General features: G+C 44.6%; 37 non-coding genes and 1 pseudogene across 37 annotated transcripts; all 38 read right to left on the bottom strand.

Annotated features, from left to right (window-relative positions):
• Nucleotides 1-33,748: 33,748 nt before the first annotated feature.
• Nucleotides 33,749-33,911, bottom strand: LOC135031839 (U1 spliceosomal RNA). The gene has a single exon (XR_010227461.1). It is a non-coding gene; the product is annotated as a U1 spliceosomal RNA (small nuclear RNA).
• Nucleotides 33,912-34,063: 152 nt separating this feature from the next.
• Nucleotides 34,064-34,227, bottom strand: LOC135031870 (U1 spliceosomal RNA). The gene has a single exon (XR_010227486.1). It is a non-coding gene; the product is annotated as a U1 spliceosomal RNA (small nuclear RNA).
• A 671-nt stretch (nucleotides 34,228-34,898) lies between these two features.
• Nucleotides 34,899-35,061, bottom strand: LOC135031858 (U1 spliceosomal RNA). The gene has a single exon (XR_010227475.1). It is a non-coding gene; the product is annotated as a U1 spliceosomal RNA (small nuclear RNA).
• Nucleotides 35,062-35,213: 152 nt separating this feature from the next.
• Nucleotides 35,214-35,377, bottom strand: LOC135031889 (U1 spliceosomal RNA). The gene has a single exon (XR_010227505.1). It is a non-coding gene; the product is annotated as a U1 spliceosomal RNA (small nuclear RNA).
• A 671-nt stretch (nucleotides 35,378-36,048) lies between these two features.
• On the bottom strand, nucleotides 36,049-36,211 carry LOC135031834 (U1 spliceosomal RNA). Its single transcript, XR_010227456.1, has one exon. It is a non-coding gene; the product is annotated as a U1 spliceosomal RNA (small nuclear RNA).
• A 152-nt stretch (nucleotides 36,212-36,363) lies between these two features.
• On the bottom strand, nucleotides 36,364-36,527 carry LOC135031893 (U1 spliceosomal RNA). The gene has a single exon (XR_010227509.1). It is a non-coding gene; the product is annotated as a U1 spliceosomal RNA (small nuclear RNA).
• A 671-nt stretch (nucleotides 36,528-37,198) lies between these two features.
• On the bottom strand, nucleotides 37,199-37,361 carry LOC135031846 (U1 spliceosomal RNA). Its single transcript, XR_010227467.1, has one exon. It is a non-coding gene; the product is annotated as a U1 spliceosomal RNA (small nuclear RNA).
• A 152-nt stretch (nucleotides 37,362-37,513) lies between these two features.
• Nucleotides 37,514-37,677, bottom strand: LOC135031878 (U1 spliceosomal RNA). The gene has a single exon (XR_010227494.1). It is a non-coding gene; the product is annotated as a U1 spliceosomal RNA (small nuclear RNA).
• Nucleotides 37,678-38,348: 671 nt separating this feature from the next.
• Nucleotides 38,349-38,511, bottom strand: LOC135031861 (U1 spliceosomal RNA). Its single transcript, XR_010227478.1, has one exon. It is a non-coding gene; the product is annotated as a U1 spliceosomal RNA (small nuclear RNA).
• A 152-nt stretch (nucleotides 38,512-38,663) lies between these two features.
• LOC135031866 (U1 spliceosomal RNA) lies at nucleotides 38,664-38,827 on the bottom strand. Its single transcript, XR_010227482.1, has one exon. It is a non-coding gene; the product is annotated as a U1 spliceosomal RNA (small nuclear RNA).
• A 673-nt stretch (nucleotides 38,828-39,500) lies between these two features.
• Nucleotides 39,501-39,663, bottom strand: LOC135031855 (U1 spliceosomal RNA). The gene has a single exon (XR_010227474.1). It is a non-coding gene; the product is annotated as a U1 spliceosomal RNA (small nuclear RNA).
• A 152-nt stretch (nucleotides 39,664-39,815) lies between these two features.
• LOC135031888 (U1 spliceosomal RNA) lies at nucleotides 39,816-39,979 on the bottom strand. Its single transcript, XR_010227504.1, has one exon. It is a non-coding gene; the product is annotated as a U1 spliceosomal RNA (small nuclear RNA).
• A 671-nt stretch (nucleotides 39,980-40,650) lies between these two features.
• LOC135031822 (U1 spliceosomal RNA) lies at nucleotides 40,651-40,813 on the bottom strand. The gene has a single exon (XR_010227445.1). It is a non-coding gene; the product is annotated as a U1 spliceosomal RNA (small nuclear RNA).
• Nucleotides 40,814-40,965: 152 nt separating this feature from the next.
• LOC135031869 (U1 spliceosomal RNA) lies at nucleotides 40,966-41,129 on the bottom strand. The gene has a single exon (XR_010227485.1). It is a non-coding gene; the product is annotated as a U1 spliceosomal RNA (small nuclear RNA).
• A 671-nt stretch (nucleotides 41,130-41,800) lies between these two features.
• LOC135031845 (U1 spliceosomal RNA) lies at nucleotides 41,801-41,963 on the bottom strand. The gene has a single exon (XR_010227466.1). It is a non-coding gene; the product is annotated as a U1 spliceosomal RNA (small nuclear RNA).
• A 152-nt stretch (nucleotides 41,964-42,115) lies between these two features.
• On the bottom strand, nucleotides 42,116-42,279 carry LOC135031877 (U1 spliceosomal RNA). Its single transcript, XR_010227493.1, has one exon. It is a non-coding gene; the product is annotated as a U1 spliceosomal RNA (small nuclear RNA).
• A 671-nt stretch (nucleotides 42,280-42,950) lies between these two features.
• On the bottom strand, nucleotides 42,951-43,113 carry LOC135031860 (U1 spliceosomal RNA). The gene has a single exon (XR_010227477.1). It is a non-coding gene; the product is annotated as a U1 spliceosomal RNA (small nuclear RNA).
• A 152-nt stretch (nucleotides 43,114-43,265) lies between these two features.
• Nucleotides 43,266-43,429, bottom strand: LOC135031865 (U1 spliceosomal RNA). Its single transcript, XR_010227481.1, has one exon. It is a non-coding gene; the product is annotated as a U1 spliceosomal RNA (small nuclear RNA).
• Nucleotides 43,430-44,102: 673 nt separating this feature from the next.
• Nucleotides 44,103-44,265, bottom strand: LOC135031854 (U1 spliceosomal RNA). The gene has a single exon (XR_010227473.1). It is a non-coding gene; the product is annotated as a U1 spliceosomal RNA (small nuclear RNA).
• Nucleotides 44,266-44,417: 152 nt separating this feature from the next.
• LOC135031887 (U1 spliceosomal RNA) lies at nucleotides 44,418-44,581 on the bottom strand. Its single transcript, XR_010227503.1, has one exon. It is a non-coding gene; the product is annotated as a U1 spliceosomal RNA (small nuclear RNA).
• Nucleotides 44,582-45,252: 671 nt separating this feature from the next.
• Nucleotides 45,253-45,415, bottom strand: LOC135031821 (U1 spliceosomal RNA). Its single transcript, XR_010227444.1, has one exon. It is a non-coding gene; the product is annotated as a U1 spliceosomal RNA (small nuclear RNA).
• A 152-nt stretch (nucleotides 45,416-45,567) lies between these two features.
• Nucleotides 45,568-45,731, bottom strand: LOC135031868 (U1 spliceosomal RNA). The gene has a single exon (XR_010227484.1). It is a non-coding gene; the product is annotated as a U1 spliceosomal RNA (small nuclear RNA).
• Nucleotides 45,732-46,402: 671 nt separating this feature from the next.
• On the bottom strand, nucleotides 46,403-46,565 carry LOC135031844 (U1 spliceosomal RNA). Its single transcript, XR_010227465.1, has one exon. It is a non-coding gene; the product is annotated as a U1 spliceosomal RNA (small nuclear RNA).
• A 152-nt stretch (nucleotides 46,566-46,717) lies between these two features.
• Nucleotides 46,718-46,881, bottom strand: LOC135031876 (U1 spliceosomal RNA). Its single transcript, XR_010227492.1, has one exon. It is a non-coding gene; the product is annotated as a U1 spliceosomal RNA (small nuclear RNA).
• A 671-nt stretch (nucleotides 46,882-47,552) lies between these two features.
• Nucleotides 47,553-47,715, bottom strand: LOC135031859 (U1 spliceosomal RNA). Its single transcript, XR_010227476.1, has one exon. It is a non-coding gene; the product is annotated as a U1 spliceosomal RNA (small nuclear RNA).
• Nucleotides 47,716-47,867: 152 nt separating this feature from the next.
• Nucleotides 47,868-48,031, bottom strand: LOC135031864 (U1 spliceosomal RNA). Its single transcript, XR_010227480.1, has one exon. It is a non-coding gene; the product is annotated as a U1 spliceosomal RNA (small nuclear RNA).
• A 673-nt stretch (nucleotides 48,032-48,704) lies between these two features.
• Nucleotides 48,705-48,867, bottom strand: LOC135031837 (U1 spliceosomal RNA). Its single transcript, XR_010227459.1, has one exon. It is a non-coding gene; the product is annotated as a U1 spliceosomal RNA (small nuclear RNA).
• A 152-nt stretch (nucleotides 48,868-49,019) lies between these two features.
• LOC135031891 (U1 spliceosomal RNA) lies at nucleotides 49,020-49,183 on the bottom strand. Its single transcript, XR_010227507.1, has one exon. It is a non-coding gene; the product is annotated as a U1 spliceosomal RNA (small nuclear RNA).
• A 692-nt stretch (nucleotides 49,184-49,875) lies between these two features.
• LOC135031856 (U1 spliceosomal RNA) lies at nucleotides 49,876-50,017 on the bottom strand (annotated as a pseudogene).
• Nucleotides 50,018-50,169: 152 nt separating this feature from the next.
• Nucleotides 50,170-50,333, bottom strand: LOC135031820 (U1 spliceosomal RNA). The gene has a single exon (XR_010227443.1). It is a non-coding gene; the product is annotated as a U1 spliceosomal RNA (small nuclear RNA).
• A 671-nt stretch (nucleotides 50,334-51,004) lies between these two features.
• LOC135031841 (U1 spliceosomal RNA) lies at nucleotides 51,005-51,167 on the bottom strand. Its single transcript, XR_010227462.1, has one exon. It is a non-coding gene; the product is annotated as a U1 spliceosomal RNA (small nuclear RNA).
• A 152-nt stretch (nucleotides 51,168-51,319) lies between these two features.
• Nucleotides 51,320-51,483, bottom strand: LOC135031897 (U1 spliceosomal RNA). The gene has a single exon (XR_010227513.1). It is a non-coding gene; the product is annotated as a U1 spliceosomal RNA (small nuclear RNA).
• A 671-nt stretch (nucleotides 51,484-52,154) lies between these two features.
• On the bottom strand, nucleotides 52,155-52,317 carry LOC135031823 (U1 spliceosomal RNA). Its single transcript, XR_010227446.1, has one exon. It is a non-coding gene; the product is annotated as a U1 spliceosomal RNA (small nuclear RNA).
• A 152-nt stretch (nucleotides 52,318-52,469) lies between these two features.
• LOC135031867 (U1 spliceosomal RNA) lies at nucleotides 52,470-52,633 on the bottom strand. Its single transcript, XR_010227483.1, has one exon. It is a non-coding gene; the product is annotated as a U1 spliceosomal RNA (small nuclear RNA).
• Nucleotides 52,634-53,304: 671 nt separating this feature from the next.
• On the bottom strand, nucleotides 53,305-53,467 carry LOC135031848 (U1 spliceosomal RNA). Its single transcript, XR_010227468.1, has one exon. It is a non-coding gene; the product is annotated as a U1 spliceosomal RNA (small nuclear RNA).
• A 152-nt stretch (nucleotides 53,468-53,619) lies between these two features.
• Nucleotides 53,620-53,783, bottom strand: LOC135031881 (U1 spliceosomal RNA). Its single transcript, XR_010227497.1, has one exon. It is a non-coding gene; the product is annotated as a U1 spliceosomal RNA (small nuclear RNA).
• A 646-nt stretch (nucleotides 53,784-54,429) lies between these two features.
• On the bottom strand, nucleotides 54,430-54,592 carry LOC135031842 (U1 spliceosomal RNA). The gene has a single exon (XR_010227463.1). It is a non-coding gene; the product is annotated as a U1 spliceosomal RNA (small nuclear RNA).
• A 152-nt stretch (nucleotides 54,593-54,744) lies between these two features.
• Nucleotides 54,745-54,908, bottom strand: LOC135031879 (U1 spliceosomal RNA). The gene has a single exon (XR_010227495.1). It is a non-coding gene; the product is annotated as a U1 spliceosomal RNA (small nuclear RNA).
• Nucleotides 54,909-112,500: the final 57,592 nt, after the last annotated feature.

Here is a 112,500-nt window from a genome sequence, read left to right as displayed (position 1 = left end):
CACAGCAGGTGAGGGGGGGGGCTGGACACACAGCAGGTGAGGGGGGGGGGGCTGGACACACAGCAGGTGAGGGGGGGGGGTAGGCCGGACACACAGCAGGTGAGGGGGGGGTGGCTGGACACACAGCAGGGAGGGAAGGGGGTAGGGGGTGGCCTTATTATAATAACCGTGTGGGGGAGGAGTCTGCGGCGGTGGGTGAATGAGATGTGGGGGCAGGCTGCTAAGGGTGCAGGGGAGGAGGGGAAGGGAGCCGGATGGATCTGAATGTGAGCCGCACGTAAGGGACCATACTGATCCTCCCCACCTCAGCCCGCTGGTGCTGCTGCTGCTGCCTGACTTCTTCCGTGCAGCACAGCTGTCTTCTCCGGCTGCCGCTCCCGCACCCGCTTCAGGTGTGGGGGTACCACACCGCTCAGTAGGCAAGCGCTGCCAGTCAGGAGTCAGCGCTGCACCGGATGTCTCTTCTGGATGTCCTCTGACTTTCTCCTGCGGCGCAACTCCAGCTATTCCTCCCGCTGCGGCTCCCACTTCGGGTAAGGGGACCATATTGCTCAGTAGTGAGCACTTTCGGTAAGCCTGCGGCTGCTATGCCGCTACCCCTCTCCTCCACAGTCCTAATGGGTCGCTGCAGTCTGTAAGGGAACGCAGGTGCACACACCCAGGAACCGCTGGCTCTCCTCCTGCCGCCAGCAGCTACTTTTATAACCTCAGCCTGCACGAGACCCCTTCCCTCACTCACTCTCGCTCTCCTGGCGGCCACTGCGCAGCCGCAACAAATTGAAAAGCCCTATCTCTATAATGGGGCATATTTCTCTTAATTAAAAAAACCCTATAACTTTCTGAAAAACCACAACCCCAAAAGGCACTACACTGGGGCATACTCTATCTAGTAAAACAAACCCCAAGTCTTAATTCGTCCTCTATCCGGAGTTATGCCTTCCCAAAAAATATCTAATTCACTCTATAGGAAAACGGTGTCAAAAAGCCACAAAGGAAGTCACAGAAAAAACTGACAGTTGGAACTTTAGGTTACTCCCAATTCCTCATTTTTTATTATTTTGCCCTGAAATTTGGCATGCAGCACCGGGTGACGATTCTACACGCCCAGGCCAAATTTCAGCTCAGTACGTCCAATCAGTTTTGAGGTGTAGCCCCTCAAACACCATGCCCCCATCTCAGAAGTTCCCTATGGGAGAATTCCGTTTGTTCGATTCAGCCTTAATATAAGGGCACGACCGTGCCCTTATAATATGTATCTATCTATCTATCTATCTATGTGTCAGCACATGTATGTATAGATTCACATGTGGGTAAGCCGGTGTACGTCCACGTGTCAGCATGTGTAGGTATAGATGCAGGTGTGGGTACGTTGGTGTACGTTTAGGGGTCAGCGTGTTAATGTATAGATGTTGGTGTGTGTATGTCAGTGTACGTACAGATATAGGTGTGTGTGTGTGTGTGTGTGTGTGTGTGTGTGTGTATGTATGTATATGTATAGAGGAAGGTGTGATACATACATATAACACATACATGATAGATACATACATATATCACACACACGATAGATAGGATAGATAGATAGAACACATACATACAAGATAGATACATACATACATTATAGATACATATATATACACACACACACATACGATAGATAGATAGATAGATAGATAGATAGATAGATAGATAGATAGATAGATAGATAGATAGATAGATAGATATATATCACAAACATATATGATTCATACATATATCACACACACATACATGATACATACATGAGAAAGACCTGGGATGGTGATGAGGCCAGGGCCCCCTGCTGATGTTGCGTTGAGGAAGGCAGTGTTCCAGGGCGGATGCCAGTCGGGGAGAGCGCCGCGCAGCCCGGGAAAAATACTGCTGAGGAGCTACATCTGGAAGAGCCCCTGGGAGGGAGAGTGCCACATGCCACATGCCCCATCCTGCGCGGCAGACTCTGCAGGCCTGCACATGGGAAGGGAGGTCTCTGGCCACACGTACTCACCCTTCTGCTGAAGCCCCGCTGCTGTCCCCATCAGCGCTCTCCAGCGGGGAGCGGGGCCAGGATGAACCTCAACCTGTGAGAACTATCTTCATGATCAAGAGATCTCATATGCAAGATAAGTATGTGTTGGGATAGGGCTGGGGAGGGTGGCTGCTCGGGCACACCCCCGTCAAGTTAAGGAGATTTAACTGAGGAAGCACAAGGGAACTCTCGTCTGGGGACAACAACTGCAGGGAGACCACATCTTTTCAGATGAACATGGGAGGGCGGAAGGCTGCCTAATACTGAAGCATCCTCAGACATTAAACCATATGCAACAACTATTGCAAGCATTCCTGGGGGAAGGTCTGCAGCAGACGGATTTGCATACGGTGATGTCATCCAAGCAATGGGCCAAAGTTGGCTGGAACCCTCATCTGTATATGAAAAGAGAAAAGGGGCATGCAGGGCATGGCGGCCTTTTGCGGCGCTTGGATAACCCCAAGTTTGCATTAAACACCCCCACCCTCCTTCGGTGTGGGGCTCATGTTGGCCATGCCCAAGCCCCTGAAGCATTCAAGCTGATTTCTTGCAGCAGCTGGGCACTGTAACAGCTTCAGAGCTGCTCTACAAGACAAGTAAAAGGGTGTGGGCCCTGCAGCACCACCTGTAGTTTGCATACACACATATATAGGACAGCATCTCTTATATGCCCCCCCTCTTTTCAACCCTCTTGTCTAACGTGGTATAAGCAGGGTAGAGTCCGGGGAGCTTCCTCTCAGCGGTGCTGTGGAGAAAAAATGGCGCTGGTGAGTGCTGAGGGAGAAGCCCCGCCCCCTCGGAGGCGGGCTTCTGTCCCGCTTAAACTGTAAAATTGGTGGGGGCTTATACATATATAAAGTGCCCAGCTGTATATATGTTATATTTTTGCGAAAGAGGTTTATATTGCTGCCCAGGGCGCCCCCCCTGCGCCCTGCACCCTTACAGTGACCGGAGTATGTGAGGTGTATGGGAGCAAAGGCGCACAGCTGCAGTGCTGTGCGTTACCTCAGTGAAGATCATGAAGTCTTCTGCCGCCTCTGAAGTCTTCTTTTCTTCTCATACTCACCCGGCTTCTATCTTCCGGCTCTGCGAGGGGGACGGCGGCGCGGCTCTGGGACGGACGGCGAGGGTGAGATCCTGCGTACCAATCCCACTGGAGCTAATGGTGTCCAGTAGCCTAAGAAGCAGGACCTTGCAACTCAGAGAGTAGGGCTGCTTCTCTCCCCTCAGTCCCTCGATGAGGGAGTCTGTTGCCAGCAGTGCTCCCTGAAAATTAAAAACCTAACAAAATACTTTCTGTCAGAAAGCTCAGGAGAGCTCCTGAAAAGCACCCAGTCTCCACTGGGTACAGTATTGTTTTCTTTCAAAAATCCACTTCATTTTCTTTACCCTATTATTAAAATGGTAATTGACAAAAACAAACTACATTGTCACCAGAAGAGCAATACAAAATGTACAAGTGATATATTAAAATCATCTTTCCAGCTTGAATTTCAATGATGCATTGGGTCAACAATTTTGTGAGAAACATCTTCACCCTTAAATAAAGATTTTCTTAATTCCTTACCTGTGTGCTAATTAGATATCACCTTGTTTTCACATTAAACAGACTTCCACATGAGAAAGCAGCAAGGATGCAGTGGCGTTAATGTTTCCTGGTGTCAACCTGTATTATTTCAGTAGACATTGAAATGAGGATACATCTTGCTGCCTTTCCAATGAAGCAAGTTTAATTTAGTAATAGGTGAAAAACCATCCCTACAAAGGTGTTAATCAGAGACTTGGCTTTGTGGACACTTTTCAGAGAACAAATTTGTTAGCATAAAAATAAAGCCAGAAAATGAAGAGCTGTTTAATCACGCAATTTGATTTTTTTGCCAGCATATTTCTTTTTCTCTGCAACCCACTGCTAAATTGTGCTTCCTAGATGTTTTTATAAAATCACTGAATCAAATCTAACTCTGATTACATCAGAGAAGGCCAGGTACCCTACACCATAACAGGGGGTATGAAATTTGACTTGTCTACTTAAAGATCACCAAAATCTGATAACAAGGTCAATTACGTCCCTGGGTGGGATTGAACCACCAACCTTTTGGTTAATAGCCGTACACACTAACTGATTGCGCCACAGAGACACTTTGCAGAACAACATACTGACAAATGCTAATAAGCATTCATCTAAAACGTTTCCTAGAAAAACTTAAAAAAGTCAATAATCTGGAGAGTTTTTGCAAGATGTTTCTTCTATCAACCAACGAAGAAACACATTGGTACTTTCCCATGATGAGTGAGTGCTTCAGGATCTCTTGCACTTACATGTGCAGCAGAGTACAGCAATGGAAGCATGCTGGGCCCATAACCCAGAGGTAGGCAGCTTGAAACTATCCTCTGCTATATGCATTTTTTTGTTTGTTAATTCAAGTAATCCAAAACTGGGATTGATATTTTGGCTCTTTTATTTTTACTTAAAGTACAATAACTTTTACCATTTTAATTTGTTTTAATAGTATATTGACAGTATTGTTTTCTTTCAAAAATCCACTTCATTTTCTTTACCCTATTATTAAAATGGTAATTGACAAAAACAAACTACATTGTCACCAGAAGAGCAATACAAAATGTACGAGTGATATATTAAAATCATCTTTCCAGCTTGAATTTCAATGATGCATTGGGGCAACGATTTTGTGAGAAACATCTTCACCCTTAACTAAAGATTTTCTTAATTCCTTACCTGTGTGCTAATTAGATATCACCTTGTTTTCATATTAAACAGACTTCCACATGAGAAAGCAGCAAGGATGCAGTGGCGTTAATGTTTCCTGGTGTCAACTTGTATTATTTCAGTAGACATTGAAATGAGGATGCATCTTGCTGCCTTTCCAATGAAGCAAGTTTAATTTAGTAATAGGTGAAAAACCATCCTTACAAAGGTGTTAATCAGAGACTTGGCTTTGTGGACACTTTTCAGAGAACAAATTTGTTAGCATAAAAATAAAGCCAGAAAATGAAGAGCTGTTTAATCACTCAATTGGATTTTTCTGCCAGCATATTTTTTTTCTCTGCAACCCACTGCTAAATTGTGCTTCCTAGCTGTTTTTATAAAATCACTGAATCAAATCTAACTCTGATTACATCAGAGAAGGCCAGGTACCCTACACCGTAACAGGGGGTTTGAAATTTTGACTTGTCTACTTAAAGATCACCAAAATCTGATAACAAGGGAAATTAGGTCCCTGGGTGGGATTGAACCACCAACCTTATGGTTAATAGCCGTACATACTAACTGATTGCGCCACAGAGACACTTTGCAAAAGTCTGTACTGACAAAGGCTAATAAGCATTCATCTAAAACGTTTCCTAGAAAAACTTTAAAAAGTCAATAATCTGGAGAGTTTTTGTAAGATGTTTCTTCCATCAACCAACGAAGAAACACATTGGTACTTTCCCATGATGAGTGAGTGCTTCAGGATCTCTTGCACTTACATGTGCAGCAGAGTACTGCAATGGAAGCATGCTGGGCTCATAACCCAGAGGTAGGCAGATTGAAACTATCCTCTGCTATATGCATTTTTTTTTGTTAATTAAAGTAATCCAAAACTGGGATTGATATTTTGTCTCTTTTATTTTTACTTAAAGTACAATAACTTTTACCATTTTAATTTGTTTTAATAGTATATTGACAGTATTGTTTTCTTTCAAAAATCCACTTCATTTTCTTTACCCTATTATTAAAATGGTAATTGACAAAAACAAACTACATTGTCACCAGAAGAGCAATACAAAATGTACAAGTGATATATTAAAATCATCTTTCCAGCTTGAATTTCAATGATGCATTGGGTCAACAATTTTGTGAGAAACATCTTCACCCTTAAATAAAGATTTTCTTAATTCCTTACCTGTGTGCTAATTAGATATCACCTTGTTTTCACATTAAACAGACTTCCACATGAGAAAGCAGCAAGGATGCAGTGGCGTTAATGTTTCCTGGTGTCAACCTGTATTATTTCAGTAGACATTGAAATGAGGATACATCTTGCTGCCTTTCCAATGAAGCAAGTTTAATTTAGTAATAGGTGAAAAACCATCCCTACAAAGGTGTTAATCAGAGACTTGGCTTTGTGGACACTTTTCAGAGAACAAATTTTTTAGCATAAAAATAAAGCCAGAAAATGAAGAGCTGTTTAATCACGCAATTTGTTTTTTTTGCCAGCATATTTCTTTTTCTCTGCAACCCACTGCTAAATTGTGCTTCCTAGATGTTTTTATAAAATCACTGAATCAAATCTAACTCTGATTGCATCAGAGAAGGCCAGGTACCCTACACCATAACAGGGGGTATGAAATTTGACTTGTCTACTTAAAGATCACCAAAATCTGATAACAAAGTCAATTACGTCCCTGGGTGGGATTGAACCACCAACCTTTTGGTTAATAGCTGTACACACTAACTGATTGCGCCACAGAGACACTTTGCAAAAGTACATACTGACAAATGCTAATAAGCATTCATCTAAAACGTTTCCTAGAAAAACTTAAAAAAGTCAATAATCTGGAGTGTTTTTGTAAGATGTTTCTTCTATCAACCAACGAAGAAACACATTGGTACTTTCCCATGATGAGTGAGTGCTTCAGGATCTCTTGCACTTACATGTGCAGCAGAGTACAGCAATGGAAGCATGCTGGGCCCATAACCCAGAGGTAGGCAGATTGAAACTATCCTCTGCTATATGCATTTTTTTGTTTGTTGAAGTAATCCAAAACTGGGATTGATATTTTGGCTCTTTTATTTTTACTTAAAGTACAATAACTTTTACCATTTTAATTTGTTTTAATAGTATATTGACAGTATTGTTTTCTTTCAAAAATCCACTTAATTTTCTTTACCCTATTATTAAAATGGTAATTGACAAAAACAAACTACATTGTCACCAGAAGAGCAATACAAAATGTACAAGTGATATATTAAAATCATCTTTCCAGCTTGAATTTCAATGATGCATTGGGGCAACGATTTTGTGAGAAACATCTTCACCCTTAAATAAAGATTTTCTTAATTCCTTACCTGTGTGCTAATTAGATATCACCTTGTTTTCACATTAAACAGACTTCCACATGAGAAAGCAGCAAGGATGCAGTGGCGTTAATGTTTCCTGGTGTCAACTTGTATTATTTCAGTAGACATTGAAATGAGGATGCATCTTGCTGCCTTTCCAATGAAGCAAGTTTAATTTAGTAATAGGTGAAAAACCATCCCTACAAAGGTGTTAATCAGAGACTTGGCTTTGTGGACACTTTTCAGAGAACAAATTTGTTAGCATAAAAATAAAGCCAGAAAATGAAGAGCTGTTTAATCACTCAATTGGATTTTTTTGCCAGCATTTTTATTTTTCTCTGCAACCCACTGCTAAATTGTGCTTCCTAGCTGTTTTTATAAAATCACTGAATCAAATCTAACTCTGATTACATCAGAGAAGGCCAGGTACCCTACACTATAACAGGGGGTTTGAAATTTTGACTTGTCTATGTAAAGATCACCAAAATCTGATAACAAGGTCAATTAGGTCCCTGGGTGGGATTGAACCACCAACCTTTTGGTTAATAGCCGTACATACTTACTGATTGTGCCACAGAGACACTTTGCAAAAGTCTATACTGACAAAGGCTAATAAGCATTCATCTAAAACGTTTCCTAGAATAACTTTAAAAAGTCAATAATCTGGAGAGTTTTTGTAAGATTTTTCTTCCATCAACCAACGAAGAAACACATTGGTACTTTCACATGATGAGTAAGTGCTTCAGGATCTCTTGCACTTACATGTGCAGCAGAGTACTGCAATGGAAGCATGCTGGACCCATAAACCAGAAGTAGGCAGATTGAAACTATCCTTTGCTATATGCATTTTTTTTGTTAATTTAAGTAATCAAAACTGGGATTGATATTTTTGCTCTTTTATTTTTACTTAAAGTACAATAACTTTTACCATTTTAATTTGTTTTAATAGTATATTGACAGTATAGTTTTCTTTCAAAAATCCACTTAATTTTCTTTACCCTTTTATTAAAATGGTAATTGACAAAAACAAACTACATTGTCACCAGAAGAGCAATACAAAATGTACAAGTGATATATTAAAATCATCTTTCCAGCTTGAATTTCAATGATGCATTGGGGCAACGATTTTGTGAGAAACATCTTCACCCTTAAATAAAGATTTTCTTAATTCCTTACCTGTGTGCTAATTAGATATCACCTTGTTTTCACATTAAACAGACTTCCACATGAGAAAGCAGCAAGGATGCAGTGGCGTTAATGTTTCCTGGTGTCAACCTGTATTATTTCAGTAGACATTGAAATGAGGATGCATCTTGCTGCCTTTCCAATTAAGCAAGTTTAATTTAGTAATAGGTGAAAAACCATCCTTACAAAGGTGTTAATCAGAGACTTGGCTTTGTGGACACTTTTCAGAGAACAAATTTGTTAGCATAAAAATAAAGCAAGAAAATAAAGAGCTGTTTAATCACTCAATTGGATTTTTCTGCCAGCATATTTTTTTTCTCTGCAACCCACTGCTAAATTGTGCTTCCTAGCTGTTTTTATAAAATCACTGAATCAAATCTAACTCTTATTACATCAGAGAAGGCCAGGTACCCAACACAATAAGAGGGGGTTTGAAATTTTGACTTGTCTACTTAAATATCACCAAAATCTGATCACAAGGTCAATTACGTCCCTGGGTGGGATTGAACCACCAACCTTTTGGTTAATAGTCGAGCACACTAACCGATTGCGCCACAGAGACACTTTGCAAAATGTACATACTGACAAAGGCTAATAAGCATACATCTAGAACGTTTCCTAGAAAAACATTAAAAAATCAATAATCTGGAGAGTTTTTGTAAGATGTTTCTTCCATCAACCAACGAATAAACACATTGGTACTTTCCCATGATGAGTGAGTGCTTCAGGATCTCTTGCACTTACATGTGCAGCAGAGTACTGCAATGGAAGCATGCTGGACCCATAACCCAGAGGTAGGCAGATTGAAACTATCCTTTGCTATATGCATTTTTTTTTGTTAATTTAAGTAATCAAAACTGGGATTGATTTTTTTGCTCTTTTATTTTTACTTAAAGTACAATAACTTTTACCATTTTAATTTGTTTTAATAGTATATTGACAGTATAGTTTTCTTTCAAAAATCCACTTAATTTTCTTTACCCTATTATTAAAATGGTAATTGACAAAAAAAACTACATTGTCACCAGAAGAGCAATACAAAATGTACAAGTGATATATTAAAATCATCTTTCCAGCTTGAATTTCAATGATGCTTTGGGGCAACAATTTTGTGAGAAACATCTTCACCCTTAAATAAAGATTTTCGTAATTCCTTACCTGTGTGCTAATTAGATATCACCTTGTTTTCACATTAAACAGACTTCCACATGAGAAAGCAGCAAGGATGCAGTGGCGTTAATGTTTCCTGGTTTCAACCTGTATTATTTCAGTAGACATTGAAATGAGGATGCATCTTGCTGCTTTTCCAATGAAGCAAGTTTAATTTAGTAATAGGTGAAAAACCATCCCTACAAAGGTGTTAATCAGAGACTTGGCTTTGTGGACACTTTTCAGAGAACAAATTTGTTAGCATAAAAATAAAGCCAGAAAATGAAGAGCTGTTTAATCACGCAATTTGATTTTTTTGCCAGCATATTTCTTTTTCTCTGCAACCCACTGCTAAATTGTGCTTCTTAGATGTTTTTATAAAATCATTGAATCAAATCTAACTCTGATTACATCAGAGAAGGCCAGGTACCCTACACCATAACAGGGGGTATGAAATTTGACTTGTCTACTTAAAGATCACCAAAATCTGATAACAAGGTCAATTACGTCCCTGGGTGGGATTGAACCACCAACCTTTTGGTTAATAGCCGTACACACTAACTGATTGCGCCACAGAGACACTTTGCAAAAGTACATACTGACAAATGCTAATAAGCATTCATCTAAAACGTTTCCTAGAAAAACTTAAAAAAGTCAATAATCTGGAGAGTTTTTGTAAGATGTTTCTTCTATCAACCAACGAAGAAACACATTGGTACTTTCCCATGATGAGTGAGTGCTTCAGGATCTCTTGCACTAACCTGTGCAGCAGAGTACAGCAATGGAAGCATGCTGGGCCCATAACCCAGAGGTAGGCAGATTGAAACTATCCTCTGCTATATGCATTTTTTTTTGTTAATTAAAGTAATCCAAAACTGGGATTGATATTTTGGCTCTTTTATTTTTACTTAAAGTACAATAACTTTTACCATTTTAATTTGTTTTAATAGTATATTGACAGTATTGTTTTCTTTCAAAAATCCACTTCATTTTCTTTACCCTATTATTAAAATGGTAATTGACAAAAACAAACTACATTGTCACCAGAAGAGCAATACAAAATGTACAAGTGATATATTAAAATCATCTTTCCAGCTTGAATTTCAATGATGCATTGGGGCAACGATTTTGTGAGAAACATCTTCACCCTTAAATAAAGATTTTCTTAATTCCTTACCTGTGTGCTAATTAGATATCACCTTGTTTTCACATTAAACAGACTTCCACATGAGAAAGCAGCAAGGATGCAGTGGCGTTAATGTTTCCTGGTGTCAACCTGTATTATTTCAGTAGACATTGAAATGAGGATGCATCTTGCTGCCTTTCCAATGAAGCAAGTTTAATTTAGTAATAGGTGAAAAACCATCCCTACAAAGGTGTTAATCAGAGACTTGGCTTTGTGGACACTTTTCAGAGAACAAATTTGTTAGCATAAAAATAAAGCCAGAAAATGAAGAGCTGTTTAATCACTCAATTGGATTTTTTTGCCAGCATTTTTATTTTTCTCTGCAACCCACTGCTAAATTGTGCTTCCTAGCTGTTTTTATAAAATCACTGAATCAAATCTAACTCTGATTACATCAGAGAAGGCCAGGTACCCTACACTATAACAGGGGGTTTGAAATTTTGACTTGTCTATGTAAAGATCACCAAAATCTGATAACAAGGTCAATTAGGTCCCTGGGTGGGATTGAACCACCAACCTTTTGGTTAATAGCCGTACATACTTACTGATTGTGCCACAGAGACACTTTGCAAAAGTCTATACTGACAAAGGCTAATAAGCATTCATCTAAAACGTTTCCTAGAAAAACTTTAAAAAGTCAATAATCTGGAGAGTTTTTGTAAGATTTTTCTTCCATCAACCAACGAAGAAACACATTGGTACTTTCCCATGATGAGTAAGTGCTTCAGGATCTCTTGCACTTACATGTGCAGCAGAGTACTGCAATGGAAGCATGCTGGACCCATAAACCAGAAGTAGGCAGATTGAAACTATCCTTTGCTATATGCATTTTTTTTGTTAATTTAAGTAATCAAAACTGGGATTGATATTTTTGCTCTTTTATTTTTACTTAAAGTACAATAACTTTTACCATTTTAATTTGTTTTAATAGTATATTGACAGTATAGTTTTCTTTCAAAAATCCACTTAATTTTCTTTACCCTTTTATTAAAATGGTAATTGACAAAAACAAACTACATTGTCACCAGAAGAGCAATACAAAATGTACAAGTGATATATTAAAATCATCTTTCCAGCTTGAATTTCAATGATGCATTGGGGCAACGATTTTGTGAGAAACATCTTCACCCTTAAATAAAGATTTTCTTAATTCCTTACCTGTGTGCTAATTAGATATCACCTTGTTTTCACATTAAACAGACTTCCACATGAGAAAGCAGCAAGGATGCAGTGGCGTTAATGTTTCCTGGTGTCAACCTGTATTATTTCAGTAGACATTGAAATGAGGATGCATCTTGCTGCCTTTCCAATGAAGCAAGTTTAATTTAGTAATAGGTGAAAAACCATCCTTACAAAGGTGTTAATCAGAGACTTGGCTTTGTGGACACTTTTCAGAGAACAAATTTGTTAGCATAAAAATAAAGCAAGAAAATAAAGAGCTGTTTAATCACTCAATTGGATTTTTCTGCCAGCATATTTTTTTTCTCTGCAACCCACTGCTAAATTGTGCTTCCTAGCTGTTTTTATAAAATCACTGAATCAAATCTAACTCTGATTACATCAGAGAAGGCCAGGTACCCAACACCATAACAGGGGGTTTGAAATTTTGACTTGTCTACTTAAAGATCACCAAAATCTGATAACAAGGTCAATTAGGTCCCTGGGTGGGATTGACCCACCAACCTTTTGGTTAATAGCCGTACATACTAACTGATTGCGCCACAGAGACACTTTGCAAAATTCAATACTGACAAAGGCTTTTAAGCATTCATCTAAAACGTTTCCTAGCAAAACTTTAAAAAGTCAATAATCTGGAGAGTTTTTGTAAGATGTTTCTTCCATCAACCAACGAAGAAACACATTGGTACTTTCCCATGATGAGTGAGTGCTTCAGGATCTCTTGCACTTACATGTGCAGCAGAGTACTGCAATGGAAGCATGCTGGGCCCATAACCCAGAGGTAGGCAGATTGAAACTATCCTCTGCTATATGCTTTTTTTTTTTTGTTAATTAAAGTAATCCAAAACTGGGATTGATATTTTGTCTCTTTTATTTTTACTTAAAGTACAATAACTTTTACCATTTTAATTTGTTTTAATAGTATATTGACAGTATTGTTTTCTTTCAAAAATCCACTTCATTTTCTTTACCCTATTATTAAAATGGTAATTGACAAAAACAAACTACATTGTCACCAGAAGAGCAATACAAAATGTACAAGTGATATATTAAATTCATCTTTCCAGCTTGAATTTCAATGATGCATTGGGTCAACAATTTTGTGAGAAACATCTTCACCCTTAAATAAAGATTTTCTTAATTCCTTACCTGTGTGCTAATTAGATATCACCTTGTTTTCACATTAAACAGACTTCCACATGAGAAAGCAGCAAGGATGCAGTGGCGTTAATGTTTCCTGGTGTCAACTTGTATTATTTCAGTAGACATTGAAATGAGGATGCATCTTGCTGCCTTTCCAATGAAGCAAGTTTAATTTAGTAATAGGTGAAAAACCATCCTTACAAAGGTGTTAATCAGAGACTTGGCTTTGTGGACACTTTTCAGAGAACAAATTTGTTAGCATAAAAATAAAGCCAGAAAATGAAGAGCTGTTTAATCACTCAATTGGATTTTTCTGCCAGCATATTTTTTTTCTCTGCAACCCACTGCTAAATTGTGCTTCCTAGCTGTTTTTTATAAAATCACTGAATCAAATCTAACTCTGATTACATCAGAGAAGGCCAGGTACCCTACACAATAAGAGGGGGTTTGAAATTTTGACTTGTCTACTTAAATATCACCAAAATCTGATCACAAGGTCAATTACGTCCCTGGGTGGGATTGAACCACCAACCTTTTGGTTAATAGTCGAGCACACTAACCGATTGCGCCACAGAGACACTTTGCAAAATGTACATACTGACAAAGGCTAATAAGCATACATCTAGAACGTTTCCTAGAAAAACATTAAAAAATCAATAATCTGGAGAGTTTTTGTAAGATGTTTCTTCCATCAACCAACGAATAAACACATTGGTACTTTCCCATGATGAGTGAGTGCTTCAGGATCTCTTGCACTTACATGTGCAGCAGAGTACTGCAATGGAAGCATGCTGGACCCATAACCCAGAGGTAGGCAGATTGAAACTATCCTTTGCTATATGCATTTTTTTTTGTTAATTTAAGTAATCAAAACTGGGATTGATTTTTTTGCTCTTTTATTTTTACTTAAAGTACAATAACTTTTACCATTTTAATTTGTTTTAATAGTATATTGACAGTATAGTTTTCTTTCAAAAATCCACTTAATTTTCTTTACCCTATTATTAAAATGGTAATTGACAAAAAAAACTACATTGTCACCAGAAGAGCAATACAAAATGTACAAGTGATATATTAAAATCATCTTTCCAGCTTGAATTTCAATGATGCATTGGGGCAACAATTTTGTGAGAAACATCTTCACCCTTAAATAAAGATTTTCGTAATTCCTTACCTGTGTGCTAATTAGATATCACCTTGTTTTCACATTAAACAGACTTCCACATGAGAAAGCAGCAAGGATGCAGTGGCGTTAATGTTTCCTGGTTTCAACCTGTATTATTTCAGTAGACATTGAAATGAGGATGCATCTTGCTGCTTTTCCAATGAAGCAAGTTTAATTTAGTAATAGGTGAAAAACCATCCCTACAAAGGTGTTAATCAGAGACTTGGCTTTGTGGACACTTTTCAGAGAACAAATTTGTTAGCATAAAAATAAAGCCAGAAAATGAAGAGCTGTTTAATCACGCAATTTGATTTTTTTGCCAGCATATTTCTTTTTCTCTGCAACCCACTGCTAAATTGTGCTTCCTAGATGTTTTTATAAAATCATTGAATCAAATCTAACTCTGATTACATCAGAGAAGGCCAGGTACCCTACACAATAACAGGGGGTATGAAATTTGACTTGTCTACTTAAAGATCACCAAAATCTGACAACAAGGTCAATTACGTCCCTGGGTGGGATTGAACCACCAACCTTTTGGTTAATAGCCGTACACACTAACTGATTGCGCCACAGAGACACTTTGCAAAAGTACATACTGACAAATGCTAATAAGCATTCATCTAAAACGTTTCCTAGAAAAACTTAAAAAAGTCAATAATCTGGAGAGTTTTTGTAAGATGTTTCTTCTATCAACCAACGAAGAAACACATTGGTACTTTCCCATGATGAGTGAGTGCTTCAGGATCTCTTGCACTAAACTGTGCAGCAGAGTACAGCAATGGAAGCATGCTGGGCCCATAACCCAGAGGTAGGCAGATTGAAACTATCCTCTGCTATATGCATTTTTTTTTGTTAATTAAAGTAATCCAAAACTGGGATTGATATTTTGGCTCTTTTATTTTTACTTAAAGTACAATAACTTTTACCATTTTAATTTGTTTTAATAGTATATTGACAGTATTGTTTTCTTTCAAAAATCCACTTCATTTTCTTTACCCTATTATTAAAATGGTAATTGACAAAAACAAACTACATTGTCACCAGAAGAGCAATACAAAATGTACAAGTGATATATTAAAATCATCTTTCCAGCTTGAATTTCAATGATGCATTGGGGCAACGATTTTGTGAGAAACATCTTCACCCTTAAATAAAGATTTTCTTAATTCCTTACCTGTGTGCTAATTAGATATCACCTTGTATTCACATTAAACAGACTTCCACATGAGAAAGCAGCAAGGATGCAGTGGCGTTAATGTTTCCTGGTGTCAACCTGTATTATTTCAGTAGACATTGAAATGAGGATGCATCTTGCTGCCTTTCCAATGAAGCAAGTTTAATTTAGTAATAGGTGAAAAACCATCCCTACAAAGGTGTTAATCAGAGACTTTGCTTTGTGGACACTTTTCAGAGAACAAATTTGTTAGCATAAAAATAAAGCCAGAAAATGAAGAGCTGTTTAATCACTCAATTGGATTTTTCTGCCAGCATATTTCTTTTTCTCTGCAACCCACTGCTAAATTGTGCTTCCTAGCTGTTTTTATAAAATCACTGAATCAAATCTAACTCTGATTACATCAGAGAAGGCCAGGTACCCTACACCATAACAGGGGGTTTGAAATTTTGACTTGTCTACTTAAAGATCACCAAAATCTGATAACAAGGTCAATTACGTACCTTGGTGGGATTGAACCACCAACCTTTTGGTTAATAGCCGTACACACTAACTAATTGCGCCACAGAGACACATTGCAAAAGTATATACTGACAAGGGCTAATAAGCATTCATCTAAAACGTTTCCTAGAAAAACTTTAAAAAGTCAATAATCTGGAGAGTTTTTGTAAGATGTTTCTTCCATCAACCAACGAAGAAACACATTGGTACTTTCCCATGATGAGTGAGTGCTTCAGGATCTCTTGCACTTACATGTGCAGCAGAGTACAGCAATGGAAGCATGCTGGGCCCATAACCCAGAGGTAGGCAGATTGAAACTATCCTCTGCTATATGCATTTTTTTTGTTAATTAAAGTAATCCAAAACTGGGATTGATATTTTGTCTCTTTTATTTTTACTTAAAGTACAATAACTTTTACCATTTTAATTTGTTTTAATAGTATATTGACAGTATTGTTTTCTTTCAAAAATCCACTTCATTTTCTTTACCCTATTATTAAAATGGTAATTGACAAAAACAAACTACATTGTCACCAGAAGAGCAATACAAAATGTACAGTGATATATTAAATTCATCTTTCCAGCTTGAATTTCAATGATGCATTGGGTCAACAATTTTGTGAGAAACATCTTCACCCTTAAATAAAGATTTTCTTAATTCCTTACCTGTGTGATAATTAGATATCACCTTGTTTTCACATTAAACAGACTTCCACATGAGAAAGCAGCAAGGATGCAGTGGCGTTAATGTTTCCTGGTGTCAACTTGTATTATTTCAGTAGACATTGAAATGAGGATGCATCTTGCTGCCTTTCCAATGAAGCAAGTTTAATTTAGTAATAGGTGAAAAACCATCCCTACAAAGGTGTTAATCAGAGACTTTGCTTTATGGACACTTTTCAGAGAACAAATTTGTTAGCATAAAAATAAAGCCAGAAAATGAAGAGCTGTTTAATCACTCAATTGGATTTTTCTGCCAGCATATTTTTTTTCTCTGCAACCCACTGCTAAATTGTGCTTCCTAGCTGTTTTTTATAAAATCACTGAATCAAATCTAACTCTGATTACATCAGAGAAGGCCAGGTACCCTACACAATAAGAGGGGGTTTGAAATTTTGACTTGTCTACTTAAATATCACCAAAATCTGATCACAAGGTCAATTACGTCCCTGGGTGGGATTGAACCACCAACCTTTTGGTTAATAGTCGAGCACACTTACCGATTGCGCCACAGAGACACTTTGCAAAATGTATATACTGACAAAGGCTAATAAGCATACATCTAGAACGTTTCCTAGAAAAACATTAAAAAATCAATAATCTGGAGAGTTTTTGTAAGATGTTTCTTCCATCAACCAACGAATTAACACATTGGTACTTTCCCATGATGAGTGAGTGCTTCAGGATCTCTTGCACTTACATGTGCAGCAGAGTACTGCAATGGAAGCATGCTGGACCCATAACCCAGAGGTAGGCAGATTGAAACTATCCTTTGCTATATGCATTTTTTTTTGTTAATTTAAGTAATCAAAACTGGGATTGATATTTTTGCTCTTTTATTTTTACTTAAAGTACAATAACTTTTACCATTTTAATTTGTTTTAATAGTATATTGACAGTATAGTTTTCTTTCAAAAATCCACTTAATTTTCTTTACCCTATTATTAAAATGGTAATTGACAAAAAAAAACTACATTGTCACCAGAAGAGCAATACAAAATGTACAAGTGATATATTAAAATCATCTTTCCAGCTTGAATTTCAATGATGCATTGGGGCAACAATTTTGTGAGAAACATCTTCACCCTTAAATAAAGATTTTCGTAATTCCTTACCTGTGTGCTAATTAGATATCACCTTGTTTTCACATTAAACAGACTTCCACATGAGAAAGCAGCAAGGATGCAGTGGCGTTAATGTTTCCTGGTTTCAACCTGTATTATTTCAGTAGACATTGAAATGAGGATGCATCTTGCTGCTTTTCCAATGAAGCAAGTTTAATTTAGTAATAGGTGAAAAACCATCCCTACAAAGGTGTTAATCAGAGACTTGGCTTTGTGGACACTTTTCAGAGAACAAATTTGTTAGCATAAAAATAAAGCCAGAAAATGAAGAGCTGTTTAATCACGCAATTTGATTTTTTTGCCAGCATATTTCTTTTTCTCTGCAACCAACTGCTAAATTGTGCTTCCTAGATGTTTTTATAAAATCATTGAATCAAATCTAACTCTGATTACATCAGAGAAGGCCAGGTACCCTACACAATAACAGGGGGTATGAAATTTGACTTGTCTACTTAAAGATCACCAAAATCTGATAACAAGGTCAATTACGTCCCTGGGTGGGATTGAACCACCAACCTTTTGGTTAATAGCCGTACACACTAACTGATTGCGCCACAGAGACACTTTGCGAAAGTACATACTGACAAATGCTAATAAGCATTCATCTAAAACGTTTCCTAGAAAAACTTAAAAAAGTCAATAATCTGGAGAGTTTTTGTAAGATGTTTCTTCTATCAACCAACGAAGAAACACATTGGTACTTTCCCATGATGAGTGAGTGCTTCAGGATCTCTTGCACTAACATGTGCAGCAGAGTACAGCAATGGAAGCATGCTGGGCCCATAACCCAGAGGTAGGCAGATTGAAACTATCCTCTGCTATATGCATTTTTTTTGTTAATTAAAGTAATCCAAAACTGGGATTGATATTTTGGCTCTTTTATTTTTACTTAAAGTACAATAACTTTTACCATTTTAATTTGTTTTAATAGTATATTGACAGTATTGTTTTCTTTCAAAAATCCACTTCATTTTCTTTACCCTATTATTAAAATGGTAATTGACAAAAACAAACTACATTGTCACCAGAAGAGCAATACAAAATGTACAAGTGATATATTAAAATCATCTTTCCAGCTTGAATTTCAATGATGCATTGGGGCAACGATTTTGTGAGAAACATCTTCACCCTTAAATAAAGATTTTCTTAATTCCTTACCTGTGTGCTAATTAGATATCACCTTGTTTTCACATTAAACAGACTTCCACATGAGAAAGCAGCAAGGATGCAGTGGCGTTAATGTTTCCTGGTGTCAACCTGTATTATTTCAGTAGACATTGAAATGAGGATGCATCTTGCTGCCTTTCCAATGAAGCAAGTTTCATTTAGTAATAGGTGAAAAACCATCCCTACAAAGGTGTTAATCAGAGACTTTGCTTTGTGGACACTTTTCAGAGAACAAATTTGTTAGCATAAAAATAAAGCCAGAAAATGAAGAGCTGTTTAATCACTCAATTGGATTTTTCTGCCAGCATATTTCTTTTTCTCTGCAACCCACTGCTAAATTGTGCTTCCTAGCTGTTTTTATAAAATCACTGAATCAAATCTAACTCTGATTACATCAGAGAAGGCCAGGTACCCTACACCATTACAGGGGGTTTGAAATTTTGACTTGTCTACTTAAAGATCACCAAAATCTGATAACAAGGTCAATTACGTACCTGGGTGGGATTGAACCACCAACTTTTTGGTTAATAGCCGTACACACTAACTAATTGCGCCACAGAGACACATTGCAAAAGTATATACTGACAAGGGCTAATAAGCATTCATCTAAAACGTTTCCTAGAAAAACTTTAAAAAGTCAATAATCTGGAGAGTTTTTGTAAGATGTTTCTTCCATCAACCAACGAAGAAACACATTGGTACTTTCCCATGATGAGTGAGTGCTTCAGGATCTCTTGCACTTACATGTGCAGCAGAGTACAGCAATGGAAGCATGCTGGGCCCATAACCCAGAGGTAGGCAGATTGAAACTATCCTTTGCTATATGCTTTTTTTTTGTTAATTAAAGTAATCCAAAACTGGGATTGATATTTTGGCTCTTTTATTTTTACTTAAAGTACAATAACTTTTACCATTTTAATTTGTTTTAATAGTATATTGACAGTATTGTTTTCTTTCAAAAATCCACTTAATTTTCTTTACCCTATTATTAAAATGGTAATTGACAAAAACAAACTACATTGTCACCAGAAGAGCAATACAAAATGTACAAGTGATATATTAAAATCATCTTTCCAGCTTGAATTTCAATGATGCATTGGGGCAACGATTTTGTGAGAAACATCTTCACCCTTAAATAAAGATTTTCTTAATTCCTTACCTGTGTGATAATTAGATATCACCTTGTTTTCGCATTACACAGACTTCCACATGAGAAAGCAGCAAGGATGCAGTGGCGTTAATGTTTCCTGGTGTCAACTTGTATTATTTCAGTAGACATTGAAATGAGGATGCATCTTGCTGCCTTTCCAATGAAGCAAGTTTAATTTAGTAATAGGTGAAAAACCATCCTTACAAAGGTGTTAATCAGAGACTTGGCTTTGTGGACACTTTTCAGAGAACAAATTTGTTAGCATAAAAATAAAGCAAGAAAATGAAGAGCTGTTTAATCACTCAATTGGATTTTTCTGCCAGCATATTTTTTTTCTCTGCAAACCACTGCTAAATTGTGCTTCCTAGCTGTTTTTATAAAATCAATGAATCAAATCTAACTCTGATTACATCAGAGAAGGCCAGGTACCCTACACCATAAGAGGGGGTTTGAAATTTTGACTTGTCTACTTAAAGATCACCAAAATCTGATAACAAGATCAATTACATCCCTGGGTGGGATTGAACCACCAACCTTTTAGTTAATAGCCATACACACTAACTGATTGCGCCACAAAGACACTTTGCGAAAGGGCATACTGACAAAGGCTAATAAGCATTCATCTAAAACGTTTCCTAGAAAAACTTTAAAAAGTCAATAATCTGGAGAGTTTTTGTAAGATGTTTCTTCCATCAACCAACGAAGAAACACATTGGTACTTTCCCATGATGAGTGAGTGCTTCAGGATCTCTTGCACTAACATGTGCAGCAGAGTACAGCAATGGAAGCATGCTGGGCCCATAACCCAGAGGTAGGCAGATTGAAACTATCCTTTGCTATATGCTTTTTTTTTGTTAATTAAAGTAATCCAAAACTGGGATTGATATTTTGGCTCTTTTATTTTTACTTAAAGTACAATAACTTTTACCATTTTAATTTGTTTTAATAGTATATTGACAGTATTGTTTTCTTTCAAAAATCACTTAATTTTCTTTACCCTATTATTAAAATGGTAATTGACAAAAACAAACTACATTGTCACCAGAAGAGCAATACAAAATGTACAAGTGATATATTAAAATCATCTTTCCAGCTTGAATTTCAATGATGCATTGGGGCAACGATTTTGTGAGAAACATCTTCACCCTTAAATAAAGATTTTCTTAATTCCTTACCTGTGTGATAATTAGATATCACCTTGTTTTCGCATTAAACAGACTTCCACATGAGAAAGCAGCAAGGATGCAGTGGCGTTAATGTTTCCTGGTGTCAACTTGTATTATTTCAGTAGACATTGAAATGAGGATGCATCTTGCTGCCTTTCCAATGAAGCAAGTTTAATTTAGTAATAGGTGAAAAACCATCCCTACAAAGGTGTTAATCAGAGACTTGGCTTTGTGGACACTTTTCAGAGAACAAATTTGTTAGCATAAAAATAAAGCCAGAAAATGAAGAGCTGTTTAATCACTCAATTGGATTTTTTTTGCCAGCATATTTTTTTTCTCTGCAACCCACTGCTAAATTGTGCTTCCTAGCTGTTTTTTATAAAATCACTGAATCAAATCTAACTCTGATTACATCAGAGAAGGCCAGGTACCCTACACAATAAGAGGGGGTTTGAAATTTTGACTTGTCTACTTAAATATCACCAAAATCTGATCACAAGGTCAATTACGTCCCTGGGTGGGATTGAACCACCAACCTTTTGGTTAATAGTCGAACACACTAACCGATCGCGCCACAGAGACACTTTGCAAAAAGTACATACTGACAAAGGCTAATAAGCATACATCTAGAACGTTTCCTAGAAAAACATTAAAAAATAAATAATCTGGAGAGTTTTTGTAAGATGTTTCTTCCATCAACCAACGAATAAACACATTGGTACTTTCCCATGATGAGTGAGTGCTTCTGGATCTCTTGCACTTACATGTGCAGCAGAGTACTGCAATGGAAGCATGCTGGACCCATAACCCAGAGATAGGCAGATTGAAACTATTCTTTGCTATATGCATTTTTTTTGTTAATTAAAGTAATCCAAAACTGGGATTGATATTTTTGCTCTTTTATTTTTACTTAAAGTACAATAACTTTTACCATTTTAATTTGTTTTAATAGTATATTGACAGTATTGTTTTCTTTCAAAAATCCACTTCATTTTCTTTACCCTATTATTAAAATGGTAATTGACAAAAACAAACTACATTGTCACCAGAAGAGCAATACAAAATGTACAAGTGATATATTAAAATCATCTTTCCAGCTTGAATTTCAATGATGCATTGGGGCAACGATTTTGTGAGAAACATCTTCACCCTTAAATAAAGATTTTCTTAATTCCTTACCTGTGTGCTAATTAGATATCACCTTGTTTTCACATTAAACAGACTTCCACATGAGAAAGCAGCAAGGATGCAGTGGCGTTAATGTTTCCTGGTGTCAACCTGTATTATTTCAGTAGACATTGAAATGAGGATGCATCTTGCTGCCTTTCCAATGAAGCAAGTTTAATTTAGTAATAGGTGAAAAACCATCCCTACAAAGGTGTTAATCAGAGACTTGGCTTTGTGGACACTTTTCAGAGAACAAATTTGTTAGCATAAAAATAAACCAGAAAATGAAGAGCTGTTTAATCACTCAATTGGATTTTTTTGCCAGCATATTTTTTTTCTCTGCAACCCACTGCTAAATTGTGCTTCCTAGCTGTTTTTTTATAAAATCACTGAATCAAATCTAACTCTGATAACATCAGAGAAGGCCAGGTACCCTACACAATAAGAGGGGGTTTGAAATTTTGACTTGTCTACTTAAATATCACCAAAATCTGATAACAAGGTCAATTACGTCCCTGGGTGGGATTGAACCACCAACCTTTTGGTTAATAGCCTTACACACTAACCAATTGCGCCACAGAGACACTTTGCAAAAGTTCATACTGACAAAGGCTAATAAGCATTCATCTAGAACGTTTCCTAAAAAAACTTTAAAAAGTCAATAATCTGGAGAGTTTTTGTAAGATGTTTCTTCCATCAACCAACAAAGAAACACATTGGTACTTTCCCATGATGAGTGAGTGCTTCAGGATCTCTTGCACTTACATGTGCAGCAGAGTACTGCAATGGAAGCATGCTGGGCCCATAACCCAGAGGTAGGCAGATTGAAACTATCCTTTGCTATATGCATTTTTTTTTTGTTAATTAAAGTAATCCAAAACTGGGATTGATATTTTGGCTCTTTTATTTTTACTTAAAGTACAATAACTTTTACCATTTTAATTTGTTTTGATAGTATATTGACAGTATTGTTTTCTTTTAAAAATCCACTTAATTTTCTTTACCCTATTATTAAAATGGTAATTGACAAAAACAAACTACATTGTCACCAGAAGAGCAATACAAAATGTACAAGTGATATATTAAAATCATCTTTCCAGCTTGAATTTCAATGATGCATTGGGGCAACGATTTTGTGAGAAACATCTTCACCCTTAAATAAAGATTTTCTTAATTCCTTACCTGTGTGATAATTAGATATCACCTTGTTTTCACATTAAACAGACTTCCACATGAGAAAGCAGCAAGGATGCAGTGGCGTTAATGTTTCCTGGTGTCAACCTGTATTATTTCAGTAGACATTGAAATGAGGATGCATCTTGTTGCCTTTCCAATGAAGCAAGTTTAATTTAGTAATAGGTGAAAAACCATCCCTACAAAGGTGTTAATCAGAGACTTGGCTTTGTGGACACATTTCAGAGAACAAATTTGTTAGCATAAAAATAAAGCCAGAAAATGAAGAGCTGTTTAATCACTCAATTGTATTTTTTTGCCAGCATATTTTTTTATCTGCAACCCACTGCTAAATTGTGCTTCCTAGCTGTTTTTTTTATAAAATCACTGAATCAAATCTAACTCTGATTACATCAGAGAAGGCCAGGTACCCTACACAATAAGAGGGGGTTTGAAATTTTGACTTGTCTACTTAAATATCACCAAAATCTGATCACAAGGTCAATTACATTCCTGGGTGGGATTGAACCACCAACCTTTTGGTTAATAGTCTTACACACTAACCAATTGCACCACAGAGACACTTTGCAAAAGTACATACTGACAAAGGCTAATAAGCATTCATCTAGAACGTTTCCTAGAAAAACTTTAAAAAGTCAATAATCTGGAGAGTTTTTGTAAGATGTTTCTTCCATCAACCAACGAAGAAACACATTGGTACTTTCCCATTATGAGTGAGTGCTTCAGGATCTCTTGCACTTACATGTGCAGCAGAGTACTGCAATGGAAGCATGCTGGGCCCATAACCCAGAGGTAGGCAGATTGAAACTATCCTTTGCTATATGCATTTTTTTTTGTTAATTAAAGTAATCCAAAACTGGGATTGATATTTTTGCTCTTTTATTTTTACTTAAAGTACAATAACTTTTACCATTTTAATTTGTTTTAATAGTATATTGACAGTATTGTTTTCTTTCAAAAATCCACTTAATTTTCTTTACCCTATTATTAAAATGGTAATTGACAAAAACAAACTACATTGTCACCAGAAGAGCAATACAAAATGTACAAGTGATATATTAAAATCATCTTTCAAGCTTGAATTTCAATGATGCATTGGGGCAACGATTTTGTGAGAAACATCTTCACCCTTAAAGATTTTCTTAATTCCTTACCTGTGTGCTAATTAGATATCACCTTGTTTTCACATTAAACAGACTTCCACATGAGAAAGCAGCAAGGATGCAGTGGCGTTAATGTTTCCTGGTGTCAACCTGTATTATTTCAGTAGACATTGAAATGAGGATGCATCTTGCTGCCTTTCCAATGAAGCAAGTTTAATTTAGTAATAGGTGAAAAACCATCCCTACAAAGGTGTTAATCAGAGACTTGGCTTTGTGGACACTTTTCAGAGAACAAATTTGTTAGCATAAAAATAAAGCCAGAAAATGAAGAGCTGTTTAATCACTCAATTGGATTTTTTTGCCAGCATATTTCTTTTTCTCTGCAACCCACTGCTAAATTGTGCTTCCTAGCTGTTTTAATAAAATCACTGAATCAAATCTAACTCTGATTACATCAGAGAAGGCCAGGTACCCTACACCATAACAGGGGGTTTGAAATTTTGACTTGTCTACTTAAAGATCACCAAAATCTGATCACAAGGTCAATTACGTCCCTGGGTGTGATTGAACCACCAACCTTTTGGTTAATAGCTGTACACACTAACTGATTGCGCCACAGAGACACTTTGCAGAAGTAAATACTGACAAAGGCTAATAAGCATTCATCTAGAACGTTTCCTAGAAAAACTTTAAAAAGTCAATAATCTGGAGAGTTTTTGTAAGATGTTTCTTCCATCAACCAACGAAGAAACACATTGGTACTTTCCCATGATGAGTGAGTGCTTCAGGATCTCTTGCACTTACATGTGCAGCAGAGTACAGCAATGGAAGCATGCTGGGCCCATAACCCAGAGGTAGGCAGATTGAAACTATCCTTTGCTATATGCTTTTTTTTTGTTAATTAAAGTAATCCAAAACTGGGATTGATATTTTGGCTCTTTTATTTTTACTTAAAGTACAATAACTTTTACCATTTTAATTTGTTTTAATAGTATATTGACAGTATTGTTTTCTTTCAAAAATCCACTTAATTTTCTTTACCCTATTATTAAAATGGTAATTGACAAAAACAAACTACATTGTCACCAGAAGAGCAATACAAAATGTACAAGTGATATATTAAAATCATCTTTCCAGCTTGAATTTCAATGATGCATTGGGGCAACGATTTTGTGAGAAACATCTTCACCCTTAAATAAAGATTTTCTTAATTCCTTACCTGTGTGATAATTAGATATCACCTTGTTTTCGCATTAAACAGACTTCCACATGAGAAAGCAGCAAGGATGCAGTGGCGTTAATGTTTCCTGGTGTCAACTTGTATTATTTCAGTAGACATTGAAATGAGGATGCATCTTGCTGCCTTTCCAATGAAGCAAGTTTAATTTAGTAATAGGTGAAAAACCATCCTTACAAAGGTGTTAATCAGAGACTTTGCTTTGTGGACACTTTTCAGAGAACAAATTTGTTAGCATAAAAATAAAGCCAGAAAATGAAGAGCTGTTTAATCACTCAATTGGATTTTTCTGCCAGCATATTTTTTTTCTCTGCAAACCACTGCTAAATTGTGCTTCCTAGCTGTTTTTATAAAATCAATGAATCAAATCTAACTCTGATTACATCAGAGAAGGCCAGGTACCCTACACCATAAGAGGGGGTTTGAAATTTTGACTTGTCTACTTAAAGATCACCAAAATCTGATAACAAGATCAATTACATCCCTGGGTGGGATTGAACCACCAACCTTTTAGTTAATAGCCGTACACACTAACTAATTGCGCCACAGAGACACTTTGCGAAAGGGCATACTGACAAATGCTAATAAGCATTCATCTAAAACGTTTCCTAGAAAAACTTTAAAAAGTCAATAATCTGGAGAGTTTTTGTAAGATGTTTCTACCATCAACCAACGAAGAAACACATTGGTACTTTCCCATGATGAGTGAGTGCTTCAGGATCTCTTGCACTTACATGTGCAGCAGAGTACAGCAATGGAAGCATGCTGGGCTCATAACCCAGAGGTAGGCAGATTGAAACTATCCTCTGCTGTATGCTTTTTTTTTTTTTATTAAAGTAATCCAAAACTGGGATTGATATTTTGGCTCTTTTATTTTTACTTAAAGTACAATAACTTTTACCATTTTAATTTGTTTTAATAGTATATTGACAGTATTGTTTTCTTTCAAAAATCCACTTAATTTTCTTTACCCTATTATTAAAATGGTAATTGACAAAAACAAACTACATTGTCACCAGAAGAGCAATACAAAATGTACAAGTGATATATTAAAATCATCTTTCCAGCTTGAATTTCAATGATGCATTGGGGCAACGATTTTGTGAGAAACATCTTCACCCTTAAATAAAGATTTTCTTAATTCCTTACCTGTGTGCTAATTAGATATCACCTTGTTTTCGCATTAAACAGACTTCCACATGAGAAAGCAGCAAGGATGCAGTGGCGTTAATGTTTCCTGGTGTCAACTTGTATTATTTCAGTAGACATTGAAATGAGGATGCATCTTGCTGCCTTTCCAATGAAGCAAGTTTAATTTAGTAATAGGTGAAAAACCATCCCTACACAGGTGTTAATCAGAGACTTGGCTTTGTGGACACTTTTCAGAGAACAAATTTGTTAGCATAAAAATAAAGCCAGAAAATGAAGAGCTGTTTAATCACTCAATTGGATTTTTTTTTGCCAGCATATTTTTTTTCTCTGCAACCCACTGCTAAATTGTGCTTCCTAGCTATTTTTTATAAAATCACTGAATCAAATCTAACTCTGATTACATCAGAGAAGGCCAGGTACCCTACACAATAAGAGGGGGTTTGAAATTTTGACTTGTCTACTTAAATATCACCAAAATCTGATCACAAGGTCAATTACGTTCCTGGGTGGGATTGAACCACCAACCTTTTGGTTAATAGCCTTTCACACTAACCAATTGCACCACAGAGAAAAAGTACATACTGACAAAGGCTAATAAGCATTCATCAAGAACGTTTCCTAGAAAAACTTTAAAAAGTCAATAATCTGGAGAGTTTTTGTAAGATGTTTCTTCCATCAACCAATGAAGAAACACATTGGTACTTTCCCATGATGAGTGAGTGCTTCAGGATCTCTTGCATTTACATGTGCAGCAGAGTACTGCAATGGAAGCATGCTGGGCCCATAACCCAGAGGTAGGCAGATTGAAACTATCCTTTGCTATATGCTTTTTTTTTGTTAATTAAAGTAATCCAAAACTGGGATTGATATTTTGGCTCTTTTATTTTTACTTAAAGTACAATAACTTTTACCATTTTAATTTGTTTTAATAGTATATTGACAGTATTGTTTTCTTTCAAAAATCCACTTAATTTTCTTTACCCTATTATTAAAATGGTAATTGACAAAAACAAACTACATTGTCACCAGAAGAGCAATACAAAATGTACAAGTGATATATTAAAATCATCTTTCCAGCTTGAATTTCAATGATGCATTGGGGCAACGATTTTGTGAGAAACATCTTCACCCTTAAATAAAGATTTTCGATTTTCTTAATTCCTTACCTGTGTGATAATTAGATATCACCTTGTTTTCGCATTAAACAGACTTCCACATGAGAAAGCAGCAAGGATGCAGTGGCGTTAATGTTTCCTGGTGTCAACTTGTATTATTTCAGTAGACATTGAAATGAGGATGCATCTTGCTGCCTTTCCAATGAAGCAAGTTTAATTTAGTAATAGGTGAAAAACCATCCTTACAAAGGTGTTAATCAGAGACTTTGCTTTGTGGACACTTTTCAGAGAACAAATTTGTTAGCATAAAAATAAAGCCAGAAAATGAAGAGCTGTTTAATCACTCAATTGGATTTTTCTGCCAGCATATTTTTTTTCTCTGCAAACCACTGCTAAATTGTGCTTCCTAGCTGTTTTTATAAAATCAATGAATCAAATCTAACTCTGATTACATCAGAGAAGGCCAGGTACCCTACACCATAAGAGGGGGTTTGAAATTTTGACTTGTCTACTTAAATATCACCAAAATCTGATTACAAGATCAATTACATCCCTGGGTGGGATTGAACCACCAACCTTTTAGTTAATAGCCGTACACACTAACTGATTGCGCCACAGAGACACTTTGCGAAAGGGCATACTGACAAAGGCTAATAAGCATTCATCTAAAACGTTTCCTAGAAAAACTTTAAAAAGTCAATAATCTGGAGAGTTTTTGTAAGATGTTTCTACCATCAACCAACGAAGAAACACATTGGTACTTTCCCATGATGAGTGAGTGCTTCAGGATCTCTTGCACTTACATGTGCAGCAGAGTACAGCAATGGAAGCATGCTGGGCTCATAACCCAGAGGTAGGCAGATTGAAACTATCCTCTGCTGTATGCTTTTTTTTTTTTTATTAAAGTAATCCAAAACTGGGATTGATATTTTGGCTCTTTTATTTTTACTTAAAGTACAATAACTTTTACCATTTTAATTTGTTTTAATAGTATATTGACAGTATTGTTTTCTTTCAAAAATCCACTTAATTTTCTTTACCCTATTATTAAAATGGTAATTGACAAAAACAAACTACATTGTCACCAGAAGAGCAATACAAAATGTACAAGTGATATATTAAAATCATCTTTCCAGCTTGAATTTCAATGATGCATTGGGGCAACGATTTTGTGAGAAACATCTTCACCCTTAAATAAAGATTTTCTTAATTCCTTACCTGTGTGCTAATTAGATATCACCTTGTTTTCGCATTAAACAGACTTCCACATGAGAAAGCAGCAAGGATGCAGTGGCGTTAATGTTTCCTGGTGTCAACTTGTATTATTTCAGTAGACATTGAAATGAGGATGCATCTTGCTGCCTTTCCAATGAAGCAAGTTTAATTTAGTAATAGGTGAAAAACCATCCCTACAAAGGTGTTAATCAGAGACTTGGCTTTGTGGACACTTTTCAGAGAACAAATTTGTTAGCATAAAAATAAAGCCAGAAAATGAAGAGCTGTTTAATCACTCAATTGGATTTTTTTTTGCCAGCATATTTTTTTTCTCTGCAACCCACTGCTAAATTGTGCTTCCTAGCTGTTTTTTATAAAATCACTGAATCAAATCTAACTCTGATTACATCAGAGAAGGCCAGGTACCCTACACAATAAGAGGGGGTTTGAAATTTTGACTTGTCTACTTAAATATCACCAAAATCTGATCACAAGGTCAATTACGTTCCTGGGTGGGATTGAACCACCAACCTTTTGGTTAATAGCCTTACACACTAACCAATTGCACCACAGAGAAAAAGTACATACTGACAAAGGCTAATAAGCATTCATCAAGAACGTTTCCTAGAAAAACTTTAAAAAGTCAATAATCTGGAGAGTTTTTGTAAGATGTTTCTTCCATCAACCAATGAAGAAACACATTGGTACTTTCCCATGATGAGTGAGTGCTTCAGGATCTCTTGCACTTACATGTGCAGCAGAGTACTGCAATGGAAGCATGCTGGGCCCATAACCCAGAGGTAGGCAGATTGAAACTATCCTTTGCTATATGCATTTTTTTTTTGTTAATTAAAGTAATCCAAAACTGGGATTGATATTTTGGCTCTTTTATTTTTACTTAAAGTACAATAACTTTTACCATTTTAATTTGTTTTGATAGTATATTGACAGTATTGTTTTCTTTCAAAAATCCACTTAATTTTCTTTACCCTATTATTAAAATGGTAATTGACAAAAACAAACTACATTGTCACCAGAAGAGCAATACAAAATGTACAAGTGATATATTAAAATCATCTTTCCAGCTTGAATTTCAATGATGCATTGGGGCAACGATTTTGTGAGAAACATCTTCACCCTTAAATAAAGATTTTCTTAATTCCTTACCAGTGTGATAATTAGATATCACCTTGTTTTCACATTAAACAGACTTCCACATGAGAAAGCAGCAAGGATGCAGTGGCGTTAATGTTTCCTGGTGTCAACCTGTATTATTTCAGTAGACATTGAAATGAGGATGCATCTTGTTGCCTTTCCAATGAAGCAAGTTTAATTTAGTAATAGGTGAAAAACCATCCCTACAAAGGTGTTAATCAGAGACTTGGCTTTGTGGACACATTTCAGAGAACAAATTTGTTAGCATAAAAATAAAGCCAGAAAATGAAGAGCTGTTTAATCACTCAATTGTATTTTTTTGCCAGCATATTTTTTTTATCTGCAACCCACTGCTAAATTGTGCTTCCTAGCTGTTTTTTATAAAATCACTGAATCAAATCTAACTCTGATTACATCAGAGAAGGCCAGGTACCCTACACAATAAGAGAGGGTTTGAAATTTTGACTTGTCTACTTAAATATCACCAAAATCTGATCACAAGGTCAATTACATTCCTGGGTGGGATTGAACCACCAACCTTTTGGTTAACAGCCTTACACACTAACCAATTGCACCACAGAGACACTTTGCAAAAGTACATACTGACAAAGGCTAATAAGCATTCATCTAGAACGTTTCCTAGAAAAACTTTAAAAAGTCAATAATCTGGAGAGTTTTTGTAAGATGTTTCTTCCATCAACCAACGAAGAAACACATTGGTACTTTCCCATGATGAGTGAGTGCTTCAGGATCTCTTGCACTTACATGTGCAGCAGAGTACTGCAATGGAAGCATGCTGGGCCCATAACCCAGAGGTAGGCAGATTGAAACTATCCTTTGCTATATGCATTTTTTTTTGTTAATTAAAGTAATCCAAAACTGGGATTGATATTTTTGCTCTTTTATTTTTACTTAAAGTACAATAACTTTTACCATTTTAATTTGTTTTAATAGTATATTGACAGTATTGTTTTCTTTCAAAAATCCACTAAATTTTCTTTACCCTATTATTAAAATGGTAATTGACAAAAACAAACTACATTGTCACCAGAAGAGCAATACAAAATGTACAAGTGATATATTAAAATCATCTTTCCAGCTTGAATTTCAATGATGCATTGGGGCAACGATTTTGTGAGAAACATCTTCACCCTTAAATAAAGATTTTCTTAATTCCTTACCTGTGTGCTAATTAGATATCACCTTGTTTTCACATTAAACAGACTTCCACATGAGAAAGCAGCAAGGATGCAGTGGCGTTAATGTTTCCTGGTGTCAACCTGTATTATTTCAGTAGACATTGAAATGAGGATGCATCTTGCTGCCTTTCCAATGAAGCAAGTTTAATTTAGTAATAGGTGAAAAACCATCCCTACAAAGGTGTTAATCAGAGACTTGGCTTTGTGGACACTTTTCAGAGAACAAATTTGTTAGCATAAAAATAAAGCCAGAAAATGAAGAGCTGTTTAATCACTCAATTGGATTTTTTTGCCAGCATATTTCTTTTTCTCTGCAACCCACTGATAAATTGTGCTTCCTAGCTGTTTTTATAAAATCACTGAATCAAATCTAACTCTGATTACATCAGAGAAGGCTAGGTACCCTACACAATAAGAGGGGGTTTGAAATTTTGACTTGTCTACTTAAATATCACCAAAATCTGATCACAAGGTCAATTACGTCCCTGGGTAGGATTTAACCACCAACCTTTTGGTTAATAGCCGTACACACTAACCAATTGCGCCACAGAGACACTTTGCAAAAAGTTCATACTGACAAAGGCTAATAAGCATTCATCTAGAACGTTTCCTAGAAAAACTTTAAAAAGTCAATAATCTGGAGAGTTTTTGTAAGATGTTTCTTCCATCAACCAACGAAGAAACACATTGGTACTTTCCCATGATGAGTGAGTGCTTCAGGATCTCTTGCACTTACATGTGCAGCAGAGTACTGCAATGGAAGCATGCTGGGCCGATAACCCAGAGGTAGGCAGATTGAAACTACCCTCTGCTATATGCATTTTTTTTTAATTAAAGTAATCCAAAATTGGGATTGATATTTTAGCTCTTTTATTTTTACTTAAAGTACAATAACGTTTACCATTTTAATTTGTTTAATAGTATATTGACAGTATTGTTTTCTTTCAAAAATCCACTTAATTTTCTTTACCCTATTATTAAAATGGTAATTGACAAAAACAAACTACATTGTCACCAGAAGAGCAATACAAAATGTACAAGTGATATATTAAAATCATCTTTCCAGCTTGAATTTCAATGATGCATTGGGGCAACGATTTTGTGAGAAACATCTTCACCCTTAAATAAAGATTTTCTTAATTCCTTACCTGTATGCTAATTAGATATCACCTTGCTTTCACATTAAACAGACTTCCACATGAGAAAGCAGCAAGGATGCAGTGGCGTTAATGTTTCCTGGTGTCAACCTGTATTATTTCAGTAGATATTGAAATGACGATGCATCTTGCTGCCTTTCCAATGAAGCAAGTTTAATTTAGTAATAGGTGAAAAACCATCCCTACAAAGGTGTTAATCAGATACTTGGCTTTGTGGACACTTTTCAGAGAACAAATTTGTTAGCATAAAAATAAAGCCAGAAAATGAAGAGCTGTTTAATCACTCAATTGGATTTTTTTGCCAGCATATTTCTTTTTCTCTGCAACCCACTGCTAAATTGTGCTTCCTAGCTGTTTTTTTTTATAAAATCACTTAATCAAATCTAACTCTGATTACATCAGAGAAGGCCAGGTACCCTACACCACAAGAGGGGGTTTGAAATTTTGACTTGTCTACTTAAAGATCACCAAAATCTGATAACAAGGTAAATTACGTCCCTGGGTGGGATTGAACCACCAACCTTTTGGATAATAACCGAACACGCTAACTGATTGCGCCACAGTGACACTTTGCAAACGTACATTCTGACAAACGCTAATAAGCATTCATCTAGAACGTTTCCTAGAAAAACTTTAAAAAGTCAATAATCTGGAGAGTTTTTGTTAGATGTTTCTTCCATCAATCAACGAAGAACATTCAAGCTGATTTCTTGCAGCAGCTGGGCACTGTAACAGCTCCAGAGCTGCTCTGTAAGGCAACTAAAAGGGTGTGGGCCCTGCAGCACTACCTGTAGTTCGCATTGTGCGTTGGAAGGCACAAAGTAAGCAGACGGGAGAAGTCAGGATAGTGCGCAAGGGCATAGAAAGGAGCGGCTCAAGAAAAGAGAAGTGGAAACAGACAGCAAACTAGGCTGGAGAGAGACCTGAGACAAAGAGATCTGAATTATACGAGAGCCGACCAGGGGAAACACAAATTATGCAGTCGAGTTTCCCACATTTGGGGAAATCGCTGGAGCAGCACACACAGAGTGCAATGGGTGAGCCTTGCCCTGGGAGAAGCACCTTCATGATCATAGTATCTCACCTGGCAGGTAAGTAGGAGTTGGGCAAGAGCTGAGGAGGGTCGCTGCTCGGGCACCCCCCTGTCAAGTGAAGGAGATCCAACTGAGGCAGCACAAGAGAACTCTCGAAAGAAGAACAAGGCTAGAGGAAGATCTGAGACACAGAAATCTGGCTTTTACCAGAGCTGACCAGAGGAAAGCACAAACACAGTCCCCCACTACCACAAATAATGCAGTCGAGTTTCCCACATTTGGGGAAATCACAGGGGTCAGCATACCCAGAATGCAATGAATGAACCTCACCCTGGGAGAACAATCTTCATGACCATGGTATCTCCTATGCAAAATAAGTATGATTTGGGATAGGGCTGGGGAGGGCCGCTGCTCAGGCACATCTCTGTCAAGTAAAGGAGATTCAACTGAGGCAGCACAAGGGAACTCTCATCTGGGGACAACAACTGCAGGGAGAACACATATTTTCAGATGAACATGGGAGGGCAGAAGGCTGCCTAATACTGAAGCACCCCCAAACAACAAACCAAATGCAACAACTAGTACAAGCATTCCTGGGGGAAGGCCTGCAGCAGATGGATTTGCATATGGTGATGTCATCCAAGCAGTGGGTCAAAGTTGGCTTCAACCCTCGTCTGCATATGAAAAGAGAAAAGGGGCGTGCAGGGCATGGCGGCCTTTTGCGGCGCTTGGATGACCCCTAGTTCGCATTAAACACCTCCACCCTACTTCGGTGTGGGGCTCATGTTGGCTATGCCCCAGCCCATGAAGCATTCAAGCTGATTACTTGCAGCAGCTGGGCACTGTAATAGCTACAGAGCTGCTCTGTAAGGCAAGTAAAAGGGTGTGGGCCCTGCAGCACTACCTGTAGTTCGCATTGTGCATTGGAAGGCACAAAGTAAGCAGATGGGAGAAGTCAAGATAATGCGCAAGGGCATAGAAGGGAGCGGCTCAAGAAAAGAGAAGTTGAAACAGACAGCAAACTAGGCTGGAGAGAGACCTGAGACAAACAGATCTGAATTATACGAGAGCTGACCAGGGGAAACACAAATTATGCAGTCAAGTTTCCCACATTTGGGGAAATCGCAGGAGCAGTACACCCAGAGTGCAATGGGTGAGCCTTGCCCTGGGAGAAGCACCTTCATGATCATAGTATCTCACTTGGCAGGTAAGTAGGAGTTGGGCTTGAGCTGGGGAGGGTTGATGCTAGGGCACCCCCCTGTCAAGTGAAGGAGATCCAACTGAGGCAGCACAAGGGAACTCTCGAAAGAAGAACAAGGCTAGAGGAAGATCTGAGACAAAGAAATCTGACTTTTACCAGAGCTGACCAGAGGAAAGCACAAACACAGTCCCCCACTACCACAAATAATGCAGTCGAGTTTCCCACATTTGGGGAAATCATAGGAGTCAGCATACCCAGAATGCAATGAATGAACCTCACCCTGGGAGAACAATCTTCATGACCATGGTATCTCCTATGCAAAATAAGTATGATTTGGGATAGAGCTGGGGAGGGCCGCTGCTCAGGCACATCTCTGTCAAGTAAAGGAGATTCAACTGAGGCAGCACAAGGGAACTCTCATCTGGGGACAACAACTGCTGGGAGAACACATATTTTCAGATGAACATGGGAGGGCAGAAGGCTGCCTAATACTGAAGCACCCCCAAACAACAAACCAAATGCAACAACTAGTACAAGCATTCCTGGGGGAAGGCCTACAGCAGATGGATTTGCATATGGTGATGTCATCCAAGCAGTGGGTCAAAGTTGGCTTCAACCCTCGTCTGCATATGAAAAGAAAAAAGGGATGTGCAGGGCATGGCGTCCTTTTGTGGCGCTTGGATGACCCCTAATTCACATTAAACATCTCCACCCTCCTTCGGTGTGGGGCTCATGTTGGCTATGCCCCAGCCCCTGAAGCATTCAAGATGATTTCTTGCAGCAGCTGGGCACTGTAACAGCTCCAGAGCTGTTCTGTAAAGCATGTAAAAGGGTGTGGGCCCTGCAGCACTACCTGTAGTATGCATTGTGCGTTGGAAGGCACAAAGTAAGCAGACGGGAGAGGTCAGGATAGTGCGCAAGGGCATAGAAGGGAGCGGCTCAAGAAAAGAGAAGTGGAAACAGACAGCAAACTAGGCTGGAGAAAGACCTGAGACAAAGAGATCTGAATTATACGAGAGCCGACCAGGGGAAACACAAATTATGCAGTCAAGTTTCCCACATTTGGGGAAATCGCAGGAGCGGCACACCCAGAGTGCAATGGGTGAGCCTTGCCCTGGGAGAAGCACCTTCCTGATCATAGTATCTCACCTGGCAGGTAAGTAGGAGTTGGGCTAGAGCTGGGGAGGGTCGCTGCTCGGGCACCCCCCTGTCAAGTGAAGGAGATCCAACTGAGGCAGCACAAGGGAACTCTCGAAAGAAGAACAAGGCTAGAGGAAGATCTGAGACAAAGAAATCTGACTTTTACCAGAGCTGACCAGAGGAAAGCACAAACACAGTCCCCCACTACCACAAATAATGCAGTCGAGTTTCCCACATTTGGGGAAATCACAGGGGTCAGCATACCCAGAATGCAATGAATGAACCTCACCCTGGGAGAACAATCTTCATGACCATGGTATCTACTATGCAAAATAAGTATGATTTGGGATAGGGCTGGGGAGGGCCGCTGCTCAGGCACATCTCTGTCAAGTAAAGGAGATTCAACTGAGGCAGCACAAGGGAACTCTCATCTGGGGACAACAACTGCAGGGAGAACACATATTTTCAGATGAACATGGGAGGGCAGAAGGCTGCCTAATACTGAAGCACCCCCAAACAACAAACCAAATGCAACAACTAGTGCAAGCATTCCTGGGGGAAGGCCTGCAGCAGATTGATTTGCATATGGTAATGCCATCCAAGCAGTGGGTCAAAGTTGGCTTCAACCCTCGTCTGCATATGAAAAGAGAAAAGGGGCGTGCAGGGCATGGCGGCCTTTTGCGGCGCTTGGGTGACCCTTAGTTCGCATTAAACACCCCCACCCTCCTTTGGTGTGGGGCTCATGTTGGCAATGCCCCAGCCCCTGAAGCATTCAAGCTGATTTCTTGCAGCAGCTGGGCACTGTAACAGCTCCAGAGCTGCTCTGTGAGGCAAGTAAAAGGGTGTGGGCCCTGCAGCACTACCTGTAGTTTGCATTGTGTGTTGGAAGGCACAAAGTAAGCAGACGGGAGAAGTCAGGATAGTGCGCAAGGGCATAGAAGGGAGCGGCTCAAGAAAAGAGAAGTGGAAACAGACAGCAAACTAGGCTGGAGAGAGACCTGAGACAAAGAGATCTGAATTATACGAGAGCCGACCAGGGGAAACACAAATTATGCAGTCAAGTTTCCCACATTTGGGGAAATCACAGGGGCAGCACACCCAGAGTGCAATGGGTGAGCCTTGCCCTGGGAGAAGCACCTACATGATCATAGTATCTCACCTGGCAGGTAAGTAGGAGTTGGGCTAGAGCTGCGAAGGGTCGCTGCTCGGGTACCCCCCTGTCAAGTGAAGGAGATCCAACTGAGGCAGCACAAGGGAACTCTCGAAAGAGGAACAAGGCTAGAGGAAGATCTGAGACAAAGAAATCTGATTTTTACCAGAGTTGACCAGAAGAAAGCACAAACACAGTCCCCCACTACCACAAATAATGCAGTTGAGTTTCCCACATTTGGGGAAATCACAGGGGTCAGCATACCCAGAATGCAATGAATGAACCTCACCCTGGGAGAACAATCTTCATGACCATGGTATCTCCTATGCAAAATAAGTATGATTTGGGATAGGGCTGGGGAGGGCCGCTGCTCAGGCACATCTCTGTCAAGTAAAGGAGATTCAACTGAGGCAGCACAAGGGAACTCTCATCTGGGGACAACAACTGCAGGGAGAACACATATTTTCAGATGAACATGGGAGGGCAGAAGGCTGCCTAATACTGAAGCACCCCCAAACAACAAACCAAATGCAACAACTAGTGCAAGCATTCCTGGGGGAAGGCCTGCAGCAGATGGTTTTGCATATGGTGATGTCATCCAAGCAGTGGGTCAAAGTTGGCTTCAACCCTCGTCTGCATATGAAAAGAAAAAAGGGATGTGCAGGGCATGGCGTCCTTTTGTGGCGCTTGGATGACCCCTAATTCGCATTAAACATCTCCACCCTCCTTCGGTGTGGGGCTCATGTTGGCTATGCCCCAGCCCCTGAAGCATTCAAGATGATTTCTTGCAGCAGCTGGGCACTGTAACAGCTCCAGAGCTGCTCTGTAAAGCATGTAAAAGGGTGTGGGCCCTGCAGCACTACCTGTAGTATGCATTGTGCGTTGGAAGGCACAAAGTAAGCAGACGGGAGAGGTCAGGATAGTGCGCAAGGGCATAGAAGGGAGCGGCTCAAGAAAAGAGAAGTGGAAACAGACAGCAAACTAGGCTGGAGAAAGACCTGAGACAAAGAGATCTGAATTATATGAGAGCCGACCAGAGGAAACACAAATTATGCCGTCAAGTGTCCCACATTTGGGGAAATCGCAGGAGCAGCACACCCAGAGTGCAATGGGTGAGCCTTGCCCTGGGAGAAGCACCTTCCTGATCATAGTATCTCACCTGGCAGGTAAATAGGAGTTGGGCTAGAGCTGGGGAGGGTCGCTGCTCGTGCACCCCCCTGTCAAGTGAAGGAGATCCAACTGAGGCAGCACAAGGGAACTCTCGAAAGAAGAACAAGGCTAGAGGAAGATCTGAGACAAAGAAATCTGACTTTTACCAGAGCTGACCAGAGGAAAGCACAAACACAGTCCCCCACTACCACAAATAATGCAGTTGAGTTTCCCACATTTGGGGAAATCACAGGGGTCAGCATACCCAGAATGCAATGAATGAACCTCACCCTGGGAGAACAATCTTCATGACCATGGTATCTCCTATGCAAAATAAGTATGATTTGGGATAGGGCTGGGGAGGGCCGCTGCTCAGGCACATCTCTGTTAAGTAAAGGAGATTCAACTGAGGCAGCACAAGGGAACTCTCATCTGGGGACAACAACTGCAGGGAGAACACATATTTTCAGATGAACATGGGAGGGCAGAAGGCTGCCTAATACTGAAGCACCCCCAAACAACAAACCAAATGCAACAACTAGTGCAAGCATTCCTGGGGGAAGGCCTGCAGCAGATTGATTTGCATATGGTAATGCCATCCAAGCAGTGGGTCAAAGTTGGCTTCAACCCTCGTCTGCATATCAAAAAAGAGAAAAGGGGCGTGCAGGGCATGGCGGCCTTTTGCGGCGCTTGGATGACCTCTAGTTCGCATTAAACACCTCCACCCTCCTTCGGTGTGGGGCTCATGTTGGCTATGCCCCAGCCCATGAAGCATTCAAGCTGATTACTTGCAGCAGCTGGGCACTGTAATAGCTCCAGAGCTGCTCTGTAAGGCAAGTAAAAGGGTGTGGGCCCTGCAGCACTACCTGTAGTTCGCATTGTGCATTGGAAGGCACAAAGTAAGCAGATGGGAGAAGTCAAGATAATGCGCAAGGGCATAGAAGGGAGCGGCTCAAGAAAAGAGAAGTTGAAACAGACAGCAAACTAGGCTGGAGAGAGACCTGAGACAAACAGATCTGAATTATACGAGAGCTGACCAGGGGAAACACAAATTATGCAGTCAAGTTTCCCACATTTGGGGAAATCGCAGGAGCAGCACACCCAGAGTGCAATGGGTGAGCCTTGCCCTGGGAGAAGCACCTTCATGATCATTGTATCTCACTTGGCAGGTAAGTAGGAGTTGGGCTTGAGCTGGGGAGGGTTGATGCTAGGGCACCCCCCTGTCAAGTGAAGGAGATCCAACTGAGGCAGCACAAGGGAACTCTCGAAAGAAGAACAAGGCTAGAGGAAGATCTGAGACAAATAAATCTGACTTTTACCAGAGCTGACCAGAGGAAAGCACAAACACAGTCCCCCACTACCACAAATAATGCAGTCGAGTTTCCCACATTTGGGGAAATCATAGGAGTCAGCATACCCAGAATGCAATGAATGAACCTCACCCTGGGAGAACAATCTTCATGACCATGGTATCTCCTATGCAAAATAAGTATGATTTGGGATAGAGCTGGGGAGGGCCGCTGCTCAGGCACATCTCTGTCAAGTAAAGGAGATTCAACTGAGGCAGCACAAGGGAACTCTCATCTGGGGACAACAACTGCTGGGAGAACACATATTTTCAGATGAACATGGGAGGGCAGAAGGCTGCCTAATACTGAAGCACCCCCAAACAACAAACCAAATGCAACAACTAGTACAAGCATTCCTGGGGGAAGGCCTACAGCAGATGGATTTGCATATGGTGATGTCATCCAAGCAGTGGGTCAAAGTTGGCTTCAACCCTCGTCTGCATATGAAAAGAAAAAAGGGATGTGCAGGGCATGGCGTCCTTTTGTGGCGCTTGGATGACCCCTAATTCACATTAAACATCTCCACCCTCCTTCGGTGTGGGGCTCATGTTGGCTATGCCCCAGCCCCTGAAGCATTCAAGATGATTTCTTGCAGCAGCTGGGCACTGTAACAGCTCCAGAGCTGTTCTGTAAAGCATGTAAAAGGGTGTGGGCCCTGCAGCACTACCTGTAGTATGCATTGTGCGTTGGAAGGCACAAAGTAAGCAGACGGGAGAGGTCAGGATAGTGCGCAAGGGCATAGAAGGGAGCGGCTCAAGAAAAGAGAAGTGGAAACAGACAGCAAACTAGGCTGGAGAAAGACCTGAGACAAAGAGATCTGAATTATACGAGAGCCGACCAGAGGAAACACAAATTATGCAGTCAAGTTTCCCACATTTGGGGAAATCGCAGGAGCGGCACACCCAGAGTGCAATGGGTGAGCCTTGCCCTGGGAGAAGCACCTTCCTGATCATAGTATCTCACCTGGCAGGTAAGTAGGAGTTGGGCTAGAGCTGGGGAGGGTCGCTGCTCGGGCACCCCCCTGTCAATTGAAGGAGATCCAACTGAGGCAGCACAAGGGAACTCTCGAAAGAAGAACAAGGCTAGAGGAAGATCTGAGACAAAGAAATCTGACTTTTACCAGAGCTGAGCAGAGGAAAGCACAAACACAGTCCCCCACTACCACAAATAATGCAGTCGAGTTTCCCACATTTGGGGAAATCACAGGGGTCAGCATACCCAGAATGCAATGAATGAACCTCACCCTGGGAGAACAATCTTCATGACCATGGTATCTCCTATGCAAAATAAGTATGATTTGGGATAGGGCTGGGGAGGGCCGCTGCTCAGGCACATCTCTGTCAAGTAAAGGAGATTCAACTGAGGCAGCACAAGGGAACTCTCATCTGGGGACAACAACTGCAGGGAGAACACATATTTTCAGATGAACATGGGAGGGCAGAAGGCTGCCTAATACTGAAGCACCCCCAAACAACAAACCAAATGCAACAACTAGTGCAAGCATTCCTGGGGGAAGGCCTGCAGCAGATTGATTTGCATATGGTAATGCCATCCAAGCAGTGGGTCAAAGTTGGCTTCAACCCTCGTCTGCATATGAAAAGAGAAAAGGGGCGTGCAGGGCATGGCGGCCTTTTGCGGCGCTTGGGTGACCCTTAGTTCGCATTAAACACCCCCACCCTCCTTCGGTGTGGGGCTCATGTTGGCAATGCCCCAGCCCCTGAAGCATTCAAGCTGATTTCTTGCAGCAGCTGGGCACTGTAACAGCTCCAGAGCTGCTCTGTGAGGCAAGTAAAAGGGTGTGGGCCCTGCAGCACTACCTGTAGTTTGCATTGTGTGTTGGAAGGCACAAAGTAAGCAGACGGGAGAAGTCAGGATAGTGCGCAAGGGCATAGAAGGGAGCGGCTCAAGAAAAGAGAAGTGGAAACAGACAGCAAACTAGGCTGGAGAGAGACCTGAGACAAAGAGATCTGAATTATACGAGAGCCGACCAGGGGAAACACAAATTATGCAGTCAAGTTTCCCACATTTGGGGAAATCACAGGGGCAGCACACCCAGAGTGCAATGGGTGAGCCTTGCCCTGGGAGAAGCACCTACATGATCATAGTATCTCACCTGGCAGGTAAGTAGGAGTTGGGCTAGAGCTGCGAAGGGTCGCTGCTCGGGTACCCCCCTGTCAAGTGAAGGAGATCCAACTGAGGCAGCACAAGGGAACTCTCGAAAGAGGAACAAGGCTAGAGGAAGATCTGAGACAAAGAAATCTGATTTTTACCAGAGTTGACCAGAAGAAAGCACAAACACAGTCCCCCACTACCACAAATAATGCAGTTGAGTTTCCCACATTTGGGGAAATCACAGGGGTCAGCATACCCAGAATGCAATGAATGAACCTCACCCTGGGAGAACAATCTTCATGACCATGGTATCTCCTATGCAAAATAAGTATGATTTGGGATAGGGCTGGGGAGGGCCGCTGCTCAGGCACATCTCTGTCAAGTAAAGGAGATTCAACTGAGGCAGCACAAGGGAACTCTCATCTGGGGACAACAACTGCAGGGAGAACACATATTTTCAGATGAACATGGGAGGGCAGAAGGCTGCCTAATACTGAAGCACCCCCAAACAACAAACCAAATGCAACAACTAGTGCAAGCATTCCTGGGGGAAGGCCTGCAGCAGATGGTTTTGCATATGGTGATGTCATCCAAGCAGTGGGTCAAAGTTGGCTTCAACCCTCGTCTGCATATGAAAAGAAAAAAGGGATGTGCAGGGCATGGCGTCCTTTTGTGGCGCTTGGATGACCCCTAATTCGCATTAAACATCTCCACCCTCCTTCGGTGTGGGGCTCATGTTGGCTATGCCCCAGCCCCTGAAGCATTCAAGATGATTTCTTGCAGCAGCTGGGCACTGTAACAGCTCCAGAGCTGCTCTGAAAAGCATGTAAAAGGGTGTGGGCCCTGCAGCACTACCTGTAGTATGCATTGTGCGTTGGAAGGCACAAAGTAAGCAGACGGGAGAGGTCAGGATAGTGCGCAAGGGCATAGAAGGGAGCGGCTCAAGAAAAGAGAAGTGGAAACAGACAGCAAACTAGGCTGGAGAAAGACCTGAGACAAAGAGATCTGAATTATATGAGAGCCGACCAGAGGAAACACAAATTATGCCGTCAAGTGTCCCACATTTGGGGAAATCGCAGGAGCAGCACACCCAGAGTGCAATGGGTGAGCCTTGCCCTGGGAGAAGCACCTTCCTGATCATAGTATCTCACCTGGCAGGTAAATAGGAGTTGGGCTAGAGCTGGGGAGGGTCGCTGCTCGTGCACCCCCCTGTCAAGTGAAGGAGATCCAACTGAGGCAGCACAAGGGAACTCTCGAAAGAAGAACAAGGCTAGAGGAAGATCTGAGACAAAGAAATCTGACTTTTACCAGAGCTGACCAGAGGAAAGCACAAACACAGTCCCCCACTACCACAAATAATGCAGTTGAGTTTCCCACATTTGGGGAAATCACAGGGGTCAGCATACCCAGAATGCAATGAATGAACCTCACCCTGGGAGAACAATCTTCATGACCATGGTATCTCCTATGCAAAATAAGTATGATTTGGGATAGGGCTGGGGAGGGCCGCTGCTCAGGCACATCTCTGTTAAGTAAAGGAGATTCAACTGAGGCAGCACAAGGGAACTCTCATCTGGGGACAACAACTGCAGGGAGAACACATATTTTCAGATGAACATGGGAGGGCAGAAGGCTGCCTAATACTGAAGCACCCCCAAACAACAAACCAAATGCAACAACTAGTGCAAGCATTCCTGGGGGAAGGCCTGCAGCAGATTGATTTGCATATGTTAATGCCATCCAAGCAGTGGGTCAAAGTTGGCTTCAACCCTCGTCTGCATATCAAAAAAGAGAAAAGGGGCGTGCAGGGCATGGCGGCCTTTTGCGGCGCTTGGATGACCTCTAGTTCGCATTAAACACCTCCACCCTCCTTCGGTGTGGGGCTCATGTTGGCTATGCCCCAGCCCATGAAGCATTCAAGCTGATTACTTGCAGCAGCTGGGCACTGTAATAGCTCCAGAGCTGCTCTGTAAGGCAAGTAAAAGGGTGTGGGCCCTGCAGCACTACCTGTAGTTCGCATTGTGCATTGGAAGGCACAAAGTAAGCAGATGGGAGAAGTCAAGATAATGCGCAAGGGCATAGAAGGGAGCGGCTCAAGAAAAGAGAAGTTGAAACAGACAGCAAACTAGGCTGGAGAGAGACCTGAGACAAACAGATCTGAATTATACGAGAGCTGACCAGGGGAAACACAAATTATGCAGTCAAGTTTCCCACATTTGGGGAAATCGCAGGAGCAGCACACCCAGAGTGCAATGGGTGAGCCTTGCCCTGGGAGAAGCACCTTCATGATCATTGTATCTCACTTGGCAGGTAAGTAGGAGTTGGGCTTGAGCTGGGGAGGGTTGATGCTAGGGCACCCCCCTGTCAAGTGAAGGAGATCCAACTGAGGCAGCACAAGGGAACTCTCGAAAGAAGAACAAGGCTAGAGGAAGATCTGAGACAAATAAATCTGACTTTTACCAGAGCTGACCAGAGGAAAGCACAAACACAGTCCCCCACTACCACAAATAATGCAGTCGAGTTTCCCACATTTGGGGAAATCATAGGAGTCAGCATACCCAGAATGCAATGAATGAACCTCACCCTGGGAGAACAATCTTCATGACCATGGTATCTCCTATGCAAAATAAGTATGATTTGGGATAGAGCTGGGGAGGGCCGCTGCTCAGGCACATCTCTGTCAAGTAAAGGAGATTCAACTGAGGCAGCACAAGGGAACTCTCATCTGGGGACAACAACTGCTGGGAGAACACATATTTTCAGATGAACATGGGAGGGCAGAAGGCTGCCTAATACTGAAGCACCCCCAAACAACAAACCAAATGCAACAACTAGTACAAGCATTCCTGGGGGAAGGCCTACAGCAGATGGATTTGCATATGGTGATGTCATCCAAGCAGTGGGTCAAAGTTGGCTTCAACCCTCGTCTGCATATGAAAAGAAAAAAGGGATGTGCAGGGCATGGCGTCCTTTTGTGGCGCTTGGATGACCCCTAATTCACATTAAACATCTCCACCCTCCTTCGGTGTGGGGCTCATGTTGGCTATGCCCCAGCCCCTGAAGCATTCAAGATGATTTCTTGCAGCAGCTGGGCACTGTAACAGCTCCAGAGCTGTTCTGTAAAGCATGTAAAAGGGTGTGGGCCCTGCAGCACTACCTGTAGTATGCATTGTGCGTTGGAAGGCACAAAGTAAGCAGACGGGAGAGGTCAGGATAGTGCGCAAGGGCATAGAAGGGAGCGGCTCAAGAAAAGAGAAGTGGAAACAGACAGCAAACTAGGCTGGAGAAAGACCTGAGACAAAGAGATCTGAATTATACGAGAGCCGACCAGAGGAAACACAAATTATGCAGTCAAGTTTCCCACATTTGGGGAAATCGCAGGAGCGGCACACCCAGAGTGCAATGGGTGAGCCTTGCCCTGGGAGAAGCACCTTCCTGATCATAGTATCTCACCTGGCAGGTAAGTAGGAGTTGGGCTAGAGCTGGGGAGGGTCGCTGCTCGGGCACCCCCCTGTCAATTGAAGGAGATCCAACTGAGGCAGCACAAGGGAACTCTCGAAAGAAGAACAAGGCTAGAGGAAGATCTGAGACAAAGAAATCTGACTTTTACCAGAGCTGAGCAGAGGAAAGCACAAACACAGTCCCCCACTACCACAAATAATGCAGTCGAGTTTCCCACATTTGGGGAAATCACAGGGGTCAGCATACCCAGAATGCAATGAATGAACCTCACCCTGGGAGAACAATCTTCATGACCATGGTATCTCCTATGCAAAATAAGTATGATTTGGGATAGGGCTGGGGAGGGCCGCTGCTCAGGCACATCTCTGTCAAGTAAAGGAGATTCAACTGAGGCAGCACAAGGGAACTCTCATCTGGGGACAACAACTGCAGGGAGAACACATATTTTCAGATGAACATGGGAGGGCAGAAGGCTGCCTAATACTGAAGCACCCCCAAACAACAAACCAAATGCAACAACTAGTGCAAGCATTCCTGGGGGAAGGCCTGCAGCAGATTGATTTGCATATGGTAATGCCATCCAAGCAGTGGGTCAAAGTTGGCTTCAACCCTCGTCTGCATATGAAAAGAGAAAAGGGGCGTGCAGGGCATGGCGGCCTTTTGCGGCGCTTGGGTGACCCTTAGTTCGCATTAAACACCCCCACCCTCCTTCGGTGTGGGGCTCATGTTGGCAATGCCCCAGCCCCTGAAGCATTCAAGCTGATTTCTTGCAGCAGCTGGGCACTGTAACAGCTCCAGAGCTGCTCTGTGAGGCAAGTAAAAGGGTGTGGGCCCTGCAGCACTACCTGTAGTTTGCATTGTGTGTTGGAAGGCACAAAGTAAGCAGACGGGAGAAGTCAGGATAGTGCGCAAGGGCATAGAAGGGAGCGGCTCAAGAAAAGAGAAGTGGAAACAGACAGCAAACTAGGCTGGAGAGAGACCTGAGACAAAGAGATCTGAATTATACGAGAGCCGACCAGGGGAAACACAAATTATGCAGTCAAGTTTCCCACATTTGGGGAAATCACAGGGGCAGCACACCCAGAGTGCAATGGGTGAGCCTTGCCCTGGGAGAAGCACCTACATGATCATAGTATCTCACCTGGCAGGTAAGTAGGAGTTGGGCTAGAGCTGCGAAGGGTCGCTGCTCGGGTACCCCCCTGTCAAGTGAAGGAGATCCAACTGAGGCAGCACAAGGGAACTCTCGAAAGAGGAACAAGGCTAGAGGAAGATCTGAGACAAAGAAATCTGATTTTTACCAGAGTTGACCAGAAGAAAGCACAAACACAGTCCCCCACTACCACAAATAATGCAGTTGAGTTTCCCACATTTGGGGAAATCACAGGGGTCAGCATACCCAGAATGCAATGAATGAACCTCACCCTGGGAGAACAATCTTCATGACCATGGTATCTCCTATGCAAAATAAGTATGATTTGGGATAGGGCTGGGGAGGGCCGCTGCTCAGGCACATCTCTGTCAAGTAAAGGAGATTCAACTGAGGCAGCACAAGGGAACTCTCATCTGGGGACAACAACTGCAGGGAGAACACATATTTTCAGATGAACATGGGAGGGCAGAAGGCTGCCTAATACTGAAGCACCCCCAAACAACAAACCAAATGCAACAACTAGTGCAAGCATTCCTGGGGGAAGGCCTGCAGCAGATGGTTTTGCATATGGTGATGTCATCCAAGCAGTGGGTCAAAGTTGGCTTCAACCCTCGTCTGCATATGAAAAGAAAAAAGGGATGTGCAGGGCATGGCGTCCTTTTGTGGCGCTTGGATGACCCCTAATTCGCAGTAAACATCTCCACCCTCCTTCGGTGTGGGGCTCATGTTGGCTATGCCCCAGCCCCTGAAGCATTCAAGATGATTTCTTGCAGCAGCTGGGCACTGTAACAGCTCCAGAGCTGCTCTGTAAAGCATGTAAAAGGGTGTGGGCCCTGCAGCACTACCTGTAGTATGCATTGTGCGTTGGAAGGCACAGAGTAAGCAGACGGGAGAGGTCAGGATAGTGCGCAAGGGCATAGAAGGGAGCGGCTCAAGAAAAGAGAAGTGGAAACAGACAGCAAACTAGGCTGGAGAAAGACCTGAGACAAAGAGATCTGAATTATATGAGAGCCGACCAGAGGAAACACAAATTATGCCGTCAAGTGTCCCACATTTGGGGAAATCGCAGGAGCAGCACACCCAGAGTGCAATGGGTGAGCCTTGCCCTGGGAGAAGCACCTTCCTGATCATAGTATCTCACCTGGCAGGTAAATAGGAGTTGGGCTAGAGCTGGGGAGGGTCGCTGCTCGTGCACCCCCCTGTCAAGTGAAGGAGATCCAACTGAGGCAGCACAAGGGAACTCTCGAAAGAAGAACAAGGCTAGAGGAAGATCTGAGACAAAGAAATCTGACTTTTACCAGAGCTGACCAGAGGAAAGCACAAACACAGTCCCCCACTACCACAAATAATGCAGTTGAGTTTCCCACATTTGGGGAAATCACAGGGGTCAGCATACCCAGAATGCAATGAATGAACCTCACCCTGGGAGAACAATCTTCATGACCATGGTATCTCCTATGCAAAATAAGTATGATTTGGGATAGGGCTGGGGAGGGCCGCTGCTCAGGCACATCTCTGTCAAGTAAAGGAGATTCAACTGAGGCAGCACAAGGGAACTCTCATCTGGGGACAACAACTGCAGGGAGAACACATATTTTCAGATGAACATGGGAGGGCAGAAGGCTGCCTAATACTGAAGCACCCCCAAACAACAAACCAAATGCAACAACTAGTGCAAGCATTCCTGGGGGAAGGCCTGCAGCAGATTGATTTGCATATGGTAATGCCATCCAAGCAGTGGGTCAAAGTTGGCTTCAACCCTCGTCTGCATATCAAAAAAGAGAAAAGGGGCGTGCAGGGCATGGCGGCCTTTTGCGGCGCTTGGATGACCTCTAGTTCGCATTAAACACCTCCACCCTCCTTCGGTGTGGGGCTCATGTTGGCTATGCCCCAGCCCCTGAAGCATTCAAGCTGATTTCTTGCAGCAGCTGGGCACTGTAACAGCTCCAGAGCTGCTCTGTAAGGCAAGTAAAAGGGTGTGGGCCCTGCAGCACTACCTGTAGTTTGCATTGTGCATTGGAAGGCACAAAGTAAGCAGACGGGAGAAGTCAGGATAGTGCGCAAGGGCATAGAAGGGAGCGGCTCAAGAAAAGAGAAGTGGAAACAGACAGCAAACTATACTGGAGAGAGACCTGAGACAAAGAGATCTGAATTATACGAGAGCCGACCAGGGGAAACACAAATTATGCAGTCAAGTGTCCCACATTTGGGGAAATTGCAGGAGCAGCACACCCAGAGTGCAATGGGTGAGCCTTGCCCTGGGAGTAGCACCTTCATGATCATAGTATCTCACCTGGCAGGTAAGTAGGAGTTGGGCTAGAGCTGGGGAGGGTCGCTGCTCGGGCACCCCCCTGTCAAGTGAAGGAGATCCAACTGAGGCAGCACAAGGGAACTCTTGAAAGAGGAACAAGGCTAGAGGAAGATCTGAGACAAAGAAATCTGACTTTTACCAGAGCTGACCAGAGGAAAGCACAAACACAGTCCCCCACTACCACAAATAATGCAGTCGAGTTTCCCACATTTGGGGAAATCACAGGGGTCATCATACCCAGAATGCAATGAATGAACCTCACCCTGGGAGAACAATCTTCATGACCATGGTATCTCCTATGCAAAATAAGTATGATTTGGGATAGGGCTGGTGAGGGCCGCTGCTCAGGCACATCTCTGTCAAGTAAAGGAGATTCAACTGAGGCAGCACAAGGGAACTCTCATCTGGGGACAACAACTGCAGGGAGAACACATATTTTCAGATGAACATGGGAGGGCAGAAGGCTGCCTAATACTGAAGCACCCCCAAACAACAAACCAAATGCAACAACTAGTACAAGCATTCCTGGGGGAAGGCCTGCAGCAGATGGATTTGCATATGGTGATGTCATCCAAGCAGTGGGTCAAAGTTGGCTTCAACCCTCATCTGCATATGAAAAGAGAAAAGGGGCGTGCAGGGCATGGCGGCCTTTTGCGGCGCTTGGATGACCCCTAGTTCGCATTAAACACCTCCACCCTCATTCGGTGTGGGGCTCATGTTGGCTATGCCCCAGCCCCTGAAGCATTCAAGCTGATTTCTTGCAGCAGCTAGGCACTGTAACAGCTCCAGAGCTGCTCTGTAAGGCAAGTAAAAGGGTGTGGGCCCTGCAGCACTACCTGTAGTTCGCATTGTGCGTTGGAAGGCACAAAGTAAGCAGACGGGAGAAGTCAGGATAGTGCGCAAGGGCATAGAAGGGAGCGGCTCAAGAAAAGAGAAGTGGAAACAGACAGCAAACTAGGCTGGAGAGAGACCTGAGACAAAGAGATCTGAATTATATGAGAGCCGACCAGGGGAAACACAAATTATGCAGTCAAGTTTCCCACATTTGGGGAAATCAAAGGGGCAGCACACCCAGAGTGCAATGGGTGAGCCTTGCCCTGGGAGAAGCACCTACATGATCATAGTATCTCACCTGGCAGGTAAGTAGGAGTTGGGCTAGAGCTGGGGAGGGTCGCTGCTCGGGCACCCCCCTGTCAAGTGAAGGAGATCCAACTGAGGCAGCACAAGAGAACTCTCGAAAGAAGAACAAGGCTAGAGGAAGATCTGAGACAAAGAAATCTGACTTTTACCAGAGCTGACCAGAGGAAAGCACAAACACAGTCCCCCACTACCACAAATAATGCAGTCGAGTTTCCCACATTTGGGGAAATCACAGGGGTCATCATACCAAGAATGCAATGAATGAACCTCACCCTGGGAGAACAATCTTCATGACCATGATATCTCCTATGCAAAATAAGTATGATTTGGGATAGGGCTGGGGAGGGCCGCTGCTCAGGCACATCTCTGTCAAGTAAAGGCGATTCAACTGAGGCAGCACAAGGGAACTCTCATCTGGGGACAACAACTGCAGGGAGAACACATATTTTCAGATGAACATGGGAGTGCAGAAGGCTGCCTAATACTGAAGCACCCCCAAACAACAAACCAAATGCAACAACTAGTGCAAGCATTCCTGGGGGAAGGCCTGCAGCAGATGGATTTGCATATGGTGATGTCATCCAAGCAGTGGGTCAAAGTTGGCTTCAACCCTCGTCTGCATATGAAAAGAAAAAAGGGATGTGCAGGGCATGGCGGCCTTTTGCGGCGCTTGCATGACCCCTAATTCGCATTAAACACCTCCACCCTCCTTCGGTGTGGGGCTCATGTTGGCTATGCCCCAGCACCTGAAGCATTCAAGCTGATTTCTTGCAGCAGCTGGGCACTGTAACAGCTCCAGAGCTGCTCTGTAAGGCAACTAAAAGGGTGTGGGCCCTGCAGCACTACCTGTAGTTCGCATTGTGCGTTGGAAGGCACAAAGTAAGCAGACGGGAGAAGTCAGGATAGTGCGCAAGGGCATAGAAGGGAGCGGTTCAAGAAAAGAGAAGTGGAAACAGACAGCAAACTAGGCTGGAGAGAGACCTGAGACAAAGAGATCTGAATTATACGAGAGCCGACCAGAGGAAACACAAATTATGCCGTCAAGTATCCCACATTTGGGGAAATCGCAGGAGCAGCACACCCAGAGTGCAATGGGTGAGCCTTGCCCTGGGAGAAGCACCTTCCTGATCATAGTATCTCACCTGGCAGGTAAGTAGGAGTTGGGCTATAGCTGGGGAGGGTCGCTGCTCGGGCACCCCCCTGTCAAGTGAAGGAGATCCAACTGAGGCAGCACAAGGGAACTCTCGAAAGAAGAACAAGGCTAGAGGAAGATCTGAGACAAAGAAATCTGACTTTTACCAGAGCTGACCAGAGGAAAGCACAAACACAGTCCCCCTCTACCACAAATAATGCAGTCGAGTTTTCCACATTTGGGGAAATCACAGGGGTCATCATACCCAGAATGCAATGAATGAACCTCACCCTGGGAGAACAATCTTCATGACCATGATATCTCCTATGCAAAATAAGTATGATTTGGGATAGGGCTGGGGAGGGCCGCTGCTCAGGCACATCTCTGTCAAGTAAAGGCGATTCAACTGAGGCAGCACAAGGGAACTCTCATCTGGGGACAACAACTGCAGGGAGAACACATATTTTCAGATGAACATGGGAGGGCAGAAGGCTGCCTAATACTGAAGCACCCCCAAACAACAAACCAAATGCAACAACTAGTACAAGCATTCCTGGGGGAAGGCCTGCAGCAGATGGATTTGCATATGGTGATGTCATCCAAGCAGTGGGTCAAAGTTGGCTTCAACCCTCATCTGCATATGAAAAGAAAAAAGGGATGTGCAGGGCATGGCGTCCTTTTGTGGCGCTTGGATGACCCTTAATTCGCATTAAACATCTCCACCCTCCTTCGGTGTGGGGCTCATGTTGGCTATGCCCCAGCCCGTGAAGCATTCAAGATGATTTCTTGCAGCAGCTGGGCACTGTAACAGCTCCAGAGCTGTTCTGTAAAGCATGTAAAAGGGTGTGGGCCCTGCAGCACTACCTGTAGTATGCATTGTGCGTTGGAAGGCACAAAGTAAGCAGACGGGAGAGGTCAGGATAGTGCGCAAGGGCATAGAAGGGAGCGGCTCAAGAAAAGAGAAGTGGAAACAGACAGCAAACTAGGCTGGAGAAAGACCTGAGACAAAGAGATCTGAATTATACGAGAGCCGACCAGAGGAAACACAAATTATGCAGTCAAGTTTCCCACATTTGGGGAAATCGCAGGAGCAGCACACCCAGAGTGCAATGGGTGAGCCTTGCCCTGGGAGAAGCACCTTCCTGATCATAGTATCTCACCTGGCAGGTAAGTAGGAGTTGGGCTAGAGCTGGGGAGGGTCGCTGCTCGGGCACCCCCCTGTCAAGTGAAGGAGATCCAACTGAGGCAGCACAAGGGAACTCTCGAAAGAAGAACAAGGCTAGAGGAAGATCTGAGACAAAGAAATCTGACTTTTACCAGAGCTGACCAGAGGAAAGCACAAACACAGTCCCCCACTACCACAAATAATGCAGTCGAGTTTCCCACATTTGGGGAAATCACAGGGGTCAGCATACCCAGAATGCAATGAATGAACCTCACCCTGGGAGAACAATCTTCATGACCATGGTATCTCCTATGCAAAATAAGTATGATTTGGGATAGGGCTGGGGAGGGCCGCTGCTCAGGCACATCTCTGTCAAGTAAAGGAGATTCAACTGAGGCAGCACAAGGGAACTCTCATCTGGGGACAACAACTGCAGGGAGAACACATATTTTCAGATGAACATGGGAGGGCAGAAGGCTGCCTAATACTGAAGCACCCCCAAACAACAAACCAAATGCAACAACTAGTGCAAGCATTCCTGGGGGAAGGCCTGCAGCAGATTGATTTGCATATGGTAATGCCATCCAAGCAGTGGGTCAAAGTTGGCTTCAACCCTCGTCTGCATATGAAAAGAGAAAAGGGGCGTGCAGGGCATGGCGGCCTTTTGCGGCGCTTGGGTGACCCTTAGTTCGCATTAAACACCCCCACCCTCCTTCGGTGTGGGGCTCATGTTGGCAATGACCCAGCCCCTGAAGCATTCAAGCTGATTTCTTGCAGCAGCTGGGTACTGTAACAGCTCCAGAGCTGCTCTGTGAGGCAAGTAAAAGGGTGTGGGCCCTGCAGCACTACCTGTAGTTTGCATTGTGTGTTGGAAGGCACAAAGTAAACAGACGGGAGAAGTCAGGATAGTGCGCAAGGGCATAGAAGGGAGCGGCTCAAGAAAAGAGAAGTGGAAACAGACAGCAAACTAGGCTGGAGAGAGACCTGAGACAAAGAGATCTGAATTATACGAGAGACGACCAGGGGAAACACAAATTATGCAGTCAAGTTTCCCACATTTGGGGAAATCACAGGGGCAGCACACCCAGAGTGCAATGGGTGAGCCTTGCCCTGGGAGAAGCACCTACATGATCATAGTATCTCACCTGGCAGGTAAGTAGGAGTTGGGCTAGAGCTGGGGAGGGTCGCTGCTCGGGTACCCCCCTGTCAAGTGAAGGAGATCCAACTGAGGCAGCACAAGGGAACTCTCGAAAGAGGAACAAGGCTAGAGGAAGATCTGAGACAAAGAAATCTGATTTTTACCAGAGTTGACCAGAAGAAAGCACAAACACAGTCCCCCACTACCACAAATAATGCAGTCGAGTTTCCCACATTTGGGGAAATCACAGGGGTCAGCATACCCAGAATGCAATGAATGAACCTCACCCTGGGAGAACAATCTTCATGACCATGGTATCTCCTATGCAAAATAAGTATGATTTGGGATAGGGCTGGGGAGGGCCGCTGCTCAGGCACATCTCTGTCAAGTAAAGGAGATTCAACTGAGGCAGCACAAGGGAACTCTCATCTGGGGACAACAACTGCAGGGAGAACACATATTTTCAGATGAACATGGGAGGGCAGAAGGCTGCCTAATACTGAAGCACCCCCAAACAACAAACCAAATGCAACAACTAGTGCAAGCATTCCTGGGGGAAGGCCTGCAGCAGATGGATTTGCATATGGTGATGTCATCCAAGCAGTGGGTCAAAGTTGGCTTCAACCCTCGTCTGCATATGAAAAGAAAAAAGGGATGTGCAGGGCATGGTGTCCTTTTGTGGCGCTTGGATGACCCCTCCTTCGGTGTGGGGCTCATGTTGGCTATGCCCCAGCCCCTGAAGCATTCAAGATGATTTCTTGCAGCAGCTGGGCACTGTAACAGCTCCAGAGTTGCTCTGTAAAGCATGTAAAAGGGTGTGGGCCCTGCAGCACTACCTGTAGTATGCATTGTGCGTTGGAAGGCACAAAGTAAGCAGACGGGAGAGGTCAGGATAGTGCGCAACTGCATAGAAGGGAGCGGCTCAAGAAAAGAGAAGTGGAAACAGACAGCAAACTAGGCTGGAGAAAGATCTGAGACAAAGAGATCTGAATTATATGAGAGCTGACCAGAGGAAACACAAATTATGCAGTCAAGTGTCCCACATTTGGGGAAATCGCAGGAGCAGCACACCCAGAGTGCAATGGGTGAGCCTTGCCCTGGGAGAAGCACCTTCCTGATCATAGTATCTCACCTGGCAGGTAAATAGGAGTTGGGCTAGAGCTGGGGAGGGTCGCTGCTCGGGCACCACCCTGTCAAGTGAAGGAGATCCAACTGAGGCAGCACAAGGGAACTCTCGAAAGAAGAACAAGGCTAGAGGAAGATCTGAGACAAAGAAATCTGACTTTTACCAGAGCTGACCAGAGGAAAGCACAAACACAGTCCCCCACTACCACAAATAATGCAGTCGAGTTTCCCACATTTGGGGAAATCACAGGGGTCAGCATACCCAGAATGCAATGAATGAACCTCACCCTGGGAAAACAATCTTCATGACCATGGTATCTCCTATGCAAAATAAGTATGATTTGAGATAGGGCTGGGGAGGGCCGCTGCTCAGGCACATCTCTGTCAAGTAAAGGAGATTCAACTGAGGCAGCACAAGGGAACTCTCATCTGGGGACAACAACTGCAGGGAGAACACATATTTTCAGATGAACATGGGAGGGCAGAAGGCTGCCTAATACTGAAGCACCCCCAAACAACAAACCAAATGCAACAACTAGTGCAAGCATTCCTGGGGGAAGGCCTGCAGCAGATTGATTTGCATATGGTAATGCCATCCAAGCAGTGGGTCAAAGTTGGCTTCAACTCTCGTCTGCATATGAAAAGGGAAAAGGGGCGTGCAGGGCATGGCGGCCTTTTGCGGCGCTTGGATGACCCCTAGTTCGCATTAAACACCTCCACCCTCCTTCGGTGTGGGGCTCATGTTGGCTATGCCCCAGCCCCTGAAGCATTCAAGCTGATTTCTTGCAGCAGCTGGGCACTGTAACAGCCCCAGAGCTGCTCTGTAAGGCAAGTAAAAGGGTGTGGGCCCTGCAGTACTACCTGTAGTTTGCATTGTGCATTGGAAAGCACAAAGTAAGCAGACGGGAGAAGTCAGGATAGTGCGGAGGGCTGGGTCAGTTGATTGTGGGCGAGTTTGTAAGCCATTGGCGGTGGCAGCGGGTATCGGCTCAGAGGCAGTAGCGGGCATTGGCTAAGGGTCATGGGCAGGATTCGGCGGACATTATGGCTGTAGTGCCTCACTAGCCACTGACCTCACCGCACGCCACTGTGGGACAGATGTAACATGCAGAGAGAGGTAGATTTGGGAGGGGGAATGTCCTAGCATAACTGTTAATTGCAGTGTAATACTGTAATTCAGCTGTGCAGCATTTGTGGCTAAATGTCAAAGAAGCCAGTATTTACCCTGCATGCAAAACAATAAATGTATTTGAACATACCTCCCAACTATCCCAATTTTTGCAGGACAGTCACTTTTTTGGGGAATGTCCAGCTAACCCAAACACCCCCCCCCCCTTCCCATGGGGAAGGGGGGGGGATGGGGGGTGGAAGGCTCCCTGTAGCTTGTTGCTCTGCAAATATGCACATTGTGGGTAATTCAGACCTGATCGCTAGGGTGTGTTTTTTGCATCCCTGTAATCAGGTAGTTGTCGCCTACAGCGGAAGGGAAAATTTGCTGTGCAGGTGTGTGATCACATGTGCACAAGAGCTGCACAGCTCAGCACTTACTCAGCCATTGAGGTGACGTCACAAATCCTCCCACAAAACGCCGGGTCCCTCCAGTGTTTTTCCGGACACTCCCTAGACACATTCAGTTGCCACCCACACAAACACCCTCTTCTTGTCAATCTTCTTGTGATCTCCGGGCCGTCGCACTTACGCATTGTGGCGCATACGCATGTGCAATGCAAACCAGATTGCCCGCTGGGTGAAAATAAATTGAAGCGATCTGGTCTGAATAAGCCTCAATCTCTATTCACGGGAGACAGAGGGGCTGGGGCATGGCCAGCAGCTCACAGAGCACCTATAATGACAAAAATGGGAGACATGGCTCATGATCGCGATATACCTGCGAAGGTACGCCCTCTACTGATTGACAGGCAGAGGCATTCGTATTTTCTGCGGGGCACCCGGAGAAAATGTAGGCACATGCACAGGATGGACCCTGCGTATATGCCCCCATCCTCTTCATAGTTTTTGCGGTTGGAACGCGTATTACGATCCAAACTGAATTAGGCCCTATGTCTTATATACACGAGCAGTGTGAAAACATCAATCGATGGGGGTAATTCCAAGTTGATCGCAGCAGGAATTTTGTTAGCAGTTGGGCAAAACCATGTGTACTGCAGGGGAGGCAGATATAACATGTGCAGAAAGAGTTAGATTTGGGTGAGTTATTTTGTTTCTGTGCAGGGTAAGCCCCACACATTAATGCCCTTTGGAACATATTATGTCACTCACCACAATATCTGTGATACACTATGCCCTACAGTAAAGCTTCTAATTACTTTTACAAAAACTGCTCAATGCCAAGAGTTTCACGTGCTGGGTGTCATGCTCATTGCCAGGGGTTTCACTCTCTGGGTGTCATGCTCATTGCCAGGGGGAACGCAGTAGGGGGTGTTATATAGTAAGCACCACTATGGCATAGTATATAGCATTATATATATTGTGAGCACTGGTGATGTTGAGTGCAGTAGAGCTGCTGCTGGGTAATTACAATTTACTACAACCACCAATATATTCTGCTGCACTATATATATGCAAAGCTAATTCTGCTGGGTAATTACAATTGACTACAACCACCAATATATTCTGCTGCACTATATCTATATTTGCAAAGCTAATTCTGCTGGGTAATTACAATTGACTACAACCACCAATATATTCTGCTGCACTATATCTATATATGAAAAGCTAATTCTGCTGAGTAATTACAATTGACTACAACCACCAATATATTCTGCTGCACTATATCTATATATGCAAAGCTAATTCTGCTGGGTAATGCAAATTGAAACATTATTGCATAGTATGTGATTTTTAAGTACTTTTTTAAAGTTTTGAATGATATAGACCCAGTTTAATCTTTGTGGAATGCCTGGTTGTTGTTTTTAAGGTAATTTATTGCCTGGCATTTGAGGGGGTGGGGTGTGGTTACAGATTTCAATTATTGGTTTCACTTGTAATAGTCTTCTACTTAAGTCCAATGGTGTAGGCTGTGCAAAGCCGTTTGGCTGTGCATTTATTGATCCAAGCGTGCATTTTTATCAAAGCGTGATAAAATTGACACATAACAGCAGCGTTCAATCAGCGTTAATTTATCTTCAGCTGATATCGATTGTGAATTGACGTTTCTTCTCTTCTTGTCACCTACAGGTAATTACAATTGACTACAACCACCAATATATTCTGCTGCACTATATCTATATATGCAAAGCTAATTCTGCTGGGTAATGCAAATTGAAACATTATCGCATAGTATGTGATTTTTAAGTACTTTTTTAAAGTTTTGAATGATAGAGACCCAGTTTAATCTTTGTGGAATGCCTGGTTGTTGTTTTTAAGGTAATTTATTGCCTGGCATTTGAGGGGGTGGGGTGTGGTTACAGATTTCAATTATTGGTTTCACTTGTAATAGTCTTCTACTTAAGTCCAATGGTGTAGGCTGTGCAAAGCCATTTGGCTGTGCATTTATTGATCTAAGCGTGCATTTTTATCAAAGCGTGATAAAATTGACACATAACAGCAGTGTTCAATCAGCGTTCAATCAGCGTTCAATCGAAGTGAAAAAGAAGGAAAACAGAAGCACACCAATCTAACAAAACAAAGAAAACTGAAGAACTAATAACAAATGTGAGTCACTTACTCCTCAGATCACTCACCTCCTGATTGTTGCATCTGATTACATAGCACAGAACTACCTTACTTTGACATTTCATAAACCATCCATTTCACCTACAAATGCCTGTATCTGTATTATTGTAATTTTGTTTTTTAAGCACAGCTGCACCAATGCAATTTTACCTGCAAACACTTAAAACATCTAACATAATTACCATTGCTTCTTAAACCTCTCACAATCCTTTCATTTCTTACACTCCAAATACATTTCTGCACCCACTTTATCTACGCTTTTGACTCATTTCATACTAAATCTACACCCCTTGAGCCTACACTGCTTTTCTCACCTGCATTTCTGCAATTCTTCTGCTCGGATTGCCTTACAGTCTCCTCTCCTACTTCCACTACTTCAACCTATTTACCTACTTAACACTATGTCAAGGTTTTCTTATACTCCCCACATCACTCAGTGTCTACCTAATAATGTATCTTTATCCTTCCCCACTAGTCTCCTCCACCTCCTCCTCTCTCCCCTCCTCTGTCTCCCCTCCATCCCTCTGTTTCCTTCCCCCACCTTTCCTGTTACCCCACTTTCATTCACCTCTGCCCCATGGTCCTGCTACCCCACAACTCAGCCCTGCTCCCTCTCTCCCTTCCCTGTCACCTCCCCACACCCCCATCCACATCACACTGACCTCCCTCCCTGCCCACCTCCTGCAGTTTCCCCTCCTAGCTCAGGCACCCGTACCATCACTACTCTCTCATCATCCCTGCCCTCAAAGTTAATCCCACCTCATCGCTACAGCAACCCTGAAAATCTAATTCACATCTCTCCCACAAACTCATACCCCCTATCCTGTGCCCTCTGGAATGCCAGATCTGTTTGTAACAAACTGGTCCCCACTCATGACCTTTTCATTTCCAACTCCCTACACCTACTAGCCATTACTGAAACTTGGATTATGCCCTCTGACACTACTTCTGCTGCTGCTCTCTCTGCTGGGGGCCTTACATTCACACACACACCCCGACCTGGGGGTCGCCATGGGGGTGGTGTTGGGGTCCTTTTACCTTCTAGTTACTCCTACCAACTCATACCACCAGAACCATCCCTTATATTCTCTACATTTGAGGTCCACACCATATGCCTCTTCCAACCAGTCCATCTTAGAGTAGCTGTCATTTACCGGCCCCCTGGCACTGCTTCCAAATTCATCGACAACTTTGCTTCCTGGCTTCCTCACTTCCTCTCTTCTGACATTCCCACCATTATCCTAGGCGATTTCAACATCCCTATTGACATCCCCACACAATCCCCTGCCTCTAAACTCCTTAACCTCACCTCTTCACTTGGTCTCTCCCAGTGGACCTCCTCACCCTCCCATGTGAATGGGAGCTCACTGGATCTGGTCTTCACTCACCGCTGTGATATTTCTGATTTTTCCAACTCCCCATTTCCCCTCTCTGACCACCACCTGCTCCCCTTCAACCTATCTCTCTCGACTTCCCCATCTCTACCTCCTAAGGCTACCATCACTAAGCGTAACATTGAAGCTATTGACACCACATTCCTTTCCTCCCTGTTTGACTCACTTCTCTCTCCTATTCTCTCTCTCTCATGCCCTGAACAAGCCACTTCCACATACAATGCTTCCCTTACTTCTGCTCTTGACTCTGTTGCTCCACCAACCACTATTCACCCTTGCAAATTAACACCTCAACCCTGGCACACCAAATGCACCAGATATCTGCAAAAATGCTCATGTACTGCTGAGCGACACTGGAGGAAATCACGCTCTAAGGCAGACTTCCTCCATTTCAAACTTATGCTCTCATCCTTCAGTGCTGCCCTTTCTCTTGCTAAACAGTCATACTTCAAGAACCTCATCTCCTCCCAGTCTTCCAACCCCCGGCGCCTCTTTGCCACTCTCAACTCACTCCTCTGCCCACCTCCACCTCGTCTCCCTTCCTCACTCTCTGCTCTTGACTTTGCCACTTACTTCACATCCAAAATTGACTCCATACGTCAGGACATCACATCACACCAGACTATCAGTAACCAGCCTTCTCCCATCCCTTACCAACCCTCCCCATCCCTCGCACCAACTCTGTCATCTTTCTCCCATGCATCTGGAGAGGAAGTCATGGCCCTCATTCGTTCCTGTCCCCTCACCACCTCCCCACTTGACCCTATCCCCTCCCGCCTCCTTTGCCACCTCTCTTCTTCTGCTTGTTCCCATCTTTCCCACCTTCTCAATCTCTCCCTCTCATCAGGCACTGTCCCCTCTGCCTTCAAGCACGCTCTCATCTCTCCTATTCTTAAAAAACCTACCCTTGATCCAAACACTATCTCCAACTACCGACCCATCTCTCTCCTCCCTTTTGCCTCCAAACTCCTTGAGCGTATTGTCTACAACCGCCTTACTTCCTTTCTTTCCTCACACTCACTGCTTGACCCATTCCAGTCTGGCTTCCGTCCTCTCCACTCCACTGAAACTGCCCTTACAAAAGTATGCAATGACCTCCATGCTGCTAAATCTAAGGGACACTACTCTCTACTTATTCTACTTGATCTCTCTGCTGCTTTTGACACTGTGGACCATCCTCTCCTACTGCAAATCCTTCACTCCATTGTTTTGCGTAACACTGCCCTCTCTTGGTTGTCGTCCTACCTTTCTGACCGTTCATTCTCTGTCTCCTCTCATGACTCCACCTCCCCCTCACTTCCACTAACTGTAGGGGTACCCCAAGGTTCTGTCCTTGGTCCTCTTCTCTTCTCTCTCTATACGTCCTCACTAGGTAAGCTCATTAGTTCTTTTGGTTTCCAATATCATCTCTATGCTGATGACACTCAAATTTATCTTTCCTCTCCAGACCTCTCCCCTACTCTCCTCACTCGTATCTCCAACTGTCTCTCTGCTATCTCTTCCTGGATGTCCCAGCGCTTTCTTAAACTTAACATGTCTAAGACCGAGCTGATCATCTTCCCTCCCTCCCGCATAATCTCACCTCCTACAATCTCATTATCTATTGATGGCACTACTATCTCCTCTACCCCCCAAGCGCGCTGTCTTGGAGTAATCCTTGACTCCTCCCTCTCCTTCAAACCACACATTCAGCACCTCTCACAAACCTGCCGTTTTCATCTAAAAAATATTTCCAGGATCAGACCCTTTCTGACCCAGGATGCTACTAAGACTCTTATCCACTCACTGGTCATCTCCAGACTGGACTGCTGTAATCTCTTCCTGACTGGCATTCCTGACAAATACCTCTCTCCACTCCAATCTATCCTCAATGCTGCTGCCCGGCTCATTTTCCTCACCAAACGCACTACGTCCACCTCTCCTCTCTTACTAGTCCTTCACTGGCTCCCCTTCCCTTTCAGAATCCATTTCAAGCTTCTCACACTTGCTTACAAAGCCCTCACCCACTCCTCTCCCATCTACATCTCTGATCTTATCTCGCTTTACACTCCCACCCGTCCTCTTCGCTCTGCTAATGCACACCGACTCTCCTGCCTACGGATTACTTCCTCCCACTCCTACCTCCAAGATTTTTCACGTGCTGCACCACTTTTCTGGAATTCCCTACCTCTCCCCCTCAGACTCTCCACCTCTCTACAAAACTTCAAACGGGCTCTCAAGACCCACTTCTTCACCAAACCCAGCCAAATCTCATCCTAAACCTCTGTTCCATGCTCTCTATGTACCCCATCTGTCTCACCCCTGTCTGTCTACCCCTCCCTTTTAGAATGTAAGCTCTCACGAGCAGGGCCCTCTTCCCTCATGTGCTTACTCTTTTCTTACTTTAATAATCTTCAGCTGCACCAAATCCAGCAGTCTTCTGCCACCTGATACTTATTCCAGTGTCATCTGCTGATGTAGCTATGTTTATTTACCCTGTACTTGTCCTATATTGTCGTCAACTGTAAGTTGCTGTTTTCCTGTTTGATTATTTGTTTATGTACTCTGTAATTGGGCACTGCGGAACCCTTGTGGCGCCATATAAATAAAGGATAATAATAATAATAAATAATATAATATATAGCAGTACGGTACAGTAGGCCACTGCTCTACCTACCTCTGTGTCGTCAAGTATACTATCCATCCATACCTGTGGTGCATTTTAGAAAAAAACATGTCTCGGCAGAGCAATCTATAAATCCATCATTTTTCAGACAGCAACAGTGGGTATTGTAATAGTCACCCAATCCATCACTTTTATAGGGTTACATGCACCCACATGCTACAGCCTGTCTCAATAATTTTACTGTCACGCTGTGTGTGTTTGTGTTTTTATTTGGGTATTTTTTGTTGTTGTAGAACTACAGGTACCAGCAAGCCCGTTATTTCCCCGCCTGCTGGTACTTGAGGTTCTCCAAGTACCAGCAAGCGGGGGAGGCTTGCTGGGCCTTGTAGTTCCACAACGAAAAAACAATATTCTTTTTTTACACACATGGCTATCAGCCCGGCACCCACCACCCAGGGGTGCTGGGGACAGCCTCGGGCTTCACCCCTGGCCCTTGGGTGCCTCGAGGGGAGGAACCTCTTGATTTAAGGGGTCCCCACTCCTCCAGGGAACCCCGGCCAGGGGTGACTAGTTGGAGGGGTAATGCCAGGGCTGCAGGGACCTACATAAAAGTGTCCCCCGGCTGTGGCATTATCTCTCTGGCTAGTGGAGCCCGGTGCTGGTTTTAAAAATATGGGGGACCCCTACATCTATTGTCCCACGTATTTTTGGAACCTGGACCGGTCTAAGAGCCCGGTGCTGGTTGTCTAAATACGGGGAACCCCTGTCCAATTTTTCCCCCAGTATTTAAATAACCAGGACCGGCTCAAAGAGCCCGAGGCTGGTTATACTAAGGAGGGGGGACCTCACGCATTTTTTTTAACCCATTCAGACCCTTCTCCTTTAAGTTAATGGAAGCCCTGGACAACAAAATTGCATTCATGTCCTCCTCCCTCACCCTTCCCAGTCCCAAACACTCATTTTTTTTTTCTTTAAAAATTTATAATATATAACGAGAACAATGAGCAGGCAGGCAGCGGGCATTGGCGGCATCGGACTGAGATAGAAATTAGTGGTGGAGGGCTGGGTCAGTTGATTGTGGGCGAGTTTGTAAGCCATTGGCGGTGGCAGCGGGTATCGGCTCAGAGGCAGTAGCGGGCATTGGCTAAGGGTCATGGGCAGGATTCGGCGGACATTATGGCTGTAGTGCCTCACTAGCCACTGACCTCACCGCACGCCACTGTGGGACAGATGTAACATGCAGAGAGAGGTAGATTTGGGAGGGGGAATGTCCTAGCATAACTGTTAATTGCAGTGTAATACTGTAATTCAGCTGTGCAGCATTTGTGGCTAAATGTCAAAGAAGCCAGTATTTACCCTGCATGCAAAACAATAAATGTATTTGAACATACCTCCCAACTATCCCAATTTTTGCAGGACAGTCACTTTTTTGGGGAATGTCCAGCTAACCCAAACAACCCCCCCCCCCCCTTCCCATGGGAAAGGGGGGGGGGTGGAAGGCTCCCTGTAGCTTGTTGCTCTGCAAATATGCACATTGTGGGTAATTCAGACCTGATCGCTAGGGTGTGTTTTTTGCATCCCTGTAATCAGGTAGTTGTCGCCTACAGCGGAAGGGAAAATTTGCTGTGCAGGTGTGTGATCACATGTGCACAAGAGCTGCACAGCTCAGCACTTACTCAGCCATTGAGGTGACGTCACAAATCCTCCCACAAAACGCCGGGTCCCTCCAGTGTTTTTCCGGACACTCCCTAGAAACATTCAGTTGCCACCCACACAAACACCCTCTTCTTGTCAATCTTCTTGTGATCTCCGGACCGTCGCACTTACGCATTGTGGCGCATACGCATGTGCAGTGCAAACCAGATTGCCCGCTGGGTGAAAATAAATTGAAGCGATCTGGTCTGAATAAGCCTCAATCTCTATTCACGGGAGACAGAGGGGCTGGGGCATGGCCAGCAGCTCACAGAGCACCTATAATTACAAAAATGGGAGACATGGCTCATGATCGCGATATACCTGCGAAGGTACGCCCTCTACTGATTGACAGGCAGAGGCATTCGCATTTTCTGCGGGGCACCCGGAGAAAATGTAGGCACACGCACAGGATGGACCCTGCGTATATGCCCCCATCCTCTTCATAGTTTTTGCGGTTGGAACGCGTATTACGATCCAAACTGAATTAGGCCCTATGTCTTATATACACGAGCAGTGTGAAAACATCAATCGATGGGGGTAATTCCAAGTTGATCGCAGCAGGAATTTTGTTAGCAGTTGGGCAAAACCATGTGTACTGCAGGGGAGGCAGATATAACATGTGCAGAAAGAGTTAGATTTGGGTGAGTTATTTTGTTTCTGTGCAGGGTAAATACTAACTGCTTTATTTTTACACTGCAAATTAGATTGCAGATTGAACACACCACACCCAAATCTAACTCTCTCTGCACATGTTAAATCTGCCTTCCCTGCAGTGCACATAGGTGGTCATTCCGAGTTGTTCGCTCGGTAATTTTCTTCGCATCGCAGCGATTTTCCGCTTAATGCGCATGCGCAATGTTCACACTGCGACTGCGCCAAGTAAATTTGCTATGCAGTTAGGAATATTACTCACGGTTTTTTCATCGTTCTGGTGATCGTAATGTGATTGACAGGAAGTGGGTGTTTCTGGGCGGAAACAGGCCGTTTTAGGGGCGTGTGGGAAAAAATGCTACCGTTTCTGGGAAAAACGCGGGAGTGGCTCGAGAAACGGAGGAGTGTCTGGGCGAACGCTGGGTGTGTTTGTGACGTCAAACCAGGAACGACAAGCACTGAACTGATCGCACTGGCAGAGTAAGTCTCGAGCTACTCAGAAACTGCACAGAGATGTCTTATCGCAATATTGCAAATCTTTCGTTCGCAATTTTAAGATGCTAAGATTCACTCCCAGTAGGCGGCAGCTTAGCGTGTGCAATGCTGCTAAAAGCAGCTTGCGAGCGAACAACTCGGAATGAGGGCCATGGGGGTAATTCTGAGTTGATCGCAGCAGGATTTTTGTTAGCAGTTGGGCAAAACCATGTGCACTGCATTTACGAACAGATGATTTTTTATATAAATTTTAAAATGTTAGTAAATGTGTGTTTTTTTTTCAACCTGGAAGCCCAACATCGATTAAGATCGATCTTAAATAGACCCCTGGGTTTTAAGGATAACCATGGTTGAGTCCAATGGTTAATTCACATTGACCGAAGTTCTAATTAAGTCACCTGTGCTCAAGCATGATATCCTTAAAATCTGGATTGCAATGACAGCATTTTGGAACTATGCCTAAGGGTTTAATTTTTACATTTATCCACTGACAATAAATCTACCTACAATATCCCTGTAACTGTTATGATTACAGTATTTCACTAAATAATTTAATTTGCTGAACCTTCTGTAAAAAGAAATATTAAGCTGCTGTAATTCCCAGATGCAGCAAATTTGTTAGCTAGTGGGCAAAACCATGTGCATTGCAGGGTTGGGGGGGGGGGCAGATATAACATTTGCAGAGAGATTTAGGTGGGTTATATTGTTTGTGTGCAGGGTAAATACTAGAGATGAGCGCCGGAAATTTTTCGGGTTTTGTGTTTTGGTTTTGGGTTCGGTTCCGCGGCCGTGTTTTGGGTTCGACCGCGTTTTGGCAAAACCTCACCGAATTTTTTTTGTCGGATTCGGGTGTGTTTTGGATTCGGGTGTTTTTTTCAAAAAACCCTAAAAAACAGCTTAAATCATAGAATTTGGGGGTAATTTTGATCCCAAAGTATTATTAACCTCAAAAAACATAATTTACACTCATTTTCAGCCTATTCTGAACACATCACACCTCACAATATTATTTTTAGTCCTAAAATTTGCACCGAGGTCGCTGTGTGAGTAAGATAAGCGACCCTAGTGGCCGACACAAACACCGGGCCCATCTAGGAGTGGCACTGCAGTGTCACGCAGGATGTCCCTTCCAAAAAACCCTCCCCAAACAGCACATGACGCAAAGAAAAAAAGAGGCGCAATGAGGTAGCTGTGTGAGTAAGATTAGCGACCCTAGTGGCCGACACAAACACCGGGCCCATCTAGGAGTGGCACTGCAGTGTCACGCAGGATGTCCCTTCCAAAAAACCCTCCCCAAACAGCACATGACGCAAAGAAAAAAAGAGGCGCAATGAGGTAGCTGACTGTGTGAGAAAGATAAGCGACCCTAGTGGCCGACACAAACACCGGGCCCATCTAGGAGTGGCACTGCAGTGTCACGCAGGATGTCCCTTCCAAAAAACCCTCCCCAAACAGCACATGACGCAAAGAAAAAAAGAGGCGCAATGAGGTAGCTGACTGTGTGAGAAAGATAAGCGACCCTAGTGGCCGACACAAACACCGGGCCCATCTAGGAGTGGCACTGCAGTGTCACGCAGGATGTCCCTTCCAAAAAACCCTCCCCAAACAGCACATGACGCAAAGAAAAAAAGAGGCGCAATGAGGTAGCTGTGTGAGTAAGATTAGCGACCCTAGTGGCCGACACAAACACCGGGCCCATCTAGGAGTGGCACTGCAGTGTCACGCAGGATGTCCCTTCCAAAAAACCCTCCCCAATCAGCACATGATGCAAAGAAAAAGAAAAGAAAAAAGAGGTGCAAGATGGAATTATCCTTGGGCCCTCCCACCCACCCTTATGTTGTATAAACAAAACAGGACATGCACACTTTAACCAACCCATCATTTCAGTGACAGGGTCTGCCACACGACTGTGACTGATATGACGGGTTGGTTTGGACCCCCCCCAAAAAAGAAGCAATTAATCTCTCCTTGCACAAACTGGCTCTACAGAGGCAAGATGTCCACCTCATCTTCACCCTCCGATATATCACCGTGTACATCCCCCTCCTCACAGATTATCAATTCGTCCCCACTGGAATCCACCATCTCAGCTCCCTGTGTACTTTGTGGAGGCAATTGCTGCTGGTCAATGTCTCCGCGGAGGAATTGATTATAATTCATTTTAATGAACATCATCTTCTCCACATTTTCTGGATGTAACCTCGTACGCCGATTGCTGACAAGGTGAGCGGCGGCACTAAACACTCTTTCGGAGTACACACTTGTGGGAGGGCAACTTAGGTAGAATAAAGCCAGTTTGTGCAAGGGCCTCCAAATTGCCTCTTTTTCCTGCCAGTATAAGTACGGACTGTGTGACGTGCCTACTTGGATGCGGTCACTCATATAATCCTCCACCATTCTATCAATGTTGAGAGAATCATATGCAGTGACAGTAGACGACATGTCCGTAATCGTTGTCAGGTCCTTCAGTCCGGACCAGATGTCAGCATCAGCAGTCGCTCCAGACTGCCCTGCATCACCGCCAGCGGGTGGGCTCGGAATTCTGAGCCTTTTCCTCGCACCCCCAGTTGCGGGAGAATGTGAAGGAGGAGATGTTGACAGGTCGCGTTCCGCTTGACTTGACAATTTTGTCACCAGCAGGTCTTTCAACCCCAGCAGACCTGTGTCTGCCGGAAAGAGAGATCCAAGGTAGGCTTTAAATCTAGGATCGAGCACGGTGGCCAAAATGTAGTGCTCTGATTTCAACAGATTGACCACCCGTGAATCCTTGTTAAGCGAATTAAGGGCTGCATCCACAAGTCCCACATGCCTAGCGGAATCGCTCCGTGTTAGCTCCTTCTTCAATGCCTCCAGCTTCTTCTGCAAAAGCCTGATGAGGGGAATGACCTGACTCAGGCTGGCAGTGTCTGAACTGACTTCACGTGTGGCAAGTTCAAAGGGCATCAGAACCTTGCACAACGTTGAAATCATTCTCCACTGCACTTGAGACAGGTGCATTCCACCTACTATATCGTGCTCAATTGTATAGGCTTGAATGGCCTTTTGCTGCTCCTCCAACCTCTGAAGCATATAGAGGGTTGAATTCCACCTCGTTACCACTTCTTGCTTCAGATGATGGCAGGGCAGGTTCAGTAGTTTTTGGTGGTGCTCCAGTTTTCTGTACGTGGTGCCTGTACGCCGAAAGTGTCCCGCAATTCTTCTGGCCACCGACAGCATCTCTTGCACGCCCCTGTCGTTTTTTAAAAAATTCTGCACCACCAAATTCAAGGTATGTGCAAAACATGGGACGTGCTGGAATTGGCCCAGATTTAATGCACACACAATATTGCTGGCGTTGTCCGATGCCACAAATCCACAGGAGAGTCCAATTGGGGTAAGCCATTCCGCGATGATCTTCCTCAGTTGCCGTAAGAGGTTTTCAGCTGTGTGCGTATTCTGGAAAGCGGTGATACAAAGCGTAGCCTGCCTAGGAAAGAGTTGGCGTTTGCGAGATGCTGCTACTGGTGCCGCCGCTGCTGTTCTTGCGGCGGGAGTCCATACATCTACCCAGTGGGCTGTCACAGTCATATAGTCCTGACCCTGCCCTGCTCCACTTGTCCACATGTCCGTGGTTAAGTGGACATTGGGTACAGCTGCATTTTTTAGGACACTGGTGACTCTTTTTCTGAGGTCTGTGTACATTTTCGGTATCGCCTGCCTAGAGAAATGGAACCTAGATGGTATTTGGTACCGGGGACACAGTACCTCCAACAAGTCTCTAGTTGGCTCTGCAGTAATGATGGATACCGGAACCACGTTTCTCACCACCCAGGATGCCAAGGCCTCAGTTATCCGCTTTGCAGTAGGATGACTGCTGTGATATTTCATCTTCCTCGCAAAGGACTGTTGAACAGTCAATTGCTTACTGGAAGTAGTACAAGTGGGCTTACGACTTCCCCTCTGGGATGACCATCGACTCCCAGCGGCAACAACAGCAGCGCCAGCAGCAGTAGGCGTTACACGCAAGGATGCATCGGAGGAATCCCAGGCAGGAGAGGACTCGTCAGACTTGCCAGTGACATGGCCTGCAGGACTATTGGCATTCCTGGGGAAGGAGGAAATTGACACTGAGGGAGTTGGTGGGGTGGTTTGCGTGAGCTTGGTTACAAGAGGAAGGGATTTACTGGTCAGTGGACTGCTTCCGCTGTCACCCAAAGTTTTTGAACTTGTCACTGACTTATTATGAATGCGCTGCAGGTGACGTATAAGGGAGGATGTTCCGAGGTGGTTAACGTCCTTACCCCTACTTATTACAGCTTGACAAAGGGAACACACGGCTTGACACCTGTTGTCCGCATTTCTGGTGAAATACCTCCACACCGAAGAGCTGATTTTTTTGGTATTTTCACCTGGCATGTCAACGGCCATATTCCTCCCACGGACAACAGGTGTCTCCCCGGGTGCCTGACTTAAACAAACCACCTCACCATCAGAATCCTCCTGGTCAATTTCCTCCCCAGCGCCAGCAACACCCATATCCTCCTCATCCTGGTGTACTTCAACACTGACATCTTCAATCTGACTATCAGGAACTGGACTGCGGGTGCTCCTTCCAGCACTTGCAGGGGGCATGCAAATAGTGGAAGGCGCATGCTCTTCACGTCCAGTGTTGGGAAGGTCAGGCATCGCAAACGACACAATTGGACTCTCCTTGTGGATTTGGGATTTCAAAGAACGCACAGTTCTTTGCGGTGCTTTTGCCAGCTTGAGTCTTTTCAGTTTTCTAGCGAGAGGCTGAGTGCTTCCATCCTCATGTGAAGCTGAACCACTAGCCATGAACATAGGCCAGGGCCTCAGCCGTTCCTTGCCACTCCGTGTGGTAAATGGCATATTGGCAAGTTTACGCTTCTCCTCCGACAATTTTATTTTAGGTTTTGGAGTCCTTTTTTTTCTGATATTTGGTGTTTTGGATTTGACATGCTCTGTACTATGACATTGGGCATCGGCCTTGGCAGACGACGTTGCTGGCATTTCATCGTCTCGGCCATGACTAGTGGCAGCAGCTTCAGCACGAGGTGGAAGTGGATCTTGATCTTTCCCTAATTTTGGAACCTCAACTTTTTTGTTCTCCATATTTTATAGGCAGAACTAAAAGGCACCTCAGGTAAACAATGGAGATGGATGGATTGGATACTAGTATACAATTATGGACGGACTGCCACGGTTAGGTGGTATAAAAAAACCACGGTTAGGTGGTATATATTATAATAATAATACAATTATGGATGGACGGACTGCCTGCCGACTGCCGACACAGAGGTAGCCACAGCCGTGAACTACCGCACTGTACACTGGTAGATAAAGAGATAGTAGTATACTCGTAACAACTAGTATGACACTATGACGACGGTATAAAGAATGAAAAAAAAACCACGGTTAGGTGGTATATATTATAATAATAATACAATTATGGATGGACGGACTGCCTGCCGACTGCCGACACAGAGGTAGCCACAGCCGTGAACTACCGCACTGTACACTGGTTGATAAAGAGATAGTAGTATACTCGTAACAACTAGTATGACACTATGACGACGGTATAAAGAATGAAAAAAAAACCACGGTTAGGTGGTATATATTATAATAATAATACAATTATGGATGGACGGACTGCCTGCCGACTGCCGACACAGAGGTAGCCACAGCCGTGAACTACCGCACTGTACACTGGTTGATAAAGAGATAGTAGTATACTCGTAACAACTAGTATGACACTATGACGACGGTATAAAGAATGAAAAAAAAACCACGGTTAGGTGGTATATATTATAATAATAATACAATTATGGATGGACGGACTGCCTGCCGACTGCCGACACAGAGGTAGCCACAGCCGTGAACTACCGCACTGTACACTGGTTGATAAAGAGATAGTAGTATACTCGTAACAACTAGTATGACACTATGACGACGGTATAAAGAATGAAAAAAAAACCACGGTTAGGTGGTATATATTATAATAATAATACAATTATGGATGGACGGACTGCCTGCCGACTGCCGACACAGAGGTAGCCACAGCCGTGAACTACCGCACTGTACACTGGTTGATAAAGAGATAGTAGTATACTCGTAACAACTAGTATGACACTATGACGACGGTATAAAGAATGAAAAAAAAACCACGGTTAGGTGGTATATATTATAATAATAATACAATTATGGATGGACGGACTGCCTGCCGACTGCCGACACAGAGGTAGCCACAGCCGTGAACTACCGCACTGTACACTGGTTGATAAAGAGATAGTAGTATACTCGTAACAACTAGTATGACACTATGACGGTATAAAGAATGAAAAAAAAACCACGGTTAGGTGGTATATATTATAATAATAATACAATTATGGATGGACGGACTGCCTGCCGACTGCCGACACAGAGGTAGCCACAGCCGTGAACTACCGCACTGTACACTGGTTGATAAAGAGATAGTAGTATACTCGTAACAACTAGTATGACACTATGACGACGGTATAAAGAAAGAAAAAAAAATACCACGGTTAGGTGGTATATATTGTAATACAATTATGGATGGACGGACTGCCTGCCGAGTTCCGACTGCCGACACAGAGGTAGCCACAGCCGTGAACTACCGCACTGTACTGTGTCTGCTGCTAATATAGACTGGTTGATAAAGAGATAGTATACAATACATACAACAATATACTACTATACTGGTGGTCAGGCACTGGTCACCACTAGTCACACTGGCAGTGGCACTCCTGCAGCAAAAGTGTGCACTGTTTAATTTTAAATTAATATAATATTATGTACTCCTGGGGGCTCCTGCTATAACAACCTGCAGTGCTCCCCAGTCTCCCCCACAATTATTATAAGCTTTGCCTTTTATACATTGATGTGCAGCACACTGGGCTGAGCTGAGTGCACACAGACTGAGTCACACTGTGTGACTGGCTGCTGCTGTGTATCGTTTTTTTTCAGGCAGAGAACGGATATAGCAGAGAACGGATATATTATATTAAAATAAATAAAAGTTAACTAACAACAACTGCACTGGTCACTGTGGTAAACTCTGTCTGACTCTGCACAATCTCTCTCTCTCTTCTAATCTAATTTCTAATGGAGAGGACGCCAGCCACGTCCTCTCCCTATCAATCTCAATGCACGTGTGAAAATGGCGGCGACGCGCGGCTCCTTATATAGAATCCGAGTCTCGCGAGAATCCGACAGCGTCATGATGACGTTCGGGCGCGCTCGGGTTAACCGAGCAAGGCGGGAGGATCCGAGTCTGCTCGGACCCGTGAAAAAAACATGAAGTTCGTGCGGGTTCGGTTTCAGAGAAACCGAACCCGCTCATCTCTAGTAAATACTGGCTGTTTTGTTTTTACACTGCAATTTAGATTTCAGTTTGAACACACCGCACCAAAATCTAACTCTCTCTGCACATATTATACACCCCCCCCCCCCCTGCAGTGTACATGGTTTTAGCTAATAAATTTGCTGCTGTGATCAGATCTGAGTTAAGCCCTATGTATTTGGCACTGGCAAAGGGTTAGAGGCCTTGCTGTAGAGCTCACACCTTTCTTATCATGCATTGTAATATTTCCTATGTCCTGATGTTGTGCTCTCTGCTCCATCCAAGTAAACAGCAATGTAGCATGGCTATTAAAGAGCGTGAAGATTGCAGATTTCCTGGGATTAATGCTAAGGAATGCTATTCCAGAGGCTGCTGCTTTAATTCAAGTGTCACTGGGGTTAAATGGTGTTTTTACCTTAAAAACACAGGTAGAGTATATAGTACAGTGGTAAAGTGGGAGCATGTAGTGCTATTGATTACAGATTTGATGGAGCTTAAACATGGATAAGGTCCATGGCTCTAAGAGTTTATCTTGTGTATCCTTTATTCTTAGTCATGGTCAGATAAGATTAGAAAATACCATTTAAGTGGAAATTTCCTGTTAGCTGTTTTTCAGTTTGCTCAACTGTCTGATTAACTTGTCCTAAAAAAAGGACCAAAGGAGCTAAATTGCCCTGTGATCTAGCTAAATTGCCCCAGTTAAAAAAAAAAAAAACTAAGCTGCTGTAATTCCTGGATGTTTCCTTACTGCATCAACAGGAAGTGACAAGAAACAATGTAATGTGGAACCGTACAGCAGAAGGGATTGCGGCTACCCCACAATAAGTGCAGCGGAATGTAAGAAGAGGAATTGTTGCTTTGACTGCAGCATTCCCGGGGTTAACTGGTGTTTCTTCAAGTCACAAGGTATGGAGCTGCTGTATAGTTACTCGCAAGTCAGTAGTTGTATGATGCTCACACCTGGAAAACTGGATACACACAGAATGCCCTACACAGGGGGTGAAATGAGCGCCCCCCCCCCCCCCACCTCCCGTACGCTCAGCACACATCACGCTGTGCTGAGCGGGGGCAGAGATGTGTGCTGAGCAGTTCGCTCAGCACACATCTCTCCCCAAAATCGGGCCGTGAATACGGACCTTTAAACTGGATCCACACTTAGATTATCTGTCCAATTAAATTTTTTCTAGTTGAAACAAAATTATGCTAATATGTGGCAGCAAATGACAATTGACCATTTGCTCACAAACACTGGAAAACATCCAAAAATGGTCATTTAGATAAATTGGTTAAATCCATTTCATTTAGCTAATTTATCCAAACTACCTTTATTGTATCTTTGTGGGTGAATGATGTGTGGGTCAGTGTTGAGGGTGGTGGAGGAGATGGGTATTAGGCACAGCAGGGTGTGGACAGTCAAATAGTGTGCTTAGAGGTTCAGAGTCATTGTATGAGACTCTGGCAACAGTGACTTGATGAGTCTGGTGTCCATAGGGTGGGACGCATTAACCTTTTTATGCTATTGAAATAGTTCTCCTCCTGACCGACGCAGTTCCTTGCTCCGAGGTTGGTGTATTGTCCTGTTGCAGCGCCTCTCCACTGTGGTCACAGTGAGCTGTGTGGTGTTGCTGGCGCATGCCAATCTCCCCCCAACCTCCCTCTTGCATTTCAGACCTACGTACGCATGATGGGATCTTGTATGATATGCGCGTGTGCTGTAGAGATGAAAGTGGGGGTGAGGAGGCAGATCGTGAGATGGGGAAACTTTGTGGACTGTTAGCGAAGGGGAGCACTGGGCAATCTGAGTTGCAAAGAGGGCAGCAGAAGAGGTTATTGCATGTGCACTGGTGACAGGTCCATCCTTGGTGGCCAGCCTCAGTGGTAAAGGGGTACATGAGCTAGTGTCCCTTGGCCAGCCATGTACCATGGCCACCTCCCTACCTCCTATATATTCTCCCTGATCTGTCACTTTGTTACGGTCTGCTGCTGGCACTGGTGTATCGTCCTGCAGATGCCGTCTCCGCCCATTGCTGTGACTTCCCCCAGAGTTAGCCACACAGAGTGACAGATCTGGGAAAATATATAGGAGATCATTACTTTCACTTGCAGCCTACCTTATTTTTTGCAGCCTAGCATGCTCCTGACCCATTCTCTCACTAATACTTATACAACATTCATGAACTCATCTTAAGGTTTCTTTATTATTCAGTCACACTGTCTTGGATCCAAACCATTTCCTGTGGCATTGCAGTCAAACAATTGAGCTATTTACCCTTGCATAGAAAGGTATAATCTAAGCTAGAGAATTCTATTTGGAGCTCATCTTGTACTTTGTGAAGAAATAATCAGCTTTGTGGCTGAGCAGATATATGGAGTGTGTGGCTGCACACTGCATTGATCTGCTGAGTTGCAATGCTAATAATTTTTTTTTTGCAAAGTACCAATAGCTTCATTGTGAAGGTGGAAAGAAGGGTGTTACGGCATGGAATGTACAAACTGCGAGACCCTGCTGGTAGCGCCTTTGTCTATTTAGTAGGAAGGGCACGTAACAGCCGGGGGGCAATGGAGGAAGCCCCTTTAGGGCTGGAGCCCGGCGGCAACTGACTCCGTTGTCTCTGGCAGTTCCGCCCCTGGACTAGAGGAATGGTCAAGAACATGGCAACATTTAATGCCAAAAAATGCAAAATCATACACGTCTCAAAAATGCAAAGGCTAACTATAATATTAAGGGCATTATAATGGCAAGAGGAAAGCTATCTAAGTATTACTATTTCAGGTGAGCAATGTAACAAAGCAATAGGAAAGGCAAGTCAGATGCTTGTTTGCATAGGTTAAAGAACCAGTAGCAGAAAAAAGTAATACAGGTTGAGTATCCCATATCCAAATATTCAGAAATACGGAATATTCCGAAATACGGACTTTTTTGAGTGAGACTGAGATAGTGAAACCTTTGTGTTTTGATGGCTCAGTGTACACAAACTTTGTTTAATACTCAAAGTTATTAAAAATATTGTATTAAATGAACTTCAGACTGTGTGTATAAGGTGTATATGAAACATAAATGAATTCTGTGAATGTACACACACTTTGTTTAATGCACAAAGTTATAAAAAATATTGGCTAAAATGACCTTCAGGCTGTGTGTATAAGGTGTATATGAAACATAAATGCCTTCTGTGCTTAGATTTAGGTCCCATCACCATAATATCTCGTTATGGTATGCAATTATTCCAAAATACAGAAAAATCTGATATCCAAAATTCCTCTGGTCCCAAGCATTTTGGATAAGGGATACTCAACCTGTAATGCCACTGTATAGGTCCTTGGTACAGCCACATTTAGAATCCTGTGTTCAGTTCCAGAAGCCATATCTCCAGAAGGCTGTAAATACATTAGGGCAACTAAAATTGTGCATGGCCTACATCACAAAACTTACCTGGAAATACTAAAAAATGTTGATGTGTATAGTTTGGAGAAGGGAAGAGGGAACATACAGTAATAGAAACATTTAAATATATAGGGAGGAATGTAATAGGGTGTGAGAATCAGAAAGTGAGAGATTTTGTGTTTTTTCCTGTTGTTTTTTTTTTTTATTGTTTGTTTTTAAAGTGGCAATCCTTTACATGGCAAAACCGGGTTGATATTTGCCATGTAAAGGATTGCCACCGTGGGCATGTGTAGAAGGGGCACTGCTACTGTTGGCATTATGTGTGTAAGCTGCACTGATATGGTGGTTATGTGTATAAAGGGCACTGCGACTGTGGGTATTATTATTATTATTATTACATGCGGTGTAATGACAATAAGATAGTGCTACTGTGTGGCGTATTTTGATTTGGGGTGCTATTGTGTGGCCATGCCCCTTCCTTGTGATACCACACCTTCTTTTTTTAAGGAGCGCACTGTCCCTTTATTAAGTATTGGAGAGAGGGCCCAAATTAATAGTTTGCAGGGAGGCGCCAAACACCCTAGCACTGGCCCTTTGGTAGGGGACAGGATTTGCTTCTGCTTGTGCACATATGTTATGATTGCCAGCCAACAGCACTGGTTTTGCCTATAACACTAACTATAAATATTTTGAATTGGTCCTGGACCACCAATCCAAGGCACCCCTGCAAGTGTCCTGAGGCACCCCAGGGTGCAGTTTGAGAACCACTGGTCTAGTGAGTACCCAGGATAATTATTGTAGCTGGTCTGCGGGTAACAGCTCTCAGATCCACTTCTAGAAAAAATGCAGCAATGTAATTTGAGTGACAAACTGCAGAGATGAACCCTTTCTGTGACTGCTGCACAGGGATCACACAAACTCTATTCATAGGGCTGACTTCACTTAGGGGAGATGTTCTCACCCCGCAAAGAAGTGCGAGTATATACCGCACTTACGGTACCATTGGATTTACAGATATTTTCTTGCAATACACTATGGGGGTCATTCTGAGTTGATTGCTCGCTAGCAGTTTTTAGCAGCCATGCAAACGCATTGTCGCTGCCCACTGGAGAGTGTATATTCACTTTGGAGAAGTGCGAATACTTGAGTAGCAGAGCGCCTGCAAAATCGTTTCAAAATAAGACCAGCACTGTAGTTACACTTCGTGTGCGTTGATTCTAACAACCGAGGGACGGCTTTTGATGTCACACACCCATCCAGCGAATGCCCAGCCACGTCTGCATTTCTTCTGCCACGCCTGCATTTTTCCAAGCACTCCCTGAAAACGGTCAGTTGACACCCAGAAACGCCCTCTTTCTGTCAATCTCCTTGTGGCCTGTTCTGTGATTGGAATAATCGCTAGAACTAGTGCAAAACCACAATGGACTTTGTACCCGTACGATGCGCATGCACATTACGGAGCATGCGCATGCACAGATTAGCCATTTTTTTTCAACTGATTGCTACGCAGCGAACAACGGCAGCAAGCGATCAACTCGGAATGACCCCCTATATACATAGAAACATGGATTTTTACTGCAGGAATTATGGTTAGTTTAGGGGTATCGGTTAGGGTCAACAGAGGTGTAGCTAGGGGTCCAAGCGCCCCTGGCAAAGTAAGGGACTGGCGCCCCCCCTTTCGATAAAGCATTGCAGTCCATTGGCGGTTACCATGTTGGAGCCACAGCAACTGACCCCCTCCCCCACACGCTGCCCTACATCATCGGCTGGGATTCACTGTTGGTGTGAAGCCACTGGGAACATTCTGGTAGCATTAGCAGCAGTCTGTGTCATAGATAGGGAAGGCAGAAGGTTAACTAGCTAATAGCAGTCTGTTGGCAGCAGAGGCTGGGCGGGGGGCTGAGAATGAGCCAACGCTGATCAGTGTCCAGTCTGCTCAGACAAAAATATTTTGTGATCAGGGCTGGTTCTAGACCAAAGGAGCCAATGGCAAAAATTTCCTTTGGCACCCCCCCCCCCCACACACACACACACACACACACATACACACACACACACACACACACACACACACACACACACCAAAAAAGAACATATCCCAGTTTAACATAACGCTATGTGGTGCAAGGTGTGGAGCTGGTCACTTGTATCAGACCTCTGACATTTGCCTTTTCACCCATATTGCATACTTTTGTCTTGCAGGTTGTGTCTTAATTCAAGAAGTGTTCTAAGTACTTCAGCTTAGTATCTTTACTGACCCCTCTTTACCCCACACTACATAACTGACCCCTCTATACCCTACACTACATCACTGACCTTTCTATAACCATCACTGCATTACTGACCCCTCTTTAGAGATGTGCACTTGAAATTTTTCGGGTTTTGTGTTTTGGTTTTGGGTTCGGTTCCGCGGCCGTGTTTTGGGTTCGACCGCGTTTTGGCAAAACCTCACTGAATTTTTTTTGTCGGATTCGGGTGTGTTTTGGATTCGGGTGTTTTTTTCCAAAAACACTAAAAAACAGCTTAAATCATAGAATTTGGGGGTCATTTTGATCCCAAAGTATTATTAACCTCAAAAACCATAATTTCCACTCATTTTCAGTCTATTCTGAACGCCTCACACCTCACAATATTATTTTTAGTCCTAAAATTTGCACCGAGGTCGCTGGATGACTAAGCTAAGCGACCCTAGTGGCCGACACAAACACCTGGCCCATCTAGGAGTGGCACTGCAGTGTCACGCAGGATGGCCCTTCCAAAAAACACTCCCCAAACAGCACATGACGCAAAGAAAAAAAGAGGCGCAATGAGGTAGCTGTGTGAGTAAGCTAAGCGACCCTAGCGGCCGACACAAACACCTGGCCCATCTAGGAGTGTCACTGCAGTGTCACGCAGGATGGCCCTTCCAAAAAACACTCCCCAAACAGCACATGACGCAAAGAAAAAAAGAGGCGCAATGAGGTAGCTGTGTGAGTAAGATAAGCGACCCTAGTGGCCGACACAAACACCTGGCCCATCTAGGAGTGGCACTGCAGTGTCACGCAGGATGGCCCTTCCAAAAAACATTACCCAAACAGCACATGACGCAAAGAAAAAAAGAGGCGCAATGAGGTAGCTGTGTGAGTAAGATAAGCGACCCTAGTGGCCGACACAAACACCTGGCCCATCTAGGAGTGTCACTGCAGTGTCACGCAGGATGGCCCTTCAAAAAAATACTCCCCAAACAGCACATGACGCAAAGAAAAATGAAAGAAAAAAGAGGTGCAAGATGGAATTGTCCTTGGGCCCTCCCACCCACCCTTATGTTGTATAAACAGGACATGCACACTTTAACCAACCAATCATTTCAGTGACAGGGTCTGCCACACGACTGTGACTGAAATGACGGGTTGGTTTGGACCCCCACCAAAAAAGAAGCAATTAATCTCTCCTTGCACAAACTGGCTCTACAGAGGCAAGATGTCCACCTCATCATCATCCTCCGATATATCACCGTGTACATCCCCCTCCTCACAGATTATCAATTCGTCCCCACTGGAATCCACCATCTCAGCTCCCTGTGTACTTTGTGGAGGCAATTGCTGCTGGTCAATGTCTCCACGGAGGAATTGATTATAATTAATTTTAATGAACATCATCTTCTCCACATTTTCTGGAAGTAACCTCGTACGCCGATTGCTGACAAGGTGAGCGGCGGCACTAAACACTCTTTCGGAGTACACACTTGTGGGAGGGCAACTTAGGTAGAATAAAGCCAGTTTGTGCAAGGGCCTCCAAATTGCCTCTTTTTCCTGCCAGTATAAGTACGGACTGTCTGACGTGCCTACTTGGATGCGGTCACTCATATAATCCTCCACCATTCTTTCAATGGGGAGAGAATCATATGCAGTGCCAGTAGACGACATGTCCGACTCCGTAATCGTTGTCAGGTCCTTCAGTACGGACCAGATGTCAGCATCAGCAGTCGCTCCAGACTGCCCTGCATCACCGCCAGCGGGTGGGCTCGGAATTCTGAGCCTTTTCCTCGCACCCCCAGTTGCGGGAGAATGTGAAGGAGGAGATGTTGACAGGTCGCGTTCCGCTTGACTTGACAATTTTCTCACCAGCAGGTCTTTGAACCCCAGCAGACTTGTTTGTGCCGGAAAGAGAGATCCAAGGTAGGTTTTAAATCTAGGATCGAGCACGGTGGCCAAAATGTAGTGCTCTGATTTCAACGGATTGACCACCCGTGAATCCTTGTTAAGCGAATTAAGGGCTCCATCCACAAGTCCCACATGCCTAGCGGAATCGCTCTGTGTTAGCTCCTCCTTCAATGTCTCCAGCTTCTTCTGCAAAAGCCTGATGAGGGGAATGACCTGACTCAGGCTGGCAGTGTCTGAACTGACTTCACGTGTGGCAAGTTCAAAGGGCAGCAGAACCTTGCACAACGTTGAAATCATTCTCCACTGCGCTTGAGACAGGTGCATTCCACCTCCTATATCGTGCTCAATTGTATAGGCTTGAATGGCCTTTTGCTGCTCCTCCAACCTCTGAAGCATATATAGGGTTGAATTCCACCTCGTTACCACTTCTTGCTTCAGATGATGGCAGGGCAGGTTCAGGCGTTTTTGGTGTTGCTCCAGTCTTCTGTACGTGGTGCCTGTACGCCGAAAGTGTCCCGCAATTCTTCTGGCCACCGACAGCATCTCTTGCACGCCCCTCTCGTTTTTTAAATAATTCTGCACCACCAAATTCAAGGTATGTGCAAAACATGGGACGTGCTGGAATTTGCCCATATTTAATGCACACACAATATTGCTGGCGTTGTCCGATGCCACAAATCCACAGGAGAGTCCAATTGGGGTAAGCCATTCCGCGATGATCTTCCTCAGTTGCCGTAAGAGGTTTTCAGCTGTGTGCGTATTCTGGAAACCGGTGATACAAAGCGTAGCCTGCCTAGGAGTTGGCGTTTGCGAGATGCTGCTACTGGTGCCGCCGCTGCTGTTCTTGCGGCGGGAGTCCATACATCTACCCAGTGGGCTGTCACAGTCATATAGTCCTGACCCTGCCCTGCTCCACTTGTCCACATGTCCGTGGTTAAGTGGACATTGGGTACAACTGCATTTTTTAGGACACTGGTGAGTCTTTTTCTGACGTCCGTGTACATTCTCGGTATCGCCTGCCTAGAGAAGTGGAACCTAGATGGTATTTGGTAACGGGGGCACACTACCTCAAGAAATTGTCTAGTTCCCTGTGAACTAACGGCGGATACCGGACGCACGTCTAACACCAACATAGTTGTCAAGGCCTCAGTTATCCGCTTTGCAACAGGATGACTGCTGTGATATTTCATCTTCCTCGCAAAGGACTGTTGGACAGTCAATTGCTTGGTGGAAGTAGTAAAAGTGGGCTTACGACTTCCCCTCTGGGATGACCATCGACTCCCAGCAGCAACAACAGCAGCGCCAGCAGCAGTAGGCGTTACACGCAAGGATGCATCGGAGGAATCCCAGGCAGGAGAGGACTCGTCAGAATTGCCAGTGACATGGCCTGCAGGACTATTGGCATTCCTGGGGAAGGAGGAAATTGACACTGAGGGAGTTGGTGGTGTGGTTTGCGTGAGCTTGGTTACAAGAGGAAGGGATTTACTGGTCAGTGGACTGCTTCCGCTGTCGCCCAAAGTTTTTGAACTTGTCACTGACTTATTATGAATGTGCTGCAGGTGACGTATAAGGGAGGATGTTCCGAGGTGGTTAACGTCCTTACCCCTACTTATTACAGCTTGACAAAGGCAACACACGGCTTGACACCTGTTGTCCGCATTTCTGTTGAAATACTTCCACACCGAAGAGCTGATTTTTTTGGTATTTTCACCAGGCATGTCAATGGCCATATTCCTCCCACGGACAACAGGTGTCTCCCCGGGTGCCTGACTTAAACAAACCACCTCACCATCAGAATCCTCCTGGTCAATTTCCTCCCCAGCGCCAGCAACACCCATATCCTCCTCATCCTGGTGTACTTCAACACTGACATCTTCAATCTGACTATCAGGAAATGGACTGCGGGTGCTCCTTCCAGCACTTGCAGGGGGCGTGCAAATGGTGGAAGGCGCATGCTCTTCACGTCCAGTGTTGGGAAGGTCAGGCATCGCAACCGACACAATTGGACTCTCCTTGTGGATTTGGGATTTCGAAGAACGCACAGTTCTTTGCTGTGCTTTTGCCAGCTTGAGTCTTTTCATTTTTCTAGCGAGAGGCTGAGTGCTTCCATCCTCATGTGAAGCTGAACCACTAGCCATGAACATAGGCCAGGGCCTCAGCCGTTCCTTGCCACTCCGTGTGGTAAATGGCATATTGGCAAGTTTACGCTTCTCCTCCGACAATTTTATTTTAGATTTTTGAGTCCTTTTTTTACTGATATTTGGTGTTTTGGATTTTACATGCTCTGTACTATGACATTGGGCATCGGCCTTGGCAGACAACGTTGCTGGCATTTCATCGTCTCAGCCATGACTAGTGGCAGCAGCTTCAGCACGAGGTGGAAGTCGATCTTGATCTTTCCCTATTTTTGGAACCTCAACATTTTTGTTCTCCATATTTTAATAGGCACAACTAAAAGGCACCTCAGGTAAACAATGGAGATGGATGGATACTAGTATACTTATGGATGACGAGCGACTGCCGACACAGAGGTAGCTACAGCCGTGGACTACCGTACTGTGTCTGCTTCTAATATAGACTGGATGATAATGAGATAAAATTAAAATATATATATATATATATCACACTAGTACTGCAGCCGGACAGTTATATATTATGTAATGACGGACCTGCTGGACACTGTCTGTCAGCACTGCAGACTCCTAAAGTAAGCTACTAGTATCAAGAAGATAGAAAAAAAAAAAAACACGGGTAGGTGGTATACAATTATGGATGGACGAGCGACTGCCGACACAGAGGTAACTACAGCCGTGGACTACCGTACTGTGTCTGCTGCTAATATAGACTGGATGATAATGAGATAAAATTAAAATATATATATATATATCACACTAGTACTGCAGCCGGACAGGTATATATTATGTAATGACGGACCTGCTGGACACTGTCTGTCAGCACTGCAGACTCCTAAAGTAAGCTACTAGTATCAAGAAGATAGAAAAAAAAAACCACGGGTAGGTGGTATACAATTATGGATGGACGAGCGACTGCCGACACAGAGGTAGCTACAGCCGTGGACTACCGTACTGTGTCTGCTGCTAATATAGACTGGATGATAATGAGATAAAATTAAAATATATATATATATATATATATATATCACACTAGTACTGCAGCCGGACAGGTATATATTATGTAATGACGGACCTGCTGGACACTGTCTGTCAGCACTGCAGACTCCTAAAGTAAGCTACTAGTATCAAGAAGATAGAAAAAAAAAAAACCACGGGTAGGTGGTATACAATTATGGATGGACGAGCGACTGCCGACACAGAGGTAGCTACAGCCGTGGACTACCGTACTGTGTCTGCTGCTAATATAGACTGGATGATAATGAGATAAAATTAAAATATATATATATATCACACTAGTACTGCAGCCGGACAGGTATATATTATGTAATGACGGACCTGCTGGACACTGTCTGTCAGCACTGCAGACTCCTAAAGTAAGCTACTAGTATCAAGAAGATAGAAAAAAAAAAACCACGGGTAGGTGGTATACAATTATGGATGGACGAGCGACTGCCGACACAGAGGTAGCTACACCCGTGGACTACCGTACTGTGTCTGCTGCTAATATAGACTGGATGATAATGAGATAAAATTAAAATATATATATATTATATATCACACTAGTACTGCAGCCGGACAGGTATATATTATGTAATGACGGACCTGCTGGACACTGTCTGTCAGACTCAGCACTGCAGACTCCTAAAGTAAGCTACTAGTATCAAGAAGATAGAAAAAAAAAAAAACACGGGTAGGTGGTATACAATTATGGATGGACGAGCGACTGCCGACACAGAGGTAACTACAGCCGTGGACTACCGTACTGTGTCTGCTGCTAATATAGACTGGATGATAATGAGATAAAATTAAAATATATATATATATCACACTAGTACTGCAGCCGGACAGGTATATATTATGTAATGACGGACCTGCTGGACACTGTCTGTCAGCACTGCAGACTCCTAAAGTAAGCTACTAGTATCAAGAAGATAGAAAAAAAAAACCCACGGGTAGGTGGTATACAATTATGGATGGACGAGCGACTGCCGACACAGAGGTAGCTACAGCCGTGGACTACCGTACTGTGTCTGCTGCTAATATAGACTGGATGATAATGAGATAAAATTAAAATATATATATATTATATATCACACTAGTAGCTACAGCCGTGGACTACCGTACTGTGTCTGCTGCTAATATAGACTGGATGATAATGAGATAAAATTAAAATATATATATATATATATATATATATCACACTAGTACTGCAGCCGGACAGGTATATATTATGTAATGACGGACCTGCTGGACACTGTCTGCAGAATGCGTTTATAAAAACACCACACGACGAGTGTTTAACTTTTTCAGGCAGACAATCACAATATACTGGTGGTCAGCAGACAATCACAATACTGGTGGTCAGTGGTCACTGGTCAGTCACACTGGCAGTGGCACTCTGGCAGCAAAAGTGTGCACTGTACTTAAAATATGTACTCCTGCTATAACTGCTCCCCAGTCTCCCCCACAATTAAGCTGTGTGAGCAGTGAGCACTCAGCACAGTCAGATAATGATATACAGTATTACATATAATGCAGCACACTGGGCTGAGCACAGATATGGTATGTGACTGTGTCACACTGTGTATCGTTTTTCTTCAGGCAGAGAACGGATTAATTAAACTGGTGGTCACTGGTCACACTATCAGCAGCAAGTAGTACTCCTCCTAATAATATGCTCCCCAAAATTTGTGTCTCTCTCTAGTACTCTAGTCTAAAAGGAGAGGACGCCAGCCACGTCCTCTCCCTATCAATCTCAATGCACGTGTGAAAATGGCGGCAAAACCACAATGGACTTTGTACCCGTACGATGCGCATGCACATTACGGAGCATGCGCATGCACAGATTAGCCATTTTTTTTCAACTGATTGCTACGCAGCGAACAACGGCAGCAAGCGATCAACTCGGAATGACCCCCTATATACATAGAAACATGGATTTTTACTGCAGGAATTATGGTTAGTTTAGGGGTATCGGTTAGGGTCAACAGAGGTGTAGCTAGGGGTCCAAGCGCCCCTGGCAAAGTAAGGGACTGGCGCCCCCCCTTTCGATAAAGCATTGCAGTCCATTGGCGGTTACCATGTTGGAGCCACAGCAACTGACCCCCTCCCCCACACGCTGCCCTACATCATCGGCTGGGATTCACTGTTGGTGTGATGCCACTGGGAACATTCTGGTAGCATTAGCAGCAGTCTGTGTCATAGATAGGGAAGGCAGAAGGTTAACTAGCTAATAGCAGTCTGTTGGCAACAGAGGCTGGGCGGGGGGCTGAGAATGAGCCAACGCTGATCAGTGTCCAGTCTGCTCAGACAAAAATATTTTGTGATCAGGGCTGGTTCTAGACCAAAGGAGCCAATGGCAAAAATTTCCTTTGGCACCCCCCCCCCCCCCCACACACACACACACACACATACACACACACACACACACACCAAAAAAGAACATATCCCAGTTTAACATAACGCTATGTGGTGTGCAAGGTGTGGAGCTGGTCACTTGTATCAGACCTCTGACATTTGCCTTTTCACCCATATTGCATACTTTTTCTTGCAGGTTGTGTCTTAATTCAAGAAGTGTTCTAAGTACTTCAGCTTAGTATCTTTACTGACCCCTCTTTACCCCACACTACATAACTGACCCCTCTATACCCTACACTACATCACTGACCTTTCTATAACCATCACTGCATTACTGACCCCTCTATACAGTACACTGACCTCTATATACCTGCTAGTACATCCCTGATGCCTATATTACCTAAGCTAAATCCCTGACGCCTCTATTCCCTACGCTACATCCCTGACGCCTCTACTCCCTACGCTACATCCCTGACGCCTCTATTCCCTATGCTACATCCCTGACGCCTCTATACCCTACGCTACATCCCTGATGCCTCTATTCCCTACGCTACATTCCTGATGCCTCTATAACCTACGCTACATCCCTGACGCCTCTATACCCTACGCTACATCCCTGACGCCTCTATACAGTACAATGCATTACTGATCCCTCTAGACCATACATCCTCATTACATCAGAGAGATAGTGAAACACTGGAAAAAATAAGGATAAAGTGGACTACAGAAACTGATGCTCTAAACAAAGGAGAGAGAGAGAGAGAGAGAAAAGCACAAGGGAAAGTGGGCAATCGGAACACCATAGAGAGAGGAGAGATAGAAATGCCTGAAAAAGTAAAGGGGGTTGGGTATGGCATCCGGCGCTCGGGATTCCAGCAGTCACATGATACCTAATCCTAACCCTCTGGGGGGGTGGTGGATAGGGCTAACCCTCAGGGGGTGGCAGCTAGGACTAACCCCCCCCCCTCCTAGTGCCTTCCCTAACACCCCCTCCCCCGGTCCTAACCCTCCCTCCAATACTCGCCTTCGGGATGTTGGCTGTCTGTGTGCCGGCACCAGTCTCCCAAGTGGTGTCAGAATTCCAACATCGGTCAAATGACCGCCGGTATACCGTCTGCCGGGATGGTAAATGTATCCTGAGGACAGGTAGTGAGTGTGGAGGGATAGGTGGTTCAGTAAAATGTAACAGCTCAAACTGCGATCATTCACTGATAAATTGATTTATAGCTCTCCCTTTTTAACCATTGCAGTCATAAAAGCAATGTTTTTAGACTTTTAAATAAAGCTTGTTAGCATCCCCAGCACACTGTATATGCTGGGAGATGTAGTTCTCAATATGAAAACATTTAATTACTGTATGAACTCTAATTCCCCAACTGAAACCTCTCACAAACACACACTCCAAAATCTAGTACACACACACACACATTTCCCCAATACTGACAACTCTCATCACTTCCACACACTGACAACTCCCTCCTGCTCCTCTCCCCACTGACACTGACAGCTCCCTCACAGTCACACACATCCTCCACCCCCCCACACACACACTGATAGCACACATGCACAAATCCCTCCCTCCTCGACACTAACTGTCACGGACTGCTTGGGCAGCAGGGGGCAGGCTCTGACTTGAAGTGCTGAAATTCAACAGCTCTCTCGAACTTGCAAGGCATGGCTGTGCAGCTGTCTCCAGCCATCTCCTTGCCCACTGTGTAATTTGTGGCGTTCTCTGATGTTCCCCGCTCTGCCTCTACAACCGGCACATAATGTACAGCAGTGGTGACTCCTGAGTATGGGCCTGGAGAACTCCGCCTACCGGGGGGTAGGGATTAATAATTTCAAAGGGGCAGAGCTAGGAGTGAAGCAGTGGACAGCAGTTGAGGGGCGTTTCAAACTGTAACAGGGTTGGGACAATTTCAGTATCCTTCCCTCACCGTCTAATTGGTCAGTCCCACGCCGAGACTGCAGAACTCTATCCCTTAGCCACGGTTGGCACAGCTGGATGGTGCCCCTGGCAAGTGCCATCCTGGCCAAGGGGTAGATACGCCCCTGAGGGTCAGGGCCAGCAACAGAAATCTCGTGGCCCAGTACACTGATATCTCTGGGGCCCCCTCAACCCCCCCTTAACTTGGCAGAGGGATCTTTAAAAAAAAATGGAGCCTTTGACTCGGACCGTCAGTGAGGCCGGCAGGTGGTTTTCATACTGGGCTATCCAGCTCTTCGGTGGCGGTGGCAGGGACATTCAGAAAAGGGCCAGCACAGCAACATGCATAATAATGGCAATACAGTATGGACCACAGGGACTGGACAAAGTGATGGGGTAAAAGGAGGGGGGAGGGTTTAGTTGGCCTGTTAATTGTTTTCCTGCTTAAATTGAGCAGTTGGTGGATACACTTTAAAAAGCAATATTGGCACTGTGGCCCCATTATTTCTGTTCTTAATACTTGGAGCCCTGAACAAGTGTCCCCTTTGTCCCCCCTGTCACCGGGCCTGTTCAGGCGTTACCTATGGAGAAGCTGCGACATGACATCCTAGGACACGATACTGCACCATGCATCACCATTATATTTCAGTGTGCCTTGTCAATATTTAAATCTTGTTCTGTGTGACGTGAGTTGTAAATGGTTGAAAATCTCTGTGCTACAGTATCGTCACCATGTAGTTATAACAACACCGCAAAACCACCAAAAGACGTGTTTTGGTAGAGGGACTGCTGGAGGGGCCCATTGGGGCCCCCGTTTGCTACCCCACCCCAGTATACCTGTGCTGTAGCCAGTGGAAGGGGCACTATCTTCCCGGTGATCTCTTCGGGAAGATGGTGCCGCACATAGAAAGCAAAGACTCTGGCTGCACTCTCCTGCCCTCGCTCTAAGCAAGGTGATCGGGCCACAAAAGGACCCCTGTCGGACCCCGGCCTGTGGGCCACAAAAGGATGCATTGGGGGCGGCATGCGGCCCATGGGTTTGACACCCCTGCTCTAGAGTATCAAAATTTGTTTCACGGCACCCCTAGGCCAAAGTTTTTTTTATTGAGAAATTCAGAAAAAAATATAAAATTAAGTAAATTGTGTTTATAGCATGTCATCCTCAGGTTCAGTTATGTTGTGAGGGAATGGTTTTGCCAATTTAATAAAGTATAAATAATTTTAATTGGTCCTGGACCACCAAACTATGCTACCAGTGCAAGAACCCCAGTTTGGAAACTACTGCCATAAAATAAACCTTTTTTGTTTTTTTTAAACTACATGTAATACACCTTAGATCTCAGTTCCTAAAAGGTTTTAAACCTTTGCATACAGTAAACTACACATATTTAAAAATCCTACACCGGGCACAAGTGCTCACGGGCCAATTTCATGGCAGTCTCGGATAGGAGGGCATTGTGGATTCACCAAGGGAATGCTGATGCTGACTCCAAGAAGAAAGGGAGTCTCTTCCCTATGAAGGTGAAGCCTTGTTTGGCGACGGCCTAGTTAATTTGATCTCGGCAGCTCCCGCAGGTAAGTCATCCTTCTTGCCCTATGTTCCCTCTCAACGGATGAAGACGCATCATTATCTGACGCAGTCATTTCGGCCCAATAGATATGCAAGAAGTTAAGATTCCTCTTTCTTTGCAGGTAGAGGAAGGAAAAGAGGGAAGAGGTCTGTAGCCTCTTCAAGATCGCAGGAGCAGAGATCGTCCTCTGCTTTTGCCAAATCCACTGCATGACGCTGGGGCTCTCTTGCAGGAGCCCGCACCAGTGGGGGGCACGTCTAAAACTCTTCAGTCAGTTCTGGATTCATTCGGACCTGGACTCGTGGGTTTTACAAATAGTGTCCCAAGGGTACAAACTGGGGTTTCAAGACGTTCCCCCTCACCGATTGTTCAAATCAGCCTTAGTCAGCAGGGAGAAGGTTTTTATTCAAGCCTCTTCGTGGTCCCGAAGCCGGACGGCTCAGTCAGACCAATCTTAAATCTGAAATCCCTTAATTTCTACATAAAGAAATTCAATTTCAAGATGGAATCTCTCAGGGTAGTGATCTCCAGTCCGGGGGATAAAGGAGATTTCATGGTTTTGGTAGACATAAAGGATGCCTACTTATATGTTCCCATTTAGCCACTGCATCAAGCTACCTGAGGTTTGCAATTCAGGATTGTCATTACCAATTTCAGACGTTGCCGTTTGGTCTGTCCACGGCTCCGAGGATTTTCACCAGGGTGATGGCGGAAATGATGGTTCTCCTTCGCAAGCAAGGAGTCACAATTATCCCGTACTTGGATGATCTCCTGATAAAGGCGAGATCCAGGGACCAGTTGGTGCAAAACATCTACTCTCCCTGACAGTTCTTCAACAACATGGTTGGCTCCTAAACTTGCCAAAATCGCAGTTGGTCCCAATGACGCGGTTGTTGTTTTTGGGAGTGATACTGGACACAGAAGAGGTTTTCTTCTAGTGGAAAGGCTCTGGAGATCCAGAGTCTGGTCAAACAAATTCTGAAACCAGCAAGAGTGTTAATCCATCATTGCATTCAGTTGCTGGGGAAGATGGTTGCGGCCTACGAGGCCATTCAGTTTGGCAGGTTCCATGCCAGAGTGTTCCAGTGGGACCTGTTGGACAAGTGGTCCGGATCCCACCTACACATGCACCGGAGGATAATCCTGTCTTCCAAGACCAGAATCTCACTCCATTGGTGGCTGCACAGTTCTCACCACCTAGAGGGGCGATGGTTCGGGATCCAGGACGGGATCCTATGGACCACGGATGCAACCCTCTGAGGCTGGAGAGCAGTCACACAGGGGGAAAACATCCAAGGAAGATGGTCAAGTCTTCCTTGGATGTTTTCATCTCCACATAAATGTTCTGGAGTTAAGGGCCATTTAATAACTGCAGACACAGTACGCACTGGGACGGGTGCCCAGCATCCTCTACGGACTAAGAGAAAAGGATTTACCGGTAGGTATTAAAATCCTATTTTCTCTAACGTCCTAGAGGATGCTGGGGACTCCGTAAGGACCATGGGGATAGACGGGCTCCGCAGGAGACATGGGCACTTTAAGAAAGACTTTAGTTCTGGGTGTGCACTGGCTCCTCCCTCTATGCCCCTCCTCCAGACCTCAGTTTGATACTGTACCCAGTGGAGACTGGGTGCTTTTCAGGAGCTCTCCTGAGCTTTCTGACAGAAAGTATTTTGTTAGGTTTTTAATTTTCAGGGAGCACTGCTGGCAACAGACTCCCTCATCGAGGGACTGAGGGGAGAGAAGCAGCCCTACTCTCTGAGTTGCAAGGTCCTGCTTCTTAGGCTACTGGACTCCATTAGCTCCAGTGGGATTGGTACGCAGGATCTCACCCTCGCCGTCCGTCCCAGAGCCGCGCCGCCGTCCCCCTCGCAGAGCCGGAAGATAGAAGCCGGGTGAGTATGAGAAGAAAAGAAGACTTCAGAGGCGGCAGAAGACTTCATGATCTTCACTGAGGTAACGCACAGCACTGCAGCTGTGCGCCTTTGCTCCCATACACCTCACATACTCCGGTCACTGTAAGGGTGCAGGGCGCAGGGGGGGCGCCCTGGGCAGCAATATAAACCTCTTTCGCAAAAATATAACATATATACAGCTGGGCACTTTATATATGTATAAGCCCCCACCAATTTTACAGTTTAAGCGGGACAGAAGCCCGCCTCCGAGGGGGCGGGGCTTCTCCCTCAGCACTCACCAGCGCCATTTTTTCTCCACAGCACCGCTGAGAGGAAGCTCCCCGGACTCTACCCTGCTTATACCACGTTAGACAAGAGGGTTGAAAAGAGGGGGGGGGGGGGCACATAATTCGCAAATTACATACAGCAGCACTACTGGGCAAACATTAAGTTACTGTTTTATTCCTGGGTTATATAGCGCTGGGGTGTGTGCTGGCATACTCTCTCTCTGTCTCTCCAAAGGGCCTTGTGGGGAAACTGTCTTCAGAAAAAGCATTCCCTGTGTGTGAAGTGTGTCGGTACACGTGTGTCGACATGTCTGAGGAAGAAGGCTATATTAGAGAGGAGCGGGAGCAAATGAATGTGGTGTCTCCGCCGACAGCTGATTGGATGGATATGTGGAATGTTTTAAATGCTAGTGTAAACTCATTGCACAAAAGATTAGACAAGGCAGAAGCTTTGGGACAGTCAGGGTTTCAACCCATGCCTGATCCTATGTTGCAGGGACTGTCAGGGTCTCATAAGCGCCCACTATCCCAGATTGTTGACACAGATACCGACACGGATTCTGACTCCAGTGTCGATTACGATGAAGCAAAGTTACAGCCAAAATTGGCAAAATCCATTCGATTTATGATTATGGCAATAAAAGATGTTTTGCACATCACAGAGGAACCCCCTGTCGCTGACAAGAGGGTACATATGTACAAGGGAAAGAAGCCTGAGGTAACCTTTCCCCCCTCACACGAGCTGAACGAGTTATGTGAAAAAGCTTGGGAATCTCCAGATAAAAGACTGCAGATTTCCAAAAGGATTCTTATGGCGTATCCTTTCCCATCAACGGATAGGTTACGATGGGAATCCTCCCCTAGGGTGGACAAAGCATTAACACGCTTATCCAAGAAGGTAGCCCTCCCGTCCCAGGATACGGCTACCCTCAAAGAGTGTGCTGACCGCAAACAGGAGATTACCCTGAAGTCCATTTATACACATTCAGGTACCTTACTCAGACCGGCAATTGCGTCGGCCTGGGTGTGTAGTGCTGTAGCGGCATGGACAAATACCTTATCTGAGGGGATGGATAGCCTAGACAAGGATACTATTTTATTGACCCTGGGGCATATAAGAGATGCTGTCCTATATATGTGTGTATGCAAACTACAGGTGGTGCTGCAGGGCCCACACCCTTTTACTTGTCTTGTAGAGCAGCTCTGAAGCTGTTACAGTGCCCAGCTGCTGCAAGAAATCAGCTTGAATGCTTCAGGGGCTTGGGCATGGCCAACATGAGCCCCACACCGAAGGAGGGTGGGGGTGTTTAATGCAAACTTGGGGTTATCCAAGCGCCGCAAAAGGCCGCCATGCCCTGCATGCCCCTTTTCTCTTTTCATATACAGATGAGGGTTCCAGCCAACTTTGGCCCACTGCTTGGATGACATCACCGTATGCAAATCCGTCTGCTGCAGACCTTCCCCCAGGAATGCTTGCAATAGTTGTTGCATATGGTTTAATGTCTGAGGGTGCTTCAGTATTAGGCAGCCTTCCGCCCTCCCATGTTCATCTGAAAAGGTGTGGTCTCCCTGCAGTTGTTGTCCCCAGACGAGAGTTCCCTTGTGCTTCCTCAGTTAAATCTCCTTAACTTGACGGGGGTGTGCCCGAGCAGCCACCTTCCCCAGCCCTATCCCAACACATACCTATCTTGCATATGAGATCTCTTGATCATGAAGATAGTTCTCACAGGTTGAGGTTCATCCTGGCCCCGCTCCCCGCTGGAGAGCGCTGATGGGGACAGCAGCGGGGCTTCAGCAGAAGGGTGAGTACGTGTGGCCAGAGACCTCCCTTCCCATGTGCAGGCCTGCAGAGTCTGCCGCGCAGGATGGGGCATGTGGCACTCTCCCTCCCAGGGGCTCTTCCAGATGTAGCTCCTCAGCAGTATTTTTCCCGGGCTGCGCGGCGCTCTCCCCGACTGGCATCCGCCCTGGAACACTGCCTTCCTCAACGCAACATCAGCAGGGGGCCCTGGCCTCATCACCATCCCAGGTCTTTCTCATGTATGTATCATGTATGTGTGTGTGATATATGTATGAATCATATATGTTTGTGATATATATATATATATATATGTATGTATCTATCTATCTATCTATCTATCGTATGTGTGTATATATATATGTATCTATCATGTATGTATGTATGTATCCATCTTGTATGTATGTGTTCTATCTATCTATCTATCGTGTGTGTGATATATGTATGTATCTATCATGTATGTGTTATATGTATGTATCACACCTTCCTCTATACATATACATACATACATACATACATACACACACACACACACACACACCTATATCTGTACGTACACTGACATACACACACCAACATCTATACATTAACACGCTGACCCCTTAATTTCTACCTAAAGAAATTCAATTTCAAGATGGAATCTCTCAGGGTAGTGATCTCCAGTCCGGGGGATAAAGGAGATTTCATGGTTTTGGTAGACATAAAGGATGCCTACTTATATGTTCCCATTTAGCCACTGCATCAAGCTACCTGAGGTTTGCAATTCAGGATTGTCATTACCAATTTCAGACGTTGCCGTTTGGTCTGTCCACGGCTCCGAGGATTTTCACCAGGGTGATGGTGGAAATGATGGTTCTCCTTCGCAAGCAAGGAGTCACAATTATGCCGTACTTGGATGATCTCCTGATAAAGGCGAGATCCAGGGACCAGTTGGTGCAAAACATCTACTCTCCCTGACAGTTCTTCAACAACATGGTTGGCTCCTAAACTTGCCAAAATCGCAGTTGGTCCCAATGACGCGGTTGTTGTTTCTGGGAGTCATACTGGACACAGAAGAGGCTTTCTTCCAGTGGAAAGGCTATGGAGTTCCAGAGTCTGGTCAAACAAATTCTGAAACCAGCAAGAGTGTTAATCCATCAATGCATTCTGTTGCTGGGGAAGATGGTTGCGGCCTACGAGGCCATTCAGTTTTGCAGGTTCCATGCCAGAGTGTTCCAGTGGGACCTGTTGGACAAGTGGTCCGGATCCCACCTACACATGCACCGGAGGATAATCCTGTCTTCCAAGACCAGAATCTTACTCCATTGGTGGCTGCACAGTTCTCACCTCCTAGAGGGGCGATGGTTCGGGATCCAGGACTGGATCCTAGGGACCATGGATGCAACCCTCCGAGGCTGGGGAGCAGTCACACAGGGGGAAAACATCCAAGGAAGATGGTCAAGTCAGGAAAGTTTTCTCCATATAAATGTTCTGGAGTTAAGGGCCATTTAATAACTGCAGACACAGTACGCACTGGGACGGGTGCCCAGCATCCTCTACGGACTAAGAGAAAAGGATTTACCGGTAGGTATTAAAATCCTATTTTCTCTAACGTCCTAGAGGATGCTGGGGACTCCGTAAGGACCATGGGGATAGATAGGCTCCGCAGGAGACATGGGTACTTTAAGAAAGACTTTAGTTCTGGGTGTGCACTGGCTCCTCCCTCTATGCCCCTCCTCCAGACCTCAGTTTGATACTGTGCCCAGTGGAGACTGGGTGCTTTTCAGGAGCTCTCCTGAGCTTTCTGACAGAAAGTATTTTGTTAGGTTTTTAATTTTCAGGGAGCACTGCTGGCAACAGACTCCCTCATCGAGGGACTGAGGGGAGAGAAGCAGCCCTACTCTCTGAGTTGCAAGGTCCTGCTTCTTAGGCTACTGGACACCATTAGCTCCAGAGGGATTGGTACGCAGGATCTCACCCTCGCCGTCCGTCCCAGAGCCGCGCCTCCGCCCCCCTTGCAGAGCCGGAAGATAGAAGCCGGGTGAGTATGAGAAGAAAAGAAGACTTCAGAGGCGGCAGAAGACTTCATGATCTTCACTGAAGTAACGCACAGCACTGCAGCTGTGCGCCATTGCTCCCATACACCTCACACACTCCGGTCACTGTAAGGGTGCAGGGCGCAGGGGGGGGGGGGGCACCCTGGGCAGCAATATAAACCTCTTTTTGGCAAAAATATAACACATATACAGCGGGGCACTGTATATATGTATGAGCCCCCGCCAATTTTACAGTTTAAGCGGGACAGAAGCCTGCCGCCGAGGGTGCGGGGCTTCTCCCTCAGCACTCACCAGCGCCATTTTTTATTCACAGCACCGCTGAGAGGAAGCTCCCCGGACTCTCCCCTGCTTATACCACGGTAGACAAGAGAGTTGAAAAGAGGGGGGGGGGGGGGGCACATAATTTGGCGCAAATTACATACAGCAGTACTACTGGGCAAACATTAAGTTACTGTGTATTCCTGGGTTATATAGCGCTGGGGTGTGTGCTGGCATACTCTCTCTCTGTCTCTCCAAAGGGCCTTGTGGGGAAACTGTCTTCAGAAAAAGCATTCCCTGTGTGTGTGGTGTGTCGGTACACGTGTGTCGACATGTCTGAGGAAGAAGGCTATATTAGAGAGGAGCAGGAGCAAATGAATGTGGTGTCTCCGCCGACAGCTGATTGGATGGATATGTGGAATGTTTTAAATGCTAGTGTAAACTCATTGCACAAAAGATTAGACAAGGCTGAAGCTTTGGGACAGTCAGGGTCTCAACCCATGCCTGATCCTATGTTGCAGGGACTGTCAGGGTCTCATAAGCGCCCACTATCCCAGATTGTTGACACAGATACCGACACGGATTCTGACTCCAGTGTCGATTACGATGATGCAAAGTTACAGCCAAAATTGGCAAAATCCATTCGATATATGATTATGGCAATAAAAGATGTTTTGCACATCAGAGAGGAACCCCCTGTCCCTGACAAGAGGGTACATATGTACAAGGTGAAAAAGCCTGAGGTAACCTTTGAGGGGGTCACACGAGCTGAACGAGTTATGTGAAAAAGCTTGGGAATCTCCAGATAAAAGACTGCAGATTTCCAAAAGGATTCTTATGGCGTATCCTTTCCCATCAATGGATAGGTTACGATGGGAATCCTCCCCTAGGGTGGACAAAGCATTAACACGCTTATCCAAGAAGGTAGCCCTCCCGTCCCAGTATACGGCTACCCTCAAAGAGTCTGCTGACCGCAAACAGGAGATTACCCTGAAGTCCATTTATACACATTCAGGTACCTTACTCAGACCGGCAATTGCGTCGGCCTGGGTGTGTAGTGCTGTAGCGGCATGGACGGATACCTTATCTGAGGGGATGGATACCCTAGATTAGGATACTATTTTATTGACCCTGGGGCATATAAGAGATGCTGTCCTATATATGTGTGTATGCAAACTACAGGTGGTGCTGCAGGGCTCACACCCTTTTACTTGTCTTGTAGAGCAACTCTGGAGCTGTTTCTGGGTCCAGCTGCTGCAAGAAATCAGCTTGAATGCTTCAGGGGCTGGGGCATGGCCAACATGAGCCCACACTGATGGGGGGTGGGGGTGTATAAAGCGATTTAGGGGTCATCCAAGCGCAACCCCACAAAGGCCGCCATGCCCTGCGTGACCCTTTTCTCTTTTCATATGCAGACGAGGGTTGCAGCCAACTATGCCCACTGCTTGGATGACATCACTATATGCAAATCCATCTGCTGCAGGCCTTCCCCCAGGAATGCTTGCAGTAGTTGTTGCATTTGGTTTGTTGTTTGGGGGTGCTTCAGTATTAGGCAGCCTTCTGCCCTCCCACATTCGTCTGAAAATGTGTTCTCCCTGCAGTTGTTGTTCCCAGATGAGAGTTCCCTTGTGCTTCCTCAGTTGAATCTCTTTAACTTGACAGGGGTGTGCCCGAGCAGCCGCCCTCCACAGCCCTATCCCAACACATACTTATCTTGCATATGAGATCTCTTGATCATGAAGATAGTTCTCACAGGGTAAGGTTCATCCATTACATTTTAAAGTAGGAAGGTACAAATTACATATTCAAATTACATATATGTGCTGGATTCAAATGTTTTCCCCACTTCCTTTCTCAATTGTGCCCATCAGCAGCTATTCTAATGTTGCTGCCAATGGGTGTGACGCATTCATTTCTTCTGTGGGGTACACTGGACTCCACAAGGATTCACATTGTATATGTACACCAGAGTAGGATCTTGATCTGAGGCACCAACAGGCTCAAAGCTTTTGACTGTTCCCAAGATGCTCAGCGCCCCCTCCTCTATAACCTCGCTTCCATGAACAGGGAGCTCAGTTTGTAGTTGGTGCCTTCAGTAGCAGGCCACTTAACAGGGGGCTGCCTCAGGCAGCCTATTCTTAGCTATTAATTTTGGCAAGAAAAGAAGAACTTTTTTTATAAGAATCTACAAGGGCTGCAGCAGGCTAGGTCTAATAGACCTCTTTACTGCAGCTCCATCACTCCCAGTGGCGCAGTATACTCCCGTGCCCCGGTTGCTGGGTCACTGCAGCGGAGGCTCCGGTTTCTTCCTAAGGTCAGTCACACACACACCGCCCTCCGGGATCACGAGGCTGCTGATGGGGGCGGGCCGTGTGCGCACTGGCGTGGACACTGATTACTGGGCAGCCGCTCCACTAGCCACCAGGGACAGTTAAGGAGCACAGCTCTGGGGTTTTTTCTCCTATATTAACCCCATTTTGTACTACCCGCAGTGCATTGTGATAGGTAATGGGGCCTGATTCAGGTTGGATCGCAATCCAACTGCAAAAACTGCTAAGAGCATACGCATCCGCCTGCATTTTCTGCGGCACCCCGCAGATAATGCGATCACCTCTGCCTGTGAATCGGTGAAGGGGGGGGGGGGGAGGGGGGTCAACAACACTCCATTTCCAAGTCGGAGATGGAGCGGTGCGGGGGCACGGTTTCAAAATGGGGTCGGCAACGGAGAAACAGGAGGCGTGGTCAGAGCAGCTGCATGACATCACATGGGCCGGACTCTGCCAGTGGAGCCCCAGCGTCATGAGGTAGATTTTGTAGAGGCCGGGGAGGACTTCTGTTCCTGGGAACTAGCTGTGTTGTGCAGCTTTATTCCTCTGCCCCTACCTCTGGCAAGAAAGGACGCACCTCGCACTTTCTTGTTGCTTTGTGACCGAAAGGACTGCATTTGATAATGCGGAGCTTTCTTATGCTGTGAGGGAACATAAGGTAAAAAATTTGATTTTCCAACTGTAGCTGTGCGTGTTAATGCTTTGTCCATCCTACGGGAGGATTTCCATCGTAACCTATCCGTTGATGGAAAAGGATACGCCATAAGAATCCTTTTGGAAATCTGCAGTCTTTTATCTGGAGATTCCCAAGCTTTTTCACATAACTCGTTCAGCTCGTGTGACCCCCTCAAAGGTTACCTCAGGCTTCTTTCCCTTGTACATATGTACCCTCTTGTCAGGGACAGGGGGTTCCTCTGTGATGTGCAAAACATCTTTTATTGCCATAATCATATATCGAATGGATTTTGCCAATTTTGGCTGTAACTTTGCATCATCGTAATCGACACTGGAGTCAGAATCCGTGTCGGTATCTGTGTCAACAATCTGGGATAGTGGGCGCTTATGAGACCCTGACAGTCCCTGCAACATAGGATCAGGCATGGGTTGAGTCCCTGACTGTCCCAAAGCTTCAGCCTTGTCTAATCTTTTGTACAATGAGTTTACACTAGCATTTAAAACATTCCACATATCCATCCAATCAGGTGTCAGCGGAGACACCACATTCATTTGCTCACGCTCCTCTCTAATATAGCCTTCTTCCTCAGACATGTCGACACACGTGTACCGACACACCACACACACAGGGAATACTTTTTCTGAAGACAGTTTCCCCACAAGGCCCTTTGGAGAGACAGAGAGAGAGTATGCCAGCACACTCCCCAGCGCTATATAACCCAGGAATAACACAGTAACTTAATGTTTGTCCAGTAGCGCTGCTGTATGTAATTTGCGCCGAATTATGTGCCCCCCCTCTCTTTTCAACCCTCTTCTCTACCGTGGTATAAGTGGGGAGAGTCCGGGGAGCTTCCTCTCAGCGGTGCTGTGGAGAAAAAATGGCGCTGGTGAGTGCTGAGGGAGAAGCCCCGCCCCCTCGGCGGCGGGCTTCTGTCCCGCTTAAACTGTAAAATTGGTGGGGGCTCATACATATATACAGTGCCCAGCTGTATATATGTTATATTTTTGCCAAAAAGAGGTTTATATTGCTGCCCAGGGTGCCCCCCTGCGCCCTGCACCCTTACAGTGACCGGAGTATGTGAGGTGTATGGGAGCAATGGCGCACAGCTGCAGTGCTGTGCGCTACCTCAGTGAAGATCATGAACTCTGTGGAGCCCGTCTATCCCCATGGTCCTTACGGAGTCCCCAGCATCCTCTAGGACGTTAGAGAAACTAGGATTTTAATACCTACCGGTAAATCCTTTTCTCTTAGTCTGTTGAGGATGCTGGGCACCCGTCCCAGTGTGTACTGTGTCTGCAGTTATTAAATGGCCCTTAACTCCAGAACATTTATGTGGAGACAACTTTCCTGACTTGACCATCTTCCTTGGACGTTTTCCCCCTGTGTGACTGCTCCCCAGCCTCGGAGGGTTGCATCTGTGGTCCCTAGGATCCCGTCCTGGATCCCGAACCATCGCCTCTCTAGGAGGTGAGAACTGTGCAGCCACCAATGGAGTGAGATTCTGGTCTTGGAAGACAGGATTATCCTCCGGTGCATGTGTAGGTGGGATCCGGACCAATTGTCCAACAGGTCCCACTGGAACACTCTGGCATGGAACCTGCCAAACTGAATGGCCTCGTAGGCCACAACCATCTTCCCCAGCAACTGAATGCATTGATGGATTAACACTCTTGCTGGTTTCAGAATTTGTTTGACCAGACTCTGGATCTCCATAGCCTTTCCACTGGAAGAAAACCTCTTCTGTGTCCAGTATGTGTTATGATTCCAGCACTCTGGTCAGAGAAGATCTTATGGCAAGGACCGGAGCACTGGAACGGAATGCTGGGGAAGGGAGCAGGACAGGAAAATAGCCCCTGGCGCCCTAACTCTGTTGTCTCACCCGTGTTGTCAGAAATCCCCTGCGAGACTATGGTTTCTTGAGCCCTTGGCAGCCGCGTTTGAAGGGCGGATTATGTCTGCCCAACTTCGATGCCCCCCGGTCTTAATGAGAGACAAAGGGAAACCCGAGACAGGGTGATAACAAGAGGCCCTCTAACTAAACAACCAGGCCAGGGGCTAAGCAAACTCAAAACTATAATATGTGCGGAGAAACCGCCAGGAAAAAGGACAACCAAAATATCCACTTGTCCAATTCTCCTACCCGGCACCGCCGAGTACCAGAGAGGACTTGTGGAAGCGGAACCCTCCGCAAATGCTCCAAACACAAAATATAAAAGGTAAAGCGGCTGAGCTGCAACACACGGCAGAGCCGCAACTCACGAACACCACTGGATATAAAACGGTGATCAGTCAGGACTCCAGGGAACCAAACGACCTCTTGGGATGAGATGACAACTCCCGAATACCGGACTTCTGCGGACTGGAATGACCGGATACAGCAGGACTGGAAACAGACTCTCAGCAAACAAAGGCAGCATGCAGGAAGCTATTACCGGCATCTGTGAGAAGCCCTGGGAGTGTATTTAACAAGGAGTCCTCCAATCAGCTGCTAATGGCTGATTAGAATAAATGCCGTGCAGCTGCCTTGCTGCACGGCCAGAGAGCAGGTGAATATCTTAATTTCCTAAAGCCTAGCAACGGGGAACGCGGTCCGCCAGTGGCGTCCCCGTTGCTAGGGTCCATGCGGCTCAGCGCGCCCGGCGTCTAGCGTTGCTAGGGAGCCGGCGGCTGTACTTGCACGGCATCTCTAGTTGCTAGGCGCCGGGCCGCGCAGACCATCAAGCGGACCCCGGCGCCTAACAGTACCCCCCTATTGAGGAGGGGTCAAGGAACCCCTAAAGCCAGGTTTCTGAGGAAATTCCTGAAAAAATGCCCTCTTGAGCCTCGGGGCATGAATATCCTTATCCAGGACCCAAGACCTTTCCTCCGGACCATAGCCTTTCCAGTGAACCAGAAAATACAGCCGATCCCGGGACAATTTGGAATCGAGAACCTTCTCTACCAAGAACTCCTGTTGTCCCTGTACATCCACTGGAGATCTACCCTGAGAGATCTTCCGAGGAAATCTACTGGAAGAAACGTATTGTTTCAACAGGGAACAATGAAACGTATTTCCAATCCTGAGAGATCTTGGTAAACGTAACCGAAAGGCAACTGGGTTGACTCTTTTAATAATAAGAAATGGCCCAATAAATTTGGGTCCCAGTCTAGCTGAGGATTGTCGAAGCCTGATGTTGCGAGTCGACAACCACACCCTATCTCCCACCTTAAAAGTGCAAGGACGTCGGAGCCTGTCAGAAAATTTCTTCTCTCGAAAGGCCGCTTTTCTGAGAGCAAGGTGCACCTTTTTCCAAATGGCTCTGAGATGGGAGGTTAAGGTAAGCGAGGAGACTGAGGAATGATGAAAAAAAGAATTAGCTCTGGGGTGAAAACCAAAAACTGAAAAGAATGGAGACTCTTTAGTGGAGGAATGACAAGAATTATTGTAAGCAAATTCAGCCAACGGAAGAAACTCGGACCAATCATTCTGGAGATTGGCTGAATACAAGCGCAAATATTGTTTCAATGATTGGTTAACTCGTTCGGTTTGCCCGTTGGATTGTGGGTGGTAACCGGATGTTAACGACAATTTCATCTTCAATGAGGCACAAAAACATTTCCAGAATTGTGCGATGAATTGTGGACCCCGATCAGAAACAATATCAGTAGGCAACCCATGAAGCCTGAATACATGGCGGAGAAACAAAACTGCCAACCCTTGGGCAGAAGGCAATCGGGGAAGAGCAATAAAATGAGCCATTTTACTAAAACGGTACACTACCACCCATATGACTCGGAATCCGGCTGAAAGGGGAAGGTCAACCACAAAATCCATGGAAATATGAGACCACGGCCTGAGAGGAACATTTAAGGGCATAAGTTGCCCGATGGGCAAGGAACGGGGAACCTTATGCTGTGCACAAACCTGACATGAATAAACAAATTCCTTGACGTCTTTAGAAAGACCAGGCCACCATACTGAGCGAGAGACTAACTCCAATGTCTTAGAGACTCCTGGATGCCCTGAAACTTTGTTATCATGGAATTCCGTTAAAACAGTAACTCTCAAAAACTCAGGGACGTAAAGACGACCAGCAGGAGTAATTCTAGGAGCTTGGTGTTGAAGCTGTTTTAACTGGGTAAATAAATCTTGTGTGAGGCCCGCCCAGATGACCGAAGATGGAAGTATGGGGGTAACAGAATTGTTATTGTGAACCGGAAGAAAGCTATGTGACAGGGCATCAGCCTTAGTATTCTTGGAACCAGGCCTGAAAGTGATTATAAATTTGAAACGCGTAAAAAATAATGCCCAACGTGCCTGCCGGGCATTAAGCCGCTTAGCCGATTCAATGTATTGCAGGTTCTTATGGTCAGTCAATACCGAAATAGTATGTTTTGCTCCCTCCAGCCAATGCCTCCACTCCTCGAAAGCCCATTTTACCGCCAGTAACTCCCGATTACCAACGTCATAGTTGGATTCAGCGGAGGAGAATTTCCTGGACATAAAGGCACAAGGATGTAACTCCAGAGACTCCGGATCCTTTTGAGAAAGGATAGCCCCCACTCCAACCTCCGAGGCATCAACCTCCACCACAAAGGGCAATTCCGGATTAGGATGTCTGAGGACTGGAGCCGAGACAAAGGCTTGTTTCAAGGCCCGGAAGGACAACTCAGCTTCACGCGACCAGTTGGTAGGATCCGCTCCTTTCTTTGTCAGAGCTACAATGGGAGCAACCAGGTCAGAAAAAGAATGAATGAACCTCCTATAATAATTCGCAAACCCTAAAAAACGCTTAATTGCTTTTAAATTGGTGGGTTGCGCCCAACTAAGGATGGCCTGGAGTTTCTTTGGTTCCATGGAAAATCCCTGAGGGGAAATTATGTACCCTAAAAAAGATACTTCCGTGACATGAAACTCACACTTCTCCAGCTTGGCATATAAATGATTCTCACATAACTTTTGAAGAACCAGACGCACCTGGGTAACATGTTGTTCCATTGATTTAGAAAAAATCAGGATGTCGTCTAAGTAAACGACCACGAATTTCCCTAGGAAGTCACGGAGCACATCGTTAATGAGGTCTTGAAAAACTGCCGGAGCATTGGACAGGCCGAACGGCATCACCAGGTATTCGTAGTGACCCGACTGAGTACTGAAGGCCGTTTTCCACTCATCTCCAGATTTAATTCGGATGAGGTTGTACGCTCCTCTAAGGTCAATTTTAGAAAAAATCACAGCAGAACGTAACTGATCAAAGAGTACAGAAATCAACGGCAAAGGATAGGTGTTTTTAACTGAGATCTTATTCAGGGCTCTAAAATCAATGCAAGGTCTAAGCGAGCCATCCTTTTTCTCCACAAAGAAGAAGCCTGCACTTAAAGGAGATTTTGATGGTCTAATAAATCCTTTCTCAAGGCTCTCCTTTACATAATCATTCATAGCCGCAGTTTCTGGCCCGGATAATGCATATAATCTTCCCTTTGGCAATGCGGCACCAGGAATTAACTCAATAGCACAATCATAAGGCCGATGGGGAGGCAGAATGTCCGCATTGCCTTTGGAGAAAACATCAGCAAACTCCTGGTATTCCACCGGAATGAGTTCTGGAATGATAGCTGCTACTCTGACTGGAAACGTGATACATTCCTTATCACAAAAAGTACCCCAATGTGAAATCTCCCCCGACCGCCAATCAATGGTGGGATTATGAAAGGCCAGCCAAGGGTGACCCAGAACAACTGGAACTGCTGGGCAATGTGTAAGAAAGAACTCGATTTTCTCGGAATGTAGAGCTCCTACTGTAAGTAGTACAGGGGGTGTACGGAGAGAAATAATCCCATTAGACAGCGGACTCCCATCTAAGCCATGCATGGTGACACACCTACCCAAAGGTAACTGAGGAATGCCTAAGGCCTTAGCCCAAGTTAAATCCATAAAGTTTCCTGCAGCTCCACTGTCAACAAAAGCCGACACCGAAGAACTGAGGCTGCCAAAGGAAACTTTAACTGGGACTAAAAGGGAGTTATTCGAGGAGATAAGCTGCAGACCTAGGTGAACCCCCTCACAATTCACCTGGTCAAAGCGTTTCCCGACTTGTTCGGACAATTACGAGCAAAATGTCCCTTACCCCCACAGTACAGACAAAGACCAGAATTTTGCCTTCTGGCTCTTTCTTCAGGAGACAGCCGGGAGAGACCCATCTGCATGGTCTCCTCTACATCTTCAAGGTGCTCCTTTTTCAGCCCTCCGCTCTCTGAGACGACGATCAATCTTAATAGAAAGCTCCATGAGTTTATCGAGAGTCTCAGGAGCGGGGTACTGAAGGAGACTGTCTTTTATAGACTCTGATAAGCCGAGGCGAAACTGACTGCGCAGGGCTGGGTCATTCCAGCCACAGTCGTTCGACCAACGGCGAAACTCTGTACAATAAACCTCTGCAGGATTTCTACCCTGTCTGAGAGCGCGCAACTGACTTTCAGCGGACGCCTCTCTATCAGGGTCATCATACAAGAGCCCTAAAGACTCAAAAAAAGCGTCAACTGACAACAATGCCGGATCCTCTGCTCTTAAACCAAATGCCCAGGTCTGAGGATCCCCCTGGAGCAAAGAAATAATAAACCCGACCCGCTGAGATTCAGTACCCGAGGAAGTCGGTCTTAAACGAAAATAAAGTTTACAGGATTCTTTAAAATTAAAAAACTCTTTTCTATCACCAGAAAAACGGTCAGGCAAATGCATCTTTGGTTCAGGGACTACCCTTGGGGAAGCTCGCAAAAGATCTTCCTGCGACTTCACCCGAAGAGAAAGATCCTGAACCATCTGAGTAAGTTCTTGAATCTGGCTGACTAAGAGCTGACCAGGATTTGGCCCTAAACCTGTTGGATTCATGAGGCCGATAAACTCTCACAAAACTGAATGAGAAAAAATTAAACCCCGTTTAATTTTAAGTTTTGGTATGGCCGGTAATAATGTTATGATTCCAGCACTCTGGTCAGAGAAGATCTTATGGCAAGGACTGGAGCACTGGAACGGAATGCTGGGGAAGGGAGCAGGACAGGAAAATAGCCCCTGGCGCTCTAACTCTGTTGTCTCACCCGTGTTGTCAGAAATCCCCTGCGAGACTATGGTTTCTTGAGTCCTTGGCAGCCGCGTTTGAAGGGCGGATTATGTCTGCCCAACTTCGATGCCCCCCGGTCTTAATGAGAGACAAAGGGAAACCTGAGACATTTATGTGGAGATGAAAACATCCAAGGAAGACTTGACCATCTTCCTTGGATGTTTTCCCCCTGTGTGACTGCTCTCCAGCCTCAGAGGGTTGCATCCGTGGTCCCTAGGATCCAGTCCTGGATCCCGAACCATCGCCCCTCTAGGTGGTGAGAACTGTGCAGCCACCAATGGAGTGAGATTCTGGTCTTGGAAGACAGGATTATCCTCCGGTGCATGTGTAGGTGGGATCCGGACCACTTGTCCAACAGGTCCCACTGGGACACTCTGGCATGGAACCTGCCAAACTGAATGGCCTCGTAGGCCGCAACCATCTTCCCCAGCAACTGAATGCATTGATGGATTAACACTCTTGCTGGTTTCAGAATTTGTTTGACCAGACTCTGGATCTCCAGAGCCTTTCCACTAGAAGAAAACCTCTTCTGTGTCCAGTATCACTCCCAAAAACAACAACCGCGTCATTGGGACCAACTGCGATTTTGGCAAGTTTAGGAGCCAACCATGTTGTTGAAGAACTGTCAGGGAGAGTAGATGTTTTGCACCAACTGGTCCCTGGATCTCGCCTTTATCAGGAGATCATCCAAGTACGGGATAATTGTGACTCCTTGCTTGCGAAGGAGAACCATCATTTCCGCCATCACCCTGGTGAAAATCCTCGGAGCCGTGGACAGACCAAACGGCAACGTCTGAAATTGGTAATGACAATCCTGAATTGCAAACCTCAGGTAGCTTGATGCAGTGGCTAAATGGGAACATATAAGTAGGCATCCTTTATGTCTACCAAAACCATGAAATCTCCTTTATCCCCCGGACTGGAGATCACTACCCTGAGAGATTCCATCTTGAAATTGAATTTCTTTAGGTAGAAATTAGGGGATTTCAGATTTAAGATTGGTCTGACTGAGCCGTCCGGCTTCGGGACCACGAAGAGGCTTGAATAAAAACCTTCTCCCTGCTGACTAAGGCTGATTTGAACAATCGGTGAGGGGGAACGTCTTGAAACCCCAGTTTGTACCTTTGGGACACTATTTGTAAAGCCCACGAGTCCAGGTCCGAATGAATCCAGAACTGACTGAAGAGTTTTAGACGTGCCCCCCACTGGTGCGGGCTCCTGCAAGAGAGCCCCAGCGTCATGCAGTGGATTTGGCAAAAGCAGAGGACGATCTCTGCTCCTGCGATCTTGAAGAGGCTATAGACCTCTTCCCTCTTTTCCTTCCTCTACCTGCAAAGAAAGGGGAATCTTAACTTCTTGCATATCTATTGGGCCGAAATGACTGCGTCAGATAATGATGCGTCTTCATCCGTTGAGAGGGAACATAGGGCAAGAAGGATGACTTACCTGCGGGAGCTGCCGAGATCAAATTAACTAGGCCGTCGCCAAACAAGGCTTCACCTTCATAGGGAAGAGACTCCCTTTCTTCTTGGAGTCAGCATCAGCATTCCCTTGGTGAATCCACAATGCCCTCCTATCCGAGACTGCCATGAAATTGGCCCGTGAGCACTTGTGCCCGGTGTAGGATTTTTAAATATGTGTAGTTTACTGTATGCAAAGGTTTAAAACCTTTTAGGAACTGAGATCTAAGGTGTATTACATGTAGTTTAAAAAAAACAAAAAAGGTTTATTTTATGGCAGTAGTTTCCAAACTGGGGTTCTTGCACTGGTAGCATAGTTTGGTGGTCCAGGACCAATTAAAATTATTTATACTTTATTAAATTGGCAAAACCATTCCCTCACAACATAACTGAACCTGAGGATGACATGCTATAAACACAATTTACTTAATTTTATATTTTTTTCTGAATTTCTCAATAAAAAAAACTTTGGCCTAGGGGTGCCGTGAAACAAATTGTGATACTCTAGGGCAGGGGTGTCAAACCCATGGGCCGCATGCCGCCCCCAATGCATCCTTTTGTGGCCCACAGGCCGGGGTCCGACAGGGGTCCTTTTGTGGCCCGATCACCTTGCTTAGAGCGAGGGCAGGAGAGTGCAGCCAGAGTCTTTGCTTTCTATGTGCGGCACCATCTTCCCGAAGAGATCACCGGGAAGATAGTGCCCCTTCCACTGGCTACAGCACAGGTATACTGGGGTGGGGTAGCAAACTGGGGGCCCCAATGGGCCCCTCCAGCAGTCCCTCTACCAAAACACGTCTTTTGGTGGTTTTGCGGTGTTGTTATAACTACATGGTGACGATACTGTAGCACAGAGATTTTCAACCATTTACAACTCACGTCACACAGAACAAGATTTAAATATTGACAAGGCACACTGAAATATAATGGTGATGCATGGTGCAGTATCGTGTCCTAGGATGTCATGTCGCAGCTTCTCCATAGGTAACGCCTGAACAGGCCCGGTGACAGGGGGGACAAAGGGGACACTTGTTCAGGGCTCCAAGTATTAAGAACAGAAATAATGGGGCCACAGTGCCAATATTGCTTTTTAAAGTGTATCCACCAACTGCTCAATTTAAGCAGGAAAACAATTAACAGGCCAACTAAACCCTCCCCCCTCCTTTTACCCCATCACTTTGTCCAGTCCCTGTGGTCCATACTGTATTGCCATTATTATGCATGTTGCTGTGCTGGCCCTTTTCTGAATGTCCCTGCCACCGCCACCGAAGAGCTGGATAGCCCAGTATGAAAACCACCTGCCGGCCTCACTGACGGTCCGAGTCAAAGGCTCCATTTTTTTTTAAAGATCCCTCTGCCAAGTTAAGGGGGGGTTGAGGGGGCCCCAGAGATATCAGTGTACTGGGCCCCGAGATTTCTGTTGCTGGCCCTGACCCTCAGGGGCGTATCTACCCCTTGGCCAGGATGGCACTTGCCAGGGGCACCATCCAGCTGTGCCAACCGTGGCTAAGGGATAGAGTTCTGCAGTCTCAAAAGGGCGCTATGGCAATCAGCGTGGGACTGACCAATTAGACGGTGAGGGAAGGATACTGAAATTGTCCCAACCCTGTTACAGTTTGAAACGCCCCTCAACTGCTGTCCACTGCTTCACTCCTAGCTCTGCCCCTTTGAAATTATTAAACCCTACCCCCCGGTAGGCGGAGTTCTCCAGGCCCATACTCAGGAGTCACCACTGCTGTACATTATGTGCCAGTTGTAGAGGCAGAGCGGGGAACATCAGAGAACGCCACAAATTACACAGTGGGCAAGGAGATGGCTGGAGACAGCTGCACAGCCATGCCTTGCAAGTTCGAGAGAGCTGTTGAATTTCAGCACTTCAAGTCAGAGCCTGCCCCCTGCTGCCCAAGCAGTCCGTGACAGTTAGTGTCGAGGAGGGGGGGATTTGTGCATGTGTGCTATCAGTGTGTGTGTGGGGGGGTGGAGGATGTGTGTGACTGTGAGGGAGCTGTCAGTGTCAGTGGGGAGAGGAGCAGGAGGGAGTTGTCAGTGTGTGGAAGTGATGAGAGTTGTCAGTACTGGGGAAATGTGTGTGTGTGTGTACTAGATTTAGGAGTGTGTGTTTGTGAGAGGTTTCAGTTGGGGAATTAGAGTTCATACAGTAATTAAATGTTTTCATATTGAGAACTACATCTCCCAGCATATACAGTGTGCTGGGGATGCTAACAAGCTTTATTTAAAAGTTTAAAAAACATTGCTTTTATGACTGCAATGGTTAAAAAGGGAGAGCTATAAATCAATTTATCAGTGAATGATCGCAGTTTGAGCTGTTACATTTTACTGAACCACCTATCCCTCCACACTCACTACCTGTCCTCAGGATACATTTACCATCCCGGCAGACGGTATACCGGCGGTCATTTGACCGATGTTGGAATCCTGACACCACTTGGGAGACTGGTGCCGGCACACAGACAGCCAACATCCCGAAGGCGAGTATTGGAGGGAGGGTTAGGACCGGGGGAGGGGGTGTTAGGGAAGGCACTAGGAGGTGGGGGGGGGGGGTAGTCCTAGCTGCCACCCCCTGAGGGTTAGCCCTATCCGCCACCCCCCCCAGAGGGTTAGGATTAGGATTAGGTATCATGTGACTGCTGGAATCCCGAGCGCCGGATGCCATACCCAACCCCCTTTACTTTTTCAGGCATTTCTATCTCTCCTCTCTCTGTGGTGTTCCGATTGCCCACTTTCCCTTGTGCTTTTCTCTCTCTCTCTCTCTCTCCTTTGTTTAGAGCATCAGTTTCTGTAGTCCACTTTATCCTTATTTTCTCTAACGTCCTAAGTGGATGCTGGGGACTCCGTAAGGACCATGGGGAATAGCGGCTCCGCAGGAGACTGGGCACATCTAAAGAAAGCTTTAGGACTAGCTGGTGTGCACTGGCTCCTCCCCCTATGACTCTCCTCCAAGCCTCAGTTAGATTTCTGTGCCCGACGAGAAGGGTGCACACTAGGGGCTCTCCTGAGCTTCTTAGTGAAAGTTTTAGTTTAGGTTTGTTATTTTCAGTGAGACCTGCTGGCAACAGGCTCACTGCATCGAGGGACTAAGGGGAGAAGAAGCGAACTCACCTGCGTGCAGAGTGGATTGGGCTTCTTGGCTACTGGACATTAGCTCCAGAGGGACGATCACAGGTCCAGCCTGGATGGGTCCCGGAGCCGCGCCGCCGGCCCCCTTACAGAGCCAGAAGAGCGAAGAGGTCCGGAAAAATCGTCGGCAGAAGACGTTCCTGTCTTCAATAAGGTAGCGCACAGCACTGCAGCTGTGCGCCATTGCTCTCAGCACACTTCATACTCCGGTCACTGAGGGTGCAGGGCGCTGGGGGGGGCGCCCTGAGACGCAATAAAACACGACAGAAATACCTTACATGGCAAAAAATACATCACATATAGCTCCTGGGCTATATGGATGCATCTTAATCGATGTTGGGTCTATTTAAGATCGATCTTAATCGATGTTGGGCTTCCAGGTTGAAAAAAACACACACATTTGTTTTCACATTAAACAGACAATCACAATAAGCAATCCAACTGCAAAAATTGCTAAGAGCATACGCATGCGCCTGCATTTTCTGTGACTGTCAATCGGTGCGGGGGGGTCAGCAACACTCCATTTCAAAGTCGGAGATGGAGCGGTGCGGGGGCAGGGCTTCAACGGAGAAACAGGAGGCGTGGTCAGAGCGGCTGCATGACATCACATGCAGCCGTTGCGATCACAAAAATGGTGGCGGCTTCCTGCGCACACGTACAGTCTGCACCAACAGGAGGCTAATCCATTTTTTATGATCACGCTGAACTGCACTGAGACTGCAATTTCAGCGTGGTCAAGAAGGGAGGCGGCATGCTGGGTGGCCATGCCCTGTGATGGGTGGCCCCAGCATGCGAACCAAAGGATTGCAAATTCTGTTACTTAGCAGAATTTGCAATCCTTACTGAATTAGGCCATTGATTACAAAATTGTAAACAATATTTGAAGTTTTTCTTCAGGGACTAACACAAAAGATGCTTGGGGCTACTAACACATGGGTAAGCCACGTAAAGCTTCCCATGGGTCAGTGGCATCACAACGGGGTTGCGGCACACACCCGAGTGTCACCCGCCAAGTGGGGTGACACCAAAGTGCCGGCTCTTCTTCAGTGACAGAATATGGGTGTTTCACTGTGACATTACGTGCAACACCCAGTTTCTGTCACTGTGCAGGAGCCAGCACCACTCACACACTAGTCCCCGGGTACAGCCCCCAACCCCCGGGATACCCGCAGCAACAAAATGGTGATTCAGGCCACGCCCCTACCTATGAGACCATGCCTCCTTTTTACCATTACGCTGCTTATCTGCGCGCACTGCATTACAATCTCCCTCGCCGCCTCTCTGGGTGTCACCAGTGATAGTGACACCTCTGCCATGCTTGTAGCAGCTGGTCCTAAGATCTACGCCTCCAGCCCTGAGTGTTTTCCCTTGTGACTTGTTGATCATCATAGCGAAGCAGATGCTTACAGAAAACTGCAGGGGCTTAGATTGAAAAGAAAAACATTGACGAACCCATCATTTCAGCGACAGGGTCTGCCACACGACTGACTGAAATGACTGGTTGGTTTGGGCCCCCACCAAAAAAGAATCAATCAATCTCTCCTTGCACAAACTGACTCTACAGAGGCAAGATGTCCACCTCATCATCCTCCGATTCCTCACCCCTTTCACTGTGTACATCCCCCTCCTCACAGATTATTAATTCGTCCCCACTGGAATCCACCATCTCAGATCCCTGTGTACTTTCTGGAGGCAATTGCTGGTGATTGTCTCCACGGAGGAATTGATTATAATTAATTTTGATGCTCATCATCTTCTCCACATTTTCTGGAAGTAACCTTGTACGCCGATTGCTGACAAGGTGAGCGGCCGCACTAAACACTCTTTCGGAGTACACACTGGAGGGAGGGCAACTTAGGTAGAATAAAGCCAGTTTGTGCCTCCAAATTGCCTCTTTTTCTCCACCATTCTTTCAAAGGTGACAGAATCATATGCAGTGACAGTAGACGACATGTCAGTAATCGTTGTCAGGTCCTTCAGTCCGGACCAGATGTCAGCACTCACTCCAGACTGCCCTGCATCACCGCCAGCGGGTGGGCTCGGAATTCTTAGCCTTTTCCTCGCACCCCCAGTTGCGGGAGAATGTGAAGGAGGAGCTGTTGACGGGTCACGTTCCGCTTGACTTGACAATTTTCTCACCAGCAGGTCTTTGAACCTCTGCAGACTTGTGTCTGCCGGAAAGAGAGATACAATGTAGGTTTTAAATCTAGGATCGAGCACGGCGGCCAAAATGTAGTGCTCTGATTTCAACAGATTGAATCCTGGTTAAGCAAATTAAGGGCTCCATCCACAAGTCCCACATGCCTAGTTGAATCGCTCTGTTTTAGCTCCTCCTTCAATGTCTCCAGCTTCTTCTGCAAAAGCCTGATGAGGGGAATGACCTGACTCAGGCTGGCAGTGTCTGAACTGACTTCACGTGTGGAAATTTCAAAGGGTTGCAGAACCTTGCACAACGTTGAAATCATTCTCCACTGCGCTTGAGTCAGGTGCATTCCCCCTCCTTTGCCTATATCGTGGGCAGATGTATAGGCTTGAATGGCCTTTTGCT

Source organism: Pseudophryne corroboree, unplaced genomic scaffold (assembly GCF_028390025.1).
Source record: "Pseudophryne corroboree isolate aPseCor3 unplaced genomic scaffold, aPseCor3.hap2 scaffold_533, whole genome shotgun sequence".
Lineage (NCBI taxonomy): Eukaryota > Metazoa > Chordata > Amphibia > Anura > Myobatrachidae > Pseudophryne > Pseudophryne corroboree.
This window is presented reverse-complemented; position numbering and strand designations above follow the sequence as displayed.